This window comes from Aythya fuligula, chromosome 1 (genome assembly GCF_009819795.1).
Source record: "Aythya fuligula isolate bAytFul2 chromosome 1, bAytFul2.pri, whole genome shotgun sequence".
Lineage (NCBI taxonomy): Eukaryota > Metazoa > Chordata > Aves > Anseriformes > Anatidae > Aythya > Aythya fuligula.
Genome location: NC_045559.1, coordinates 49,611,104 through 49,755,282, shown reverse-complemented (window position 1 = coordinate 49,755,282; position 144,179 = coordinate 49,611,104).

Sequence of the window (144,179 nt, the reverse complement as noted above, 5' to 3'; positions counted from 1 at the left end):
CATTATAGTCCAACCTTCAGTGTCTTTATCTTTGTTCTTACACAACCCCATTATCAGTGGAAGATCTACGTCAATGGAGGGGGGTGGAAGGAGGAGCTGGGCCTACAAATTTTCATTGGCACCATGAGACTTACCCCTTTTAATGCATACATTTTAGAATATCTGTTAGCATTGCTCTAAAAATGATTATTTATATATATGAATAATATATGAAATATATATCATATAGTCTTCTACACACCAATGTTCTGCATATGGAGTAGTTTCTATAAATTACTAATTTCTGAAAAAAAAAGTATGGCATAATAAAAAAAATGATATTAATATTTTTAACCTATTGCTTCAAAACTAACATTAGGTTTTGTATCACTTACTGTAAATATACAGAGGATGTTGTGGGAACAGTATAGTACCCAGTCCTAGGACAAAAGGTAGTTGTGGTTTACCCACCAACCAGTGAAGAACAGTAGTGAAGAAAAGGCACTGCACACTAATCTAAGTAAATATGTCTTTTGTGCTCTAATGATTATCAAGCTGGACCCTCCTGACCTGTCAAAATGAGTTAGTTTCAGCAAGAAAATATACTACTTGAGAGGTCAGGTCATAGACAATTCAGATGGAGAATAAATAACAAGTGAAACTAAACAGCAAGATCTCAGCAAGTTGTCAGGGGAAAGGTTATCAGTCAAAGCACGAAAGTACACCATTGGCTTAGAATGAAAATCTTTAACAAATGACTTTTCCATTCTAAATGTTTTCTTAATTGTGCAGCACTAATTACTCAGGGGGATGTTAAGACTGGAAAATATGACAACAGCAATTGAAAAGTATATGGAAGAATGAGAGAAGGGCATAAAAAACTTTTTCAAATAAACATTCTTTCCTTCTTTACCAGTAAAGTAGAGCAAGGATTCATATTTAACTCCTTAAATGAATATACCAAATTTGACAAGAGAAATAGCTATGAGCATTAACTAAGTCTGAAAGGAGGTAGAGATATTCATTTCAGTGTTGACACAGTTCTTTCTATGGATTTTTAGCCACATGTGTTTTAGATTATACGAGGAATTAAAGTGATCTCAATAATAAACTCTCCATTGGCTCAGTGGAGAGCTAAGGCTTAGATCCAGCTCAGCTAAGGTTCATTCCAGGCAATGGAATTACCTGTAAGTAATTATGCACCTGAGGGTGCAGTCACTGTGTGTGTTCAGGAATCAATCTAGAATGAGTGATCCTGCAAGGTACATCTTCCACTACAACACTGTCTTAGTCTCTCTCTCTCTCTCTGATTCTAAGGACTGTAGGCAGGCTGGACTCCTTAGGCATCTGAGCTAGGAGGAGAAAGTATTTACTTAGGCCTCCAGTTTTGGTGCCTGAATTGGACTGGTGAGACGAAGTAGTATAAATCAATATACATGTATATGAGTATTCTGCACTTAAGCTACTTCTCTAAGTTATGTAGGATTTGTCCTTTTAAATGCTAAATACTTAGGCAAAAGAGTAATGGTATACCCACAATTCAGGGGAGGAACTCAGTCAAAAATATTGAGGGGCTAATCAGAGACTGAGAAGAATATCGCCCCTCTTCTTCTTTCTTGCCCTTGTCAATCAAATCCATGAATCAGAAGAAGTCTGAAACACAAACCTGTGACTTTCCCACCTTGTTTGTGAAGCAAAACATCAAACTTTAAGCTGGTGAGGGCATGACAGAAATTCTGCAATATCAACTTTCTTACAGCGCTGGCAATTTCACTTTATATTTTCTGTTTGCAATGGAGTATTTTAATCATAGTGCAAGGACTATGGCCATAATTCTTCCTATTATAATCTAATGCTAAATAAAAGATACTGTTGTTGCTGATGTGAGTGAAAAGCACATGAAGGTATGAAAAGTTATTATTTCATCATCAATAATGTAAAAGTAATCCTATCTTCAATATTTATAGTTGAAGTAAATTACTGATCATACTTAATTGAAAATTGTTTGATTTATAATGATGATTTGTATTTATATGCATATAAAAGGAACTAAACCTCCACCTATAGTTGTTTTTATTTGTCAGTAAAGGATTAATCTGCATTAATTTTATTTCCAATAAATAATCAAGAGAAAAGGGCTTCATTCTGGGGGATGTTTCCAGTAGCATACAAGTTTATGAGAACAATAATTTTCAAGTAGATCCCCTATCAGGATAAGATTATATCTTATTTTCTCTTGAGAACAATCTATTTGTACAGACCATCTCTTTATAGAAACACATGATATGTCCAGTTCCTCTAGCTGTAGGTCAGTGTCTTGAAGGAAAAAGAAAGTGAGTAATGTAACTCCAACTAATTGTAGGACTTGAGAAGTATAGTCTGCCCACATTTGGATGTCCAAACTTCAACCACAATTTTATTTTTCCTGAAGAGGGGGACGCAAAAAATACAAGGAAAATGGCCTTGCCCTTTAATTCAGGATTTTTTTTTTCCCGTTAAGCAATGAGCAATATAACAGCTAGATATACCAGTAGGATTAAGTTAATGTTTCATTTCAGACTAAAAGCAGTTAAGAATTCCATATCTACCTAGCATTGCTAGGGCTCATTTGTATATCTTGGAAACTGGGCTGTATTAGCTGGCGCTTCAGACTGCTTCATGTTAGAGTTGTGTGAACTGCAATTCTTGTTTCCTCATTGATGGTATGGAAGCTACTGCTCCCTGGTTGCAATATTAATACCTGCTGTAATCACATTAATGACAGTTCTGCTGTGCCTGACTTTGGCTGGAACAAACCATGTTGCATCATCCCAAAAAACATAAGATGTTTATTTACAGATTTTTTGGTTACTGGACTGTGTAACATCAAATTCCTGTTTAGGATTTGTGAAAGAAAGCCTTAAAATGTAATTCCAGCAAAAACCTTCAGTCTCATTTTGTTATGGTGGTAAATTTTTTGAGCAATCATTGTGGATATTTTATTTATTTATTTATTTATTTATTTATTTATTGTGGAAGAGCAAATTCTGCCTCTTCTTTAGTGAAAGAAGAGATTTTCAGCAGTTCTATCAATAGGCAGATTTTCTATCCATATTCATCTCAGTATGAACTGCTGAGAGCAAACTAAAATTTCTGGACTACAGTATCTGAAATATTAAAAAGCGTTTTCTTTGTTGTTCCCAGAACACAACTTATCTACTGTCATTGCCTGTAGAATCAATTTCCTTTTAAAGAATATACAATCACTGAGTCCAAAAGTCCAGATACCCTTCCAGCTACACAGGAGTTTGAATGTGAGGAAGTCCTAAATTCCCAAAGAGATATGCTAAATGAGCATTGCATAACATCATTGTGTGTTAACCCCAAAGTATAAAATTAGAGGTAGAGCTAGGTCTGCAAAAGGACCTGGGTCATCTTCTGCTTTTAAGCACAGAATATTCATCCACAAAAGCCCAATTTGTTGCTGGTTGAACCATGGAAGCAGTCACATTCTGCAGGCATGTGTTTCTACTAGGGCTTTTCTGGAGTGCTTATGTTCTCAAAAGAGCCTTGGATATCACAGTAGACTGTTTCTATGTCTTAATAACTGGTTATCTAATGGATTTACATCATCCAAGTTAGGCACCTACTTTCGTTGCATAATGTGCGAGTCAAGTTACAGAGCAGGGGATGTCTAAACTACTCCCATACAAAAGATGCTTTGCTCACCACAGGATTTAGGGGCCTCATGTAAGTAAGAGTTAGTGGTTAAATAGAATTTATCAATCTATCAGTACAGATACACAGAATTCAGATATCATTTCAGACTTTTGCACAAAGCATTGCCTACAGCAGATATTGCTTTTTCCCAGCAAGTGTCCTAATACACAGGTGTTTGCTTTCATTCTTGTATCTGATGAAAACATTATTTCATCCAAACTAGTATACCATCAAGAGAAGAAATACTCCATAACACTGCATAGCCTGTTGTTTGGACTGTCTTCTAAGGTAAAAATATGTTCATATCACTGCAAGAAATGATTGAACTGGTTCTCCCACCAGGGAAGGTATGTTGATTAGTTAGCAGTTGACTAAAAGGAGCATGTTTTGTTTTGTTTTGTTTTGTTTTGTTTTGTTTTCCCTGCATTTTAAGCTATTTCTTGAGAGAAAAGATAGGAGAGAATTTAGGAGTAAGAATCCTGATTAGGGATAGGTATATTCCTTTAGCCAGTCAAACAAACAGAGAAAAATGAAGTTTTCTTGCTATTCTTCATGTTTGCTATTGGACAGATAAGGTGATACCCTACTTGGCCTGTTGCCTTCTTACATATAAGCATCTTCTCTTTGTTCTAGGGGCAATCCAGGGCCACACAAAGTAGTGTAGGAGCTAGTAGGGTGTACATGCTGCGGGTGATCCAGGAGTGCTTCAGTGCTCTCTCTGGGGACACCATTGATCTTTTACAGCTTCCTACACCTTAAATCAAGTTCACTGGCCTCAGAAAAAAAAAATGTCATGGCTGAGTGAGGGTGTGCAACTGTCCCTTGAAATTAAAAACACTCAACAGTAAGCCTCCTTCCCCCCCCACCCCCCTTCTTTCTCTGCCAAATAAAATATTTCTGTGCCACATGCTTTTCCTGAGTTCACAAATTTCTTATACTCTCTCTACTTTCTGATGGGCAAAGGCAGCAGAGACCTCTCCATGGAGCTCTCTGACCCTGGCATAGCCTTCTGAACTGTGTCATGATTGGGATATGCCTAAGGCTTTCTTTTTTGCCTTCTGAATAGTACCAGTCTTTGTTGCCCTATTGGCTTGTGCTTGAATGAATCTTTTGGGTGAATGACGTATTCTGTGACATTATCCTTATTGCCTCCACAGAGAAGGATACTAAAATGACCTAGCCTTATTATCCATGTGATAGTTACTGATAAAACCCCTGTATTTACTAAATCCTATCAGACTATGGTACATGACAGACCACATTTATTACAAGCTATCTGCTGGATTTTAGAAAATGCTTTCCCTTTCAAACAGCAGAGCTTTACAGGGAATACACAAATCTGTCTGCAGTTCTAGCAGCCAAAACTAGATAGAGCAAAAAAGCAAAGGGTAATAAACACAGGAATGGAGTATTGTTGGAAAGACAAAGTATAGCTACAAAGAAGCAAAAATAAACTCTCTTTTCAACATCTGAATGTTTAAAATCAAATTATTTGAGTATTATAAATTATCACACAAACTAAAATGCTACTTTCCTTCAATAAGTAGCAGCTTGTGTCATAAGGAATATACTGTAGACTGTTTAACTGGCATGGTATTGATGCATCTGGCATTACTTATTCAGTCTTAATACTCAGTAAAGGTATTATTTTAATGTAATAATTTTAGGAATAGGAAGTTGCATAACTTCTTATTTTTATAAAAGGGAAAACTGAAGAAATCAAAAATATTGTCTTATTGGTAATGGGATGGTTCAGCAGGAAATTTGTAATCATTACATCTCACATATAAATTTTGCCATTTGGGCAAAGCAGTACTACAATGTACTTATGATTACTTACGCTCTCTCATATCATAGAATCATAGAATCATTCAGGTTAGAAAAGACCTCTATGGTCATCTAGTCCAACTATTAACCTAGTACTAAATCCACCACTAAACCATGATACTAATTTCTACATCTACATGTTTCTTAAAGACCTCCAGGGATTGTGACTCAACCACTTCCCTGGGCAATCTGTTCCAATGCTGCACAACTCTTTCAGTGAAGAAATTTCTCCTAAAATCCAACCTAAACCTCCCCTGGAGCAACTTGAGACCATTACCCCTCGAGTTAGCACAAGATGCTTAAGAGAAGAGACCAAACCCCACCTCACTACAACCTCTTTAAGGTAATTATAAAATACAATAAGGTCTCCCCTGAACATTCTTTTCAGGGCTAATCAACCCCAGATCCCTGAGCTGCTCCTCATAAGACTTATTTCTAGATCCTTCACCAGCTTCATTGCATTTCTTTGGACATGCTCCAGCACCTTGATGTCCTTCATACAGCACTATGTTTAATGAACAGATAGTTCTTTAGACAAATCTGTGTCTAGTAGAATACATTCATATAAACCCCTTCTATGACAGGGTTACAGCATTGGTGGATAAGGGAAGAACAACTGATGTTGTCTACTTGGACTTGTGCAAAGCATTTGACATTGTCCTGCACTCCCGCACCACACCTTTGTCTCTAAATTAGAGAGACATGGATTTGATGGATGGACCACTCAGTGGATAATGAATTGGCTGCATTGTCTCAGCCAAAGAGCTGCAGTCAATAGCTGAATGTCTAGCTGGAAACCAGTGAGGGGCAGCTTTCATCAGGGGTTAGTACTGGGACTGGCGCTGTTTAATGTCTTTGTTGGAGACGTTGACAATGTGATTGAGTGCACCCTCGCCAAGTTTGTCAATGACACCAAGTTGTGTTGTGGTCAACATGTTGGAGGGAAGGGATGCCATCCAAAGGGACCTGGACAGGCATGGCTTGTGCCAATCTCATGATGATAAACAAAGCCTAATGCAAGGTCCTGCACCTGAAGCAGGGCAATCCCAAGCACAGGCTGGGCAGAGAAAGGATTGAGAGAAGCCCTGAGGAGAAGGACCTGGGGGTGTTTGTTCATGAGAAGCTCAACATGAGCCGGCAATGTGCACTTGCAGCCCAGAAATCCAACTGTATTCTGGGCTGCATCAAAAGCATTGTGGCCAGCAGGGCCAGAGAGGTGATTCTTTCCCTCTAATCTGCTCTCATAAGACCCAACCTGGAGTACTGTATTCAGCTCTGGGACCCCTGCCACAAAAGGGATATGGATGTATTAGAATGAGTCCAGGGGAAGGACATGAGGATGATCAAAGGGCTGGAGCACCTCTCTTATGAAGACAGTCTGGTTGAGTTGGGGTTGTTCAGCGTGGAGAAGAGAAGGCTCCAGGGAGACTTTAGCAGTATTTCAGTGCTTACATGGGGCCTGTAGGAAAGATGGGGAAGGATTCTTTATCATGAAGTGTAATGATAAGACAAGCAGTAATGACTTAAAACTAAAAGAGATTTAGATCCCATTTAGAATGGATATCAGGAAGAAATTTTCTTATATGAGAGTGGTGAGGCACTAGAACAGGTTGCCCAGAGCAACCCATCCCTGGAAGGGTTCAAGGCCAGACTGGATGGGGCTTTGGGCAACCTGGTCTAGTGGATGTTGTCCCTAAGATCCCTTCCTACCCAAATTATTTCATGATTCTATGATTATATGGTACAGAAAGCAAAGTGCCCCTGACAGTCATGACCTTTCTCATACATGTCAAAAGGAAAAAGTGTTGAGTTTACTATATGAATAGGGTGTGTGTTCTAGTTCTTTTACCTGCCTTTGAGAAATGCCAGACTATGTGGCTTCTTTTTAAGAGGGAGAAGATAAGAACATTCTGAGGGAAATTATTTCTCATTATGAACTGAATGTCTGGGTCCATATCATAATTTTAGTCATTACCAACAATCAATTTGTCTATAAAATGCACATTGTAACTCTAGATTAACTGCAAAATTGTGTAACCAGAGTACTATAATGTAATGGCACACACATCTATTATTAAGTTTAAAACATAATAATAATTCATGATAAAGCTTTCCTATGATTTTTTTTTCTTACTACATTCAGGCAAAAATGAACCAATCTGCTAATGAACATTTAGGTGTGTAAATAATATTATGCAGGGAGGTATTACCGAACATTATGCCCCGTGACATAAGCAGAAGTATAGAGTTCTGAGCTCAGTTAGAAGCTGCATATGCAGGCCTGATATTTCTTTATAACCTCTTTGTTTTTATTTAAAATGCAACTTATTATTGACCTACCAGTAAAGCCCAGTTGAGTTATCTGAACAATCTTCTAATCATTTAAAATAATTATTTAATAACAGTGTAAGTTTATCCAGGATGTCAATTTCCTAACTAACTAACGCAATAATCAGATGGTAGCATAATACAACAGCACTTAATTTATAGAAGACTTCATTTGCTACCTCCAGAAAAAGAAAGGATTTGTGAAAATTACAGCAAAAAGAGTGACTTATCTGAAAACTGAGAGAAACTTAAGTGGCTCCATCTGTTTAGCTTTTAAATACTATTAAACAGTGACTTGCTTTTAAAATTTAAATGTCCTAGCTGTGAGAAACAATAGAATGGAAAAGATTTTTTATCCTAACAGATAGATAACAAACAGTCATGAAAAGAATTTAAATAGAAGTGAATTTATTGTGGAAGCTGACTTTGGTTTTAATAGGAATTAAACATTTTCTGTCATTTTCCATCTTAGACTCAAGAGTGGATTCCTTTCTGGGCATTTGAGAACAAGTGGTAGCTTCAGTTTTAATTCATACAAATTTATACGTGAGTTCTCTATGCAGACATTGCTAAAGACAAGAGGCTGATATTTTGCTTGTGTCTCTCACTGATATTTTCTGACAGCAGGACTGACTCTGTAAAGTAAGGCTCTGCTGAAGATTATGGAACAAGTTACATTTTAATTAGCACTGACTATTATTTGCTGACTTTGATTCTTTCCCTCTCCAGTGAATCCCTTTCCCCATCCGTTCCTTACACCATGTTTTGTCTCAGTCTCTGTTCTTCAGCTATTTCACTTCCATCACAGCCATCAGAGCTGACCTTCACCTCACTATTCTGCATATCTGCTCCACTTTTCTACTTCTATCCTCCTCATCTCAGCTTTCTAAAGCAGCTTGTCTAGTGAACCTCCCACATCCCAGCTCTTTGATGAGCTTGTCTCTCCATTCTTTACCCCACCTGTTTTCCAAGCAATAGTTTCTAATTTTATGCTAATAAGAAACCAAGTATATCTATTTCTCTCCCTCCTACTTTTTCAGCCAGAACCATTGACTTTCATTTCCTCTACTGCCTTCCAGGCCCAGATGCAGTTCTCCATCCCAACACCCTTTGTATTTTATTTCTTCTTTTGTCAGAAAAAAAAAAAAAAAGAAAAAAAAAGAAAAAAAAGAAGATTGTTCAGTCCTCATAGGGTAGTTTCTGTCTATTTGCCATAGCATCAGTGGCTTAAGCTTTCTGCTGTCAGTTTCTGTGCTTGTCTCCATCCTCTGCACCTCTCAGCCATGGGTTGTGTACATTTGGTCGTTCTGGAGAGATGGCACAAATGCAGACTTGTCACATCCAAGCCCCAAGGTGGGGAAATATGATAAACTGCTCTTTGATGATGGGACATGAACTTTCTGACCAGCATTAGCAACATCAGAGGAATGGGAATGTGCCTTATAAGTATGGAGATCTTACCTTTTAAAATTAAGGTCTCTACCGAGAATATGCAAACTCAAGGTCCTTTAGCTCAATAAAATTTGGGAGACCAAGGAAAACAAGCATAGCTTTAGAAAGCTTTTGAAGGTGAGGAATGAAGTCACAGCTGCTTCTCCATTTTTCAAACTAGTGCAAATTACAGGTGAGACTTTCAGGCAACATAAAAAAAAATTGCCAGATGCTAAAAGCTCCTAATGGGCCACTTAGATAGAGTCTGAATATAATGTAGTTCAGTCACGTTCACTTTCATAGTCAGGCAATATGAAAATGGGCACAAAGTTTTGAAAGGTCTTTTCCTTCTGGGCGTATTATCAGTTTTGAGGAAATCCTCATCCCTCTCTGTTTAACTCTTTTACAGAATGTCAATAGGTAACAGACTGTCCCAATATTGCAAGATCATTTTCAGCTAAATATTAGCACAATCATTTTTGCCCTTTTGTTTTATGACTTTTTTTTGTTGTTGTTGTTATTTTTTAAATTCATCCCTGTGTACAAGCTATTTCCTTCTCTAAATTGGCACCACACCAAAACCACTTTCTTCTTGGTTGATTCTTCTAAACGTCTTAATGGCTGTGTCAGCTTCCTGTAATTGTTCCACCAGTATAGGATTTCCTTTATCCCCTCCTACTAGCTCAGGCAATGTTCTTCTGGTTTATGCTTTAAAATGTTTGGACCTTAGACACAGACAAAAAGAAGAGTTCAGTACATATTGAATGCAAATAGTCTGAAAAATAAATGGGAAAAACAGAGATCTGAGCTGTTCTTGTACTTACCGGGCTTGCTCAGGATCTGTGACCAATCTGTTGCCTTTAAACAGTTGTTTTATAATGACGTCTCAGGAAAAGGAAAAGGAAGCATGAGGGCATTGATGAGTAACTACGCATAAGATAGCGATGGAAAGAATAATGAAACTAATTAGACTATAGTTACTTTCACTATTATTTATCATTCAGGCAGCTTTTTTCAAACATGAATTGACTCTTACAACTTTCAAAACAACTCTCACAGTGAGAAACAAAATCTTCATTATATAGTGGAACAAATATAAGAACTAAGTCACTCATAACATGAACGCCTGTCATCTTCTTAGTTCCAAATATGTCAACATCTTTGACTCAAAAACTAAAGGTATTTGGTTAAAGTACTACAAAGTGTATACAGCAAAGTAGAAATTCTTCAGATCCCGGCCTATATTCTGATCTCTGTGTCTACCTTTCTTGAGGATTTCATAGCAGATTTACATTTTGTTTTGTGAAAGAAACTGGTCCTCAGGAGGGATCATACAAAAACATTGCAACACCCTAGAAAAGTGATGAATGCAGAAAATTAGAATATCTAAGTGAAGAAGATCTAAGTGAATTACATTTCTCCAGTATACAGGCTTTCAAAACAGTTACACAAATGGTTGGTTCAACAGGAAAGAGCTAGCAACTCACACAGTGGCCTAGGTGGGGAGACATATTTTACAGACCAATCCTGTCTCTTTGCCCAGGAATACTACTTGCTGACTGATCTCCTTTGCTGATGATGACTTGCGTTGTTCATAGAGGGAGGGGGAAAAAAATAAGAAGCTATCTTCCAGCACATCCACATGTCCCAGCAATTCGCTAGGGCACAGTACTCATATAAATGTCACATTGTTGTTTGCACAGGTGCTTAAGAGAAACACTTCCAATTCCAAAACCTCTACTAAAATGACCTCTGGATCTGAAAACTCCCAAAGAATAAAGTACTTAAACTTTCCTCAGTAACTTCCCTGCACAATTAAAGTATTTTTTGACAATTGGTTTGTTGACAGTGATAGACAGTAGGTATCTGATTTTTTCTGAGCACCATGAATCACATGTTCTTCAATGTACCCACCTATCTGGCCAAACAATGTGCATTTTCTCCAAAAAGGCCTTTTTGGGCAGGCCTCACACAAGCGCTGGAAAGAACAGTGATGTTGTGTGTTCCCTGCCTCCCCATCCAGTAGCCAGGTGATTAGAAAGCTCCCCTTGTGGGACACTTGAACTCACCTCCTTCCTCTGCCTGAGAGAATGTAAATGTACAAGTTCAACCAGTAAGACCAGTGTTGCAGCCATCCAGCCAGGATCTCCTAAAAAGCAGGACAAGGGCTTCTGCAATGTCCTTTAGTAAAGCTTTTCTGTCTCACAGTGAATAAATGGAATAAGAGATAACAAGTAGGGGGAAAGGTGCAATAGAATCCCATCAGCCAAATAAGCAACTGACAATGGCCTCTGTGGATCTTAACTGGTTTGTCCAAGTACTTTATTCCTATGTTTTGTTTAGTTTTTCTACCAGTGCTTTGCTTCTATGAATATAAGCACATATTCACACACACAAATTGTAATGTTGGGTGAGTCAGGTTACACTTGCATACATGGAAGCAAAAGAATGACTATCAATTGTGTGAAATTGTCTAACTAAAGAGTATAGCAAAAAGTGAGGTAATTAAAAAGACAAACTAGTTGCTTTCACCTTTACAAGCACATGATAAGTTAATACATGAAGTTGTTGAATGATAACACCTGAGTTTACTTTACAGAGGAAAAAAAAAAAAAAAAAAAAGATGCATCATGAGCCTTACACTATATATTGTGTTCTTATGACTTTAGCTCTGAATGGAAGACAGAAAGAGCTGATGGTTCATGATCTGATGATCTTCTGTTGACCACACAGATATAACTTTTAGATGAGAAGGAAACAGCCTACGTAGGAACTAAATAGTGAAACAAACTCATAAACAGAGAATTTTACCTGAAAATGTATAAGTGAAATCTGCCTGGAGGATGAGAAATTCAGGTGTGAAATGGGTGCGGCTACAGTTGCAAATTTAATAAGACATGAATTTGTTTTTTCCGTCAGTGTGTAGTATTGACATGCCTGTGGCTGCAGGCATATAAGAGACTGAATGTAATTGAGGTACTGGCAACAGACAGAAAATTGTACTATATTAAACATTTCTTTGTAATTAATACACCTGATTATACTTTTTTTTTTTCTTTTTTTTTTTTTTAAGACAGTACTGGTGAAACACAGGGAGAGAGAATAAATGTCTTATTTAATCATTTTTATTTGTTTGTTTTTCCATTACAAATACTTCCCATACCACCAGCAAACTCAGCATCTTCAGTAGTGCAACATGTAATGTGACACATTCTGTTACACAGTTTGTCTTCTCCTGGATAGGGGAAGAATTCTGTTTTCCATGCATTGTTTAGTTTTTGATGGTTTGGTCTGTTGTTTTCTTGATCTGTCTTTAAAAATACACAATGGTCTGAAATTCCCTGGTAAGTATGACCCACTATCATGATTTATGCTCAGCAGGTCAGCTAAAGTTGTAGATGGTACTTAATACTGTTAATCAGTAAGGCTTTTAGCTGTACTAGCACAAACTGACTGAGTGACTTGCATAGAAGGACTTGAGGCTAGGTGTACAAAAGGATGAAGATGTCTAAACCTGAAATATGAAATTCCTACTCTTCTGTCAGCTACTACAGGAGGCAGAAATATAATGTCATGTTGAAAAGTGACAACTGTGTTAAAATGGGAAGATTTCATCCTCCACATTTGGCTTTCTGTTGACTGGGCATTTCTTGTTGTATTTCTGGGAATTTTTATCAAAAATTCATCTGAATGAAAATCTCAGTTCCTGAATTGCCTAGGTAAAAATGAACTATATATACAGCCTCAGTGGTTTGTTATTCAGTGGGTGACCGTTTCCCTTGACCTCTGGTCTTCCAGTTTGTATTTTTACCTTATTGTTGGTCAATGGTAGGAACACACACTTTTTGTCTAAGTGCTTTTATTAATATGTAAAATATCTGCCCCTCTATCTCTCAAACATATTCAGGGATTCTACAAAGAGTAGAATAATGAAACATTGGTCAGAAATCCCCTAAAACCCTGTGGACAGACCCTTTGGTAGTGGGTCAGAAAAGTGGTGTTCAAATCTCTATTCATACACATGACTACAGAGGGAAATCTCATTTGCAACACTGTGCTGAGGGGAGGCAAAGACCTGGCAGGCTTTGGCAGGGTATCGCAGGAGTCAAAGTTATGATTTTAAAAAATGGAAATTTGCCTCTCTCCCCATGCCTTGGTGAGGGTGAATACAAGATTCTCTCTTGCACTTTTCCCACCAGCTCATTTTGACAATGCTTTGCTCAGTACACTAGGTTATCTTGATCCCCATTGACAGACATATAGCACTGAAAGAACTGGGAGTGTACAACCTGTAGATGTTGGTTCTACACAGAAGAAGGCCAGCAAGGTAGGTATTGCAACAAGGAGCTAGGCACCCTTTTTAAGAAAGCCTAAACATTGAACTTTACCTAATAGTTCCAGGGAGGTTAGCGCAGAGACCAATACGTCTTATTTCTGTGCTTTGTGTTTATACTCCTGCTGTAATACACAACCTTTATACAGTATTCACTACTGGCAATGGTCAGATCTAGGGTTTTTAGGCACAGTAACTGTAATTGAAAATTTATTTTTATCAACTGTTATCAGGTAACTTTTGCACCAGTAAATTCAGGTAAGCATACTGAAGAGAACCACTGTGTACGGTGTTGCCTTAGACACTCACATCCCATGAGTATGCAAAATTAAACAGTCCTCCAAAAAGTCCTTTGAAAAAGACAAGTTGGGTTATCCTCAAGGAAGAAGAAATCACAACTTTCATTCATGGTCCATTTACCCTTCCTTTCACTCCTTTTGTGACTGAATACTTTCACAAAGTTCCTCTGAGGAAATGAGGTTTAAGAACCCTTCTCTAATACCATCTCTGCATAGTAGTGGATGGCTCATTAGCTTCTGTCCCAGCTAGGAGACGTGAACTCCATGATCCCCGTTACTTCTATTTGCAGCCTCAGGTATTCTTTGAAAAACCTGATCTCAAGACTCAAGGCTTGCTATTTGTAAGAAACTACTGACTTGAGAAGGGAGGAGAAAGAGACCAGAAAGGAGAACTGAGAACTCAAGTAGCAGGCAGCTATTGATAGCATCTCAGTAACCTTAATATAATGACAACAGATCCCACTATCCATACTTAGCAAATAAAATTCCCACCTTCTTGTTGCTTCTGTATGATCTCTATGTAACAGCAAAAAGCATGCAAGTTCTTCAAGTAGTTGGTGATTGTGTAGGGTCGGAGAGAAAAGGTTTCTATGAGTAATGTCAGAACTAAACTCATTTTGCTGGATCACAAAAGAAAGAACTTCTTCAATTAGAAGACCTGGAAAGAGTCATTAATGAAACCATAATGTGCTTATTGTCACCCTTCATGAAATACCTGATGGGAACAGGTGTCTTTAGTTCTTTCTTCTTCCTGTATTATATTCTCTGTCAAACTTAATACTTTTTTTTTTTTTTTTTTTTTTTTTTTTAATTAGGCATGATTCTGTCCTATATGGAGGAAAGAGTAAATAGCACAGATGATAGCAATGACGCTAATCACCTATTTAAACTAGGTGTGTCACAATCCTTGTTACTTAACTTGCGGTTACAAGCTTGAAAGCTTGTGACTGCAGGTTCTTCAAGGTAAGAAATATATGTTGCTATTTATTTATGCAGTAGAGGTATTTATGATATAATGGGTCCCAACTTCTTTTGGCACCTCTAATTGCTATTGTAATATAAACCTTAATTCTAATAATGAACCTCTGGGATAGAAGCCAAAGGCTTTCTTTGTGTGCGTCTGCACGCATCCAAGTGTGCTGGTCCCTAATTCTAATTGTGGTCGTTGAACTCATTTGTAATGAGGTGCAGCTGGATGTCAGAATAGCAAGAGTATTAATAATAATAGCAGTGCAAGGCCATAACATGGTAGGATAGAGAACACACAGAGGGCTGCATAGGTTTAGATCTCTGTTATGATAATGAAGACTGGGTGCCAAGAGACTATGATTTTTATTCATATACCAAGATTCAGCCAAGTCAGAGTTTTAGGGAGAATAAACTCTCGCTGGAAACTTCAAGTATTATTTTAGGTATCAGATCATACATAATGTATTTTTTGTTGTTATTGTTCATTTCCTTTTTATTTGTCAAAGAAGAAATTAGAATATTTGGTCCATTATAGAATCCTGTGGTGTTTGGGGAAAATTAAATTTAGGGCAGCGTAGGTGAGAAATCTGAGGATGTGCAGCATTTGTCAATATGGACATTCAGGAGAAGCATGTGTGACTTATATTTTTAATATATGTGTTATTCATGTTTGTCTTTATTCTTTAGAAAATTACACCTCAGTTAAGGCCATCTCAATTTTAAGGTACTACAGCAGATATACAGAAACTATAGCGTTGGCAGGATCGCTAAAGGAACATGCTCATCTTCTGTTGCTTACTCCATCTGTTCAAACAGAAGTGAGAGAGCTGTCAGTGCACTGACCTGCACACACTGCCTGCAGGTGGCTGTGGAGTAATGATAAACAGCTCTGGCTTGTATCTTTTCCTTGAGCTTACCAGTATTTTGTAGATAAAATCATGGTGCTGCTATTGTGGCAAAAATGGAAGAGAATTCATTTTTCTATGTCTTTTATGACAAAATTCAGCTCCATTTTAGCATTTTTTTAGTTGTCAGAAGGTTATGTGGAACTGCTGAACTTTCTGCAGTGGTGCAAACTCTGTGCCTGTTGATAAATGAAGATGTTAACAATCTTCTGACCATGATAGCAAAACAGCCCCAGTTACAATACATAGTGTTTGATCTTGTCTAAACTGTGAAAGGTGTCCTTCCAGGGCTGAAAAATAATCACAGAACATACATATATTCCTTCTTCCCCCCACCACTAGTATGAAGAACCTGAATTAACCGGGGAATTATGCTGGGTTCTCATCAGAATGATGTTTTCATACATGAAGTGAAGGTTATGCATTGCTTGCTCTAGGGTAGATGTCAGAGTTGCAAACTGGGGATAATGCTGGAAGACTGAGGCTGGCGGGAACAAAACCTGGTTCCATGGTATCTATTAGAATTGGTCCCCATATGGGCTATCCCTCTAGCCAGGCTTAGGCACTACTCCCCAGAAAACTGGCATAAGTCAAAGCAGCCTGGGAGCATGCTAGTAATTAAACGATGTGGATGATCACCAGGCCAGTGCTCAAGCTTGTTTCTTGTCCTTGTTTTATTTAGCAGTAAGGAAAGAGATGAAATATCCACACACCCTAGGATTAGGTTGCTAGGGGAACAGCAAACATTGGGCTTAATTGACTGGGACACTTGACAGCACATTGTTTTAATGTTATTAGGCAATACTGTTTTTCACTAAATCTAGGGGTCAGTCTTTGTATGTGGGGGTGGGTTAATGTGAAGAGCTTGGAGGGCACATTGAAGCCATAAATATCCACGTTTTTGGCTAAGTATGAGCAGACTTCCCTTTCAGTCATTTGCTCAGATAAATGCCTTGCTCTTCTCAAGCAAGGTCACCTTATCTCTTTACTCCCTTGATTCAGGAGCCAGCCTGTCTTTGAAGCTTTACGGCTGTTTCTGTTAGCTCTTTCAAATGGTAAAGCTCTTTTTTTTTTTTTTTTTTTTTTTTTTTTTTTTCATAAGCAGTCAGGAGGAAAAAAAAAGATAAAACCTTGGCTTGCTGCCCTACTCTGTGTTTATGGAGGCTAATATGATATAGGGCCTGGGAACTGTGGGACAAAGAGCTGTGATCTTGTACTTGTCAAGTCTTGTCCTTGGCGTTCTGTGCTGACCCTGCAGAATTACCAGTGTGGTCTCTTTTCAGTTTCTCAACGTGTAAGGTACTTCTGCACCCCATGTCCTTCTTTTGTCCTTTTTTTCCCCTATCAAAGTCCTAAGAGGTAACTGAGTGCAAGAGCATAAAAGGATTCTGACCTCAACTGATGCTTAAAATGTGTGCATATGCAGGAATTGCATACATGCCTTTCTGCCTACATGAGTCAAGTTGGCCTGTCCTTCCAGACTCTACCCATATTTTCAGCATTCCTGTCTAAAATCTCTTTTAGCTGAGATCATGTGATCCTGTTGTACCTCTATGTGATTATCAGTTTCTGATCCTCTCCATACCTAACCTTTTATCCTGGTTTGGGGCAGAGGGAGTGGTTCAAATGGTTAATATGGCCTCAAGCACTTTTTCCTCATTCACATCCCCTCGAACCCTATGTGTCTGTCATCCAAATTTATTACAAATGTAGAATAAATTTAGTAGATTGTTGATCTCTTTTTTTTTTTTTTTTTTTTTTTTTTTTTTTTTTTAGAAACAAACTCTCCCAACTCCCAATAGTTTAAACTTAAACCAAATATGTTTGCCCAATGCACAAAAACATTTTTTTTCATTTTGTTATAGCTGTATTTATGAGAAGTATGAGCAATTTCAATGGAAGTACCTCTACTTAGGAGGTGAATGAGACACATTTAACAGATGGATGGGGAAGAATATGATTGCTCATGCTTCTCAAGCTTTACTGTAGAAGGATGGAAACATTTGGTATATATGCCCTTCTATGCCCACATACTAGCAATGCAGCATGGGAATGCTGACAACATATCTCTTCTTTTTCTGCTGTTTTTAATGAACTTTAACCTACCTGGCACACTCTAAAGCACAAGAAGGGACCTCAAACTAAAGAATGGCAGAGGGAGAAATCAGCAAGTAAAGCTTGATCCTCCCTCTGGATGCATCTGTAACAAAATTTCAAAACCTTTGACAAGACCTACAATTTAGCTGCAGGATTTAATATTGGAAGATTGACGTGTTTACTGTAATGGCAGTAAATTGACTATCCAGAAAGATCTGTATATCTTTGCAGCACAGAAAGTGTCTGTGTCTGAGGGAGACAGAGGCAAGTTATATCTAAAGGCAGATAATCAAGCTAAAACCATTACACTAGAACCATAAGAAATAATTAGAGAAATAGATTGGGAAGAAAGAGAGAAGGAAATACAGACACTACTTTAGGCCTCACCACTTTTGTTTATATAGACCAGAAATTGCAGTCTAATTTTAAAAAATGACATTGTTGTTTTGAGCTAGAAGACACCAAGAAAATGGTTTTTCTTGCTACAGGCTTTTACCAAGTGGAAAAATCTGTTAGCAACAAGTAATGTGATTTGGGGGGGGGGGGGGGGGTGGAAGGGGGGAAGAGAGTATTTCAGAAGCTTCTGCTACAAATTGCCTTTAATTTGAACTAGAAAATTCTGACAATTCAAGGGGTAACAATTCACACATTGCTGAGTTGTTTTTTTTTTTTTCCATCTTTATCTGTAGACATCATGCAAAATGAGACAGTTACTGATTTTTACATGTGTTTATTGGCAATTCTTCTACATACGTTGCAGATAGTGGCATTTGGGGAAATTAAGAAAACCAGACTGGGGGGAGAAAGCACTTCTGCTCCTCTTGTCCCTCTTTTCCCCCCAATTGTTTATAATACAGAAGCCTAGAGGTAGGGAATGGTGCATGAAACTTATGTTACTGAGTGCTCTTCTAAGGCATCTGCTATGTGCATTCCTTGCTGTGTGATATTTTCAAAGCTGCTATGAAGAAAGCTGTTTGCCAAAGGGAGAATACCAGAAAGTGAAATATTTCTGCCTCTTATGCAATACCAAAGAAGTGACCTTGGACAGGAATTGGAATGAACTTTCTGTGGGCAGCACATGTGTGTGGCATTACCCAGCCACTCTGAACACAAAAGTTATTTCTTATCTACTGGGGTCAGCTGTTCTGTGATTTCAAATCTGTCCTTTTTTCTCACTTGCACAGTACTTTTAATTGTTTGGTAATTATGTCTTTGGACATCAGTCTTTCTGCATTTCTCTGGTCTATATTCTTCTCCCTCTACGGCTTCCACTGATATTTGTTACTTATTTATTTTTAACTTCTCTAAGTACTATTCAGTAACTTTAGCAGCTATGTTATAACTAATGTAACTTTACAAGCTTTATAGAAGAAGAATCTTCTGTTCTTCAGATGAAGTTCTATGTTGTAGATGCAGAATTCTATCATGCAATTTTCAGTGTCTAATGGGGAAGAAAGTGTTCATGTTTTTTTGTTTTTCTACAGAACCTTCACCTCCTTGCTCCTGTCCTCCCTGTCCTTTTTACACAGTAAGACAAGGAAGTAGAGGATCTGTTGAAAAGGTACACAATCAAAGAAAAGCCATTTCATTCTGTCTTACATCCATCAATTACTTTGTCATGTTTCTGTGAGAATATTTCAGTAAAACCGAAATGATGGGACTGTAATAGTAACCATCACCCTATTTGATAATAGGCTTCCCATAGACTCAACTGGCAGTTTGACAGTCCTCTGCCATAGTTACTACACCCTGCTGATAAAACTGCTGTTACCACAAATTGATCTTGACAAAAACAAATTCATCTCTATTCTGAATTTCAAATTTGACCTTGTTAGGTTTACAAGCTTAACCACCATACTGGATGCAGAATATGCAGCAATAATACTTTAATAATAAAAAAATCTCTCTTACTGTCTGTTCATTCTCTCTCTATTGCATGACAAACTGTTTTGTGGTATGGCTAAAAGTCAAAACCATTTTCATTTTTTTTCTAAAGCACACAAAAATTACCCACTACTGTTTATAGGGATTATAGGGTTAGAGGGATTTGCCTGGGCACAGAATCTCTGTCGTTAGCCAATTTGTGACTGACATATCTTAGCTCATATCAATAGTAGTATGAGAAACTGTTGTTTTACTTGCATCATCTTCCAAGGTTTGGAATGACTGGGAAGAAAAACAGAGGAAAAAGGTAATAGATAAGTATAAAATCCTGCCAAAACAGAGATTAATATACTGTAAACACTATGTAAATATACTGCATCAATGCAATTGTGAGCACAGGGCTGCGCTGGGATCATTATATGAAAACCAACAGTTCTGATAAATTTTTCAGCATATCTGTATGTTTTACTCAAATTTTGGGCTTGAAATGACAATGGAAATTATCTCCACAAAAGCTCATTTGGTGGCAACAACCTATTTCTTAGAATTAGTTATTATTAAGTGTGTAGATTCAACATAGTACTGCAGAAAGGAACAAGCAACTAGAAAAACTACTTCACATGTTTGGGAAACTCCACTGCTATCTAAATTGTGTGTCAACAAAGTTGTTCGGTGTGGAGAGGTCCACACCTTCAACCCTTTCTGAAACTCCCACAATTTTGAAGCTAGGTCTGAGAAACCTAGGTGGGCTCAGACCAGCAGGATCTATTATCTGATTTTAGGACTTGATACTGAGAAGTAGGAAATATTAGCTGGAATTCCTCGAAAGACAGAATTAAACATGGGCCTCCCACATTGTGATTAGTCTTCTAATGTTTTTTTGTTTGTTTGTTTTGTTTTGTTTTGTTTTGTTTTCTTGAATTCTGGGAACACCTTGAGTATTTCAGAAGGAAGGGGCATATATATCTATTTTGTGAGATCCTGACTGCTAAACATGTACTGAAAAACAGATTGCCTCTTTTAGAACTCACCATTGGGTTTAAGTACCAAAGAGGTGTTGATCTGCAGGGCTTCAAGTCTGGAAAAACTGAAAAAGCAACAAGTTAAGACATCCTCAGCTTTCTGTGACAGCTGAGAAGTCTTCAACATTACACTTTTGAACACAGACACTTATGTTTTCTGGTATACAAAGTTCTATAATATAATTAAATTTATTTCCTAATTCAGTCCTGATGCCAGGGCTGTGTTTACCTGCATATGGGATATTTAGTTTACCTAAAATGTCTACTGAAGAGCCCTCAGTTTCCAGGCAGCAGAGCAATCAGAGCTGGAAGGTAGAGGCAGTGCCTGCTGGTAAGCGCAAGAATGGTGCGGTGGTTGTGGTTGCTGGTTTTTTTTTGTTTGTTTTTGTTGTTGTTTAATCCTGGGAGAAGAAATAATGGGAAGGAGGTTATAGTTTCCAGCTAGAGACAAAAACTGGATGGGCTATAGAAAACAGAAGAGAATACGAATATTAACACAGAAGAAAAACAAAACACTGATGGAAAGGTGTCTGGGAGAGAAAAAGAAGTGTAGATTAACATGAGAGATGTGGATAGGGAGAGTGTCTATTCTCAGTGGAGTTTCAGGTGACTCAGTGGATCTATAGGTGACAGGCATGATAAAAAGAAGGGAGACCCACATTTCTAGTGAACAGAAAAGAGAAGGGGCAGTGCCTGGAGGAAGGACCTTGAACATGGGGGACATTTCAAAAGAGATGCCAATCCAGGAGGAGTCTCTCCAAGTGTTCAGGGGTTGTTTCCAAGCTGACTGAGCATGTGTCATTTCCCTTAGTACCGCTGGAAACCTTCCAAGCTCAAATTCATGATGTCAGAAGGAAAATCCCTGATTTACTTTGCAATAACAATATCCTCTCCAACTTTCGGTGTTGAGTACTAATGAACAATTCTGCAGGATCTGAGCTGTAGTAATATGATGGCACTCTCAACTATAGACTTTCTGCTTTTGTTCAAGTCCTGTCTGTTAGAGCTCTGTTTTGTCAGTTATTAAGGTGTGCTGTCCAGTGTAATATTGCATAGGTAACTGCAGACGTCAAAATGCTTAGTGGGGGACAGGTGGGGAGCCAAGCTCATTGTGGGTGGGTTTGTGTGTAAGAACATCTGTGAGTTCTGAGGGATAGTCTGCAGCATTTATTTGTTGATTTATAGCTCAGGTGCTTAGGGCTCTGGAACAGCTTTTTAATGTTTGTTCCAATTGAAGGGGGGAATAAAAAAATAAAAGAACCCCAGATAATTACAGTAATTCTGTTGAATGCAGAAATAAGGATGCTTGATTGCAATGTTGAGATTAAAATTATTATGGCTGGATATATACAGGCAAAGTCAGAATCTTGACTTAGTGTCCACATTAATCAGTTACTTTGCTGCTTAGTCTGAGAATAATGAATGTGTGAGGGTATACCACTGCCATTTTGTCACAACTTTAAGAAGAATGGCATAAGTTTAAAAATAACACAGATCTTTAGATCCAACAGTATCAGAGAAGATCAGAGCCAGTCATTTTAGGTTTCCTTTCCGACAATGGCTTATGTCACAGGATAAAGTATTTGTCATTTGCTGTGGGAAAGCCAAAAATAGAGCTTTGCTAAGACTCAGGTCAGAAAAGGACTTTCTTCTTTTTTCATTCCTTTTTTCTCCTCCCTTGTGAGGGGTTGAAATCATGGGTTATATTCCTAAAAATATTAATGGACCAGCAGAATTATCTGGTATGGTGGTGTGGTTTTTTTTCTTTTTGTTTAAGAATGTTTACTTTTACCTATTTGCATAAGAGTGTGAAGGAGGAGATTATATTATTATACATGTATGTAGTTTAGGCATGTTTGTGATGCTCTTCATATTAGTATATATCTCATTCCATAAATCACCAACTACCTCAAAAAAGTGGTTTCTTCATTCACTCTTCCTTTCAACTAGTTTCTTGCAGATAAAAGTTCTAGTTCATTCCTTCTATATCAGGGATCTTTTTGTGCAAATGTTTTGTTTAAACAGATGCTAAATAAGATTACAAGCATATTGTATGTCTACAAACCAGTCCTGCCAGGTCATTAGCACTGATCATTCCCACTAAAGTGAGAGGATACCTGAGGAAACTTTGAAGACACCCTCAAGAGCTTACCCATGTCCTTGGGCATCCTTTGCAACCTCCACTCATGCAGATAAACTTCACTGAGGTTACGCTAATAGCGTACTTAAGGCTATAGCTTGAGCTGCGGTGTTCTCCTTTTTATCAGTATTGGTGCACAGTTTTCTTTGATCTGCAGTTATGCATTGCCTTCCATCTCAAGATCTCAGAAAGCTTTTCAAATGGTAATGAATTCTACCCTAGAGAAACTGAGGTGATGAGAAATTACAGGAGATACTTAGGCTCACAAATACAACCTACAACTAAACTGAGAACAACCCACTGAGATTACTTATTCCCATACTTTACAGGTCATACAGGTATCTGTTGTTAGAATGTCCTTTGCCATCAAAATGCTTCCCTGGTGAACAGAGATGTCTGGTGCTGATGGGAGGGGAAATCTTGTGCTCCTGGTGCCTTCATGGAACATGGAGCCAGTAATTACTCTGGAGAGGGATTGGTAATATTTCAAGAATGATGAGCCAGACCATAGTTTTCATTCTCAAATTAGTGGTTCAGTATGACAACTGAAATCCAGCAGGAGCTGCAATGGGATGATCTTCACAGAAACAGCTTCTAAAGACTTTGAAATTCAGGAAAGCTGGGAGTACCTGCCTCACATAGACACTGATTTGGGGATACCTTGGCTTCCAGGGCCCAGACCTGCTCAAAAACCTGTTCAAGCTCTGGTGCCCACTCTATACTCCAACACTGGTATGGAAAGCTTGAAAAGAGATCTCCAACTGTGGAAGTAGTGAGTGCTCCTTTGGTTGAATGGGAGAAAACAAAACAAACAAAAAAAAAAAAAAGAAAGAAATAGAATGCATTCATCATATTTCATCTGGATGTTTGCAGGAAAAGAGAAGTAAAGAACATGCTTGTTTGGTTAAACGTTCTGGAAGAAAATATCTACTGCAATAGCCTTTTGTTGTATCTGAATTTAAATGTTGTCTTGTAGAAGTGTAATGCCTGAAGAGTGCTTACATTGTAAAATAGGTGATGAATGAATATGGAGCAGTTGGTTTATGTAGATTTCTATGTGGGAGAAAATAATTTTAAATTACAGTTTCACTTGGTTGAATCACTGGTGTTAGCTGCTTTCACATACATCAGAAAGAATTGGACAGTTCTTTTATCACTGGATTTGGGTTGAAGTGGAAAAACCAAAGTAATGTAAATTATTTTCACATGACTATCTGGCTTAACTTCAATGGGCATTAAAGAGTTACTTTAAGTTCACAGATTTTCAAGTGGCTATTCATTTTTTTTTTTAAATATCTGTTTGTAAAACTAATTTCTGGATGAAAAGAAAGCAGCCCTTGACCGCATGTTTTGTGAACAAAACTACAAAATTCACTCATGTAATTACAATAAACTGAACATTAAATTAACATTTGAATACATTTCCTTACAAGCAGTTCATAAAAATTGAAAGGTTTTTGGAAGTTATTGCAAAATATTTGTTTAGAATTATTATTTATGTATCTTACTTCACATCATTTTAGAACATTGTGATGAAACACCATACCACAGAACATAACAAACTCTTTTTTCTCCTCCAGGACAAGGAATAGATATCTGTAGTAAATAAGACAAAAGCAATCTTTAAAAATAATATAAATGAATATTGGTACTAACACTGGAATATCTTAAATTGATTATTTGTACATTAGAATAGGCATAAATGAAGTACAGTAGTACAGTTTCAAGTTTTTAAAGAGTCCATTGAGTTTTAATTACCTCTATTTCAAGGTATTGAACTTGAGTCACATTTTAGGAAACCTGACAATGAAGGAAAGATAAATCACTATACTTTCTTTTAGTCTATGTAATTTGCCACAGCATTGCAATTTGCCACAGTATTGCAATGTCACTTAGGAATGGCTGAGTACCAATGATTCAAAAACGATCAGGATAACAAAGAACTAAAGAATTAGATAGTACTTAATTTGGTTATGTCCGGTAGTAATGCATATGTTAAATGGAAAAAGTCATATGCAACACTTCAAAATTTTTGAAACTTGAAAAATCTTATGTATAGACATCTGTGAACTCATTAGCTCTTAAAAACAAACAACAACAACAACAAAATATTTGGGGGGCAATATGTTACAGTAACTGTTTAACATGCTGCAAAATGATATTTTTATAAACGAGAAAAATTGTTTCCATTGTTCTGTTGTTTGAGACATTTGACAATATTGTACAGTTCACATGTATTATACAATCTATCCATGCATTTTAATGCCATGAAGTGTGGCCAGTTTAACAATGTTTTAAAGTATGAGAAAATATTTGGAGCCCAGATCTTTGATTTGCCTTGAATATTAGAGTGAAAAAGATGAAAGATATTTGCAAGCAATGTTGTTAGGGAAGAATACTCAAATTTCCTTCGTACTCTTTGACTGCTTTTATTATAGGTTAGCTTTGAAATGACAGGAATTCTATATACATGAGGACTACAAGAGTCTTTTTTTTTTTTTTTCAGTAGTACTATAGCACTCTTGAAACAGTAACTCTGAGGTGAATGTCTTGTTTACCTAAAGGCTAAATCTTGCCAACTTTTTAATTAGAGTCCCTTTCCACAAATAAATGATCAAAGGAAAATGTCTTTCAGCAGAAACTCAAAATTCCAGGTTCATCCCATGAGGAGAAAATATATGAAAAAGAACTGGTCCCATCTCCAATATAGTTCTTCAGTCAATTATCTGGAGTTTTGCATCTATATATGTTATTAAACAGATGCTTTGAACTCTAGGTCACGATATGAGAAGATTCTAGATTTTTATCACTTTAAATATGGTGCAAGCAACTGAGCCTGTAGCAAAGACTAGCAGTGCAAGAGATAAATATCTGAAGAAAACTCCAGGCACTGAGCATAAAATAATAACAATAATAATAAGACACTCGGTGGAGATGGGAAGACTGAGAAATGTTACTATAAATATTTCTCTAACACTGTTATCAAATATATTGTATATAATATTTGAGGATTATTATTTAATTATACTAGTAAAGCTATTTATCATTAATAAGGCATTATACATCTAAATTGTGTGTGGTCTGAATGGATAACTTTTTTTTAAACTGGTTTGTAAACTAACTGGAGAAAAATCATAATGGTTTTACTGTAGTAGCTTTCATAGTGTAAGGAGGCCTTCTGGTGGTGACAACAAAGAATGTTTCTTCCAGTAATGAGCATTTCTCTGAATGCATATGAAAACCTACTCAAATTTACATGCATAGAAGCTAAAATTCACCAGCTGTATAGAAGGCTACTTTAAATACTTAGTCATGATTGGTTAGACCCTGAACTTTTGTTGTAACTGTATACATTTTGACTTTCTTAGGTCAATATAAGAGGAACAATGAATTTGTCATGAATATGTTTTTTCAAAACTTTGTTTAAGGGAGACCATATGATATGCTGATATTGACCATTAACACTTTGTTTTATCTGAACAAATAAATGTTAAAAGAACAAACAACTCTGTAAAATAACTTCCAAGCCATCATTCTTAATAATAACTTTAACCTCAATATTCATTATCTGAACACAGTTATATTTTATATTCTTAAATTAATTATTTTTATTTTTTTCTTTTCCAGCATGGTATGCCTTCTGAGCAGTATAGCTAGCTACAGAGTAATATATCCATTTTGCTATATTTTATTTAAAATGAAAGTATTTCTTGGTATTCAAACCAAAAAGTATTTAAATCTAAAATACTTAAGTTCTTCCTTAAATTATGATATTACATCAGAAAGTTATTCAATGACAGAGCTTCTATTAGAATAAGTATTCCCAGTTGAAAGTTTCTCAGTTGGTTTGCTAAACAATGAGCATTTGATATAAAATTCTTATGAGATCTAATGAAATCTGTTTCTTCAAAACCAAACTACTTCTTGCTTCAAACTTGGAAAAAGATGCTTTTCTACCTCTAGAAGATCACAGAATCACAGAACTGTAGGGGCTGGAAGGGACCTCAAAAGATCGACAGGTCCAATCCCCCTGCCAAAGCAGCTTCCCTATCAGGCTGCCCTACTAGATCCTACTCTGTGATAAAAGGGCTGCTAGCTCCTTGCAGCTCAGGAAGTGAGCAGAGCCATCTCTTAAGTGCAGAGCCATCAACTGTCGCCCTTTGTTGTTCAAGCAGCTGGGCCTGAACAGGACAGGTCTTCATGATATTGATGTCTGCTATCTCTCCTACTCTTAGCTGAGACCACATGCCGTTCTGCATATGAGGGACCTTCTTCAAAAGGTCAGTGATGTGTCTGTGGTAGCAAGAGAAAATTGTGATCATTTTGGGGGGAGGGGAGGTCAGATATGCATGAGTTTTATGAATGCTAGAAAATCCACCTTTACACCACTTACAGCAGTTCTGTAGAGCAACACTGAAATTTTTTAGACATACTTCCTGCAGTGAGGAAAAAAATACAGCAGTGTTGTATGAGGCCATATGTGTGATTTCTTTTGAGTTAGACTTTAAAAAAAAAAAAAAAAAAAAAAAAAAAGGGGGGGGGGGAGGATTTAACATGTACTTCAGCATTATTAACTACAACCATCAGGTGGCAGTTCCTAGTTAAGAACAATACATTTCCATCATCTAGGTGGAGTTACATGGAGAACAACTTGTTCTCAATCTTTCTTTATGATGCAAAGAGAGGGAACATCTCAAGATTTTTTTCCTTGTTTGTCTGTTTTTTGTTTTTGCAGTCCTTGCTAGCCACTGAAATCTGTCTCTTCTTTGTCTTCTAAACTTGAATTGCAGCCTCATTGTAATTCACAAACACATCCTATGAGTGAATGGATTTTCCCTCCAGGTTTATCAAAAGTTCTAGTTCTCTGACCTGTAATTCTGTTGATAATGTGATTAGAGAACTAAAAATATCCTTTACTCTTTTAATAAAGATCTATTTAAAACAAAAAAGAAGGTGTTGATGTACAGAAATCAAGTTCATTGTTATAGGATAACATATACTGATAACATATTATAGTGTGCCTGAGTGGGAAAGCATAAATGTTGTCTTCTGGTGTGCAATTTTAGTAATCATTCTCATTGTTCTTTAGAAACTCCTTCTAAAGTAAAGAAGATTTCTATACATATTATTTAAACTTTTAGAAGGCTGGTGTCAAATCTGTGTACAAGCTTCCTCTTTGATTTCTTCATGGTTCTGGAGCCTTTCTCTGGGAGAAATTTGTTCTCTTAGGAACAATTCGAAAGTTTCAGCTTAGGCTACCATTAGAAATACTTGGTGCCTTTTGGGAATACTGAAAGTATTCAGTACTTGGGAGTATTCAGTATTGGAAGTACTGATTTTTGAGAAAGTTAATGGTAGATCTTATTTTAAAAATTCTGGTGAAAATAGGTTCCTGGAACTTTGTAGTTGTTGTTCCAGGGATGTTCTTTGTCCCTGTTTGTGTACAACAAAAGAGCTGGAACTGGGTTTAGTGTTCTTCATATGTTTGTTGGGGAAAAACACTGATTTGCAGTCATTTCTGCTCCACGAGCAAAACACAGCAGACAGGTTGAGAAGACATTTCCTGTCAAACCATGAGAGGGAGTTAAAAGATGCACTGATTTCCAGTGTGTCTCAAAGATGCTATCAGTCACTGATGGATAAGAAAAAAATGAGAATAGGAAATGTTTTGCATTTTGATCCAGGGAAGAAGAATAAAAGACATCTGAGATCCATTCCAGCCCTTTTCTCACATTGGGTTCTGTAACATTTTACATATATTTGTCTTCCAATCTTCCTGGTCCCCAGCTACGCTGACAGGTCAGAAAAAAAATTATTAGTAATGTGAGTATATTGTTGGGATATTCGGAGTATGCCATGTCTTTAGTCTATCCTGCCATGCATCTTCTTTTCCAGCCCAAATCTCCCAAAACTTGATACAAAATATCTGTTGCAAACCCAAGTGTAACCTTCCTCTATGCTATGATTTGGCTTCTGGCTGGAAGCCAAACTGAGACTTGATTTTCAGAAACACAGATTATTTTAATGAACACTAGAAAAGACACAGACTAGCCAGCTCTCTCAAAAATGGGAGATTTACCAGCTGGTGCAAATAGACAGTGGGAACTTATTGATACCCAGCTGGGTAATGTACTGGTCTACTTATTTTCTCGAAAAGATTATGCTTTCCCATGAATTCGATTAGCATGTAGTCAGCAGTTATTTCTCCATAATTATCCAACCCAAAGTTGGGTAGTAACCCCACCTTGTTGAAGGATCTTTCTATCAGTCAGAAAATGTTTCTACCTTTTAAAAAAAAAAAATAAAAAAAACACACTTAATGTAATTACATTTGACTGGGACAATAGCAGAAATACAACATTTGTGCTAGGTGTAGCTCCAAAAGCCTCATTAATAGTGGTTACATAAAACAGGAAGAGTGAGGAGACACTGGCCTTAACACTAGGCTTATTCAAAGATAACACTCATATTTAGTCATGGTCTGTCTTGAGACACTTACGGATTTTCAGACCTGGGTAGGTGTTAGACTTGGTTTAATCTTAATAATAATGCAGTCAACTTACATATTCCAGGTCAGAGTAAGGTCTATATTGACAGGCCCTTCAAGACTTTCTGTAGAGTTTTCAGGTCCCTGTTTCTGATGTTCATTGAGCAGTCACATAAAAGCAGCTATATCTTTCACAAAATACAGCAATTTTAGGAGGTAGAAGTCTTTTGGTAATGTTGTGTGACAGTCTCCACTTACCTCTGTATTTGCAAGTCCTTTTCTAGTGACTCATCAAGACTGTGTGTATGTCTATGTAAATAATTTTGCAAAATAAGGGGGGGGGGAACTAACCATAGAGTAGCTGAGCATATTCAGGGTATGCTCTTCATATGCTATAATCACCAGTTCATTCTACTTTATTGCTGTTTCAGTATTCTGGGCTTAGAAACCTCTGTGATCTTGCACACGTACACATTTTCAGCTCTAGTGAGCACATGGTAGACTAAGAAGCTCTGATTGCAAAAGCACAATGTCTGCACACAAAGAACAGGGTTTGCAGAAGACATCCTGAAAAACTCAGATTGCTGTACAGATGCAATTATTTCTCCTCATTCTCCTCTTTGCTCATGTATGAGTAAAGGGATTCCATTTAGGCATAAGTGTTTTTATTAGAGAGTTTGATTTGACAATGTCTGTGTAAGTAAAATAAAGTAACTTGTAATTACACTGAAGGGAAGCTTGTATTTTTTTAATCTGACTAGTTAACTATGAGCAAGTGTCCTGTTCAAAAACTGAACTACCTCCACAAAGAAATAATGAAAAATGGTACTATATTAATTCTGCTACTTGAAGTTGACACAAAATCATATGAAATTACAATCAGATCATTCATGAAGATTAGTCAAGCTACTATTTTCTGTTTCTTAGCAGATGTTAAGATGACACATAATCTTAACTGTATTTTTCCTCAGTAAGCTGCCTTTACCTACTTTAAAGAATCTGGGTTTTAGTATATTAAGACAGTTGAAAGAAATTTGATTCTCCGTACTCTGATGTCCAGCCAGAAGCCAAGTAATACCACACAGAAATATAGATGTGTGTATATCTAGAAATTATTCTGTATACATTGCCATTTTTACATTGCATAGTTACATCCATCAGTAAGTCTTGAGGATTGTTCAGAGAATAAGTAGTCATTAATAACTTGTCTGGAGTTATGTTTAAAAGCTGTATTCCTCTCCTGGAGTTTACTTTCTATTTTGACTTTTACTGTCTAAAAACATTTGGTTTCTGGACATAGTGAGAAACATTTTTTTTGTCAAGATTATTTGAGGTGGAAGTGGAAACGGTAGAGTTCTGTGTTTCTCATAGTAACTTTGCTAGAGGGTATTTTTCAAGAGCAAAACAAACAACACTGGATGGCATTTGCATGTTTGGTTATTGTTGCAAAATGGAATAAAGAATCATTCATAAACTGAAACAAGTAAAACAAGTAAATATGTTGAGTAATTGAGCATTCTTACATAGTCTTACTTAACTAGGGAAAGTATTCCACTGGCATAATGTTGCTGCTTCATAGAATCACTAAGGTTGGAGAACACCTCCAAGATCACCTGGTCCAACCATCCCCCTACCACCAATATTGCCCACTAAACCATGTCCTTAAGCACCATGTCCAACCTTTCATTAAACACCACCAGGGACAGTGACTCCAGCACTTTCCTGGGCAACCCATCCCAATGCCTGACTACTCTTTCTGAGAATAAATGTCTCCTAATTTCCAACCTGAACCTCCCATGGATCAACTTGAGACCATTCCCTCTAGTCCTATCATTAGTTATCTGTGAGAAGAGGTCAACCCCCAGCACCCTACAACTTCTTTTCACGTCTTTGTAGTTCATGTCTTTGTAGAGAGCAAAGAGGTCTCCCCTGAGCCTCTTCTCCAGACTAAACAACCCCAGTTCCTTTAGCTGCTCCTCATAAGACCTGTGTTCAGGCCTTTTCCAAGGGTAGTCCTTCTCTGGACATGCTCCAGGGCCTCGATGCCTTTCTTGTAGTGAAGGGCCTGAAACTGAATATAGTACTTGATGCGTGGCCTCAAAAGAAGTGTGTATGTGGGGGGGGTGATCACATCCCTGGTCCTGCTGACCACACTATTTCTGATGCACATCTCACACAAGAGACACCTGCAGGTCACTTATGAGTTGTCTGTGTGCAGCTATGTGGAGCTTCTGTGTAGAAAATGAAAAGTAAAGTTTTGGCATTATATCTTAACTGAAACAAGATATGCTATACATGGAAAGTTTTTCACTCTGTAGAAACAAACAAAAATCACTGAAATTACACCACCTAATTATTAATACAATTTGATACAAGAAAAATCAATTCTCCTTGTTGTTCTCTCATCTTCTCCCAGTACAGTATGTATGCATTTTTGGCAGCCAGTGATAAATTCCGGAAATTCTGTATTCCTGACAGTTCTGATATACTTTTAGTAACATGCAATGATGAAAAGAAATGGGCTTGTGCTATTTATGCTGTCACACACTGGATGCTAAAGAGATGACATTTGCAGTGTAATTCCTTGCATGGCTATAAACCTGTCCATGCTTTTATAAAGACCCAAAGTCAGCTGTCTGACCAAGTTGTGAGAGGGCACTAGGCCATCTGAACAGGTGGCCATAAGTATTGACACAGAAAGATGTTCCTCACGTGTGCTTGCCAAGGGCACAGTTTCCTGCTGGACTGTACTGAGCTCATGCACAGTTAGAGGGATGTGCACTCATTAATCCAGCTCTGAGATGTATTAACTTTAAAAATAGCTTTTGTTACAGCATGGTGAGAGTTTCTGACCCATTTAATTTAGCAGGACAGCGTATAAGCAACAGAGATTTCTGGTAAGCCTTCAGTGTTCAGCAGAACAGATAAGAGAAGTGCAGACTAATTTAGTCCAGCTAGAACAGAGGCAGTCATTATTGCTCCAGATGGAAGAGGAGAAAGATCAGAAAGATTTAAAAGCAGCATTGATATTCCAGCAGACAAAGGTCTTCTCTGAATGGGCTTATGCCTTTGTGCAAGGAACAGTGTATTATTAACATGGAATACCATCCTGTAAATCTAAATACAGTTTAGATGATAAAGGGGTAAAAAAAAAAAAATGCTAAAGAACAAGACCACGTTTTAGTTGGAGTTTCACATCCATCGTGATATCACTACACTTCTAAGTTCTAGTGTCTAAACTTATATGTTGCTGCCTCATATATTTCTGTAATCTGCCCATGAGCAATAATGTAAATCAATGTAGCTCCATTAGCTGAAACAGAGGCACACCGGTTTACATCCTTGGTAGCAATAGGAGCAGGATGTCTGTATTACAGTTTGATTGTATTGCAGAAATTTAGTTGCCTCTTCTTGCCTATTACCTTAGTCACAAATACTCCATGAGTGAATGAGAGGACTCTGTGAAGGTCATTTCAAATCGTGTCAAGACATGGAAAGCATACTCAGTTGTTTATGTTATACAGTCCCAATTGCAATAGGCTCATTTGCACCAGGGAACACCCATCCCAAGCTAAGTGGAGCAGCTCCAGAGAGACCACCATTTCACAGAGACAGCTGCACCAAAAATTGCCAAAAATATTAACGTATGTAACTGAATAAAAAGTCACCAGTACCAGAGAAGATATCTACCCTGGAAATATTTTTCCTATTGAAATCATAACTCATGTACATGTACCACTGATCTTGTCCTTTTAATTTCTTTATACAGCGTGTGGCTTTTCACAGATGTTTCACACCAAAGGCATCTTGACATTTCAGCACTTGTTATAATAATAGCAAGTGTCTGTGAGCTAATAACTTCTCAATTTTACTCAACCCTTTTACAAGACCTTTTCTTGGTTGAAGCTATTCTAAACTCAAGCCACTAGAAGGCAAACAAGCAACATCAGGTTTTCCAGGGTAGGAGCTGAGACTGTGTGAATAGTCAATCCTCTCAACACTGTTCCCATGCAGACTGCTCTCTCTCTTTACATAGGGGGCTCACTAACATTCAGTTACCTCTTTAAATAAAAATTTAAATAAATAAATAAATAAATAAATAAATAAAAGGTATATTATATCTTAAAAGTGTATGCATTTTCACTTGAAAGTGTTGTATTTTATATAAGGGCAGTGTTTAATAGCACTGTGTAAACAGTTTAACAAGATCTAACTCACCACACATAAATTCCAACGTAGAAGCTGTCAGTACAGTTGAACATCCCTTGCAATTAAAACTATATACACTTGCATTTATCTTGTACCGGTAATTCTGGAAATGGTAACAGAAAATTCACCAGTGTTAAGGTTTTAAAAGATTTTTGTAATCAGGTCTGCATCACAATATTCTTCCAGCTGGACTTTATGCCACTGGTCCCAAGCCTGAAGGCCTGGCTCTTCAGCTATTTTTCAGTCCACCTCATTGTCAATTTATTTAAGCCATACTTTGTCAGCTTGTCTATGAGGTTATGGAAGACACTGTCAAAAGCCTTACTGAAGTTGAGGTAAACAACACTCACTACTCACCCCTTATTTCCCAACCTACTCACCTAATTGTAGAAGGCTACTTAGTAGGTTAAGCATAATTTCCCAATCATAAATCTATGTTAACTAAACCTAGCGCATTCTTGTCCTTCATGTGTTTGTAAATGCTTCCCAGGAGGAGTTGCACCATCACTTTCTCAGGTACTGAGGTGAGGTTGCATGGCTTGTAGGTCCCTAGATCTTCCTTCTTGTCACTCTCAAAGACAGGAGGTACATTTGTGCTTTTCTGGTCTTAGAGAGTGGCTTTGCAGTGACATCAGCAAGTTTCTTCAGCCTTCATAGGTGCAACCAGTCAGGCCCCATGGAATTCAGAATGTCGAGTTTGTGTAAGTGATCCTTAACCTGGTCTACCTCAACTGAGGGTATGTTTTCCTTCATTTAGACTTTCTTTCTTGCATCACCCAAGAAAATAGTTAATTCACACTTATTCACAACTTAATTCACACTATTAAAGATTTGCATTATGAATAAATATATATAACATTCTAAAGGCTTGTCAGAGGAGATACGACAATTATGATGAAGCTAGAGAATTAGGCACTGAATAGTCCTGACCACATTCTGTAGGCAAAGAAATGGAGAAAACCTCTCCATTCTCATGACATATTTTCTTATTTCAAGCGAAGGAAAGCTGTCAGCAAATAGTTACAATCCGCTTCAGATTTTGAGAAAAATTCAAGTCATATATGCATTCAGCTGCTCTCTGGGGATAGTCATGCTGAAACCAATGAGACCTCAGCAATTTTTAGAACATTTTGTGTAAGGAACTCAGTTTAGTACAGTAAAATTATTCCATTTTGTTGTATAGTTCCCCTGAAACTCTGTTCTGTTGTCACAAGATATACCATCAAGTTCTGTATCTAATAAATTGAACAACTTCTAAAACATTTAATTTATCCTTTATTTTGTAGGTATGGTATAAATTTTAAGTGTCTCAGTTGTGCCTGATCACTGTTCATGACAGCTTGTAATGAATGAACATTGAGCAGCAAAGAGTTCTAACAAACCAACAGTCAGTTTCATTCACACTAATTGTAGGAAGAGATCGAAAATCATTTAATTTGAGTAAATGACTAGAAAGATACAACAAATACAACTAACCATAATTTTTAAAACATCGTGAAAAGCTTCCTCTTGATCATGCTTCCTGGTTTTGTTTGTGTTTGCTGAACATGTCACATTACTGCTACATCCCTCTCCAGCCCTCTGGCAACTCCTGTGCTGAGCAGGTAGCTAGCAGACGCTGCTGGCTCCACTGGAGAGAAATTGCCATTCTTCACTGGAAAAAAAATATGTGGTATCAATCATGTGTGACCATGTGAACATGAAAAGGTGGAGTTTAGGATTCTGAGGGTAGCAAGGAAGGCGCATTACAAGCTCATAATGCTGGACTTCAGGTGAGCAGACTTTAGTCTCTTCAGGGATCTGCTTGGTAGAGTACCATGGGAAAAAGCCCTGGAGGGAAGAGGGTCCCAAGAAACTGGTTAACATTCAAGCATCACCTTCTCCGAGCCCAGGAACGATACATCCCAACAAAGAGGAAGCTGGGCAAAAACACCAGGAGGATGAACATGGATGAACAAGGAGGTTCTGGCCAAACTAAAACAGAAAAAGGAGGCCTACAGAGGGTGGAAACAAGGACAGGTAGCCTAGAAGGAATACAGAGAAATTATCAGAGCAGCCAGGGATCAGGTTAGGAAAGCTAAAGCACAGATAGAATTAAATCTGGCCAGGGGCATCAAGGTCAATCAGAAAGGCTTCTACAGGTGTTAAAAGAAAGACTGGGGAAACTGTGGGTCTTCTACAGAATGAAATAGGAGACCCAGCCTCCCAGGGTATGGAGAAGGCTGAGGTACTCAATAACTTTTGCCTCAGTCTTCACTGGCAAGAACTCTAGCCACACAGTCCAAGTCACAAAAGGCAGGGACTGGGAAAATGAAGAACTGCCCACTGTAGGAAAAGATCTGATTCAATACCATCTAAGGAACCTGAAGGTGCACACGTCCATGGGACCAGATGAGATGAATCTGTGGGTCTTGAGGGAACAGCTCAATGGAATTGCTAAGATACTATTTATCATACTTACAAGTTGTGGTTGTCTGGTGAAATTCCTACTGACAGGAAGAGGGGAAACATAACCATTTTAAAAAAGGGAGAAAGGAAGACCCAGAGAACTACAGGCCAATCAGTCTCACCTCTGTGCCTGGCAAGATCATGGAGCAGATCCTCCTGGAAACTACGTTAAAGCACATGGAAAATAAGGAGGTGACTGGTGACAACCAAGATGCAATATGCCTCTAAGGGCATATTGTGCCTGACAAATTTGGTGGTCTTCTATGACAGGGCTACAGCAGTGGAGGATAGGGTGGATAATATAGTGGGTTTATGTGGCAAGGTTTTGGTAGCAGGGGGCCATAGGGGTGGTTTCTGTGAGAAAGATCTAGAAGCTGCCCCATGTTTGGGAATGGCCCCATTGTTTTCCAGAGCTGAGCCAATAAGCGATGTTGTTTGCGCCTCTGTGAGAGCATATTTAAGACAGGGAAAAAAAATGCTGTGCCACACACAGCAGCTGGGAGAGTGAGAGGAGTGAGGAACAGCCTTGCAGGCACCAAGGTCAGTGAAGAAGGAGGGGGAGAGGTGCGCCAGGTGCCAGAGCAGAAGCCCCCTGCAGCCTGTGGTGAGGACCATGGTGAAGCAGGCTGTCCCCCTGCAGCCCATGGAGTACCACGGTGGAGCAGGGTTCCACACTGCAGCCTGTGGAGGAGACCAGGGTGGAGCAGTTTGCTCCTGAGGGATGGACCCCGGGGTATGGACCCATACCTGGAGCAGTTCTGGAAGAGCTGCTTCCTGTGGGAAGCCCACGCTGGATCAGTTCATCAAGGACTGCATCCCGTGGGAGGGACCCCGTTGCACAGGGGACGAGAGTGACTAAGAAGGAGCGGCAGAGAAGAAGCGCTGTAGACTGACCATAACCCCCATTCCCCCGTTCCCCTGCGCCACTCGGGGGGAGGAGGTGGAAGAGGGTGGATGGGGGGAAGGTGCTTTTGGTTTCTTTCCTTTGTTTCTCATTTCTCTAGCTTGCTAGTAATAAACAATAAATCTTACTGTCTCCCTATGCCAAGTCTGTTTTGCCTGTTACAATAATTACTGTGTGATCTCCTTGTCCTTATCTCAAACTTTGAGCCCTTTTCTCCCCGTTCCTCTTTGAGGGGGGCAGTGAGAGAGTGGTTGTGGTGGAGCTTGGCTGCCCACTCGAGCGGAACCACCACAGATAATGACTAACATCAGCTACCTGGACTTGTGCAAAGCATTTGACACTGTCCACATCACATCCTTGCCTTTAAATTGGTGAGACATGGATCTGACAATGGGCCACTCAGTAGGTAAAGAATTATCTGGATGATTGCACACAAAGAGTCGTGGTCATTGTCTCAATGTCCAGCTGGAGACCAGTGATGAATGGCTTTCCTCAGGGGTTGTTACTGGGACCAGTGTCATTTTACTTCTTTGTCAGTGAGATGGACAGTGGGATTAAGTCCTCAGCAACTTTGTCAGCAACACCAAACTGTGTGGTACATAGTCCTTACACCACAAACAGCACCCTGTCTGGTTGATGCAGAAGTGATGGCACATTCCCTCCTGAAAGTTCTTCCTCCTTCTTCCTTTGTAGTTACAGTGTTTACAGAAAAGGTATCAGCTTGTGTTTTATACATGATTGGAAAAGTCACAGATTACTCTCAGGAAGAAGGAGTTAGCAATAATTACCAGGCTAGGCAACATTCTGGGTGAGCCTAGGAGGAGAATCTATTCATTTGTAGCTCAAGATAGCAAAGGTTGCTATTTCCAACCTTTCACTGTGTATAATGTGCCTGATTTCACTGGAAAGAGCACTGGAGGAAGAACTCTGTCACCCAGACAATGTACTCAGAGGCTGTGCTGCTGATATCCTATCCAACTCTGGTGCTACCCAACTGGACAAGGGTCACCTCACCAGGAGGGAGGACAGACCAGGATGGCACCAGCAGAAGTACCACTCAATAAGCCTGTCACCAGCCATTACCTACTGGGATGGAGAAGTGCAAGAGCAAACTTTGCAGCCCCCTGGGGTCAGTTCTGTGGTCAGGCCCACCACAGGTGAAGACCAGTGTTGAGTCCTCACCAACAAAAGCCAGTCCCCACAGAAAAATTATGCTCTGTGAATACGAAAAAGTAAAGTCCCACTGTTCCAACAGGGTTTTCTCTGGCAAGCAGTGTTACTCTGGCAAAATAAAAGCATCTGTCAAAACTGCTTGGGATGCTCAGATGCCAAGGTGACAAAAACATTTTATTTTTTTTTTTATTTTTTAATGCTTTTCCCTGTGTACTGACAATCTCAAGGGGATGCTGGTGTACAGCAAGCACATTGGTGGGTGTGCACTTGATGCCAGTTACTATCCCCAGAGATTTTGTTTGAAATTAACCAGTTATTACATGGAATTCCCTTTTATCTTCTACTGGCAGAAAGTGGGTTTGAATCAAAATTTAAAAACACAAACGTCTCTCTCTTATTACTAACCTTCTGAGAATATTTTCCCTTATTTCTTACTAATTAAAACAAACAAACAAACAAAAAAGACATAACATAGTAAAATAACAACAACACCTTCTATCTTCTGTTTGAGATGAACACCAGTAATCTCTGCATTTTAGCATGTAACTTTGATAACAGTATTAAAATGAAGGTCTTTGTATAGGTATTTGGTGACTCATCCATCTCCCAGCAGTGTTATAAGAATTAATTAGCTAATGCCAGAACAGCATTACATATATGCCAAGAATTTCTATTAACATATTAAAGTTGTGTGTGCAGAGTGGCAACATGAACTTTTTCACTGCCAGTTGGCTCTACCACTAGACAGAAGAGACCAGCTCTCAGGAAAGACATGGGAAATCACTCTTCCTGACTTTTCAGTCTTCCTCTCTCATAGAATTGCTAAATATGGCACGAGTCATACCGTTGATTTTGGTTTGGTTTTGTAACACCAGTCTAAGATGAATTTGCAATGAGCTACAAATCAATTAGGTAGATGTTTCTTCTGCTCTTAACTGAATTGTAAAGCAATATCCTATGGAAGTGTCAAGTCCTGTTTGTCTGACATTCTGAAGCCACAGACTGTGCAATCTAGGATATATAAATGAAAATCTGGAAGGGACACAAGGCACAATACTCATTTTTGCTGTACAAGACATAAAGAAACTGATGCATTTTGAGTTCCAGGCCCCAGAAAGAGTCAATGCAAGAAGCTGTAATTGTATGTTCAGCTCATGTTCCAGTTACACAGACAGCTCCCACCAATCTTAAGTGACTACTTTCAGTCATGACTGTTTAACTACTCCAAAGAGTTACTCTCCAGTGTGTTTATATCTTTATATTCCAGAATGTACTATTCCAGAAATGATTTTGTTTAATTTCTATTATTTTAGTAAAAATAATCAACAGAAGTAATGAACTGGTTGGAGAGAAAATTAAAGAGGTTAGAATCTGCAATAAATTGAAGGCAGTCACATACACATAAGTTATGGGAAGTTTCTCTCTCTCTCTTTTTCTCTTGTTCCAACATATACGATGTACTAAACCATAATTATTTGACAACTTCTTAACTCCCATTCAAGGAAAAAAAATGAGGCTGAGCATCTCATAGAACTGAAACATGAGAAAGTGCAGTCACCTTCATCATAGGCAGTTGTCTCCTCATTTCTTTTCAAATGTCTTAATTTTATATATTTTCCATGTCTTCCTCTATGTAATATTGCCTCTTTGCCAAGGATCAAAAAAAATGATAATATATGAAACACAACAGTGTATCCCACAGCAAAAGAGCAATCAGGTTTTCATTTTTCACCTGAGAAGACCCTTGGGGACAAAAAAAATGCATGAGCAAACCCAATATGTAGTACTTGATTTTACAAAAATGCCCACTTTTTGCTAGCTCTCTGTCACAACCAAAATGTGAAAATAAAGTTTGTCAGTCTATGTGAAAGAAAATACAAGAGATCAGAATAAATTTTGAGATTTGAATTAAAAGTGCACATCAGGCCCTACCCTTCTGATTAGCACCTGGTAGACTGCTCATGAAGGTGAACTCAGACAAGAAAACTGCATTAAGAATAAACCCACAACAAAGTGGGTAGAACTATGATATTAAGGCGTCATGTGCAATGAATGCAAAACTGTGATGACTGGGAAAAAAACACTCAGTGGTTATAGTGTCAAACCCAATTCAAATGTTAATCTAAAGATACTAAAAATATATAACTAGTTGTTTCCCTTTGAAATATTTTCCAGAATGTGATGACCTTCAATGTTAGAAAAGATTCATATTATTTCTAATTTAATAATGCACGGTTTTAGCTTTCATTCCTGGTTTCTCAATATATTGTTCTCTGCTAGAATAAAAAGTCCTTCAATAACCACTATTTTCTTCCTACTTATGGTACTTATACTCTGTATTTAAATATTCTGTCATCTTATTTTAATAAGTTAAACTGAATCTTTACTGTCTTTACATTTTCTTCAGTCCTTTTCATTTTTTCCAGTTCTTTCCATTTTCTTCTGTCCTTGAAATATTTCTGGGGCCTTTCTTTCTGCCTTGCCCTGTCCAGCCAGTAGAACAAAGTAAAAGTCCTGTCTTCTCTTTCCTGCTTCCATGTTTCTACATCCAGTGTTAGAATCCACAGTATCTCAACTAAAATTCACTGACTATTTGCTATGATTCCACCATCCTTTGCAGAGTATGGAGGACTGTTCATGCATAACCTCCAAATGTCTGAAGAAATATATATATATATATATATTTCATTTGTATTTCTTTTATTCCCCTATCCCTATGACATCCACTTTTGAAAAACTAAGCCTATTTTTTAACCTCTTTTTAAGCTCTGTGATCCCATGATCCCTCAGTATAAAATAGTTATTTGCTTTTGAGTTCATTACTGAAAGCCCTAAGCACTATGGTTTAAATCAGTCAATCACTATTTTCACAGCATGACGCGTATGGCATTGCCTTTCTGTCATATTAGTTGAGACATTCTCCACCCTCTTGATCTCCTTCAAGAAATTCTCTTTGGACAAGATGTCTTGTCGAAATGTCTGCTTTAAATCTTATGTTCCTGGATTACTGCATAGTCTAATAATTATTCATTATGAAATATAATCCAGGGTACAGAATTGAGCATGTCCCCTAAATTGCACAGACAGGTCTATGCCCATGTGGAAGAGACCTGAAGACACCCAGCCAGAGGAGGCAGCTCAGCCTAGGGGATGTATCCTCAACACTGTCACCAAAGTGAGCGGTGGGAGTGATGACAGAGAGAGGGATATCGATACTATCAGCTCTTCTGGCAGCTGCCTTTCAGAAAGCTTCAGCCTATTGTGGCCAAACACATTTTTAGTTAAGATCTGAACTCTCCACAGCCCAGGCAGAGGAAGTACTTGAGCCCCAGTAAAGACTATGCAGAGTGCTGGTCATGTTGGTACTGACTGACACGCATTATCATGACATGCTTCTGCATGATTGATCATACTGTGGGGTTAGGTCAGTGGACAGTAGAGTGAGCCATGGCTTCTGCTCTTAGTGCTCTGTAGACCTTGGTGAGGCCAGGGACAAATATATTGAGAGCACTGTAGAGATCCCTTAGCATCTTCTGTGCCTCTTCAGCTGGTGACTACAAGCAATTACTACCTCCCTGTCAACTCTCTCTCTTCTAGACCTGCCAGACACAACATCATACTTTCCTCTAGTTTCCACTGACCCATATCATTGGTTCTCATGTCTTCTTCACGTAGTCTGGGCAGATTTTCTTTCTTTTTCTGAAGCCCCTTGATTTCTTTCTTTCTTATCTGCTCATGATTCACCTTAATTCATTCAGACAAAGACTTTTTGTGTAATTTTTTTTTCCTGCAATTTATATGGCACACTGAACACACTAACATTAATTTAATTTTATGCACTAATTTCTTGAAAGCTGGAGCAAGTGTTGCTATACAGATGACTTCTTTATGGTTGTGTGCAGCACAGTAAATGCCCACCACCTTTTACTCAAATACAAGAAGTGTGGGGGCCTCAGTGATACAATGCCAGGGGATGCAGGGTGAATGTTTTCAAGATTAGACAAGGCATGCAATTTGTGGAATACTTCTGTATCACTCACAGTTAGTGTGTAGGCTGCTGCCAAATGCTGGTTATTGTCTTCCTTCCTGAAGCAGTACCGCTTGAACACTGCAGCACAATGCTATTTTCAGCTCCTTGACGAGATGATTACAATGTAAAGTCATGCTGCGTGACCAGCATGCCAGGTGTTTGCTGTTCTAACTCCACTTTTATTACTTTGGGAATGAAAGAATGATGAAGGGAGGCATTGGAGTTACTTAGGAGATTTTCAAACAGCAGGTCAGCTTAGATAGCTTGGCTATTTTTGTTTAAGGCAATGGTATACTGTATACATATATATATGTATATATATATATATACATATATAATATATATACATATATATTATGTATATATATATATGTATATATATTATATATATATATACATATATAATATATATATACATATATATATATATATATGTCTTCTGTATTACAAGTGACCTTATCCAGTAGCAATGAAATTATTAAAATAAAGTGCAATCTGTTAAACATTTTCAAAGCAATGTTTGCACTTCTGAAAGATTATGTGCCAAACAGGTAGCTTTTTTCTCTACACAATAGGTATCAAAAAGATTATAGCAGAGGAAACTCCCCTTGTAGAATATACATTGTACGTGCTTACTGGCCCATGGTGGGGTAGAAGGGAGAGGAGAGATGCAGTATAGCCACCTTTTCCTTTCATACTTTTTATTCCCTGCCAACTCTATAAAAAGTGGGAAAATTAAAGACAACCCTTGTGATCATCAACTGATTTGTTAATCAGTTTTCTTCTGAGTAAGATTCAAAAGACATCAGATACACTACTTCAAAATCACAATCAAATAGCTGTAACAATTAGTAACTAACATTTTCTGAATCTGTAATTCAGATACTATAAGTAAAAGACATAATTGCCCTTCAGATCTCATAGCAGTAAAATTTTCAAAAAGGGTGTCTCAAAATTAATTGATAAATATAAATATGCTTTAATATATTTATTTTAAATTCAAGAAGACTCAAGTCTGACTGTGTTGCTTGATCAAGGTGTATTGCAAGATATCTAGCCTATATTAGTATTTTTTCTTTCCAAGAGAAATCGGTCAGAGTCCATTACAAATTTAGGCTTCATGGGGCACTAGTGAATTATTTGACTGTTTTTTTTTTTTGTTTGTTTGTTTGTTTGTTTGTTTTGTTTTGTTTTGTTTTCAGTCTTAGGAGGTTAAATACATGTAAGTAGCCGAAGAGAAAGGAAACACTGATGATATTAGCTAATAAAGACTTCAGATATTCTTTCTAATTAATCTGAGGCCAAGTTGGTAAATGAAAAAAAAAAAAAAAAAAAAAAAGAGGGAGAGAAAAAGAAATCAGTTCCGAAGAAGCCATTTGTGATATAGAAGTATATCAGTATTTTATTAAATTTGAGTCCAAAATTTTTGTTGTTTTTACAAATAAGTTCTATGAAAACTTTGGTAGAATTCTAAACTTGTAAAATCCCACTGGTCAGAATATTGTCATACAATTTAAGAAAAAGACTTGTGTTGGCAGAAGTATCAGAGTAGAAATAAGTTTTTTTTAAGCTCTGACTAAATCATTAAACTACAGCTTAATTAAAAAATAAAAATAAAAATTAATGACCTACTTTCTGTTGACAGAAAAAAAAAATGTCTTTAGAGCAATTATATGCATTCAGAAGGGAGGACTGTGACCAAACCAGCTCAGCAACCTCCATGAAGAAACACCTCAAGGTGTTACAAGTCAAGCCTCAGGCTCAACTCAACCCAGGTTTATGGTTGTCTGATTAACTACATATGACAATAAAAGTGATAAAAAGTGGGAAATATCACTGCAAAGATTGTGAGAACAAAACTTAATTGAATTTGGTTATTTACCTACACATTCATTAGGATCACTCAGCCACTAGATTTATGCTGCAGCCAATTATAGTGAAGGAGAGACAATCTGAACTACCCAATGCCTCAGTGCTTGGAGACTCACTGAGCCAGTCACATACATGAAATGAACTTCTCAAGCTTGAAAAAAACCTGTATTCTCAGCAAACAAGTAAACTTTATAAAATACTTCCTATTTTCAGTCAACTATTCTCCTGCCCAGACGTTTAGCCATCAGTTACTATCTTGACATGTTGTTTCTTTTAGTAGGAGAAACTGTTGATTTTGGCCAGAAGTTTCTTTAATGAAATCCTGTATATTTGAAAAGATGTACACAAAATCCTGTTTCCCTAAATGCAGTAGGAACAAACAGCAGAAGGTTATTTCCTTGCTCACAAATCCAATTCCTTTTTTTTTGTTTGTTTGTTTGTTTTCCAGTAGGTACTCTGTTCAAGAAGCTTTTTTCTCTTGGCTTTCTCCCTGGGCCACACACAATGCCTATTTTTTTTCCAGCTTTCTGATTACTTTTAAACACATCACTCCTATCAGTTGATGTCTCAGCCAATGAATATATACTAATTTCACAGGTAAGCTCTTTGTTCTCCACAAATTACTTCATGCTTCAGCTTTTCTTTGTAGGATAACTGCCTGGGTGGTGGCTTCTACTGTTTTCATCAATTTTACTTCATACAGAAGCTTAGTTTCTTCTACTTGTTTAGACTGAATATCCCACCATAACCAGGGGATTAATGAGGTCTGGAATTTTCTGCAGATCAAAGACAAAATTTATGGTATCCATTAACATCCTCCAGCACAGCAATAGCATTCCTGAGAAAAGTCAAAGAAAAGCTGAAAACAATCAAGATCCAACATTGGCTAATGACCTGTTTCTCCTGATTGTAGTATGTCCCTCAGGTTACCCTGCAAAGTTATCATTAGGAAGGAAAATAATGAGTCAAAAAGAAGAAGAAGAAAAAAAAAAAAAAAAAGTAATTTTGAAGGTAACAGCAAAAGAAAATTGTAGGACATGAAAATAAGCAAAAAGTAGACTCACAAGGAAAGGAAGAGAAATAATAGTATTTTACATTTCCATACTTCATCATTTAAGTGCTCTGATTCACAAAGTTCGATAAATAAAAAATGGCCAGCTTAAGAATGCATATCTCTTTACTCCTGTCTCTGAAAATGATTGCTTCTCTTAGCTCCTAAACTACTGTAGTTTTGAGCCTGGCATACTACACTCAGAAGAAACTGGCATTGATCTGTCCTTTTACTGTGGGGTGAAACATTCTAGCAGCTCAGAAGGTGCTTATGAAGAAGTTAAGTCTCCCCCTTGTTAAGGAAAAAAAAAAAGAAAAAAAAAAAAAAAAAAAAAAGAAAAAAAAAAAAACCTCCATCATAAAGATGAAGACCCTACTCAATTAATTATTCAATTTTAACCCTCTGGCATATCTATTGGAGTCATAAGATAGACAGATAATTCCTTGTAAAAGAGCTATGAATAGAATGATATAATCTATGGAAAAGGAAACAATGATCTCTGTCATTTCCACTGCTTCTGAGTCCTGAAAAAAATAATCCATTCCTCTTGCACCATCTCTATCCCAAAGAAAACCATAGGAGAGCAAAGACTTAAGAGGAAGAAATGTATATTCTCTAGAATTTATTTAATGTGAACTGCACAAGAAATATCACAGATATTTTCTTCGGTAAATGTCCAAATGATATTCCCCAAATCCTTATTATTTGTATAAATATAACACCAGAAACGACTAGTTATGCTACTGGAAGCACCAGATTTCCCAGACCAATAAGTACCTTTCTGTGTTCCATACCCTACGTACAAGCACAGTATATTTGATAGGCTAGACTTGCTCTGCTTGCTCAGAACCAATGTGCCCTGGCAGCTGCCTATCAAGTTATAACAGCTGGATATTGCACTGGCTGCCAGGGCCTGAGAGCCCTATTATAAGCACCAGTGAAAGCAGAAATATAGCTCTAAGGTATTTTGAATGCATGTGCAATCTGTCTTTGAGTACTTCCAGAAAGAATGCTATAGAATCAGAAATACAGATTTGTTGCCCTGTGATGTAATTCCTGTAAACATTTTTTTTTTCCAGTGGAGATAATACAAAAGAAATCATAAGTAGGATCACTTATCCACAGTTAAACTGTCTACTTTTCTCCCTAGCAAAGTTAGCCTGGGTAGAGCATTGTATTAAAACTGTCCATGCTGACTAGTTCTTGGAGTGTCTTTCTTCAGCATATCTTTCCTTGGCATTAAGTTCTGTTAAGCAGATGTGTTCTTTGCATTAATATTTGGAAATGCTTAGCAGAAAGTATCTCGGAATGACATTGGCTGAATTCTTTATCCTTTCTGTCTAACCAAGAGAGAAAATCTTAGCCAGTGCTCTAACACTTGGGTTCAAACACTGAATGGTTGCATGAGCAGTTCATTCTTTGAACTCTGTCTATGCTATGTACTTGATACATATGGCCCAGATATTAAACATGCTAACATCATGAAAAAGCAAAATAGAAATGAATTAAGGTACTTGGGTAATGAAGAAAGTGATGTTTCCTAATTTTATGATCATCTCTATCTTCTAGAACAGTTTGTTTTGCATAACGTAAATAGAATTTTTAAAGTTGCTTTAGAAGAAAATGTAGAGGGATCTACATATACTCAACTATAACATTCACTATTGTACTGGGATGAACAATTTATTTTTAGTTTGGGCAAAGCACCAAGCTAAGTTATTTCTGACATCTTAATTAACTTGGTTATCCATGCTTTATATTCTTAGATGATATTATTTTAAACCTCATCTTCCAGAAATCCTTTCAAGTACAAATATCAATCCCAGACATCCTGAGGGTATGACATCCCAATTTACTACTGCCTTTGGCTCAAAACTCAGTGCAGAAATGATGACTCTTCCACAGCATCCCAGCTGCCTAATTCCACCACTCCACTTCCACCAGTCAAGGAACTGAGATTTACACTTATCATTTCAATAATTTGTAATAATTTGTGATAATTAAAGCAGGGGACACTTCGTAAAAGCATTTTTAAACCATATGAATCTGATTCACAGGCAAAGTATGAACAAGCACCATCACAGAAGACTTTCTGACAGATCCCTCTCCCTGGAATCAGCTGGGATCATTTTGAGAATCCAACATCACACCAATGTTGTATACCTCTTAAGGTAACTGCTTATACCAACTGATATTAACAGCTCATTTCTTCCTGTTCTGCTGTTGGGAATTATTCTGCTCTCTGGCCCTGTGCAGCATTTAGTGCTCTGCATTTTCAGGATTCAGTAGCAAATGAAAGATCTTTGGTTGCTTGTCTCTGTTGTCTTGCTAAAGGCAAAGTTACTGAATTGCTCAGTGTGAATAGTGACACTCCCACTTCAGGAGCAACTTCTTAGACTCCGATCTTCATTGTTTGACATCAGAGGGGAAAATGCAGTTGAATATGGCACTGTACAGGGACAGTCACTTCAAAGTATAATAATAGTTTATAAATAGGACCAACATTAAAATCCTTACGTCTCATTTCTTGAATGTTATTCAAAACTTCATTCTCAGTATATGTGTACTAATTTAACAGAATCACAGAATTGTCTAGGTTGGAAGAGACCTCAAGATCATCGAGTCCAACCTCTGACCTAATAACAACAAGTCTTCCACTAAACCACATCACTGAGGTCAACATCTAAACGTCTTTTAAAGACCTCCAGGGATGGTGACTCCACCACTTCCCTGGGCAGCCCATTCCAATGCCTCACAACCCTCTCATTAAAGTTCTTTCTAATATCCCTGGTGCAACTTTAGCCCATTCCCCCTCATCCTGTCATCAGGCACGTGGGAGAATAGACCAACCTCCACCTCGCTACAGCCTCCTTTAATGAACTTATAAAGAGCGATAAGGTCACCCCTGAGCCTCCTTTTCTCCCGGCTGAACAAACCCAACTCCCTCAGCCGCTCCTCACAGGACTTGTTCTCCAGACCCTTCACCAGCTTCATCGCCCTTCTCTGGACTCTCTTGAGCACCTACATGTCCTTCTTGTAGTGAGGGGCCCAAAACTGAACACAGTACTCGAGGTGCGGCCTCACCAGAGCCGAGTACAGGGGGAATTATCATTTCCCTAGACCTGCTGGCCACATTTGCTTCTTATGCAAGCCAGGATGCCGTTGGCCTTCTTGGCCACCTGAGCACACTGCTGCCTCATATTCAGCCAACTATCCACCAATACTTCCAGGTCTTTCTCTGCCTGGCAGCTCTCCAACCACCCATCTCCCAGCCTGTAGCTCTGCTTGGGGTTCTTGCACCCCAGGTGCAGGACCCGGCACTTGGCCTTGTTGAACTTCATACAGTTGACCTCAGCCCATCGGTGCAGCCTATCCAGATCCTCTTGCAGAGCCTTCCTACCCTCAAGCAGATCGACACACGCACCTAACTTGGTGTCATCTGCGAGCTTATTAAGGGTGCTCTCAATCCCCTCATCCAGATCATCGATGAAGATATTAAAGAGGACCAGCCCCAGTACCAAGCCCTGGGGAATGCCACTAGTGACCGGCATCCAACTGGATTTGACTCCATTCACCACAACTGTTTGGGCCCGGCTATCCAGCCAGTTTTTAACCCAACAAAGTGTACGCCAGTCCAAGCCACATGCAGACAGTTTCTTGAAGAGAATGCTGTGGGAAATGGTGTCAAAAGCCTTACTGAAGTCAAGGTAGACCACATCCACAGCCTTTCCCTCATCCACCAAGTGAGGTACTTTGTCATAGAAGGAGATCAAGTTTGTCAAGCAGGACCTGCCTTTCATAAAGCCATGCTGACTGGGCCTGATCATCTGGTTGGCCTGTAAGTGCTGCATGATGACTCTCAAGATAATCTGCTCCATGAGTTTCCCTGGCACTGAGGTTAAACTGACAGGCCTATAGTTTCCTGGGTCTGCCCTCCGGCCCTTCTTGTAGATAGGCGTCACGTTTGCTAGCCACCAGTCGACTGGGACCTCCCCCAATAGCCAGGACTGTTGATAAATGATGGTAAGTGGCTTGGACATCTCCTCCACCAGTTCTCTCAGTATCCTCGGGTGGATCCCATCTGGCCCCATCAACTTGCGTACATCCAAGTGCCGTAGCAGGTCACCAACCATTTCCTCATGGATAGTGAGGGCCACATCCTGCTCCCCATCCCCTTCTACCACTTCAGGGTACTGGGTATCCAGAGAGCAACTGATTTTGCCGCTAAAGACTGAGGCAAAGAAGGCATTAAGCACCTCCGCCTTTTCCTCATCTTTTGTAACTAAGTTCTCCCCTGCATCCAGTAAAGGCTGTAGATTCTCCTTAGTCCTCCGTTTTGCATTGATGTATTTGTAAAAACGTTTTTTGTTGTCTTTAATGGCAGTAGCCAGATTGAGCTCCAGATGAGCTTTGGCCTTTCTAATTTTGTCCCTGCACTGCCTTGCAACATCTTTATAGTCCTCCCGAGTGGCCTGCCCTCTTTTCCAAAGATTGTAAACCCTCTTTTTTCTCCTAAGCTCAAGCCACAATTCTCTGTTCAGCCAGGCCAGTCTTCTTCCCCGCCGGCTCGTCTTTGTGCACATGGGGACAGACCGCTCCTGCGCCATTAAGATTTCCTTCCTGAAGAGCACCCAGCCTTCCTGGACTCCTCTGCCCTTCTGAACCACCTCCCAAGGGACTCTACCAACCAGTGTCCTGAACAGTTCAAAGTTGGCCCTCCGGAAGTCCAATACAGTGGTTTTACTGGTCCCCTTCCTGGCTTCCCCAAGAATGGAGAACTATACCATTTCATGGTCACTCTGCCCAAGACAGTTTCCAACCACCACATCTCCCACCAGTCCTTCTCTATTTGTGAAGAGAAGGTCTAGCGGGGCACCTCCCCTGGTGGGATCACTAACCAGCTGCGTCAGGAAACTATCTTCCACGCTCTCCAGAAACCTCCTAGACTGCTTTCTCTGGGCAGTGTTGTGCCTCCAGGGTATATCTGGGAAGTTGAAGTCCCCCATGAGAAAAAGCGCTAATGATATCGCAACTTTTGTCAGCTGCCTGTAGAACTCCTCATCAGTCTCCTCATCCTGGTTCGGCGGTCTATAACAGACCCCCACAAGGATGCTTCCCTTGTTGGCCTTCCCACTGATCCTAACCCATAGGGACTCAACCTTATCATTCCCAGCCTCAAGTTCCATGACATCAAAACTCTCTCTGATATAGAGAGCCACATCACCACCCCTTCCATGCTGCCTGTTCCTTCTGAAGAGCCTATAGCCAGACATTGCAACACTCTGGTCAGGAGAGTGGTCCCACCACGTTTCCATGATGGCAACCAAGTCATACCCTGCCTGTCGCACGATGGCTTCCAGCTCCTCCTATTTTTTACCCATGCTGCATGCATTAGTGCAGATGCATTTCAGGTGGGCCACTGCCTTCTCTCCCAGCCTTGCCATTGTTACCCCTGGCACAGCTCTAACAAGCCTTGTTTCAGCCCTGTCCCCCTTCTCACCTAGTTTAAAGCCCTCTCAATGAGCCATTCATTTCTTCATGTCAGAAGATAGATCATAGTATGTGAATGCTTCAAAATCATTACTTAGCATATTTAGATAGTCTGTGAGCTGAGGAGATAGGTATCTCCATTTCATGCGTGGGAAACAGAAACAAAGAAACTACTTTTTATGAACTCAGAGCTCTCAAGTTTTTGAGGTTGTAAGTTTGCACTGTCCTAACTGGAACTAGCAGCTGTATTAGCAAATATCATGCAAATAATTTCACGTAACTTCCCTAAGGAAACAAGCAAAACCTGAAGCCTGTTAAAGCCCTTTAGTGAGTAACCTAAGAATACAGGTATACAGGTATTCAGAGAAAAGTTCATTATCAGTGCTGGAGAAAAGCTTGCAAAACCAATACAAATTTGCAGTAAAATATCTCTGGGGCATAGCTGCAGTTCACATCTACACAAGCAATGATTTTCAAATAAATTTCTAATTTATGGGCATACATACATACAGCTAATGTTTTCTATTGAAAAAAAAAATGTACTAAGTTACTGCAGGTTACTCCTCCTAAACATACCAGTAATATTTACAGAACAGTGTGTTCTGAAGCAGTAGCACTAGTTCATTAGCCAAGTTAATTATACCAAGCATGTGTGAATCTGTTGTAGCATTGCATTGATACAGTTTCAATTCTGGCATTTGACCTGACTTGACAATACATACTGCCTAAGCAGTAGGTAAGGTGTAGACATGAGTATGCCAGAAATACATAACTGAACAGGGAATCATTTGCTGACCAGGTTAGTGTTGATTCATTCACAGATTGCCATTGGTTTTATAGTCTCCTACAGAGGTAGGTGAGAAGCAGTGGGAAAAAATGTTGAGTCTTGGGATGAAGGAAAGACATGATAAAACAAGCCCGCATTTTTATCTGTCTTAGGCAATAGAACAGCAACACCATGTTCCCAGGCTTATTCATACATCTATGCAAAAAACATTTTTCTTGTAAACATGCAGTTCCCTTTGTAGGTACAAGAGAGGAAAGACAACACAAAGGAAAAGTGACGCACTGAAGACTAGGCCTGTATGATCAAAACTGGAAATAAAAGGCAATTTTATTTCAGAAAAGTGCCCAGAATACAGCAAGACACCTAGGGTTGGAGTGGTAAGAGTAATAGAATAAGTTTTAGAGAAAATACAGAATGATCTTCTTTACTGGTTGAACTGCTGAGTAGTCTAGTCTGCCAGAAAGTAGTAAATATAAATTCATTTCTCTCTTCTGCCAGAGGCAATTTAATCTCCCTCAGAACATCTCCAAGAACAACTGTAATTGTTGGCCTACATTTGATAACTGACAATTTTACATATTTCTCACTGTAGGTTCCACTACAATACATTCCACTTTGTCTGGGTTGCTTATATTTTCATTGACTCAGAGAGGGTATGAATGAAATACACTTTGTGGGTGGGTGCATAGGACACTTGAAGGAGGTGAACACTTATCTGGGTCACCATCATCTGAACAGTTATACTTAGTCCTTGGATCCAGAGAAACAACAACAAAAAATAAAAATATTACACACCTCCAGCTAATGGATTCTGTCCACCCATGTGGACTTTAAAGCTGGCTGCTGGATAGTTTGGATCATAACCTTAATGATCTAATGCTTGAAGTGTTGTCACTCCCTGCTGTGCAGCACAGAGAAGAGTTTGACCATTTCTATTCTGCAACCTCCTCATGCATTTTGGAAGCCTTCTGTTAGGGACCTTGAAATCTTATCTTCACCAGTTTATTTGTGAATCTACCTTTTAGATTTTTTTTTCACAGTAAATCTTTTAGGCAAATTCACACCAACTTGACTAACTGGAACACAGAAATCTGTTGATGATAAGTCCGGCAGTTACTGGGGGAAAACAAAACAAAGTAAAGCAAAACAAAAACACACACACAATTGCCAAACTTCAGTAAACCTCCACTTTGCACAGAAGACATGTCTCCTTCATGAGAAATGCACCTATATAAAAGAGAGCAAAGAGGTCTATGAGAATATCTACTATAATCATTATTATTTTTACCATCTATTTTTATGCAAAGCAATCCTTGTGTAGACAGACACCAAATTTTTAAGCTTCTGGGGAGAAAAATCATATGGTTAAGTATATATAAAAATCTCTGAAGATGAATCATTAGTAAAATTATCTGACCTACTTCATTCAAATTTTGAGTATTTATTTATTTATTTTATTTCCACCTCCACTGTTTTTAAGGAGTTGGTGCTATGTACCATGAATACACATTTTTTCTGCAGAAGCATATTCCTATATGTTGTTGTGCTCTTGTCCATGGCAGGTACACACTCAGGTAATCAGGCCTTACTTCAGCAAGGCAAGGAGTACCCTACGTGTCATACTCTATAGTAGTGAAGGGTTCGGCTTCAGCATGGTGAGAAATTAAAGAATGAATCAGTAGCTCTGGGAGAGATTTGACAGCAATTTTGATTTCATTCAGGCCACTGTATCCCATCATTTCTCAGAATATGCAGACTGTATTGTCATTTTCAAGATTATGTGAAGAGCATGAGTCCCATTTTTCCAAAAGACTTCGGGCAATATTCATCTTACCTGTATTTATCACTTCATTCAAGCATTAAGTTAATTGTTATAAACATGTGGGCCCCAGGGAATCAGCTAGCAGGTGAATGAAGGTTCCCAGTGTCTAGGTTTTTTAATTCAGTGTTTGCTTACTGCTACAGTTAGACACTCTAGGCACCAAACTTACCTTGTAAAAAAAGTGGCTCAGTCTGTAGAAAAGTGTTTTTCTATCTGAATATGCTACACATTCTCTTTCATATAGACTTCCTTTGGTCAAAAAAAAATCTGAAAGACAGGAAAATATTGAATTATTTAATAACATACTTGTATTAAGATTAATCTGACACTTAGATGTAATGCAATATCAAGTTTGTAATGCACTTAAAATTACTTCAGAAATACCTTATTGCAGTATTTTGTTTGTTTCTTTGTTTTCCAGATGCTTCAGATGAGAGAAGCAGGGGAGTTTACCTCCTGTGTTTAGAGGATACAGATTGTCTTTGTACAGAGTATGTCCCCACAGCCGTGAAGCGACATTTTGTTCTCAGAGGAATCTGAAAATCTTGACAGAACCAGTGTTAATTGGATGATGTAGCTGTCTGAGAGGAGGATTAGGTAACAAGAGATCTTGAAATCCCTATGGCTTTAAATCCCTCCTTATGCATATTTAGACAATACAGTAATCCCAGTCACTGCTTAGGAGCAAATTAAACAGGATGGCATATTATAAACACCTGAATAAACCTTCCCCCCTTTTTTCTTGTTGCATTTTTTTAAGGAAATATACTGAAAGACAAAAACCTACTGGGAAAACAGGAGAGGAAATCTATTTCTGTAAGAGTTAATCCTAATCAACTAGTTTTTCATTGTTTATTACTTAACTTCTGTCATTATAGTTTCATGAGAGCTGCCTGAAGATGAGAAAGCTGTGTCTTCTACTGTATGGCAGGAAACAGATTGTCAGCACTTGATAGCTAGTCAATAATAGTGATAGACAATTAAGTCTTCAGCAAAACACACCTGCTAGCCAGAAAACATTTAACTGCCAGGTTAATGGCCTTGCATATAGGATGTTAAGATACTTGTTTTCTGGGTCTTTTTTAACCCATTTGTGTGCTAGCTGGTGTCACTGCTCATGGATTTTGTTGGGAGGAATCAGACTTCACGGTGCAGGGTATGGGCTTGCCATTCACATCAGCAAACAATGAATACCAACAGGAAGCTCAGGGACACTGAGAACCTGTTGCAGCTGAAATCAATACCAGTATGAGATTAAACATGCCTGGAAAAATAATGTTATCCTTTAACAAAATATTTTTCTTGTTTGAAGCCAATGCAAAAGAGCAGACCAGTATATTCACAAAGAGATGGTGAGAGAGAAGCTTACAACTCTCAGTGTGATCTTTTAAGCAATGTGATGTTTCCTAATAATAGAGAAAAAATCTTTTGTAAAGCTGCTTGCTGTATTTCAGTCACAGAGCTTTATCCTTCCTTGCTGGCTATAACATACACAGCTGACTTGGGAACAGACAAGTCTGATGTTCAGAAAGTAGCAATAGAATCACCAATCTGACATGTTAAAAACTATGCTTTCCATAGGCTGTGTAAAAATAGGACTTCAATACTTCAATAGCAAATTAAGTATTAACTGCTCTTTTTTTTTTCTTTTTTCTTTTTTTTTTTTTTTTTTTAATTTACTTATCTGCATGATTTTCAATGCTTATTTGCACCTGTGTGGCCTACTTTGTTGGCTGGATGCATAATATGTCAGGGCTGGGTGTCCTGTGTGCACGCCATGGTGTTCTAGTGCTCACCTGAAGCACCAGAGCCATGTACCTTAATTATTTCCCTTCATGGGATGTAGTGTATGTGAACGTATTTCCTATCCACTTGCCCCCATCTACAGCGAAGAATTACTTGGGAAAGAGTAGAGCCAGAGAACTGGCTACTCTATCTGTCAAAACAATTTCTTTATGATAAGACCACCTGTTTCCAACAGTGATGCTGCCAAGGGGTCTCATCAGAGACCAAGATCTCCTTAGACTAAGCACCGTACAAGCTGGTGACAGCAGCCCTGGTATTCAAGTATTATAAATTTAATTAAAAATAATAAAAGTGGTTAGAGGAAGTTAAAAATAAAAAATTGAGACTTGATTTTCTGCAGGTCGTTTGGATAAGCTGCTCCTCATAACATATTGCTGTATTGCATCAAACTTCATTTTAGATTTGCAGGAAGCTCTACAGTATATCCCACTCTGCAGCTCTGTTGTGCCCCACAGAACAAGGCTTTGGTCTAGAGTACAAATTAATTTTGCAGTGAACTGCAGGCCCTAAATACAGCACAAAACGTATGAGTAGCTAATCATGAATCTGATTCACAAAAATGAGGTAGACTCAAAATTCTTGAGTTAAAAGTCATGAAAGTCTCTGGCTTACTCAAATTATATCACTCATTTCCTTCTTCAGATAAGCATAAAGAGTCATTATGCTCTCTTTTGTTCTAAGGTAAATCCTAAGTGTCTTCACTGAGATCATCGCTGTTGCCAAGTTGCCCTCCTAATACGCAAGAACAGAATAACAGGAACAGAATAATCTTTTATTTGTTTATTTATTTTAATTTCAAGGATATTTTCACTCAGCCTAGAACATGGTGACAATTATGACAAAACTCACTGAGCTACTTCAGAAAGTTGTATATGCAATCATACTGTTACAAAAAAAAAAAAAAAAAAAAAAAAAAAAAAAAAAAAAAAGACCAGAGAACAGAAGATCCTCTAAAGAGCATCTCATAAAGAAAGAATCAGCTCCTGCTTTTGTCAGACCTTCTCTTCTACAAATGCATATGAAGCATGCAGAACAGGAGGAGGGAGAGGCTGCATGTTCAAGAAATGTGCAGATGGCCTGTGAATACGTTTCTTAAAAAAGTCACCTTGTGATTCTGTTTTACCAATGCTTTCCCTTCCCCCCTCTCTCCACCTCTCCCTCCCCCCCCCCCCCCCCCCCCCGAAAAAAAAGCCAATCAAAAACAAAGCATGTATTAGAAGCATTTAAACATCACAAGCTTCTCAGTAATAACATCACGTTAAAAATGACACTCGTTCCAGGGTCTCCTATTGCGTGTTGCTGAGCCTATCTGGTATGTCTGTACTGTGGAACACTGTCCGGGAGCAATGATTTCCAGGGAGCCTTAATCTCTAAATCTAAACTAGGATTTCCTCCCTGAGCAGAGCCAGCTCCATCCGTAACGCCACCCCCGCCAGTATGCCTTTCGGCTGTGATGCAACCACCAGATGGTGGCATTTCCACTGCATAAGGTGCTATTACGGCACTCTGAATCGGCATGTAGTTAACGTGATTCACACCGCTGGTAGTGGGTGTGCAATCTTCGCTATAAATGGCAGTGGGGTTTCAAAGGACCTATGACTATAAAACAAGGGACAACAGCTTCGAAGGACAGACTCAAACTGTTCACCCACAGTTTCCACAATACCAAGCAATACCAGGAAGGCAGCAATTGGGTATTAAAGAAAACTGGCTTGGAGAATTAGCAATGAGAAGCAGAGAGGAGTATTTTTTCTTCTGGGTTACCTGTTGATATCTCAGTCATGTTCCCTTTGCAGATGTCTCACTCTTCCTTAGTTATCGGAGTTTATATCCAGCTCAGGAAGTACTGCTGCTTAGGATGTGAAAACTACAGTTTTGGGGAGAGGCAGGGGCAAAGAAGAATATCTATGTCTATATATCTACAGTCTCTGTATGTCTCTCTGTATAGTCTATATGTCTATATATACGGTCTCTTTTCTATATATCTATGTTCTCTTTCATCTCCCTAAGAAGTCCATCAGTGGATATAGCCCATGAATGGGTTTGATGCATACAGGTTTCCACTTAAAAAATAACATTTAATCTGCTTTATTTCAAGGTAATCTCCTGCACTGGCCTTGTACATCACGAAGTTCTCAACCACTGTAGCCAGGAGTGGCATTGTTCACTCTGTTGTTCTCTGGAGGTGAAGCTGCTTGCCATTTGGCACCCAGGAGATGGTACTATTGACTTTCTAAATTTGTACAATCTCCTATTGAAACTCCTAAAATATTAGGACGCCAGAAGGGTCTTCGTGGGTCATCAAGTACATTGGTATCCAGTCTTCTACTGTCAATCCCTGAATACTTTAGGAACATTTCTTGTCCCTACTAGTTCTCTACTGAGAAGCCATTAAAAAAAAAAGTTCCTCTAATGGTTAGGAATTTTATTGTTTCCCAGACTAAACTTGTTCCTGTCTGGTGCCCATTTGTTCCCATTATTATGTTAATATTTCAGGTATCTATGTTTCACTTCTTTTCCCATGTCTTTCTCTCCTAAATTACTCCATAGAATGATCCAATTCCACCTCAGTACAAAAGATTTATTGGCAGTTGTCTACATGAAGCAAACCTCAGATCTGTAAGAACCCTTAAAGGAAAATTTTCATCGCTCTATCTATCATTGCTTCCACTCTTCCAGACCTTTTTCTGACACATGCATTTCCTCATAAACATACATGCTGCACATAGTAATATGGAATATGTATTTTGCATCTTTCAACTCCTTACACCTCTGCCCCAACAGAGCTGCACTATCAGAATTCCCTTATGCAAAAAAGCACTGTTAGAAAATACTCCTACCCTCACCTCACTTGTAAAGGGTAGCTTTCTACAGTTCTGCTCTTGTGGCCTGGAATTGCATGAGAAGTTTTTGCCAGTGGAGTACACCAGTATTCTCATATCAGCAAAGAACTCCTTGTGCAAATACAACCTTGTTCAACATCCTGGCAACCCTGGCACAGAATGAATAGAGCAAACAACCTGCTTCCTCACCCCTGAAAAAGGATCTGAGCACATTAGCTGGTGCTGTTGGGCAGCTGGAACAGATATTTCTTGCCTGATACTTCCTGTATCATTAATAGGTGATTTCAAACTCCAGGGCTATAACCTGGAACAGTAAAAGAATACACAATTAACAATTAATATTTTAATGCAATTTAACTGAGAACCCACCAACATTACTTCTTCTAATTAATTATCTACATTTGTTGTGTTGTTCCTCCAGTGTCACTTCCCTTTGTTATGTTTCCACACTAGGAGACTGTGTGAGCAAGGGCAGGGAGCTGCACCTGAAGTTTACCTGCCTGGACATGGAATGGTGTGGGCAGGCAGAGAGACAAACAAAACTTTCCAGAACAACTCTAGTGAATAAGAAAGGCTGTGGAAATTTCAGGACAATAGGGGCAAACAGTATCCAGTGTCTGTTGTTAGGTTAACAGGGAAATGTGGTTAGAGAAAACTGCCTCCCATAAGGCTGGAAATCATAAAAACAGGCATTACTTATCCAAGTTAGCAAAACTATTCCTCTCTTTGAGAGCTTTTTCTGACTCACAGGAAATGACTCTGCAAAGTGCAGCTGCTGAACTGTGCAGGAGCTTTTGTGTGGAACAACTACAAGACTGGTCTCCGCTTCTCCATCTCAAGTGAACTTGAGATACAAGAAGAAAATACACCCGGGGGAGTAACCAGCTAACAGTAGATGTTCTCCTGCAGAATTTGTTTTATTGTTTATTTTGTATTGGAACAAAGATTCCCTCAGAATCTGAAGAACGCTGTTGTATTTTCACACATAAGATCAGAACTTAGGAAAAAGCAAAAAGACCACTCCAGACGAGTTACAGTGCACTGTGACAACAGTGACACTTAGAACAAGGTAAAACTTCCTTCTCCTCCTTCAGCTAATGTAGAATAGAAAAGTGATCTTAAAAAACATTAAAAAAAAAAAAAAAAAAAAAAAAAAAAAGTAAAACTTAACCCTTCTGGAATTAAGATTAAAATGAAATTTTATTGCAGTGCAGCCTTATTTTACTTTACAGTTTATAAAATGTCACTACAGTGTGTCATTACTGTCGAGTACTATTCCAGTTACACCAGGCTTATGTCTGCACTTCAGATTATTTCTGAACCTTCCTCTTTCTGGTCTCACAGACACATGATATACCTTTCCTACCTCAAATGATAATGATTTCCAATATTTCTATCACTCATGGAAGCCAACTGTCTTTATCTTTTATATTTCACCACTTGACCCAGCAAACCTGTTTATATATGAAAAAGGTCTTGTTTTGCATTACTTACCCCACTGAACCTGTGGAATGATACATTAGCACCATTCAAAGCACTAGAAATTGTGTCTTTGTCATCAATGGGACAGAATTTCTCTCTCAAATGCTTGGCTTTGGCACTTATCTAGTCTCCATTTTATTGTAATGAAGTTAGAAATAAGCTGTCCATTAATTCCCTTTGTTTGGGCAGATTATAATACCAGCTGTCTTATTCCATTTGCTGAAGCCTAAGATGTAATGTACTCAGGAAAAAAGTTTTCTAAAGCAGTCATTGGATTCAGGTTCTGGATCAGTTTTCATATCTTTCTGAAATATCATAATCTTCCAGTTATTTACAACTTTCAGAAAAACATAACCTATACCTAACTACAAACAATTATCTCTTAGCTCTTTAAGCAATAAAAATATGTTCAGGACTTAACAAGTCAAACAGCCTGTGACTACATAGATAAAATTCATGAAAAACATGGAAATCATTAAATCATTAACAGAAGTACCAGGATTATAGAATCTCATTTACGTGGACATGTTTACTGACAATATCTGAGTAGTAACTCTGACAAATGTAGAATTAATGTAGAATTGCAATTTTTTGTCACACCTAAAAGACCAGCTTTTTTGGTGAAAATGCACTGCAGAATGGGTTAGCTAAAGCTGCAACAACAAAAAAAGGGCGGGGGGGAATGTCACAGAGATACTCAATAAGCATCTCAAGGTGATAGAGGAGCATGTTTTTATAGCATAGAAGGTTCAGTTTGGCTATCAGAAATGTACAAACAAGACAGTAGGCAGCAGAAACAGTGATGCTCCGTGGTGTGGTAGAAAGATAAGGAACTTGGACAAAGAAGCTGAAGAGCCAAAATTCTGTGGAGAAAAAAAAAAAAAAAAAAGATGCAAAAAACCATCTGGGATTTAGCATGTTATTTTTTCCCTCTACCTCTGCATGCCTTCCATGCTGGCAAAATTAAAATTAATAATTTAAAAAAATAATATTTAATCTAACATAAAATGTGTGTATTTGTGCACCTTACATATGGGCATGCTTCTGAGAAGCGATATGCAGGCTCTTAAGCCCCCGTGGGGTAGGCTTGTGGGGGTGCAAAGCAGTGGGGGTGTCATCCCTCAGAAGTGAATCCCCACCTCCAGGTTACAGGAAAGAAAGCTTCTTCTCCCTACCTAAGCATGGTGAAGATCATGCAGGTAGGGTGAGGTGACACCTACGTGGCAGGCTGGCAACAGTCCCACTGGGGAGAGCACAAAGGAGATGAAATTCTTACCTAAGGTGATTAGGCAGAGTTCTATTTACTTCAGCAGAGCTATGACATTTCAACGAAGGGAGAATGTGGCCCCATTTTCATCTTTGTTCCGTGTTCTTATTCATGGTCCACGTGAAGGCTGAGATTGTGATCACATTACGCCTTGTTCAAGACAAGCAGACCCATACACCTGCTGTTACTCACTGTACACCTTCCTTTCTAGTTCACTGGGTTTTTAATTGTGTTCTTTTCATTTCATGCTTATGCAGGGACAAACATGTCTCTTTAATTCTACCTATTAACATTGTCCTCTCTAATCCTACCCTGAAAATAGCAGAACAAAGGCAGTAAGTAAAATCTGTTTTGCTTGAATGAATTCAAAATGTATTTTTGTTAAGGAAAAACGCCAGGCTTTCGTTAGCAGAGCAGTGAGTCATCCTATCAACTGTACCAAGAATAAATAAGAACAGCATCCATTGAAACTGAAACTGTGCTTTCCCTTAATGGGCAAGTGTCTCTGAGGAGAGCCCGGTGGGATAAAATGATCCAGCTTTTGGGGATGTCATTCCTTCCTCCTCAACCACATTACTCTGAAACTTTCTGAAATCATTTTTGTGCTCCTAGAAACAAGGCACACAAGATGCAAATCTATACTCTCTGTTCTTAATTCCAACCATAAGAGGTCTCCATCACAAAAATGATCACAAAAATGATCATATAAAGAATATTCCTAAAGTCATTCTTCATATCACTTATTAGCCTTCTTTTTATTGCCAGTATTTGTGTGTTTGTGTGTAGTCCCACTGGACTCATGTCTGAGGACTTAAATCTTAAAAGCATATCAGAATTTGGTCTAAATTGATCTCCAGATTAAAATAAGATAAAGATAAGATAGTGGAAGACTGCTCTGTATTGACTGGTCCTTGTTGTTTATCAAGGATGAAGCAACCAACAATCATGTGTTATAAAGAGTGTTATTTTATGTAATAACTTTATTTCTCTGAGCTTGACAGTTTTTGTACTTGCAAATATCAGGGCCTTATCTTTTTGCTGGCCAGTTAGAATGATTTACCTAAACTCTTGTAAGGTAATTTAAAATTTCCTTCTAGGAAGTACAGCTGCTTCTGATTTCTACTATTTGTGTATGCTCTTGCTGTCACAAGAAACCTTGCAGGCTGCCAGCTGCTGTATCAATTCCTTGCAGCAGCAGACAGGCAAGACAAGATTGAGCAGTCAGAGGATTGCTCTAATTGAAGATGGGACACTGATTTGGCAAATTAATCTCTTAGCACTTGCTCTGAGTTTGCCACTGCAAAGGAATGACACCACAGCTGTTAGCAATGGAGGGTCACATAAAAGCTTTTTATTTTAACACAGACTTAATCCTACTTGTATATTTCTAGTGTTTTAGTCAGTGTTATAAGCATTCTGTAATTAAGCTATGGCACCTGTATATATTCTGTAGGAAGGTATCCTACCACCTGATGGGTTTTCATTATCAGAGAAGTCACCTTTATTCATCACTGTGTACAATTTAATCCCCCTCTCTGTCTAACAAGACTGCTTAGGAGACTCCAACATTTTGGGATTCCCTTTGTGGTCTGAATTACATAGCTAACATGGACACTTCCGTGGTTTTTATAAAAAAAAAAAAAAAAAAATCCTTAACATTGAAATTTACTTCATTTATAGATAGATGATAGCACTCCTTTGCTAACAATTATGCACAAATCCAGCTCAGGTATGCTAAAGCCATCCATCCAACTATTTTTAATGCAACCCTAAATAGATGCCTGTAATAGAAAACATGGTTTTGATTTTTGGAATTACACATTATCGAAACTACAACTGAAAAGGTTGGAAGTTCACAAAGTGAGGCAGGTAATATGCATGGATACACTTGAAAATGCAGACTTGCTTCTGTTGTGCTAGCAACAAAATTGCTCTGGCAACCATTTCTTCCTCCATCATTTCCGATTTATTTTATTTTTATTTTTTTTGCAAATTTAGTGCAACAGTTAAGTCTCAATAGCAACCAAGAAGGAATCCCTTCAGGCCACAGGTATGTATGTTCAAACCCCTCCAATAGCCCTATAGGCCTAAAGGGAGTACTTCAAGTGTCAGAAGGAGGGAAGCATTCCTGTTTTGTTCCTTGGAGGATGATTACAGTTGTTGTTTGAGGCCTGGAAATTGCAGGGTATACTTTCCCATTTCAAAATAATTATTTCAGATGTTTCATCATAATATAAATTTTGTCAGAAGTGTACTATGGCAGAAGAATTTGATGATGAGATTCATTTTGGGAACTCCATGTTTTGTTTCTAGTTCACAGTCACTTAAGATATTTTTTTAGTGACATTTTGCAACATCTTACCTCACTTGTGACTGCAAGCCAAGACGTGATGTGACTAACAGAGAAGGGAAATCACGCATAATGAGATACAGATAAGTAAGTATAAATACCCACCTTACTTTGAACAAAAGGAATGGAGAGGAGGGAAAAGAGATTCTCTGTGACATATTTTTAGACAGATTCATGAAAAAGCCATTTTTGGAATGATTTGGATTACTCATCTTAGTCTTTCAGAGCTTCAAGTACATTGTTACAAGCTGTCTCCATCTGTCAAACCAGCTATGGGCTTTCTTAAGTGATACAGAAATCTATGCAGAGAGAAGAAACAAATACCAGATTTAAAAAAAAAAAAAAAAAAAATCCCTCTAGGCTGAAAGCTATTAAAAAAAAATAAAGTTCTTTAGTCCTTTCCTTTCCTTTCCTTTCCTTTCCTTTCCTTTCCTTTCCTTTCCTTTCCTTTCCTTTCCTTTCCTTTCCTTTCCTTCCCTTCCCTTCCCTTCCCTTCCCTTCCCTTCCCTTCCCTTCCCTTCCCTTCCCTTCCCTTCCCTTCCCTTCCCTTCCCTTCCCTTCCCTTCCCTTCCCTTCCCTCCCCTCTCCTCTCCTCTCCTCTCCTCTCCTCTCCTCTCCTCTCCTCTCCTCTCCTCTCCTCTCCTCTCCTCTCCTCTCCTCTCCTCTCCTCTCCTCTCCTCTCCTCTCCTCTCCTCTCCTCTCCTCTCCTCTCCTTATCTCATTTTTATTTTTATTTTTATTTTATTTTATTTTATTTTTCTGCTAACCACTGGTAGCACAGTTACATTTTCCTGAATATGTAATACAGAAAGAAAAAAGTCCTAGAAAATCTTTATATTATAAACAAACCACCTGTGTTTGCTTGCCTTGCCTAACTACCTTATGTTTTCAAAAAAACAGCAGCCCTTTGTTGCTAAAAAAAAAAAAAAAAAAAAAAAAAAAAAAAAAAAAAAAACTTTAAAAATGACGGCAGAGGTGATTACTGGGGTCATTCCAGGTTGGAGATGATAATAAGATCAATAAATCAGAAATTCAGAACTAGGCATATTTTTTCTAAGCATTATTATATTTTCTCCTAATATCTGCTTTTAAGCATTCTGCTCTGATGTTGATTTCTGACAGTATGCATATGTAAGAGATATATGCACATATCTGAAAGAGTTAATTGACCGGATAAAGGATTGCCAGAAACAGTGGGATCCCCAACTCCCACCCCCATTTCTATGCAATAGCTGATGAATGCATTTGCAGATTTCTGTTGGATCTCATAACATAACATGATAAGCTAAAAAAAAAAAAACAAAAAACAAACAAACAAACAAACAAAAAAAAAACTTCCTCAACAAGCCACTGCTAAGATTATTTTTTTGCATTCTTTGATTAGCATCAAAAATATTAGTAGAAAAACAGCCTCTAAAAATAGGTGGATGAGGTCATGCTACCGAAATTTTTAACTTGAATCTGAAAACATGAAACATACAGTACCATGTGTTGATATTCTTCCCTTACCAAAAGCCCAAGGCTATTACTGCTGCCTGCTGCTGGGTAACTGCTTCCTTCTCCTTTCCTTTTCTGCTTCAAAGTCACAGAAGAATCTCATATTTTGCCCTCCCTGAACTACAACTGCAAGAAATATAAGCAGTTGATCCCGATCCATTCAATATCTTCAGTCCTCCAGCACTAACCATGTAAACAATATTTTCCAACCACATAAAACTCAATGGATTTGTTGATGAGATCATCTATTCATTCAAAGAAAATAGTATGAGTATCAATGGAGAAAACAGAATGAATCTCAGTGGATGAAGTCTATGTAATTCTAACAAGAAGGAAAGTCAAATCCTTTCTACTGGTCCTCTAAGTAGTTTTGTGCCCTTAAATGTCCACTGAAATCTGATACTCAGCAAATGGCAAGAAAAAGTTTTTAAATTATAAATTAGAGAAATGTTTTTATATGTATGACAAATATAAAAATGTTTTTGTATTCAAAAAATATGAAAAATAACAGGCAGGATGTCAAATCATGAAAGACAAATTATTTCTACGTATTAGTTATCAAGTTTTTTTACATGAAAGTCTCTTTCATATACCAAGATTAATATCAATTGCATGTCTCTTTCATATACCAAGATTAATATCAATTGCATGTGACTTCCTCTGTCTCAATAAATGGCTTTGAAACTGCTGCTATTCCTCAACTGCATTTAAACCACTTGATAAGAAGCCTTTTGTTATATACCAATATACAATTTATGCAGCTGAAATGTGCCTTAACACAAGTCAGAAGTGAAGAGATCAAACAGATCTCTACTATAATTACAGGGCTTCCAAGTGAGCTACAATAAGACGGATTTGACTCAAGGCTGTATATTTAGCCTGAAAACAGCCAGCTCAGATAGTCTGAATCCGACAGACCTGACACATGTGCAAGCGCTACAGCTGCCACCGGGATGCAGATGCTAATAATTCTGCAGCTTTATACCCTGTGATTATGCATGCGCTGTGTAGTGGTTTGGATTAAAGAGTTAAACAAAGTGCTTCTCCCTCCCCTCTTGGCGGAAAGATAATTCAAACACATCTGATATTCGTAGACAGTTGGACAGCAGCTGAGGTTTCATTAGGAATCCCACGTATGGCCAGAAGCAACATACACCTCGGTGTTTCCGGGAGCCGCAGGCAGCCAGAACAGATGGTAGAAATCATCATCCCCAGACAGTCATCAGGGGAACCTCAGGCCACATGCTTGGATTTTTCTCAATGAACCACACACAAGGCAGGCATTCGATCCATGTGACTGCAGCTGCTGGCTCCTGGGGGAGCGGGAGGCGGTGGATTGGAGGAAGTCTCTCTCAGGTTATTAACAGGTCATGCTGTGACATTAGCAGTCCGGAAACATTGCCTCTCCCAGGGGGCTAAAACAAAAGCAAGAGAGAGGTTCCTCATCATTCGAACACAGTTCAGTGCGGCATGTAATCTGCTTGGCAACAGCGCAGCACACAGAGACACTCTGCTATCTGATTCCCTCCTTTCTTCTAGCTGTTTCCATTAGAAATGTCAGAAGGAATCCTTGAAGCAGTAAATGTCCTATGCAAATCTCAGGGGAAGAGGATGACAGCTTCCCTGCAATTTTCAGAATGAGACCTGGCGGCAGGAGTGACTGTGACAGCTGAGCTCCCTCATTCAGACGTCCCCAACCTTTTTGTTCTGTTTGTGACATGTTGGGCGCTGCTTTGCTCATATCCGTCTGTCTGAATCACTGAGCCCCTTCTGTGAGCACAGACGCTGACTGCAACTGTCTGCCTCATTAGATTAAACTTTCATTGGTGATATTCTGCAGGTAGCAAGGTATCTGCAGGAATTGAGTCTGAAAATATTACATTTGACAACATGGATGGTTTTAAAAATCACCACAATGCCCCTACAACTGTCCACCACTTCACTCTCAGTTTTTCAGCTGTTCCAACACTATCCAGGGCTTGCCAGATCCTTGGTTAGCACATCAGAGCTCACTCCACTGTCCTAAGGATCCTTCCCAGTATATCCGTTCTGAGGATTGTACTGGAAAACCACAAGTGCAAACTGCGCAGTGTCTGATCCACCAGGGTTTTCCAGGACCCATTGCATATGAACTTCCAAAATTGCCTAGCCAAGCAGCAAAAAAAACTGGATTTGTTGTGCAAATGCTGACTTGCAGGAAGGAGCCAGGAAGGCTGGCTAGAGAAGGAGGGAAGAAGAGAAGCTGTGCTTGGTACTGTGAGTTGGTTACAGCAATCAGCATATTTGCCTATTAATCTCCTTTGGAAACATTTACTCATGCCTGCAATATGGGATGAAAACCTGGAGCCTGAAATTACTGTGTGTGTACAGCCTGTCCATCCCCTCTGTGCATTCAGCAGACATCCCAGCAGGTCCCCTCTGGATTCTTCACATCTTCTAGAAATAGGCAGTGTCCCACAACACTCTCTAAATGTGACCAAGAGGCAATTCAAAAAGGGGTATGTGACATCAGGTTTGGTATACTGGACACTTACAGTGAGCTGGTGCCTAAAGGCCAACATCTGTGCTGGTTTAAAGGGAGAAGCAACGTCTTTCATAAGGCAGCTGTCATAACCAGAAAAATGAACCGGCTTTCATGCTTGTAGGACACTCTTCAGGCCTGACGCCACAGCAGGAACTTCATGTGTGGAGCAATTAGCTGTTAATAACAGTTCTTAATTTTCACAACAGCTAAGATTTGTGAAATTGGAAATAATGATGCAATGCATCTACATGCCAAAGTCTCACACCTGACATCCTTTCAAATCCTCTTATTGTCTGTTTGCCTGTAAAACATCACAGTTCTTATATACTGGAGCTCACATTTACTTGTCATAGTTCTAAAAACTGCTCTTCCATTAACATTTTTTTAGAATATGTGATAGAAACAATAAGGAGTCTTGTCAGGACAGCAAATTAACAGGAATGAAAGTGAGAAGTACTTTTTTTTTTTTTCTTTTTTCCCCTGGGGATGCAAGAAGTGTGCAAAGTTCAACCATCACAAAACATTACTGAAGAAAATGTTCCTTTTTTGTTAAAGACAGTTCTATTAAAAATACTTTTTTTTCCTTTTAACACAAAAATTACTTTTGTCCTAGCAAGAATTATCTACAGTACTAAGCCTATACACGTTCTTCTTTATTAGAGAATATTTTCATACGAGCCACTTTCAAAAAAAGCCTTTTATGTTCTCCCAGCTGATGAGTACTAACGTCAGTACAAACAAGATTTAAAAAGAAAAATTTAATGGTCTGGGATGAAATTTGCATTTGTGAAAGAAGTCAAGTTGACAGTTCCCCATGAACCTTATGTTCACCTACTGGGATTAAGCCCTAATGGGATGTTACATCCCATCCTTCTCCCAGTCCTAAATGCCATTTGGTGCAGCATGTGTTTTCCAGCCCAAAGTCCCCAGTGGCTACCTCAAACAACATTTACCCTTGTCCAGCTACATTCACATTGCAGCTGCAGCTGCTCTGGCCTGGATAAGCCCAGAGCTTTTACCCACTGACCCATGGACACATCAATTACCCAGTTACTTCAGCTGTGGTACATCAAGTCTGATAGACCATCCAACAGTAATCAATAGTAAAAGTCTCAGAGATGAGTGCAAAATCAACAAATATACAACAGCAAGCATTTAGACATGTCTAAGGTAATTCTAACACAAGGAGGATGTTCTTAATTTATCTTTAAATTTGTATTGACCATGTTGCCTGAAAGGTGTTGTTTTTTTTTTGTTTGTTTGTTTGTTTTAAGCAAGGGTTATACTAGCCATGCTCAATTTATTCTTGATAAAAATCTCCAGTGCAGTGAAGTTTCACAGTTGGTTTTTGTTTGTTTGTTTTCACACTGTATCTCTATACCAACTTTAAACTTGTCACCTTTAATGTTACAGTTCTTATACTGCTGTGAGTAGGAATGCTATCTGACTTGAGGTCATTCCATCAATGACCTTCAGTTTTTGTTCCACCACCATGTATCCATTGCCTTCCTAAAATAGTTCTGTGGGGGTGTTTGTGTTGTTTTTTTTTTTTTTTCTTATTTATATATATAGAAAGCCTTTAAATGGAATCATCATTTTAGAAAGAATTTCCAGAATCATAAATATTTTGTATTGCTCATTTTCAGACTTGAAGTTTTGCTTTTGTAACGGGGAAAACAGAAATTAACACTCTTTTCAAGGGGAGACCACACCATTTATTTTTTCAAGGTGCGAAGCATTTATAACGCTTTTATTTTTCTATTTCCATTCTCTGATTCAAGCTGACAGCTCAGCTACATGCCCATTCACTTCCTGCAGGCAACCAAGGCACTATTTGTGAAAAACATATCAATCGGAAATGGACAAGGGTGTTCAGTTCATTTTACCATATGCCACTCAGCCTCCCAGACACAGCATCACAACATCACATCCTTCCTACTAATATCATCTGAATGTCCAAGTTTTATCCTGAGAAAGGCTAATACAAAGTCAATAAATGCATGGGAGAAAACACTCAGCTTTTTAAACAATACCTGCATGAGGAACTGAGCCTCACAGGATGGTATGGAAAACCATAATAATAGGGCTGAGATGCTGGATCACAACAAAAGTTTGTGGTTGCCTTTCAAATTTATGTCAGTCCTGTGGAATAAGCACAACATCCTGAGGCAGAGACACCATTAGGATATTCCCTTGGGTTCATTCTGTTGAAGTAAGAGGACAGTGCTTCACCCAAAATGTATAGGCTCATTTGCAGATAAAGCAGAGAGGATATTAGGGTTTCTGGCAAAGCAATGAACTATGCAAGGCCAAGAAGGAGCAAATGAGATCTCAGGGAATGAACTTATCTCAGAGCAAGCTTAAGCTGTTTTCCTACCCTGACACAGTAGTTCAACAAATCTTCAGAGTGTCAGAAAGAAGCAGGCTGAGAAAGGTGACAGGAGGATACCAGGGATGCATTAATTCAGTGCGATCAGTGACTCAGTCACTGAATTACTGATTGCTAAACATAACCCTGCACCTTCAGAGAATATGAACACAGAGAAAGCTTTAAGAAAAGCAAAGGTACATTAAAAACATGCATGAGAAAGGCAAACATTGAGAAAATAGGAAGGACAGAAAATGGCAAACACAGAAAAGGAAGCAACAGAGATAAAGGCAAACAGGCACAGAATGAGCAATGGGCAGAAAGAAAGGCAAATACATAAGCAAAAATTAGTGACTAAAAGAAAGGTTATCCTATAAATCTTTGTAGAGATTTTTTTTTAACTTCTGAAGAAAGAAATTGTAACAATAATTTCACAACACAAAGACAGAACGGAAATTAAAACCTGCTTTAATTAATAGCTTTGCAAAATCTATAATTATAAAATCATAGACTTTTCTTTTTACATTGTTTGTCTTTCACAGTTGCAGGAAAAATAATTCCAAAGATGCAAATGACAAAGGGTCAAAATCTCTGTAGTAAATTAAAAAAATAAAAATAAAAATAAATAAATAAAAAAGTGGGAAAAGATAAGGTGATTTTTTATGAACTTTGGATATTTGGAAGAGCAAAAATACTATAACATTGCTTAGTTATCACTGTATAAACTGTACCAGCTTTTCAAACATACAAATACTTGTATGTTAGTGACTGACTAAGAAAAGCAAGAAAACTCACTCCTTTAAAGTATACTTCTGGCCCAGAAAGGCTGGACTAAGGTCAAGATTTAGTACAGCATGATTTCTTTTTAGAAAATTTTGAAGTTTGCACCAATCCAATGCTTCTAGTAGCCTTTGGAATACATTTCAGATAGTATAACCTAACAGACAAGAAAAATGAGTTTCTGTATTTTTCTACTACAGTGTCAATCTGAAATATTAACAGTGCTGAATGAAAAATCATACTGAATTTCTTCAGAAACCATCAGATGTAGGAATTTTATGTTATAAAAAATCCTGACACCTGCACTGTCCCAAAAAACTTCTAAGTCATAACTCAAATTAATACTTTAAAAATTATTCTTGACAATAACAAATACATCCAGGTATTTTGTTGCCTCTTTGAGAAGCATAACAAATCATCAGGTGATTAGCTGTCCCACTGAGCAGCTAGCCTGGACAGATTATTTTTCAGGGTCAGTGTTAAGTAATTAAAGCTCTCTTTCAAAATTCCCCTGGGATTATTTCTACTGATTTAGAAGGCTGTACGTGGGACCTCTGATTCTTCACCTCCTTGCTCAGTGTTTCGTGGGAGGCTAGAATGCCAGTAGAAACGGAGAGGACTTCTCTGGGAAAAAAGAAAAAAAAAAAAGAAGACTTGTGCTATCTATCAAAAGACTATGTTAGGTAAATGTCTATAACCACACTCTGAGAGACTTCATGAGGTTTAACAACAAAGTATCAAAAAGAACTGTGTGTCTTTTTTAAATAACTAAGCTAGGAACCTACCAGAATGTATAGAACTGACTCAAAATGAAAGCAGGCAAACTGCCCATCTGCTTTGCAACATTAAAGTTTTTGAGATAATGAACTAAAATCAAATCCAGCTTATGCGTTATATTGAAGTCCTTGATGAACTTAAAATTCAGTTGCTTCCTACTACACACAGACTTGTGTCCCTAGTTCTCCTGTCAAAAACAAACAAACAAACAAAAAAAACAAAATCTGTGATACCACCAAGGTCATCACAGTTGTTCTGAGTCTGCTCTGGTGAAAAGTGCAATGTTTCCGAAAAAATTATGGATTTAAAAAAATTTGCTGTGAACTTGGAAGAACACCACTGCAGCAACAAAAATCGTGCTCGGTTGGAACCAGAATATATTTTTAGACAAAAACAGCAATTTTCCACCAGCCTGAGCAACACATAGCAAGGTAAGGAACATAATTTCAATAAGGTTGACGTGAAACAAAGGTGAAGCTAAGCTCCGGTAGTGGTGGCTAAGAAATACTCTAGCACTTGCAAACAACAGCAGTACTCCACTGCCATTGGCAGTCTGCTAGTGGTAAAATGTCCTTCCTTCTTTATTTCCTGCCCTATAAATGGGCAATGTTGACCATTTTCATTCAAAAATTCTAATTGGCATATGCTGTACAGCAGGTGCTCTAGTGAAATCATAAGCATCTGAATAAAAGCTTAAAGGTCTTGGATTATATTTTAACACCAGAACAGGTGACTTTAATCAGGTCTGCTATGTCTGGCACATACTGAGAGTTAATTAGGTTTAGCAGTAGTAAGCATAATGAGAATGCTTGGTTTTGTGGGGTTTGTTTTTCTCTTTTTATGTCATTATCAAGACCTGAGGAGAACTCAGCTTGCTCTTTCAAGGTGATTTTCTCCCTGTGCTAGCTTGGTGCTCTGAGGATTTATCCTTTTCTGGTCTCTCCTGGTGGCCAATTTCCACACTGTAGATATTACCACTGTCCATGGCTCTGCCTTTCAGATAATTACTTAAGTTCATGGGTATGTCATAGCTGGAGAATATCACCAGTTTAAAACTGAAGCACAACACATGCACTGCTGTAAATTAGCATGTAAAACATACACTTTACTTCAGGGAAAATGAATATAAAAGGAACAGGACATGTCTGAATCAGGCCCTCAGTCATGAACTCTTAATCAACCCAAATAAACTCAGCCCTGAGATGTAAGTTTTATGCTTTCTCATTTATTTCCAGATATGTGGCCTAGTCACAGAGACTTAAATTCCCTTGGTTTAGGATTGCAGAATTGTTCCCTTGGGTTGCATGCTGTTGACGTAACAAATCATAACAGCTGTTTATGACAGAGGTGCTAATGCAGCTTTTTCACATTTCCAGTGAACCTTTTTGCAAAGTATTAATACAGTGAGCTTTTGACCTCAAGTCAAATAACTTCATGTGTCTTCTTAGCTAAAACAACTATTATTGTCCTTCTGCACTGAAGAGTCACAACTCACAGACTTCCTTATTACAAACAAATGTGTGCTTCCACACAGTAACAACAAAAACAAACAAACAAATAAAAGAGGAAAGAGAAGAGAAAAAATCATAGAGGCCAGAAAATATGAATGCAGGGGGAATGAGCAAAAGGGGCTAAGCTACTTCCACACTAAGAGTCTGGCCTCCCAGGAGAGATATTGAGTACTTGCATGATTAGGCCAATGAAAGTGATTTCACTTTGGAATGAATTTATGACCCACTTTCAAATCCCTGAAGAAAACAGGGATTTAAAATGGGAAAGCTGAAAAGCCACAACAGTGGCAATGAAAACGTCTGCTCTTTTTCTCAGTCTTATAATAGTGTCATGGCTCTGATGTTGAAAAAAAATAGCAGCATGTCAGCAAGTCAGCAATGTGCTAGAAGCAATGGAAGTTATCAATCAGTAATGTGAAGTGGATTTAAGCAGCTTAATAGAGGGCAAAATTCAATTGATTAATGGCTAGGGAAGTACTCACTGAGGTGGAGATTTCAAGGAATTACAATCTGATTAAAATTCCATTTTAGAAATGAAGAATGAAGGGATATAGGATGCTAATCAGTCTAAACCACAGATTATTAGTGCTAGCTATTTGTAACAGCTGGGGCCATTGTGATAAAAACAAAACATGACTCAGTTTTGGTGAAAGGGGGGGGTCATTTATTTATTTTGAGACCTAGTGCATATCAAAGAAAACTGCACCTACTCAACAAGCTTCCTGATTACTGTCTGCCATTTGACACTTGAAAGCCTAGTTGTTTTTTGATCAACTTTGGCAGGAAGGGGAACACCCGGAGTTCTTCACATCACCTACATCACAATAAGGATCTGCTTGGTCAGCAGGGCCACCTTAGGAGGCTCCAGAGACCTCTACAGCACTTCAGACTAGGATGAATTGGGAACAATGTATTTAGAAGTCCTGTCAACAAGACAAGCCATAAGAAGAAATGTCCCTTTTAAAGATATTAGATAAAATAAAATCAGTTTCTACAGCCCTAAAAAGACTCCTTTCTTTCTCCTTGTTTTAGGATGAATATTTATTTGGGCTAAGTATTCAATTCAAAAATCCAAGAAAATCTTTCAATTAGAGTAGCTGAGATATGCCTCATTGCACTTCAGTCTCCATAAAGTAGCACTCTGATGGGCTGGCTTGAAAAAGAAGGAGATTTAAGGCAGACTTTTCAACACCTACTAAAATAAGCAGACCGTTGTTGCACTGCAGTATTTATATTACAGTTTTAGTAGCCTCAAATTTGAGTTTTTCCAAACTACTTTGGTATAGTTTCTGGAAAGTTGTACCTTGTACTTTGTGTGTTTTCTTTCAGCTCTGTTACTGACTGTATTGGTTTGCTCTGGCATGGCTTCTAGATATGAGAACAAAGAGCTGTGACATTTCAGAAGGAGATGTGTAAAGTCATAGTTAAGATTTAAATCCTTTAATAGGAGCCAAACATCTGTTGTCAATTGAAGTTGTGAGCACTGATCCAAATTTGGAGTTATTCTGGCAAATTATACAATTTCGAAAGATTTATTGGTGCTACTTCTAACTAAGGAGATTTTCTTTGGTAAGAAACATGCAGAATAAGTGAATAACTCCTCTTTACCATGTATTTGATTCCCTGGAAAGAATAGCATTTGGTCCTGGAAAAAAAAAAAAAATCTAAATTATTTCTAAGTACCTATGTACCTATCTATATATGGCATTAAAATATAAAAATATATTACTATTTTATGTACTTTTAACATTAATAATAATTAATAATAATAGTAGTAGTAGTAGTAGAATTAGTACTAGTAATAAAGAAACTAAACAGTTCCCTGAGCTTGATGACAGGATGTTCATTTCTGGAAGGATATCAAACACACAAAGGAAGAATTAAAAACAAAACAAAGAAAGGAAAACACAAAAACAATAAAACAGAATCACAGATTCCAGTCTGTCCCCTACATCTACTGGAGACCACTAGTGTTCAGACCTCTATGGTCTAATTTAGGCAATATTTAGCTTCTGTAGCTAAGTGCTCATTATGAAGCAGAAAATACCCATGGCAAAACAAGCATCCTGAATGATAGACTTGAAAGACTGAATTTACCTAGCAAGATCGAAACATTCCTGTGTAAAATAAAGAATCTGTTACATGGTCCCCACAGAACAAATGGGAACTAATATTTGGAGAATCTTAGTGGTTCTTCTGATGTGCCTAGCTTTGCAGCTTGCATTACCAGGTAAATAACAGTTCTTTTATGTCAGGGATAATGTATATTCACTGAATTGCCATGCGAAAGCTTCCAAATGGAGTCTAATCTGGACTTATACTACTCCCTATCACCCACTGACAGGCACATACCAGACCTTAAAGACCAGCTAGAAAGAAAAGCACATTGCAGAGGTGTTTCAGCCTTGATCATGGAAGTTGGGTTTCAGGCATGCATTATTCAGTAACACTAGATGGCAGAGCAGCTGTGTTTTGAATTAGTTAAAATGGCATCTTCCGGAGTGGTTTGCTGTCGTTCTGTTTTATAACATTACAGTTTGAAATGATATTGACTTGCACATCTATGCTTGCTTTTGATTTTAATGAATTTCTTGGGTCATTTAAAAAGAATGAAAGACGAAAGTTTAAAAGGATAAAACAGAATTTCTTAATCTAGTCCAAGGGTGACAGAAGACTAAGAAAGAAGAACAGAAAGGACCCTCCATCAGACATTTGGCCACACCAGCTGAATCTCTGTTCTTTTGACAAAGGAGGATATAAAAATCTTGGGTCTAAGAGAAACTGTTGAATTGAGGAAGTGGAATATTTTGGACAGGGCTCTGAGAGAAAGTTCAAAGCATTACAGAAGCATGTAAAAACTTTTGGATTATAAATGAGCAGCACTGGGTCTGGTCTGTGAGATGCTGGAAGAAGTTCCTCCTGTTCCCAGGGACCAGCTTCAGATATGCGCCCACACATGTCCATGGAGGATATTTTTTTGGTCACATCTGTTGCAAGGAGCCCTATGAACCCTGTGGGGCCCTCGTCTCAGAGCTACTTGCATTGGCTTCTGTGGAGATTTTGCTTGCAACACCTTCCCACCATCATCTCTGCCAACAGGCTGGGTTTAACCTCATGGTTATCACCTTGCAGAATAATTGCTCCTTGCACAAATCCATATCAAGCCTAAGGCACAATTCCACTGTGGCTTGTCCTTAGAATAGATGGATGTGGCTGTCTTCATATCCCAGAGAAGCATGGTAATGTGACTAATTCCTCCCACAACATTGTTTATGACTGTTTACCTGTAAACACAGAAGTTTTATGGGTATCCTATCAGGGATGAGATCAGTATTAATGCTAGATTATTTTCCAGGAATACCAACACAAGTTCTAAAATAATATTTTTTTTCTGGAAAAAAAAAAATAATTTAGAAAGCAATAAAGCCTCTCTTTATACAACACTTTTCAGTTAAGACCCTGTTACTAACTTACAAAGAAAGAGCTCTATGGTATCACTGCTGCCATCAGACACAAGGCAGAAAGACACAGCTGCAGGGAACTGGAGGCATGATGAGGAGCAGACTCGCACAGAGCCCGGTCCTACCCACTGGCCAGTGAATAACTCAAACCATTTCCCTTCAAGACCATTTAAACAACAACAACAACAACAAAGTCTGTTCAGATAGCCTTGCATCCCTTTCCTGTCTCCTTCCCTTCAAGAGGATCTAAGTGAGGGTGCTGTACTGAAGCGAACATTTGCAAGCATAAATTTCAGAACTGAACTACTATGTCACAGAAGAAATAGAGATAACGTGAGTGAGACTTCTAGAACACTGAAGCATGAGGTTAGGGCTACCAGGGCCTGATTTCTGATGTTTTGAGGTCAACTGGAGCGTGAGCCAGAGTGTAAAGGATAAAGCAGTTTGCAGATGGTAATTGCTGTTCTTTGGCTCTGCATGGAAGGATAAGGCCATCACCCTTCCCTGAGCAAGTGTGGCTGCCAGCAGGGAAGAGGATGTACCCTGCTGCCAGAACAGACTGCAGGCACACATCTATAAACATCACTTTACACCTCTGCAAACTGGACAAAGCTCACAAGGAGGGCTGAAAGAATGAATTAATGAATTCAAAGAGATGCTGGCATGGGAGTTGCTATGGAAGCAAGAAGGAGTATTTTTAGATTGTTCTTGCATCACATACTCTCCCACACAGAAACTCTGGTTCCCTCAAATTACCTTTAGTGAGGAGTGAAAGATGAGCATCTCTTCACTTCATCATCCATTCTGCCTGTTTCCTGAGCTGGTAGTGAGCCATGTTGGACTCACATTGCAGTCCCCCAAGAACCTGAAAATCATTAAAAGACGGGAATATATATGTGGCTGTTATACAGAGAAGGGATGATTTTATATATATATATATATTTTTTTATTTGTCATTTGAAATCCATGGCTGACTTCTGTGCATTTGTGTAATGAACACTCATTTGTTTCTTTCTTCTGCAAGTTCTGGAAGTGCAATTGAAATAATATTAACTCATATACACAACCCTCTTGTGCAAGAAAAAGAAATGCGTTAGTTAAGTTATATGCATTATGCAGAAGACATAAACAGGCACATATTTGTGCATAACTGGATGATTCCCTAGGGAGTAATTAGCATTTTGGCAGAGCAGCTAGCAACTATTTCTGCTTTTCTGCCAGATAAATTTGATGGGGAGAGGACTGTTTTGGTTACTAAAAACCAATGGATTGTATAACATTTTAGTACAACTACAGGATATATTTCAAGGCAGATAAGCTAGCCAACTTTGATATTATCTATCTACCAGTGACCTCCTCCCTCATGTTCTCTTGCCAGTTTCTAATGACAGTTTTATGACAGAATGTGACCAGAAAGAACTGCTGCTAATGGAGGTTCTTTCTGAAGTATTGCTCCATTCTTCAAAATATACATTTTTAAGCAAGCGTGTAATTTTCTACTCAATTTTGTCACATAGAAAGATTGGTTCAAAGTAACATTAGGCAAAACACTTTTGGGACTGGCCAATGCCTTACTCAGAGTAAAGGCCTGCTGCAAAATCTACAAGCCAGTGGGCTGTGGGGTTTACAAAGCTCTACAGGCAGTTGCCAGGTTGCAGATAAGGATCACTTTCACACAGCCTGTTCAGCAAGTGGCGGGATGGTGGGGAGAGAGCCCGTGTCTTCCGGTTTGCACAAGTTCCTCTTTATAGTCACGCTAAGAAACATCACTTCCCAGATAAGGCTTCCCACAGCAGCCATTTCTTTCCTGGATCCAGCACAGCATGCCGAGAGGGTGCCACCAAGCACCCCGCTGCAGCTGGGGGCAGGCTCTCTCAAAGCCTCAATGTTTGTTTTTACAACGGACTGCTTTAGCCGAAGAGTAGAATAATGAAATAAATGTCATATGCCATGAAACAAATGGGAGATTCCACACTTGTTCCTTTCATCCCACTGCTGTATGTCAGAGCCAGCCTTTTTTCCCCGTCCTGCAGGAGAAACAGAAGATGCTGAAACAGAACACAGGCGCATGCAATATCTGTGTTTGCTAAGAGTTTGGGAAGGCTCCTGACTGCCCATTTATAGTGGCAGAAGTACCACTGCCCACCCCACCAGTGGCACTAAGAAAGACCAGAGCAGCAGGCTTGAAATGGAGGATTCACTGCAGCAGTACACAGGCTGCCCTGGAAGGAAATCTCCTGGGAGGAGGAAGGCACCCTGTGATGAGGTGGGAAGCAAGGTTCAAGAAGAGAACTGCTGATAGATATCCAGTGGGACTAGTCCTGTCCATTCATCTTCGGCAGTCTCCTTTTATTTACCATGGCCTCATCCCCATTGTGTCAACCAATGTGCTTTATTAATAGGGTGAATTAGCTTGCAGCTCTAAATAAATTACCGGATAACATTATGTTTTAGCTGCTTTTGATTTGATATAAGGAGGGAGACGCAACAGTAATCACTGGAAGGAGTGAATATCACCATCCATCACATGTCAATGTGATTAATGGCACTGCTTTGACCTCTGCCACTTAGCCCTAGCCAAGAAATGGAAAAGTAGCTTCTCTCTGCAGCCCTGCCTGGGGCACACCTTCTCTAGAGCTGCCTCCATGAATATTGAAAAGGAGACCTGGTGTTACCTCTGTTGCTGGGAGAAGGGGGAGTGAGTGGGCTCCACTTTAAGATTAAAGATGCAGGAGGGAGCAGGAGTCTGAAAAAATTCCTTACACCTTTGTAGGAAGGAGAAATGCTTACAGAGGGGTGTTTCTTACCTGGCACCCCTAACACTTTCCAGCTCTCAAGTGTTATAAGCAAATGACTTCAGGTTTAAGGTTACCAACAGAGTAGCAGCTGCCTATCCAGGGACAATTTGCTGAAACATGAAAATCAGAACACACAGAAAGCTTGGAACAGTTAGTTTCCTGAAGATTACTGAAAGCTTGTTCTTCTGCTCAAGCCCTGTTTTTCAATGAGCTAATTTCTTCTTTGATATCTAATGGTTAAATTGTTCCTTGCTGTTATATGAATCTTAAACAATATTTTCTCTTCTGACTTTTTAAAGCAGAGTCACTATTTCAGGACAGGCAGGTACTGCTTTGCAGAGTTCCCACCAGGCTGAGCCATGTCTGATGAAAATATCCAACAGACATTCTCTGTTCACTCATGATGGAAAGCATAAAACATAGGTGGACCAAATCAATTGTACTGTAGCAACTGCGTCATTGGAGAGAACAATTGTCAGCCCAAAACCAAGAGAGGGCAATGGGTGAGGTAATTCCAGGCTAGTTGGTAGGACAGTGAGAGGGTGAACCTCAACAAATGAAAGCCAGAGGAGACAGTTCTGAAGCACAGCAAGCTTGGTTTGGATGCTGAGATCTGCAGCAGTGAGACTGTCAAAATCAAACAGATTAAAATAAGTGGTTCAGCAGTGACTGGGAAGGGAGAACCCAGCAAAAAAAAAAAAAAAAAAAGGATTTAATCAAAACTCTCAAAAACTTTACAGCATCAAAGAATATCAGTGACTGCAGTAAGGGATGATATTTTATTCTTCGGAGACACACAGGTTGAGCAAGGGCCACTGGAGTGATTAATCAGATGAGAAACTTAATCTACATACTTAGGTCACAGAAGCTGGGAACACCGTAGTACTGCCAAAGATAGTGTTGCTGGGTAAAGTGTTTGTTCAACTCAGAAAAAGGCTGTATTGTTCCAGAAATAAAGAGCACGTTGTCCAGCTCTCTACTGTAGTACTCTGATATACCTTTCTCACATCCACATCATGGAAGTAAGAAGGGACATTGTCTGGCAGGTACTTCTCCCACAAACACCCCAGAAAGAAAAGGAGGAACCCCTCCAGACATGGGATGTATGAGAGCAGAAAACTGCTTAACAGTATCCACTCCTGAGGCTGAGCCCTTGCCTCCCTGGGAAGATGTTTTTCCTGGCAAGAGGTAAGAATATCATCACAGATAAGAAAGAATGCAGTTCCTTCTGCATTCCTCACCTAATACAAACCTGGCAAAGCCCCAGCAAAACTGTCCTGACTGGAGGAGCATAGCAGGGAGGAAGCCAAAGTGGGCATAGATCATCCTTTGTTATCCATGCCTCCAGGGCAGGCCTCGCAGCTCTGAGAGAATAGGGTGATGTGGGAGGCACACCTGCCGGTACACAGTTACCCAGGGACTGCATGCCCTGGGCACCCATGGCAATAGGGTCAAGGCAGCAGACCAAGGGTTCATCTTCCATATTGTAATGTGGAGCAAACAATTCTACTTTTGTTACATGTTTTTTAAAGAATGCTGTGCTTCAGTGGGTCTTTTCAAGATGTCTGGAGAATGCTGGTAAAAGAAATAGGATTGGGATACACATTGTAGATAGCATATTAGCAGAGCAGGATCATCCGTGCCAGTGCAGGCAGAAAAGAAAGGAATAAAATAACAAGACATAAGAAATGTGGATTTTCTGGCTTAAAATGGTGGCCATTGTTGTTGGTTTGGTGGGTTTTTGTTTGGTTGGTTAGTTGTATTTTTCCCTTTCTTACTGCTAACTCTCTTCCCTGCTGGCTCTGTGATAATTGCTTTCTCTACTCATCCCATCAGTCACTGTGTAGTAGGTATTATATCAAATAAAACCATCCTCAGTGGAAGACCCAGACTTTTCTGTTTTTATTGTTGTGAGGAAGTTAGTGTCAGTAATGGTTCATTACACAGTTTATCTGCCTCAGTGATCTTTCCTTGACTGAAGTGAAAACTTTTGTTATAAACTTTCAAATCTTTTCCTTCACCTTAGTATCATGTGCTGACAAAGACTCTGTAACTTCTACAGCCATCCAGAAGTAGATCTCATTAGAGATACTTTTAACCATTTTTAAGAATAGGACAGTGATTAAGAACCTTTGCTTCACCTAACAGGCTTTTAAAAATTTCTTTTCCTTATTAAAGTTAGGAATGGATTTCTTCACAGCAGAAATGATGGTTTAAATATTGTTTTCTTCTCTATTGTACTTATATTTCTATCTAAGCTAAAGCAAACATAAATTTGATGTAACATTGAATTGATAAATAAGGCATTTAGGTGAAAATTCAGAACATCCAAGCTGGGACTGAAGCACAGGTTAGGCATATTTATCCTAAATAACATATCTGGAAAGTCTTGCCTCTGGCACTGTTTTACATCAGTCATGTTTACAACTCATAGGGGAAGACCAGGCTTAGCCTTGGAGTTCTTGAAGCCCTAAGATTTAGCTGCTTGGGTGTAATTACCTACACATGATGAGTCTGGCACTCAGTCTGGCATTTAGGTAAGATCTGTGATTCATGAGCAGGTACAATGTAGATAGGCTTAAACTTAGGTGATCACACAGAGCACCAGAGTTATGATTAGCCTGCGTAGGTTTCAGCTTCACATTAAGACTTAAATGTGGGTGTCTGCATGTGTGCAAGGTATCTAAACTCCCATCATACTTAGCAGACACCTAACTGTATAGGTGGGAGTAATGAAACCAAAATTTGACACAGAAGGAGGGACTGAGCTAACCAAGCGTAGAGGTCTATTACCATTTTGTTTGCTGTGGAACATCCTCCCAGGCCTCCAGCTGCCACTCTAAGAGATGAGACTCTCCTGTATGTCAAAGGTCTTTCTTACCAGCACTCTGCAGACATTTTAGATGCTCAGAGGATCCTAAACGGCTTTAGATGCCTATGTGCAGGCAACTCAATTACAACTCTAATGGCTAACTAGCTGAATATGTCTCTAAGTTCCAGTACTACTGTACTGATTTGATCTCCTCTGATTGTAATGGGACCATGGGCATAGGTGTCGTAATCTGAAATTATAACCAACTACTTCTTTAACAAATACAACTGCTGATGGCAATATATACTTCTGCACTTCTGCATAATTTTGTAGTGGTCAACACAGTCATTCAGAAAAAAGAAGTCTTGGTTTGAAGCTTTGCCAAACCTGGGAGTTGGACTCATGTTCTATCTTAAGAACACATCAAGATTACTGAGTATGCACTACCCCAGGGCATGAATGACTTTTCCCTTTCTTTACGTTGAAGAGCCCTGTGCAGCTAGAAAAGCAAAACTTGGGGAAATAGTTGGAAAGTGTGTAAAAAGGAACCTGTCTGTGAGGTCTAACAACTAGGGCCTACAACAAGGTAGAATCTGTCTCCTGGATTCCTCTCCTTGGGACTTCCTAACGTAAAACACACAGACAAGAACGGAGACAGGTCTGTCTCCCAAAGGCAGCTAGAGGTCCCAAACAGAAGGTTACACAGCCAAGTTCCTGTCCCAGTTATTCATTCATTGGTGCTGTGAACACTTCATGTAATCATGGACTCACACAATTTTTATTCATGTATTTTACTGCTAGGCAGAAACTCAGGGTCATACAATTAAACTCCGCATATATCACCACCCACTATATTTCACCTCTACTAAGGCCAATAATTTGGACTTGATTAGAACTTAACCTTCCAGAAAGATATCCAGGGTAGATAACTTATTTCTTCACTTGGAAGTTTCCTTCTCTGTTTAACATCATAATCATTGTTAGAAAATATGTGCTCTCTCTTTTTTTATTTGAATTCATCCAGCTTGGGCTTCAAAACATCAGTTCTTGTTATGTCTTTCTCTAGTAGATTCAATTATCTTTTAGCAACAAATATTTCCATGCTGCTTCTAATAGCCAGTAACTAAGACATCTCTTAATGTGTTTTTTTTTTTTTTTTTTTTAATAAACTGATTTGTCCCTTTTCAATGCTCACTGAAAATCAGCCTGAGTGGTCTCTGCATCCTCTACCAGTATTATTAACTCGTTTTTAAACTGTCATCATCAGGCCTGCATCTGCTCTCATACACCACCTGCTTTCATACACCAAGGGTGTATGAAAACTTTAGATCATGACAGCACATTTATACATCTTATGCTAGCTCCTTTGGCCAGAGAGTTGTACATTTGTAGTAGTTTGTTGCTCTCTGTTTTGCCTCTCCAGTGCCTGTTCCCTTGCCCAGGAGTGGAGATTTCAGACCCTGTGCCTAAAATGGTAGAAAAGAGAAGGAAAAGGACGGAGAAACCCCCTGCTACAGATGGCAAGAGTTGGCAGTACTGGGCATTGAGGGGTTGCAGCAAAGGCAAGCAGATAGCCCAGCTGGGCTGTCTAGGAACTGACAGTAATTTAAGTTTTGTCTGAACTGAATATTTTCTGATAATGCTCTCCCTCCTTGTTCCTCTGTTTTTTTCAGGTTCCTCTTTTTTTTTCATGAAGCACTTGCACGGGAAGCAGGCGATCAGGCCCAGTCAGCATGGCTTTATGAAAGGCAGGTCATGCCTGACGAACCTGATCTCCTTCTATGACAGAGTGACGCGCTGGGTGGATGAGGGAAAGGCTGTGGATGTGGTCTACCTTGACTTCAGTAAGGCTTTTGACACCGTCTCCCACAGCATTCTCCTCAAGAAACTGGCTGCTCTTGGCTTGGACTGGCGCACGCTTCGTTGGGTTAGAAACTGGCTGGATAGCCGGGCCCAAAGAGTCGTGGTGAATGGAGCCAAGTCCAGTTGGAGGCCAGTCACTAGTGGCGTTCCCCAGGGCTCGGTGCTGGGGCCGGTCCTCTTTAATATCTTCATCGATGATCTGGACGAGGGCATCGAGTGCACCCTCAGTAAGTTCGCAGATGACACCAAGTTAGGTGCATGTGTCGATCTGCTTGAGGGTAGGAAAGCTCTGCAGGAGGATCTGGATAGGCTGTACCAATGGGCTGAGGTCAACTGCATGAAGTTCAACAAGGCCAAGTGCCGGGTCCTGCACCTGGGGTACAATAACCCCAAGCAGAGCTACAGGCTGGGAGAGGAATGGTTGGAGAGCTGCCAGGCAGAGAAGGACCTGGGAGTGATGGTGGATAGTTGGCTGAATATGAGGCAGCAGTGTGCTCAGGTGGCCAAGAAGGCCAACGGCATCCTGGCTTGTATCAGGAACAGTGTGACCAGCAGGGCTAGGGAGGTGATCGTCCCCCTGTACTCAGCTCTGGTGAGGCCGCACCTCGAGTACTGTGTTCAGTTTTGGGCCCCTCACTACAAGAAGGACATCGAGGTGCTTGAGCGGGTGCAGAGAAGGGCGACGAAGCTGGTGAGGGGCCTGGAGAACAAGTCCTACGAGGAGCGGCTGAGGGAGCTGGGCTTGTTCAGCCTGGAGAAGAGGAGGCTCAGGGGTGACCTTATCGCTCTTTTTAGGTACCTCAAGGGAGGCTGTAGCGAGGTGGGGGTTGGTCTGTTCTCCCACGTGCCTGGTGACAGGACGAGGGGGAATGGGCTTAAGTTGAGCCAGGGGAGTTTTAGGTTAGATGTTAGGAAGAACTTCTTTACTGAAAGGGTTGTGAGGCATTGGAACAGGCTGCCCAGGGAAGTGGTGGAGTCACCATCCCTGGAAGTCTTCAAAAGACGTTTAGATGTAGAGCTTAGGGATATGGTTTAGTGGAGGGCTGTTAGCGTTAGGTCAGAGGTTGGACTCGATGACCTTGAGGTCTCTTCCAACCTAGAAAATTCTGTGAAATTCTGTAAAATAAAAAACAAGGAGGTTTACAGAGCCCCATACTAGGGGGTTCTACATCAGTGAGTTAGCTGATGAAGTGTATTTGCTGTACCTGATGAAGTGGCAGCACAGGCTAATGAAACCATTGTTCACACAGGCATGTGAAAATTTTGACTACAATTCCAGCCCTGGCAGTTCTTTTCCAAAAGTAAATCAATGTACTTCAGTTTCCCCAATATCCCTTTTCCCCTCTTTTATCTAACTCTAAAGTCAGGATTTAGGGTTAACACAACATCTTTTAATAGAGAACCCTAGAGTCACTTATAATCTCCAGGCATTGCTTTCACCTTTTTCCTGTTCTCCTAGATCAGCAGTGACAATGAAATTAGGTGTAATGTTTCTGCTTAATTCCTGTGGCTAATATCTCATCCAATACACAGATTTCCTCATGGTCTCCCATTCAAGTATAGGACAGACCCGTAATTGCCTTCTTTCCAGCTACACATCTTTGGGAATAGCTCTAGTTAGTAAATATTGTGTTCACCCTGACATGTGTTCACCCTGACATCCAAAGTGCCACCAGCTTCTTTGATGTGCTACTCTGGGGACAAAAAATGGCAGGAATGCAAGAATCATTAGAATGTAAGTTAACTGCTGTGCTTTCTAGAACAGGTACTTCATGCAGCTGCTGAAATAGCTCTGCTGAAAAGCAGACTAGCATACCAATTTCCAGATTTTCAGATCTTACACTGTACATACCAATGCATTTGTAAATTCTTCATCACTTATGCAGACATATTCTTATACATGCAAAATTTATTTCCAAAAAAATACACTTAAAGTGACTTTTTAAATAATCCAACCATGCAACCCTGCAGGAAGGTTATACAGGGTACTGATTTTAACTTTTCTGAGTGAGACACAGAATACAGGTTTGCTACTTCTCACCATACACTATGAGAAAATAATTTTCCTCAGGAACTTAATTTATCAGAGTTGAGCTTCATGTCTTAATATGTCATTGGACTCTCAGAGCAAGTTTTTTTTTTATTATTATTTGTTTGTAAGTTACGGAAATGTCTTAGTTATTTTATTGAATATATATGTGTGTATATATATATATATAAAGAGAGAGAGAGAATAAGGTTAGTTTCAGTTCACTCACTTGATCTAATGCCAGCATCCACAATAACTCTTTGGATAGGAATGGACCTTAAAGCATTACACTTGCCAAATTTTCGTCATAAAAATACAGCCAGTATTAATAGCTATGAGCATTTCCGGTGTCACTCTTGACTTGTGGAAGGGGATCCCCTGCCACATTCCAGACTGACGTCTGCTGGGGACAGCCACCTTTGCAAGTGCCAGCTGAGGTCCTGCAGGGAAGGGCCCACTTCCAACTATCACCCAGAAAACAGAATTATCAGTAGGGTAGAGAAGATATATAAGAAAATCTTGAAACCAGCATGGCATTCTAGTGATGAAAGAGAAGCAAGGTATGAAAAGAAGAAAACATTATAATAAACTCTTGGCTGGTAGAACTTCTTACCCTTTCAATACATGCAAACAATAATCTTGTAGCTTTATAGTTCAATAAAACTTTTAAATGAAGAGCCTAAAAGATTTTAAATTGAAGGAAAGAAAAAAAGAAGTAAATTTAAATACATTTTAAATGTGCTCTGCCACAGAAGTAATTCTCCTTGTTTCTTCTTAAGTCTTGTATGTTTACATTTTTACATATCTATTTATGGTTAGAGCAGTCTAACATAACATTAAAAGAATTAATCTTATCACCACTGAGGAAGCCCTGGAAGATAAAATCAGGATTGCTCTTTGATCATTAAATGGCTTTAGAATTCAGCACACAAACAGAACTCTCTCTTATCAAATGTCAGAGACACAGCTATGTCTGCTTGTGAAAGACATCCTTTTTTCCTTCTCAAGCATACATACACAGATCTTCACATGCAACACATACCTTTTTATTTTAAATTTTTTCCTCATCTAGTTCTATTGGTTGTACTTGTACAGTGTAAGAGGAAAATTTTTGGTTTTGATTTCTATAGGGGAGGGGATAAAGAAGAGTTGAATGAAGTAGATTAAAAAAGAAGGATCTCTGTGTCCTTCCAAAAATTCATGTGGCCAAACCCAATTAGAGTGTCCTGAGGGTACTTGTAATCTTGAAACACAATTATCTACCTGTATCAAAGTACTCTCACATCCACAGTATACAGCGTGTTCAAAATATGCGTAAAAATACTAAAGCATTACCATAATGATTTGCAAGTAAATTCATAAACAAACATGGAAATATTTGGGGTGATGTTGATATGCATAATGAATATACTAGTTAGGATGCATTTTGGGACACATTACACTTATTCACAATATATGTATAAATAAGTAAAATATCTTTATGATTCAATATTCCAGCCCCAGGCTGGGGCTGAACCATGGTGTCTGCAGTGCATGGTGACAGGTTGGCTGGAAGTGCAGAGGCAGAGCAGGAAGGATGATGTCAGGGGGCTGTGGAGGCTGGAAATGAGGGTGGAAGCCAAGGATGAGAATCTCAAATTGGTAAAAGCATTGACACAGCCATTATCCTCCCCCCCCCCCCCCTCTTTTTTTTTTTCTCCACTCAATTATCAGCAACAACTATGAACTGACATTAATAGTCAGTAGAAATCTCAAAGATTGGCATGGATTAAATCATGGAAGGTCAGATAGAAAAGGGTCAGGAGGACTTGCAGCTGATCTATTTCTCATCAGCCCCTTGTGATGATTCAAGCTTGTGGCTTACTACTGCTAACTGCCAGGCATGGTAACTCAGAGAAAAACTTGATTCAATTAAATGCTTGGGTTGCAATGTAGTCATTAAAAAAAATAAAAAATAAAAAATATGGTTTACTGTCTTTCTATTTGTATCAATTTGTACTTTTCCCATACCCTGGCATCTCCCTCACCTCCTCTCAGGCTCTCAATCACATTTCTTGTGTCTCTTTTTACACAGAAATCACACAGAATTGTCTAGGTTGGAAGAGACCTCAAGATCATCGAGTCCAACCTCTGACCTAACACTAGCAAGTCCTCCACTAAACCATATCACTGAGTTCAACATCTAAACGTCTTTTAAAGACCTCCAGGGATGGTGACTCCACTACTTCCCTGGGCAGCCCATTCCAATGCCTCACAACCCTTTCAGTAAAGAAGTTCATCCTAATATCCAACCTAAAATACCCCTGGTGCAACTTTAGCCCACTCCCCCTCGTCCTGTCACCAGGCACGTGGGAGAATAGACCAACCTCCACCTCGCTACAGCCTCCTTTAATGAACTTATAAAGAGCGATAAGGTCACCCCTGAGCCTCCTTTTCTCCCGGCTGAACAAACCCAACTCCCTCAGCCGCTCCTCACAGGACTTGTTCTCCAGACCCTTCACCAGCTTCATCGCCCTTCTCTGGACTCTCTTGAGCACCTCCATGTCCTTCTTGTAGCGAGGAGCCCAAAACTGAACACAGTACTCGAGGTGCAGCCTCACCAGAGCAGAGTACAGGGGGATGATCATTTCCCTAGACCTGCTGGCCACACTTGCTTCTTATGCAAGCCAGGATGCCGTTGGCCTTCTTGGCCACCTGAGCACACTGCTGCCTCATATTCAGCCAACTATCCACCATTACTTCCAGGTCTTTCTCTGCCTGGCAGCTCTCCAACCACCCATCTCCCAGCCTGTAGCTCTGCTTGGGGTTATTGTACCCCAGGTGCAGGACCCGGCACTTGGCCTTGTTGAACTTCATACAGTTGACCTCAGCCCATCGGTGCAGCCTATCCAGATCCTCTTGCAGAGCCTTCCTACCTTCAAGCAGATTGACACACGCACCTAACTTGGTGTCATCTGCAAACTTACTGAGGGTACACTCGATCCCCTCACCTAGATCATCAATGAAGATATTAAAGAGGACCAGCCCCAGCACCGAGCCCTGGGGAATGCCACTATTGACCAGCCTCCAACTGGATTTGACTCCATTCACCATGACTCTTTGGGCCCGGCTATCCAGCCAGTTTTTAACCCAACGAAATGTACACCAGTCCAAGCCAAGAGCAGCCAGTTTCTTGAGGAGAATGCTGTGGGAAATGGTGTCAAAAGCCTTATTGAAGTCAAGGTAGACCACATCCACAGCCTTTCCCTCATCCACCCAGCGCATCACTTTGTCATAGAAGGAGATCAGGTTCATCCAGCACTCATTTTATAATGGGGTATTTCACAACTTGATCACAAACTCCATGGTGTTCTGAGCAATATTCAGCCCTAATGTGTCCTAATAGAATGATGCAAAAAAAAAGTAAATTGTTACTTCTCCCTCAAGACTGACTAAAAAATATGAATTTAAGTTTTTAGATATTTGTTTTAAATTCAGCTTTTTTTTTTTTAATAAACTATTTTGTTTCTATTCAGTCCGTTTTATTAAACTAGAGCAAATATTCAAATATAATGGAGAAGAGCACTAGAGTCAATAAATTAATTGATGGGAGGAAGTACTTTCACAGTTGGTGTCTATATATGACTTCATATGCATGTACAAACACATGCACACACGGCTGTTTCTTAGCAAAGGTTCCAAGAAACCCAAAGAGACTGCAAAACACCCTGGTAAAATTTTCTCCATTTTCTGACAACTGGACAATAGCACCTCTTTATTTTACTGGGGAAGAATGCACACCCTAAACTGAACTGATCTTAATGAAATTTGCAGATGACAGCAGAATCAAGCTCAGCACAGAGCTCAGGAGTGGGGGATGGCAGAGCAGGTCAGCTTAAAAGTGTCACTTCCCAGTGTGTGCACACTGCACTGAGGTGCTTATTCTAAATCTCCACAAAGAATGAAGACAGCGGAATTACACCAGGGTTGAATTTAGCCTCGTAACTTTACTGATCTATTTTCTACAATTCTCTTATGTATTCAGTTGCTTCCTGCTAATTATTTTTGCATTATTTTATAGAAGGCTAGTGTGTGCCACATGGGCCTTTTGTACAATGTTCTTTAATCATTGTCACTCAAAGTAATTTAAGTTCCTGAATGAGTTTATACAGTAGTAAAGAAACTGTTAGAGAAAAGGCTATGGCCCTCGCCTTACGGGTTATTAAAATGAAACTAGTATTTTCCACACAAATCTCTTTAGCAAAATTTTGTAAATGTTCATGTCAGGCCAAATTTATATTTTCATGAAGTTAATGAAGATCCCCAGGCATGCACAAGACTCTGGTCTGGATGAGTGTTAGTATACAACTGGGCAGAACAAAAGTGTTCACATCACAAACTAAGCTTAAAAAAAGACAGCTTAAATTTAAAATCTGACCTCCAGAAGTCTCTTTCTATATCTTATATCATAGATTTCTTGCTGGTAGACAAAATTAAGCAAGCATCTTGTTTTTGGGACACTTCTACTTTTAATCAGTTTCATAACAATGAAGGGTAGGAGTGGGACATTGTAAAAATATGCAGAAGTGTAAAGATAGTTGCAAAGCTCAAAAAGACCAGCTTCCATTGGGACAAAACAGTTTGCTGCAGGCTGCACGTTGTACACAGACCAGTTCCTGTAATGTTAATATTAGGTAAGATATGAAAACAATGACTCAGACACTAAGTGCAAGATCCATTTACTTAAAATACCCTGCATGAGGTATAACAAGCTTCAGCAAATGCCTGAAAAATGTGAACAATCTCAAGTTCTCTGCTTTCAGTTGCATGCAGCCTGCCTCAGAGTAAATTGCTCTTTTCTCAGAGACATTTTCTGTATGATTTAATACTAGAGTTTTATAGATTCCTTGCAAGCCACTCTAAATACTGTATTTACTTAAACAAGCAAACACATAAACAAACATAGAATAGAAGCTTCATTGTAGTTTTCGAGCATGGTCAAACCAGACTCAGGATCCCATGAAAACATACTACTCCAATTCTTGTTCCAGGACTTTTTCAACATTTCTGTCTTTCTGAAAGATGTTGAGCTATGGTCCACAGTGCTGGGGAGATGGTTTTGCCAGTTTATTCAACCAGGCCATCAGACACTAGCTCTGAAATGAGTTAAATGAGTATGGGAAAAAGAAACAGATTGTGTTTATCTTGCTAGCGCCTTCCTCATAAATCAACCAAAAGATACCTTAGTTCTGTATGGCTACTCTGCTTAAATCTGAGTAACCACTTATGTAAAGTTTGTATTTTGTTATAAGTCTACTAAGTTTTCCTTGGCCAGGGAAACTGCCCCTTGTCATTACAATTAAGGGTTGTTTTTCATATGGGTTCCAGAAAAGGTCTTGCAGACACAGTGACTGTTGCAATTGCACAAGACATTTTGGCAGCCAAGCTGTACACTGAATATAGGCAAGCTGATCTCTTAGCTTGTTCTGCAAAGGTTGCATTGCTCTTATGCAAAGTCAAACAGCCTCTCTCCATGCATTATCTGCCATCAATTTATAATTCACCCCACTAAACATTAACCCCTTAGGTATTGTTTCAAAATCAGATAATTACTCCTTTCAGCTCCTTTAAAATATTCTCTACAGTTTTGAAATAAGAGAGGATGGGGTGCCTAGCACATAGTCTTTAAGTTCTGTTCATGCAATTGAGAGAAATGACTCATACTGCCGATGTGGATTTACTCATTAGGTTTGTTGTGCTAGTAGATGCTCTGGGGAAACTGATGGTGACCAAATATTTCCTTTTTATCAGTGCAGCTATTTCTCTCTCATCTTGATACAGAGCAGCTCTCGTTGTCACTGGTATGCACTGCAGTCTTATCAGATCTGCCTTCTTTTTCTTTCCTCCTTTCCTCATAAAAAAAATCTCTACTGACCTTCTCAAAGTACATTATCAGTGCTATTTTGCAACCCCATCACTTTAGTTGCCAAATATATAAAAAACGTTTTGGTCTGTAAGGAGATAAAAAATATTCAGAGGTGAAATGTATAACACCCACATGTTTTCAAAGACCTTACTGTACAGAGAACCTTCATTTTGTCCTTTGATATGGCTTTTAAAATTATTTCTAATTCTGATCTCTCAATTCATTTGCTGAGTAAGATTCATAAAACTTCAGAATAATTGGTGAATTTAACAACTTTTCAAACCATATAATTATGCATGTGTATAGATGAAAAAGCTTTACTACATCTTTCACCCCTTTTTGTCTTCATCTCATAGCAATAAAGAGTAAACCTTCCCAGGGAAGAAGTCAAGGACTGCTTTCGTGATAGGCTCCATATTCACCAGAATAATCTGTTGTCATTGGAGACCTAAAGCAACCTAAAGCAAGCATGGTCTGGTACAGGGGGCCTGACTTAGCAGTCCTCATAGAGTCTGTGTAGTCTCAGACACCCTGATGCAAACATTAAACTGCTCTTGTGTTATTTCTCTCAGAAACTGCATGTGTCTGTATTCAGTTCATCAAATTACAGTACACGATTAGATCAAAAGCATTCTCTCGTGAGTAATAACTCATGAGTTAATAGTCAATGAGTAATAAGTGATCATCAATGAATTTGTTTTTTGCAGGCTAAGTGGGGAACCATTTTAAAAAGCAAATTAACACTGCTCTGGAAGTAAAGGTATAAGGACCTCAGTAGCAGCATGCCCCCTGTAGATAGTGAGTTTAAAAAGCAAGGTTGTCTGTGGGTAAGGAGAGAATTGGCAGTGTTAACGTGTTATCTAATTACTTCAGATATCTTCCTGGTACTAAGATTTCATACACCGTATAAGCAAGCAGTTCAGTTACATCAAAATGAAGGGGTTGTAGCATGAAGAAGGATTGAATCTACAATTTAATAAAAGTGTATCTATGCCTTTGTACAGCAATTCAAATATTTATCTTTACAGAAGACAATATGCTCTACAGTAAATCTTCCAAAAGATGAGCAGAAACCTGGTTGTTTATTTAACTCTAGAGCAGCGAAAAATGTATATATATATAAATATAAATAATTTATATTTAATGAACTGTTTTTAATTTTCTTTCTATTTCTTTTTGTCAAGATCAATCTGGCATGCATAAGTATTGGGAGCTCCCCAGTACTCTCTTTCCCATTCTTCTTTATTTCTTTTAAATGATCCCAATGTTCCACAGTGTTTAATCTAGAGATTAAGTACTTAATCTAGAAATCTCCAGCATTTATGCAACTAGACTCTGTTTCTTTCCTCTATTGCTCAATTATTGTATCTTGTTTGTAATTTGTAGACAAAAGTTTTTCTGTGTAAATAAAATGTGTACATTATTTACATGTGTATTTTTTACTTTTCCACTATGCCTTTTTGCCAATATTATGAAGAACTTGGGTGATGATTTTCAGTTGAACTATTTGGCTTCACTCTCGTTGTCAGATATGGAATGTAGCTCTTGTGATATACACCAAGGAGATATGTAGGCATCAATATTGTATGTTGCCGTATCATCATTCTTTGATAAACACTTATTAGGATCTTTGGGACACTAATTTTGCACTCCTTCACATGTAAGAAAAGCTTTATTTGTGATCTTCTGAGATTGTCCTTCTGGACTCTACGGTAGAGACCAGCCTATTATATAGACAACAAGTATTGTTGTACCTAGATTGCTTTAAATCTTTCTTTCATTTTTGTCATTGTATTGAACCAAGCCAGTAGAACAGAGGAGCTTAAAACCCTTAAAATCTTGTCAACCAAAAGTTTGGAATTATTTTTATCTCCGACAATGGAGGTCCCTTAGTGAAATGCTTGACACCCCCAACTTCCCACCCCGCTCTCCTTAGCACATATTCATTGAAAGAGGATATTTATTCTAACAAGCCTATCCAGCTACTTTTAGCTACTAAGTACAACAAATGATCACTTTCATAGGATCATGGAAAAGAGGGCTGTAATGGCCTTTGAGCCTATGTCTTCAGTGCTAAGAAACAGAGAGTCAGGGAGGAAGCTTGAACAGTGGAGCCCTGATTGTCCACACTGTTTTTTTGTTCACTTGCAGTAGCTAGTTTTCTTCAAGACAAATCTGCTATAGAAGGGGAAGGACATGAGCCAGTCCATGTGACTTGGTCTCAGGGCCAGGAATCAACCCTGAGGCCTATTAGACATAGCCTGAAAGGTTATAGAGCCATCTCTTCTTCTCAAAATAGAAAAACATCATCAAGCAGTAATTTGTTCTTTTTCAATATGAACTGAATCCAATCAATGAGCTTTGTTGACTGAACACTCTAGGGCTGTGCTCGACCCAAAAGCTTTTACTATTTCTGATTTTTGCTCTGCTCCCATGGACATCAACAATTCCTTACTGTCACAAGACAGCATAAATAACTTGCTGACATCCCTCCTAAATCTCAACTTGTAGTATTCCAGTAAATTAAAATATGCTTTTGCACCAGTGAGTATGCTAGTGTTAGATGGTATACAGTTTTTTTCTGCTGAGAATAACCGACACTTTCTCAAGCCTCAGGATAGAAAACCAATGCTTTATTATCAACATAAACCTAATTGTTAGGGGCCATAACACCAGTTCCATGTATAGTCAGGAATCCACATAACTCCACTGGAGTTAGGAAACAGTTAGAAAAAGTGACCTCAAAATTCCTCCTGGGCTGTGCTCCTAGTAAGCACTCTGGGAATGAAGGAGCTAACCCCTAACATGAGTCTTTGCAAAGTTTGTGGCCTATGAAGTATAGAATAATAAACCTGTCTTATATGATGCTGTGTATTATCTGTACTGCAAGGCATCAGTGACATTAATTTCTCAGTTAGACCACAGTGCCACTGAACCTATACAATCAGGCTTTATGAAATTAAATAAGGGCAGAACATGGCCTTGTAATTCTATCCCCTAAGCTGAAGAAGAAGCTCCAATTACGACCAGTACTATTAATATTTCTATCCTCATTCAAGACATCCAACCACTAAGGAACAAAGCAATTACAATTATTGCTAAGGTGATAGAGATGTCTTCATGTAACAACTTACAAAAGCAAATATATTTTGAACTCTGTAATGTGTTGTTTTTGACTTTTGCCACTTCTTGACTATTAGCCGAGTAGAACAAAATTCTGGAAAAGTCCAAACCCTGATAATCACAATTTTTATTCTTCTAAAATTAATGGGGAATTATACAATACTTTATGGATTCTGGGCCTGGCTTTCAGAAGTGTTAAGTTATCATAGCTAAGTGTTAAGTTATCATAGCTCGTATGCTAGTAAGCCTTCTCTGCTTAATGTATGTTGAAAGTAGGTCTTCAGTCAAATTTATGCTATACCAATCTTCTGAAAATTTGGGAAGACATTCCATTATAAAGAAAATAACATGAATTTTATGTGTATATATGGATATGGATTATTCATTTCAGATGTTCTGATTTTCTACTTCCCTATTTTATTTTATTTTTCCTAATGCATATCATTTACACAAATAAAGCATGAGGACAAAGCATATGGAACAAGGTAACTTTTGGACTATGATAAATGTGATCTAGCAAAATGAGGGAAAGTTTCATGTCTGTCTTCACAGAGACAGAAATTCCCAGAGCAAGCAAGATGCCCACACAGGAATCCTAACTGCAAACCCAGATCCAAATCACTGCTTTTTCCCAGGCCTGGGAGATAACGGGAGGAAGAGAGATGCTGGCAGAGTAAAACTCAGGAGCAGAAAAAGACTCAGTTCCCTGTATCCAGCACTCTCATAACATCTGTTCCCAGACTCCAGAGAATATTATTGTTTTCATCAGGTTAGTCTAAGCACAACAACATGCATTGCTACCTTTGTCTTCTTTCTGCTTGCCTTCTTTCTGTAAACCATGAGATAGTGTTCAACACCCTCCTCCTCCTCTATATTTACCCACAGAAGTCTCGTGGATGTCCCAGGACACTTTTCAGCCAGTTTTGCAACACTTAAAGCCCCTGTTGTTACAAAAGAGCTTCTTTCAGTTCCTCTCAGCAGGCTGTTGTGCTATGGGCCTTCAAATCAAGAACAGAATCCTCTTGGGTTCCGCTTAGACTTTTTAATGTGCCTTTTCCCTAGAGATGCCTCCTCTCCCCACATTTAATTTTCCTTTCCTCTTTTGCCAATGTTAATGTTATACATTAGATATTTGGCACAGCTGTGGTGATATGTATTTCCTCTCAGCTGACTTCAGCCTGTCTCTTGTTTCTGAATGAAAGCAGATGACTTCAGAGCATTCATCCCAAGGGGCTGATCTCTCTGTGCTACACCTGCTTTCACCTTACCTGTAACCATGAAGGAAATGTCACCAAAACACCAGTGTGTAAATTAAAAATAAATTAATGGGTTACCCAAGAAAGCACGGTAATGTGGCACTGCTAAGGGGCTCCAGCTTCTTCCTGCTCATAGGAAAGCAAAAGAAGTACCCACAATGTGAGTATACAGGAATGGAGTACTGGTATCGTAATGTATTTTTGTGAGGGGTGCCATATATTTCTGTTTTACAAACTATTCTTTAGGCTATTCTGACATTTTTTCTTTCATCTTTGTTAGCTTGCAGAGCATGGACAACGTGACTTCCTAATCATCTTCTTCCAGTCTCCTATCTCTATCTAATCATTATATACAAAACACTGTGTTTAAGATTCTGCCCCCCACCCCCACCTTCTTGCTCTATCTGTGGAAGGCTGAAGGAAAAAAGAGTAGGAGTTTTGGAGGCAAAGTCAGGCTCAGACAAGAGCCTGAGGCAATGGTGGCAGCCACTGTATCATATCTCACTGTGATGTCATTGTCGGTCTGATACATACAACACCTTCACCATATTTACCGTAACTGAGCACGTCAGGATCATTACAGACAAATGCTAGAAATACTTTCTCAAAACCTAAATTTCAAGATTTCTTAACCATAACGCATTGTTTTTCTTATCCTCCTCCCTTCATCAATTTGCAGAAAACCAACATATAATACCTGCTTTTGTGAATCTACAAAGGTGTTCACATCTTTCCTGAGGTTAATATGGTGATTTTCTTTGAAAATGTGATTTGTATCATTACTGACACTTACTATTTGCTTTGGAGGAGGTTTCCAATGCCCTTCTGTGAAGCAGGGCACCACAATGTTGTCTACTGCTAGCATATAAATTCAGCATTTAAAATACAAATTGACAGAGATATCAATGTATAAGAGAAAGAGAGTAGGCCCCATTTTTTTCTGGGGAATTGAGGCATGATAAAATTGACTTAGCCAACATGGAGTTGAAGCTCTACCATATTTTTCTTAAGTAGTGAGAGAAACACAGTGGTTTCACTATTGTTGCATAAACAGGATACATTAGTTTGACATATGCACTGTGCACTTTGTTGAGGTTGTAGAAGGCATTAAGGTGCTTTGGGGATTCTACCACCAAAGCCCTACTTTTGGAGCTTAAAACTGCAGCAGACTGATTTCCCTTAGATTACAGAGCCCCAGTAAGAGCACATGCCCACAAGTGCTGCAGAAGCAGGGCCCTGGAGGGAGAGCCTAGCTATAGGTCAATGGGAAAACAGGGTCAGTGGCTAATGAGTCTGCAGCACTGTATGGGGATGTGGTAAATAATTTGCAGTAGCTCCAAACTGGAAACTGGAAAGAAATAGTGTAAATAGTACTTTTTCAGAGAAGAAGTATTTTAGGTGGAATCTTTTGAGAGGAGGAAAAGCAGTTTTATTTCCACCTTCTCATGTACCTAGGAGCAGATGAGCAGCACAGCTGGCTAGAAGGCTTTTCTAGATGTTTATAATGTAATAAAGATTCATTGGGTGTGTTTAATCTTTCCTGTTAGTGTTTTGGTGTTTGCATTGGAGATATTCAAATCTTGCAAGTCTGGAGCCAAATATTATCTGTATGAATCTTTGTCTGAGCACTACATCCTCCCCTGCAACATTATTCACATGTAGCTGTTCTGTTGCCAAATTCTTCAAAATTCTAAGTAACATCCCTTTTACTGACTCTCAGCCAAATCAAGTAACTGAATGCTTGCAGTGTTTCTTAGATTCAGGTTATAAAGTGCTGTACAATGCTACTGATTGCATTTAATTCAGTTCTCCCACTTCCCCTTTCCCTCCCATATGGGACCAAACTTCCCCTCCTTCTCTGATACCTTCCCTTTCACCTCAGGGTGAATAACAAAACACATCTTGCCAAAACACAAACACACCTGTTTTTAAGCACTGTTCATTGTACCTCCTCCCCCAAGCTCAATGTCACAAAGTCCACATGCTACACATAGAGTTGTAAGGTATAATCTGGTATTGATTTTGAGTAGCTAGTCAAGGATCTAGGCTGAGTTGTGCTTTTTTTTTTTTCCAGTGGGAGAAAAAGAGGTTCATTATGAGTGAGCTGACTGGCATAAAAACAAATCTATATTCTCAAAATAATAAGAAGAATAACAATAATAAAGAAAAGAGCTAAAAGGATAACATTGAGGAACACCAGTGGTACAGGAGGTGAAGAGATATGAAGACTAAATCAAATCCCACTGTAGTAAATGACAAGTTTTCCATTGACTAAGAAGTACTTGATCAAACTAAAAGTTCAGAACAAAATCCATTTTTAGAAAAGAAAAAGTGAGGTTGTCTTAATTAGAATAGAAATTTAGAAAATCTCCAGAGCCAAAAGAGAAATTAAACAGTCTAGTTTCGTTTTGTTTTATTTTTCCTTGTGTGGACACGGCAGAGCAGCGTTAGTTCAAGAGACAAGCTCACCAGCACCATTTATTCAGATGGCTGAATCTTGGTTAATTACTGTGTTAAAACTGACTCTGAAATATCAGGATTGTTAGTGATAACAATGTGTTTGTTCTAAAAGACATCCATTTCTAAGATCTTTTCACAAGGAACTACCAGTGGTAGAGACCTCTACAAAAAGATCCAGATAAAGAGAAGGCTCTTCCTGTTAATTGTTTAAGGGTACTTAGAAAGTACCAAAACTGCAGTTGCAGGGGTAAAGAGAGGAAGGAACAAGTCTTGGAACATTATAGCAAAAATTTCTATTGTAGAAAAGAAAGTACAAGTCAAGCTTGGAAGTTTTCCTCTGCAGATATGCCTGAAACAGTCACCAGTGCTAACATCAGCACAGATCCCTTTGGTTTTGAATACAGTGAAATAAAATGGTATATTTCTTTCGTTTGAAATATTGCTACTATAGATTTGCAAATCAGTATAGGAATTATACTGTTGACAAATACAAAAAACAGAAGCTTGTAAAATATTGGTGCCAGAGAAAAGAAAACACATTTTTAGAAATCTCTTCAATTAGAAGGTAGAATTTTGGATTAGATATATTCAGACATATTCTGAATCTTCTAGGTTTATAAATGCCCCAGCACTCAATCCCCCAAGATCAACATGTTTTACATGCAGAACAAGAACATATCACTGTGATTAGGCCTTTAAGTTCTCATTTTTGGAGCAATGATAATATATAGAATGGTTAGGACATGATAAGGTGATATTTCAATCATACTTTTCAATCATACAATCATGGTATAAATGACTATGAGATGTCTAAAGTGGTGGCAAACATGGCTAAGGTGAGTTAAGCCTGAGCAGATATATGAGAAAACCACCTGTATAGGGAATTTATTCTGAATGTAGTGAGCTGAATGAATCCATGGTCTAACCTTCAAAGGTACACATACATAAAACCCAGCCTACAAATACAGATTTTAATGGTGTCTATGGCTTTTTAGATAACTTTAAATGTACCTTGAAAGATTTGGTTTCAAACATGTTAAATGCAATCTCTTTTAAAATTCTGTTTGATCCAACTGTATCTGTAGTCTGCTGCAGAGCTGTTACACCTGAATTATCCTGACAACCTTAATGCTTCAGAAACATAACTATTTTATGAGGAATGAGGGCTGAGTTTTCTGACATCTAGAAAATAAATGTGCAGAGGAAGAAGCTGACAATATCACATAATTTATCAATAATCATTCTCTCAATGACTGTCAGGGATTTTTTTCCTGTTTGCCAGTCATTCATGAGCACTCCCAGTCTGCCTGTAGTCATAGGGGTTCACTGCATGGTTCAGATGGACACATTCCACTCTGCAGATTGTCCGCCAGAGGAGCGTTTCAGTGTTATTCACTATGTACTATTAGTGGTAAGTAACGTGGAATTTAGGTTCTATGGTTTTGTTTGTGCTATCTGGTTGTGCAACTGCAAAGCTGAAGCAATGAATGATGAACTTGCTTCCCAGATGAAGTTTCAGATGAATGACTATTCATGGTACTACCATAAGACATTCAAAACTTACTTATGTTTTCCATTAACATGTTTATAGTCACCCAAACAATAAATTTAATAAGCAGAAGAACAAACTTGTTCTGTAGATTCTTAGAAACAAATTCAGGTCAAGAGATCCCTGAGCTCTAAGCCATTTTCAATATGTTGATGGGAATTTAATCATTTTCAAACCCTGATAAATACATTCCTCCCTTTTCTGTCCCCAGCAGCAAAAGTTGAGTAAAACTATTGTTTGTTTTCATGCAGTCACCATAGGAAAGGAAGTTTTTAAACAAAGTACTGGAGGACAAGAGCTCCTGAGTTTAAAAGCCAGCTCTAGCAATGATGGTTTCTGTGACTTGGTCAGTTATGTGTTGCAATTCAGCTTCCCTGTCAATGTAATGACAGTGTGTGTTTGCTTCATGCAAATGACAGGGGGAGAAATGTGATAAAGCTGGCTTTTTGCTAGTAGACTAAGACTATCTGTGATCTGTTTGCAGTTTACTTATACTATTAGCCACATACCTAATTTTTTTGTGATTTTTTTTTTTTCTTTAGCTGTGGAATGAGCACAACACAGCCCTTAGAGTACTTTGTGGTCAAAGGTGTTGTATAACCACAAGTTATTTATTATGAAATGAATGCACTCTTGTTCAAATGAACTCCAGCATGAATATCATATGACAGGACTGAAGGGAAGCTTGTTTATTCTATAGACGAAAGTAGTATTTGTCTTAATAAAATAATAACATTTTTCATTTATCTTTAGAGAACAGATCTGATATGTCTCTTGGTTAAGCTTTAGGGATAGATTTTTCAACCGTGGTTCACCTTGCCAACTATTTATTCATGTGAACAGTTCTACAAAATGTTCAGATCATGATATGTGTGAAAGAAAAGAAGAAACAGTTTATGTCTTAACCTCTATTCAGGGCAGTCCTGAATCTAGCAATGACATTGACTGGGAATATAACTGAAATAATCCAGGATGTTATGGTCTTACATTGGAAATAATGTAACATTAACCAAAAGAAAAACCAATTAGATTATATTAAAATAAGATGAGAAAGAATAAAGACAATGGGGGTTCTTCCTGTTGAAAATAAAATGCTTCATGATACCCCTAGCAGAATTTTGCATAGCAACACCTTGAAGAAAAGGGTGGGTGAGTTATTAAAATAATTTTCTTAATATTTAGAAAACTAGAATAAATTTAATAACATTAGACTAGGTCTGCAGTGAGACTGAGCAATGGCAGCTTCTTTGTTGCTCAAGCATCATTTCTCTTTTGGACAAGAAAATATCAGGTAGAGACACGGTAGCATATGTATTGTGAAATGCACTTTTGTTAATGAAAATGTTCTTTGACCTGCCACTATTGCTTGTGCTAAAAGATCTTTGTGGAATATTATATCCATAGTGCCTAAATTAATGAGTTTTGCTCAGCGAATATTGAGTATGGGCCTTCACAATCACCACAGCAGACATTGTGTCATTCCTCACAAAACCATGGCATGCAAGTCACAAAGATGTGGCATACAGGACATTCAAAATGGGTGTTTTCACCTTCCTCTGAGTGTCCCCATCTCGGTCAGTGCTCAGGAGAAAATATGAGATGAGCTACACAAGCAAGGTCTAGGTCATGTGGCCAATCCACAGTAGATCTAGATTTAAAGAGTTTCTTCCATGCATAACCTGCAAACAAGATCATCACTTTTAGCACTGTTTGTTAGTCAATTTGCAATAATAACCACAGCTGCCAGGTGTTCCTACCCTCAAAGCATCACATTCAAATAAGATATAAAAGAAACATTAAACAGAAAGCAAGGCAATCAGGAAGAAAACTTGCATGTTCTTAAGTAGGGCCATGTTTATTTTTGGATTTTAAAGTTTGATACATGAAAGCCTCAAACTCCTTCTGTCTCTTACACCCACATGTAACATATAGTTTTAGTTTCATGTTATGAAAACACCACTCTGATAGTCTGCAGGCCAGTCCACACATTATTTTAAAGCCTTTGAACTAACCCCTCCCCCCAACAAAGCAATTATTTTGAGTTCCAATTATTTTTACTTGAAATTATTTTGACTTAATTTGCCCCCACAGGGGTTCTACTAGTGCAGCCCTATTTTATTTTATTTTATTTTATTTTATTTTATTTTATTTTATTTTATTTTATTTTATTTTATTTTATTTTATTTTATTTTATTTTATTTTATTTTAAGCATTGCAAGCATAGACAACATTTCTCTACCCCCTTATTTTGGCACAAAGTGCTTACCAAACAGTCGCTATGGCAGCAATAAGTATTACCTCTGAAGGATTTCAAAGAATAGCTTTGGTTGAAAGGGATCTTAAAGATCATCTAGTTCCAACTCCCCTGCCATGGATTTATAACAGTCTTGCAACTCGTCTTTGAGGAATGGCTGTGTGCTGCTGCAACCCTTGCATGAAACACTTAATCCACAGAGGTAAGATGCACTTCCAGTATCTACAACTCTTTAGGGCTGTAGGTTTTGATGGCTTATGATTTTGGTTCTGGAGGTCTCAGCTTCTGTTCTGTGTGGTTTGGCCAACAGGTGACTGCTGTGTTGTAAATTCACTTAGAAAGTTATGACCATGTAGTGACACGGTCATGGCTGTGACTATAACTCTAAGCCTGAATGTTGTTAGCAAGCTTTGCTTCCTTCACTGCTGCATTTTTAATGCCTGAGCAAACTAAGATTATTCGAATTGCTTCAACCATTTAAAATATTTATGCTGCTACGGAAGTCTTAAGGTCATAAAGAAATTGCTACTAATAGAAGCAATGTATTACGAGAGTCAGTGTTTATGATTCTTAACTTTTTCCTGCTACATGACTCACCCTACTCAGTTATTTAGAAGTGGATATCTTTTTAAAAGGACTGACTTCCTCTGAAAGAACTCTTCACTTAGTTACTGTCAGAGAAAAACAGAACCAAGAAATTGAATTGAGGGGATTAAACAAACATGAAAATACAAAACCTGATTCCTGTATTATTTTTAGGCATTCGGTTTTGCTCTATGTGATCTGTCAGAGAAAGCCAGAGGAAAAACAGCAAATTCAAAACCATAAGCTCAAACAACATTCAAGACCTGACCTGGAAACTTGGTTTCTAAAATAATCAAGGCCAGAAACATCTCCACACTGAGAATCAGGAGCATCTGTGCAGAAGCTGCCTGTCACTCTGCTGTGTTGGTTTGGAGGGAAAGGGGGTGAAGGTCAGCCTGGTGATGCAGAGTCATGTTTCCCAATGTTACCCCGGTTTGGGAAGTGGATCAAACCTAAAGCCCAGACCCTAGAAGCACACAGGAATGTGGAAGTGTGTAGATCTGGATTTCTCATTTGCATTTTGTATAGGTTTTTAACCTGAGGGAAGAACAGGAGAGTGAGATTACCTTTAGATCTGAATAACACAGCAGGTTACATTACAGCAACAACTTTTCTGATGCATTTCAGGGTGCTTGATCTCAGATCCCTACCGCAGCTCTCTCCTTACAGGTACCCAGTTCTGCAAGTGGGCAGGACATTGTCACCCTTCTACACCCCATTGGCAGGCACTACAACCCCAAGAGAATAGGAGGAGGAGGATGTACATCTTGCCATCAGAAGGGACATAATTCAGCAGAGTCCTAAAAGCTGCATGTGGGCTGAAGCAGCTGCTGTGAAGGGAAGGCGGGTCAGGAAAGCAATGCAACTTGCAAAGGGGTCAGGGAAACAGGAGGTGCTGGCAGTTCAGATGTTGCCTCAACAGGAGGTTTTGCAAGTGCAGCCAACCATCAAGTCATATATGTGCAAGGAGTTCATGCACTGGAGGCCTCCTTTGCAAAGCTGTCTTTAAGCATCTGCACTAGATGCTACCATTATATTTTGTGCTTGCATTTCCACAGATCTTTTAAGGTAGTTCAGTGTTCATGAGCTGAAGGATATTCTGAAACCCTGTGCAGGTCTCTAGCCTTGTACCTAGAGGAAAGCGTGACCAGCTGCAGAAGGGAGGGTTGCAATAGAATGAAATTTCTACATCCAGAGCTAACAGAGAAAGAGAGAATGGACAACAACAAAGGGATCTCTGCAGCTTTTTAGCATTTAACTCTTGAGTTGTTGCACTATAACAAGCCCTGTGATGGGGCTGCACTGCACAACTGGCAGTGACACAATAGTGCTGCCACTGGTGCTGTGGTCCCCCATCTGTGGGAGAAGTTAATTATCAAGAACTACCAAGGCCAGCATATTCTGTGAAATGCATCTGCAAAGGCACACTGAGAAGCTGTTGCTGCCTCCCATCTGTGAGCATTTCTCTGTCCTCTGGGGTTCTGAAATAAGCAGCATGTGGCTCACAACCTCTCCTGTTCTGCAAAAGCAGTTCTGCCTGATTACAAGAAGCAAATGTCAGATGTTGTGTCCAGGGAAATGCCAACCTGTATTACTAACAAGATACTCAAAATCCATGCTAGATGTTAACAGCTGTGTGCCTAGAGGACTAATGAGGAACCTTGGCCATGGCTGTATAGAAAATACTGTGGTGAATATCTGTGTATTTAGTGACTGATCCCTCTGTCCTACAGGTAAACAGGATCATGCAGAAGGTGTCCTAGCATGGGAGTAACTTATCTCTGGAAGGAAGATGTATAACCAGACCGATCCTGCAACACAAACCCTAGCTGGTCGACAGAGATGGTCAGTATAAGCAGAGGTGGCACTCAAGGGGAGGGACTTCTTTGACCTGAATGCTGCCTCTGACCTGTCCGAGTCCTGTTCGTAGCAGCACTGCACAAGGTCTTCTGCAAGTATTTGTAAGGCTGTGACCAATTTGATGTTCATCTGTGCATCATTGGTGTGTGGCAGCACCGCTTGTGGCCTCAGCAGTGATCTCCTGCAAAGTCTGTCCACATGAATTTAGATGTCCCTGGGCTTGAAAAATAACTGTGAGCTACTGCTGATCCCACTACAAAGTTCTTTAATGGCAATTTTTCAGAGCATGCTGAGTAGTTGCACAAGAGGATCTACAGTATGCCTGCCTGCCTGCCTGCTTTCCCTGTTACCCATACATTCTTTCATCTCGCCTTAAGCCTCTGTTTATTTTGTTTGGAGCAGAATACTTCCATCTTAAACACTTACTGAAAAATAAAATAAAATAAAATAAAATAAAATAAAATAAAATAAAATAAAATAAAATAAAATAAAATAAAATAAAATAAAATAAAATAAAATGTTAGCTGGATTGTTTCTGTGAATGTAACTTTCACTATTAACCTCAAAATTTCATTCTAATTTTGTTTGCCAGAATCTGTACACTGTTTCCTGCAACTCATGTTATGTATTTTGTACTGTTCTATCATTCGATTTCAGAATACAGTCTGTGTGTGACATGCTTCACAAAACACAGCTGTATTATATCTAACTCTCTCTTTGGGCTCAAAGCCCAAAGAACTATAGTGTTTCTTAGTTAACTATCATCTGACTTACACAGCAGTGATATTTTTGTAGTCTCTTTTAATTTGCTTTCTATGTTTGTTTTTACAGTGGTATCCTGAAATAAAATATCTTCTTTTTTCTGTACATCAAAGCTCATCAGTATGAATCAATTTCCACTCACAAAGCTGGAAATCAAACTGAAAATCCTAAAAGATTTTGGAGCATTTAGAATTTTCAAAGTATTTGAATGGATTTTCAGCATAGTGTGTTGCTAATGCAAGCTTCTTTTTACTGGAGAAATAGGATGACTTTTGATCATCGTGGTGTAGTAAGCTGTGCCAATTTGAAAAAGCAGCAAAACCACTTTTCAAGCAGAGACTAAAGAGTGCAAAGTATGATGTTTGTTGATACTTTTCCAAAATCAAAATCAAATTGTGAAAATTTTGGTTCTGCAAAATGGAATTTGCATTTATGGAGTTAAACTAGTCAGGACATAGACACTGTCCCTCAGAGCAGAAAATATTTCATCATTTGAAAGCTTTCCTAGGAAATTTTCCAAGACTCCAAGTGGAACATCAACTGATATTGTCAATATTGGCAATGTTTCAGATAGTCTGACATGAGATGTTTGCCATGCTAGAAAAACCTTACAAATGTTGGCCTGTTAGGGTCTGCTGAGTTTTGTTTAAAAATGGAAGCCAACATAGAAGTATTTAAATGATTAGAAATATCCCTGGATTTCAAAAGGTTGTACTATAAGAGAGAGTTCGTAGTATAATATTTCCTCAATGGCACTGCTATTTCTGATAAATGTGTATGTGAAGCAGCCCATCAGGTCAGCGAATCCTAGCCTGGCTTGAAATGCTTGCGCTGCTGGAAGGACTGTGTGCCCACAAGTGATCTCACAGGGGTGAGCACTGCAATGAGGCAAAGCACTCAGCCCTGGGGAAAAAAAAAAAAAAAAAAAAAAAATAATAATAATAATAATAATAAAAAAATACATTAACCAGGTCTGACTGTGCTTCCTTCCTTGCCTTGTAGAATATACAATATTTATGAATAAGCTTTATAAATTAGTATCTGAGAGGTTTCTGTGCTAGTTAGAGCTTCACAGCCTTATTCCGGATGATTCATTCATTGAGTCAGGCAGCCATGCATGCAGTCATTCATAAGTAATGCCGTACTTCCCTTCAGCATGCAACAATGCTTTACCTCCCCAGTGCCTTTCAGTGTTTGTTCAGCAAACACGTTAAGCTAAAGAGTTCCTATTTCAAGCTTTACCATTATTTTTAAAGAAACAGTGTTACCTGTATGTATACAGGGTGCTGTACAGAGAGCCAAACAGCAATATCAGTAGCAAATGGCTGCAACATTTTATTTGACCGAGAGTATACCCCAGAAATTTTCTGACTTCATCCATCCATAAGAGGAGGCTTGTACTGACAAGCAAGACTTCAGCTCCTTTTACATTCATGCTAATTTAACAACATTCCCATTTTAACATTCACCTGGACTCCTTGAGGAGGGCTGTCAGCTCCTCCTAGCCTCATAAAACCTGGAGCACCAGGATTCAGTCTTTTGTTATCAGCATTTTTTATTTTTTAATTTTATTTTTATTTTTTTTATTATTGTTTTGCTAATTTCAGCAGTGGACAGGGAAAAAAAAAAATACAGAAAATCACAGACCAAGGAAGAACATTTGACCTGTGTGTTTTTAAGGAGCTATGAAATATTAAGATCTGGCCAGAGCTGCAGATTGGGCAATAACATTTGTTTGATTTCTGTAAAATCATAGAATATTGGATTGGCCTCATCCAACTTTACACAAATAAAAGGAAGGCACTTAGTCTAAACTAACAATTTTATTACACACACACACACACACACTTAGAGGGGAGAGACAGAATAAGTTTACATGAAATGAAAACACTGTGTGATACTGCATAGAAGACTGTTTAGTCTTCTGGTAACAGGTAATTTCTGCCTATAGTGGAATAACAAGATCAGCATAAGTAAATATCAATAAATACACAGCTCATTGCAACCGACACAACTAACAAAATCTAGAGTACAGACACACTTTAGGTGAAGAAAATGATTATGCAGCATGGGTGCCTCCTCCTCATTTTGGGAGGAGAAAATATTTTTTTTCCTCATTTCTAAATAGACTTCTGAGCTGAACAAGTTCCAGTTGAGAAAGTTGGCCTTAAACATTGTTTTATTTCATGTAAATCCACAGGAAAAAAGGAACTGAAAGTTAAAAAGATTGCTGGGTGTGACATGTTTGTACATCCCAGACATCTGGGGTATCACAATTAGAAACTCTTTGTGGACATATTTTCATTAGTCATAAAAAGACAAGTCATTTTTTCCTGTTTTTTCAAGATTTCAAAGCTCTGCACTGTATCCCTAAACATAAGTCATTAAATTATGTTTCAAGCTTAAGGAATTTCATGCTTTGAAATACTTTTGAAGTTGGCAGATGATTTTATTTTTCTGCTTTGCCTTTTTTTTTTTTTTAATTTTCATTCTTACAGAAGGAGCTTCAGTTTATCTTCCATTTTTGTTCTCTTTCATAGCTCATCAAAGGACACCCTTATGAAAAGGTACATAATCTTGTTAAAGAATAATGTTTTGAAACACTCTGCTGTATTTTGAAAGCCTTGGTAATGGCATTACTTTAAAAATAGCTGTTAAATGGTTTTTCCTCTTTTTAAACAGATTTTCAAGGAAAATAAAATTATTTTCTTTGAATTTTTGTTTCTTTACTTTTGATGTATCTAAGATATTGCACCAGAAAAGCAGTTATATTTCCCACTTTTTTCTTTTTTTGTTTGTTTGTTTTGGTTTTGTTTGGTTTTGTTTGTTTGTTTGTTTGTTTGTTTGTCATTTTCTGTTGTCATTTAAGTTCTGAAGTGTTTTAATTTTAAAAATTTACCATGTTCAGTACACCATATGGTCAATTTTCCAGTTAGCTATCTATTAGCTATCTTAGGAGTTTGCATGAATGAAAAGTACATTTGCAGACAGGGTACTACCAAGTTATGGATTTACTCGTATATTGCTGAGAATTATTTTTAAGGAAAAGTAAATTTTCCACTAAATGATAAATCTTCTGGAGTGGCTGGAAAATGCAGAAAATGCAGAAAAGGATAAAACACTCCAAAACCTGAAATATTTTGTTCTGTTGTGGTACTTTGTGGTACTTTGTTTCTCTGTTCTTACAAGTTTTGAGTCAAATTTCTACCAAATAAATGAAATATGCATGCTAGTGCTGTAAATGTTTCATTTTCACTTTACACATGACATGGGATTCTGCTAGACTCATTTGGACTAAAGATCTATAACTTGACATACTTTCTATAAATTTCTTTGCACTCTGGTTGCTCATGTAGACAACTCATCATACTCTATCATTACAGCCATTAAAATCTATTATGTTTGATCATTAAGTGCTTGTCCAAAAACTCAAAGGAAGATTCTGATGCACACCATATCTAGTTATATGTTTAATTCAGTAATAATATTATGTTATTCATAGTGATAAATTAACATTCCAGTAAAAACAATAACTCCTTTTCTGTCCAATACTTGCATCCAACCTGGCCACTTCTCTACATAGTTGGCTACAGAACAACAATTAGAGGATGGATTATGACTTCTTCATTATTAAACAATATTCGTAAGATAAATATTAACCTAAATTTGTGTTGTTGTACTGTTTTTACATACCTACCTAATCAAGGAGTTTTAATGCTAATGTGCTTTCTGTGCTCAGGGCAGAACAACGGAAAGAACAGTGGAGACACAATCAACTCTCAGTGTTACTTAACACTAAGACAATTATTATCATCAATATAAGCAAAATAATCATCTCTGTTGTTCAGTGCAGAACCTTAAGTGAGTCTGGATTGCCTGGGGTAGGCCGTCCAGCTTCTTGTCTTGTCTGGACAAGGTTTAGGTCCTCCTAAAAGACCTCAGAACTATAGATGAGAAATAATTTTAAATGTTATGATAATCTTAATTTTTCAGATGAGGAAATGAGTCAAAGGAGCATTTGTCTGCATCAGCACTAGGGACCAAACCTACAGCCTATGATTTCACTAAATCTCTGTTTGGCAGGTACTGTTTGGCCAGTGCAGTGACCTCTGCCATCACCATGTCTTTTTCTGCTTCATATTTACTTGCCTTTTCTCACCTTCCTGAAATCCCAGCAGTGCCCTACTCTGTCTGTTCAGGCTTTGTGTTCTTTGTAACATGGATGGCTGAGGAGGAGTTGCAGACAAGTTAAATTCATGCAAATCTGGATTTTTACACAAGTTGGAAGGAGCCTGTCATAACTGAAACATATTCAGTTATTTTCTTCTTCACAAAGGGTTGCTCTTGTCCTTTCTGAAGCAACTTAGGCTGTCTACACAACTCATGCGGAAGAAAATCTCTGCTTTCAATATACAGCATAAAGGTGAGTCTTGGAAACATCAAACTCATCTACAAGAAATCAGTTTTTAGTAGGATTGTGCTGGTGTGGACCACTGGCTATAGAAACCACACTAACCTGTTAGTTTGTACTGCACTGAGTAACTTCTTATTAATTTGTTGCATGCTATCTAAACCTCAGTTTGCAAATCTTGTGGAACAGATGTTGTTTTAGGATTATTAGTCTGGACAGCACAGGGGGAGTCATATCCTCCTTGGAAGCCTGACCACAACAAAGAGGGTGAATAATCACTCATATGAGTCTAAGGAATGAGCACGTTTCATACACTAGCCCACTTAAAGCACAAATAGCTCAGTCATCAATGAGCTGTTCAACAAGACATTTCCAAATACGTGCATTAACAACTCCTATAAGAACCAGGATATTATGGGTTGAATGACATTTCTTCTCTACTTCTCTCTTCCACTTTGAACCCATTCAGGCACCGTGAAGCCACATGTAGAAGCTGCAGTGACACTTACTGGAGAAGGCTGAGCTGATTACTTTCTGCTTCATGGGCTGCTGAGATTCCAGGCAACAGGTTCTTTAATGTACTGATTACCCTTGCATTGTAGTCTATTAAACATTGCAAATCTGCTGAGCTATCCAACTTTTATTCAGAAACCTAAAAACTTGTGCCATCATCAAGCACTCCACAGATGCCCCAGATATTATGGCAGCACAATCACTCTACTGTTTAAAGTACTTTGTTTCTGTCTCTGTGAATTATGGGGTGTCACATCATGGCATGTGTTGTTAAAATGGGAGGTAACCCAACATGACATGGCATAATGGGATACAGCCTGTGGGTATAGGGAGAAGGGTGGGAAGGGAAATACAGCTAGACCTATATCTGATGAAAAATCAGTGACCAAAAATTTAGCCAAGTAGTCACTTGTATCTTACCAGGTTATTCAAAAAATGAGTCAAATTGTTGTACAGTGACTTGAAAGCAAAGTAATCTGATTCCATAGCTGTAATAATTAAATTCAATATCTTTATTTCTATTTCAAATAGATCTTCTGCCGATCCGAAAGATGCCACAATTTGTCAACATTAGCAGTTTCTGTTAAATCGAAATGTTCTGTAGAGTATGTTCAGTTTCACCAAAGTTTGGAACAGAACAGAGATGGATTTCAAAACACATAGGTTTCCATCAAGAATGTGTATGGCTTTCTACTCCTTCCAGTCTCGCAGCTCCTTAGCAGCAAAAGGCTCCCAAGATCCACCAGTCTGTTATGGGACTGGAGCTCCTCTTGCCATCAGAAATGATTTTGGCACTTTGTAGTCCCCATTCCACAGCAGATAAGAACCAAGAGTCAAAGTTCTGAAATTGTTTGTGCAATGACTTTAACTTTTTCCACACAGCTCTAGACAAATACTATATGGGTAACTATATTAACTGCAGAACTGCTGTTCCAGTGGCCCATAAAATCTATTCCATGCAACATATTCAGGTTTTAGCCACATACCAGACTCCTCTCTCTTTTTCTCTCTTCACCTATACCAAAGTACTCTCAGCAGCAGGCAGCAAGGAGTCTCTCAATAGTGGCATACGTTAGCCTGCAGCCTGACTGTCCTCAAGGGAGAAGTACTTTCCCCATCCTAGAGTAATTGTTTTTAATTGCAAAACATCCTCTGCCTAAATAAAAATAAGACTCCCCTTAGCAGACTCAGACAGGCCAAAGATTATTTATTTTTTGCAACACCATTACACATAGGAACTCAGTCATGAATCAGAATCCCAAGGGCCATCTTGCTACTTATAAATGAATCTACATATACTGTTTTGTATCCTTCCATTTCTGCTTAAGTTTTTTAATTAGTGGGTCATTGAATTAGAGAAATGGGTACAGACTGCAAAGAGCACTGGAAAGCCATTTCTTGCAAAGAGCTTGTCTTCTATTAATGTGGTACTTGTCCCATTGAGTGTGTTTGAGCAATATGCACAGCATTAGTTTCTGAAAACAGAAAAAAAATGAATAGAAGAAACATTTCAAATGGCTGAGAAGCTTTCAGAGGGCAGAGGGGAATAAATAAATAAATAAATAAATAAATAAATAAATAAATAAATAAATAATATGTCACCTGGAAATTACAAAACGTATTATACCATGTAACCTTTCTGAATGCAAAAGTTTATGTTCTTGCCAGGCCCAATTCTTATTTTGGCTTTGTTTTCAGTATCTCTGATAAACTTTCAGAACAAATGTTGAGATTATATTTTGTGATTTATCAGATCTCAGTGACCCAACCTTTTCTTGCAGCTCTTTGCATATTTCTGAAAGGTAACTCAGAACAAAATAGCAACAAGACAATGTGTCCCTGCAAATATAATGAACACTTTTTCTCCTCAGTTCCAAATCTACCATCTCTGTCAGGTGCACACCAGAAAGTTTCTTCCACATTCTCTTTAATGGTATACCTACCCCAACAGAAAAATCTCTTTCCAAACAGTCATTACCTCCAGAAAAAGGCTTTGGTCACTATATATTTTCCCTGCAATTTAAATGCTTATAAAATCAGTCCAGTAGGTCTCCAAAGTCTGTCTGTAAGGGCACCATCTGATGACTCACACTCATGTTACAGATGAGAACTAAGATGGAACAGAATCAGCAACTCACTGCATCTTTGCTGAGTTGGCAGAAATCTCAGAAACCATAGCTCTGGATATGAGAAAACAAAAGAAAGAAAAAGCAGAGTAAATATCTCTATTTGCCAGAGAACCAAGTCCACTTAGCTTTGAGGAGTTACTTGCTGTATGCCTTCTTAAACAGGAATTTAAAATGTATTTTAAAGAATAAAGGGTAAATTCAGTGGTGTTGTCTGCTTCCTGGACTAACAACAGCCCCTTTAACTTTGCTGTTCTGTGAATGTTTATAAAAGGCATCAGCTCTGTTTTTCTATATTTTCCCATTTATTTGCCAGTTGCTATGTGAAACTTTGCTGTGTTTTGAAAAGATGATTTAACAGGATCAAACAGATGTTCCTTCTGCATGGAATCTTCAGCCTGGGCAAGCAGAGGATGAACATTTTCATGTGGCTTTGAATACATTTCCACTTACATGCAATCCTTCCAATGGTGGGAAAGAATTTTCTCCTTCCAACAGGCTTCTGAGACTGGATGCAAAATGAGTAGGGGAAAAAATGAATTTTTTTCAGGTGCTCAGCTGGCAAACACAGCCTCCCAAATTCAGAGTTGGGAAATGAGTTCTTCACGTTTGAGGTTATTTGGATCTTTAAGGGAAAAGTAAATTAATTTGCCTTTTTATGTAGCATGGTTCACCAGCTTCCATGATCTGGGAAATTTTTAAATGATTCCTTTTTTAGGCATTTTGTTCCCTTGTGTCTTCAGACCATGGCAAATATGATAGGTTGGTTTGTTCAGTTGGGTTTTGAGAACTGGGTTTGACTAATGTTTCTATAGGAATGAAGAGCACTGTGACATCAGGTCACAATGGTACTGATTGAAAGACAAGTAACTGGTTCCCATCAATGGCCCATAGTGGATGTGCAGTTGAGAATATAAGAACAAATTACTTGTGTGCAGAGGTATTACCCCACAATACTTTCCTAACCTGAGGAAATCTACTGTGCAGAGACTTCATTAAATAAAAATCCAACAAGACCGGTTTGTTACTAAATGTAGAATTTTCTGGCTCATTAAGTGGATGTATCCAATCACTTCTTGAACTCACATAGGTTTCTAATGCCCCCAGCATATCCACAAGTGCCAAGAAAGTCTGATGAATAGTTAGATAATCTTAGATAATCTTTAGTAGTTTCCTGAATTTAAAAGTTGTGACACTTTTTCATATTACTGTTAATAAACATCTTATGTCACCCTGCAAATCCAGGACAAAAATTTAGTGCCAGTAAAATTCATTATATTTCATTTTTCCTATAATAAATAAAGAATTCTTTTGTATCTGCATTGTCTTTGTTAAGTGGTACGGAGAAGCAAAATCTACAGGCTTTGTAAGCTTACACATATGCTGTATTTGTTGTTTTTTTCATTGTTATTACAACATAACATAATCAAATCATTCCCCTGCTCTTTTTTTTTTGGTCACATGCAGATTCTGAATGGACTCTTCTTGGATCACTTGGAGGAAATTCTTATTAAACAGGATGTACCTCTTCCTTAGGGTGACAGGTTATATACAGAGATTTTTCATCACAGTGAAAAATGCTTCATTTTCTGCCAACCATATGTAAAGCAAGGGGAAAAGTCTGGCCTTACTGACTCCTGGGGACTGAAAGTGGAGACAAAAAGGAAGCACATACATTATAAATGTTCCTTTTAAAACGTAGTTTTACAAGACTCAAAATACGTGAAATTGAAAAATACATTTAAAAACAAAATAGTTAGGAATGCAAGCATATGCTGTTGTGAAGATGATATTTTGAAGATGGATTGGTGTATTTTAAGCCTAGAAGTCTTATATTTTGCATATTACAAATGGACAGGCTTTTATGAATCCACTCATGCCTTAAGCCCAAATAGATTTAGTGACAACAACAGATCCCATAGACCCAATGACCTTAAGATTAGGCTGGTTTGGGAAAAAAAAAAAAAAAAAAAAAAAAAGTAAATTTTTATAGCAGTTTTTAGATAGGTGTTTCCAGCATCCTGAGTGTCTAAAATAAAAATTTTTTCCCCAAAAAAGTCCAACCTGATCTCAAACATTTATGATAATGCTGGTTTTTAAATGCATACATTTGATATATTTATGACCTATCATTATTAGTGATGGGGCCATTAGAGGGGTGAGACTTTCATCTCTGAATATAACCTTTTTGTTGTGGTATATAAGGATTAATTTTATTATACAGTACCACCAATGGTAGAGGCCTCTAATTGTCTATCTTGAGATTTTTTATCTGGGGTTTAAAGGCTTGCTATAAACTTATCCTGCAGTGTGGAGGAAACACATGGCAAAGGATAAAAAGCAGATCATGTAATTGGGCTTGAGAGTGTTGCGTGATCTTCCTTTTTTTTTTTTTTTTTTTTTTGACCGGATATTATTTGTTTGGTTGGATGTGAAATGTGAAGTGTGACAATCTTGAAAAGTGAAGTAAATCTTGCCTTGAGGCAGAAAAAAAATACTAAAGCTTTTAGGTCAAACTATCAGTTTTACAGCAATAGTTTTGTATACTTGTATATACTCTGGAATATTCTTATGTACTCTTTTATTACTTTTTTTTTTTTTAATAAGAAATAAAAATACATATAAGCTTGTGCAGATTCTGATGCAAAATCACCTTGTTTCCTAGTTTTTAGACTTTTTCTTCTTTAAGGAAGTGCACTGGGCAAGATTCATACAAACCTGAAAGATCTAATACTGACCACCAGAGGAGCTGGCTGCATGAAACTTGTTTTATTAAACTGTGGTGAATTTTTGTGCTTATGCCATACTATTGATGTGCAGCATTATTTACTCTGTGCTGTTTAAATCTTTCATGACACTGCTAATGCCTATAAGAACAATTCTTGCAGTGACATTACATCTCAGAAAGATTCAGGGAGGCTAAGAGATCTGTCTCCTGAATAGTCATTTGCAGCTTAGCCTGGGTGCATACCAGATCCTATGACAAGAGGGCTACTTCATCCTATAAGGAGGGCTTCTACAGAATAATGCCACTGGCAGGTCCCCTTTCATGACTCTCAAAATCCCCTGTGCTGCTTCATCTGTGATCCTTCTGAGTCCCACAGAGTCTCCATATATTGTACATGCAACAACTTTGCTCTGTTTAGTCGTTCTGTTAGACAAAAAGAGATTTATTTTTTTGTTGTTTGTTTGTTTTCATTGGTTCGGTTTCACAAAAAGTAGAAAAGAGTAAAGTGGCATTCTGGGCAGCACAACCCCATCTCCCCATCTTTGATCAAGATACTGTACGGAAGCAGGGACACTGTGGGACTAAGGGTGCGGCTCAGGATCAGCAAATGCTGAACAGCAAATGCTCTTTCAAAGTCAGCCCTGCAACACTGGTATTTTGGGTTATGCATGTATTGCAGCTGATCTAGTACTTGCTGTATCTTGCTACTCTCTATCCCACCTTCCAGTTCTGAAAAGTGAAACCCTCTGTACTCCATATACAAGGGATTCTACATATATGTCACAAGTCACCCTGCAAAACTAATACATTTCCTTCTTTGCCATAATTTGGTACTAACCTTGTCATCCAGGTCAAAAAGCTGCCTGTCTTTCTCACAGGATTAATACAAGCCACTGGGATGGAGATCCTACACATCAAAGAAGGTAAACCCTGCAAAAAACTCTCAGCTTCACATGAAGTAATGGGTGTGTACAATAAACTTGTATACAAGCACATCTGCACTTGCAATAGCACAAAGATCTCACTTCACAGAATAGCTCAACAAACAAGGAGTAAAAGCCTTTTCAGAGGCTAACTTTACTGGGAGATGGCACTTGCCTACATCACACACACAAAAAAAATAAAAAATAAAAAAAAAATGTGGGGGTGGATTTGAATGTGAGCTAGCAAGTGGTTTAAGTTACCTCTGTTTATTTCACTCTTACAGCACTCTTCTCCTATGATCTTTACCTAAGATAAATTGTTCTTCTGTGGGTTTGTTACTTATCTTAACAGTATTTCTCAAAACAAGTAAAGGTCACTTAGGAGACAATAAAATGTATCAATTCAAATCACATTAGCTGTTCAGAAAGTCTAAGAGATGAACATCTGTGGGGTAATTTGAGGAGACAGGAGGGAACACCACATTTGAGGTTAACAGCTAAACTTTCAGCCTTTGTCAAAATTATGTTCAAAATCCCTTTGCTGGCTGCATGTCCTGAAGCAGCAATCACAATTTAAGAAAAATACACTAAAAGGTCAAAAAACTAAAAGCTATAGTAACTGTAACTCATGCTCAATGGGAAGCTAACTAGCTATTTTAAAAGCATCTTTTTTTCTGCTCTCTATCAGTATGCAAATGTTAGTCTTACAGTTCTGGAAAGCTGTAATTCTTAGCAGAAAGAGATTTTCCCAACATAAGAAATTGCCCAAATTATATTCCAAGTGCATTATGAATAGGAACCATGATAATTTTGCCATTGTAATCTACAGGCAGTCAAACTGAATTAATTTATTTTTATTTCTTTAATGTAAGGCTCCAGCCTGAAGTACTTTATATTACTTTTTTTTTTTTTGGGGGGGGGGTGGGTGTGGGGAGAGAATGTAGATCCACTGACCTACTTAAAGACATAAGAAAGAATAGTTGTTGTAAAGTGTTTTGAACTTTTTTTTTTGAAACCAACACCCAGGTCTATGCTCAGGGAGTGTGACTAACACAAGAAGGTGCCATTCCACAGATGGAGAAACATTTCTCAGAGGCAGGCTCCTACTGCCCGAGTCGCCTTCCACAAGCAGGAGGCCACCCACTGCATATGCCAGGAGAGGCAGATCAGCTTCAGGGGATGTGGTGTATGGCAGGGCATCACTTGCCTTTTGAGTACTATCTATGTACATGTTCACATCTGAATGCATTCTTCAGTTCAACCCCAACAAGACATTTCTCTTCCTTTTTCTTCACTTGGGTGAAACAGACTCTTGTTTACTCTCCCCAGCTCTACCCAGGAGATCTTCTTCACACCTTAAAAACTCCTCTATCATTGAAACAGTCTCAGGCTGCTGGCATTACAGTAACAACACCAGTTACATATACAGTATTAAGTATTTGTTCAGTCAGAGCTAATTTACAACTGAAATGTGCCTATACTGAGATTTAATGGTTTTATTGACTTGCATCCTAATTTTATTGATATCTAAAATAGGAATAAAGCTTAGTATGCCAGGGCAGTTTTGCTCTTGAGGTCCAACACACACTGCGGTGCTAACAGCTGTTCATATCTTCTCTCAGGACTCAAATGACTTGCTTTTGTGTTTGGATGTGAAACCTTTGCCTTTGCCTTCAGTGCTAAGGAAATCCGTGCTTGTAGGTGGCTACCACATGACAGCAAATATTTGGCTATCTCGAAGCATGATCTATATTGTAGTTTTCTACCCTGAAGTAAACTAGGTCCAGCCAACCACAGGGCCCACTGTTAATAATCTCGAGATGAAAGAGAGTTTCTGTTATCATCAGTGACAAAGTCATACAAGTTTGACGCTTTTGCTATTTGTGGAGCCAGAGCAACCAAACACTGTTTTGGGTAGACAAACACATGCACTAGCACATTCAGGTTCTTATTTTATTTTCAAGTCTTTGGGAAGAAAATTATTAGGAAATAACTGCAATTTCCATGTTACATTTTTCCAGAATGCTTTCTCCTAACTCATTCCTATGCCAGAGTTACTCTGGCTGCAGCTAGTGGAAGTTACATTGACAGTCTCTGGAGCAAATTACCAGCCTGTTTCACACCCCATACATTGATTTCTGTGTCTTTTATCAACCTTGCCTCTACTATAATTGTACCAGGATTTTTTCCCAACTGAAGCCTCGGTGTACCCGTTTTTGACATGGAAGTATATCTGCAGCACAGCATCCTGCTGCCTGGACTGGGCCTTCAGCAGGGAGAAAAAACAATGGTTCTGTCAGCAACAACAAAGCACATGGAGACAATGAGAATTATGCTGGGACAAGGAGAATTATGCTGAAAAAAATGAACAAACTTATACAAAACTAGTGTTTTCATAAAATGTACCGTAACAAGGATGTTTGAGCCAAACAGGAAAAAGACTTTCTGGCCTCAAAATGTGTTTTACCTCATAATTAAAGTATTTGAATATTTTGTACAGTTTTCTATGAGAAATACTGGCGCATAAGCATAAGGGAAGATATAAATTGGTAAAATAGCTGTGTTTATGATAGAAATAACATATTATTATAAAGTGGTTATTTACTTATTTATTTACTTATTTATTTATTTATTAGGAACTGGGTAAATAACCCAAAACATTTCCAGAATAAGTCTTCTTCAGTCACCCAAACTCCTCAAATTGGATGAGCACTATTCTGACAAAAGCTCACTATCTCCCTTTGAAAATCACCCTCGAGTCAATGGATTCCAATGAGCTGCATCAACTCCCTGTACAAGGATAGAATTGCACAGGTATTTTATTCTTTTGTCTGCAGGTTCTTTTGATTAAAATTTACTCAGGGTCTTTTGGTCATTTGGAGAAGGCATCGGATTTAAAAATTATATAGCAGTCTTCCTGCCACACAAGCAAATATTTGATTATTGGCCCATGCCTAAACAGAGATGTTAACCTAAAGCCCGTGTTCTTTTCTCTTCATGCATGATTCTTGCTCACAGAGCTTTATGCAGAGGAGCTGAAAAGAGGATTTCCAGTGAAAAAAGCCTTCCAGAGGCAAACAAGCCCAGATCCTTTAATATCTGAGCTGTCATTATAAGAGAATAAAACAATTTACACAATTTACAGTGTTTCAGTTAACCTCCTAAGAATGACTAGCCACTGTTGCATATAATGGAGATACTTGACAGGTCCCAACTTACATTAATTATTTGTATCCTAGGCCATGGCTAAATGTACAATGAATCGCAAATTAAACACATAAGAAGCAATGTGATCTACCAGATAAGGCATAAGACCAGGATCCAGAAGACCTGAATTCTGTTCCTGGCTGACACCAGTGTATTTAGCTCTCCTATCTGTGCATCAGATCCCTGGCTAGTACTGCAAGAGAACAACTTTCTCAGAACAATTCTTCTTAATGCTACAAAATCCTGTTACTGCAACTTGCAAAACCTTTAAAGTGTACCTGCGTTAGGATGTACCTTAGAGAATGGTAATGGGAAGTCTCTGTCTGAGGAGTGGTTAGCATTAAAAGCAAATACTGGGCATGAATGACATTGAGTTACCAAAAGGTTTATGTTGCAGTATAATTTTCTTCTTTTGTTTTTTGTCAGCAATGCAACCCTTTCCTTATGCCAGGGACCCTTGTTTCAGGAAACCTGAACCCTTGTTTCAGGAAAAGCCTCTCTTTCTGCTGTGACTGTAAAGATCTCTAGCAGAACCAGTGAGTATTTCAGTGTTCAAGGCATGGGGAACACAAGAGGGAGAAAAATTTTAGTTGTATTCCCCTAGATGAAAATACAAATGTTTAGGCAAATGGGCAAACATTTTATACAAATTTTTACCCAATATGCAGAAACTGGTGGTTAGGTGCAACTTTGTGCAGTATGGTCCTACCGACAAGTGAAGCCTACAAACAAGGGTTTGTAGGGTTTTACTGATCACTCCTATATTTCCTTCAACTCGTGATAATAGTCACAGAGTATACCTTCATCTTACAGGATGTCTGCAGATTACTTTAGTCTTGCTGTCCCCTGTACTGAGAAAGAGAGTAACACTTTCAGCTTTGAGGAAGGATGAGATTCAGTGCCCCACTTTAAGTGCAGTGAAGCACTTTATCTGTGTCATTCCTTTTGGTACATCCCTCCATTTTTTCCTCCTTCTTTATCATCTAAAATCATTCTGTTTCACTTCTTTGGCCCTGTATGGCTCTTATCCCTATTTCATTTTACTTACTCTAGTTAAACCATAATATTAGGACATATCATGCTATATTTTTGAATAACTACTTATGACTTTTCCTCTGTCCACTGTGTTCCACAGGGTGGAGCTCCTTTAAAGGATCCTACAAGCAAATTCATTGTCCACCCTCAAACTTCCCTTTTCTGCCTATAAAAAAAATGTTACAACACTTATTGTGCCATTTCACCACCATCTTGAGCCTGCAATAAAGAGCACTGACAATAAAAAGGGCGCTTCCCTCTCACCCATACAGATCACTCTGTTTGACCGTTTTCAGTCCCCAACTTGTGCCAGCAGAATCACTTGTGTGGCAGCACAGTGAGGAGTCAGGAAACTGACATGGGTAAAAATATTTTGCTCGGTTAGCTGTTTTCTGCATCAACAGTTGTTCTGGGCTAGAGTAGCCAGTACAGGGAGGTGGCACAAGGAATGAAGGAATAAGAATAACCAGCAGGAGGAGACGACAGGGCAGGACTGACGCTTTGCATTGCTGCTGTTTTCTGTTGGCTTTAACAGGCCATAAAGCCATGGTACCAAGCCCCTCACCCTACTCTTTTTATGCAAAGATGTATCCGTTCATTGCTTCCTTGTACCACCTTGTCTCTGTTTCTGTCCTTCTTGCCTTGGCAAGTTTTCATAAGTGAAGGGAACTGCTGCTGTTCAACCCACCATATCCCATACCCCCATCCAGGGAAAAATTTAAAACAAGTGAAACGCTACACTCCATCACAGTCAGAGCAGCATCTGGCCTGGGCATGTTTAACATCAGCTTTAAGGCACAGACCATATTTTTGTCTGACATTTGGCACAGTAGGTTTTTAGAACATGTTAGATTTTGTATGGTGATTAAAACAAACAAACAAACAAACAAACAAATAAACAAAAAAACACTAAGAGTTACAGTAATAGCAGTATGTGTAGTAAGAAAAAACAATGTGTTTCAACCAGTAAAAAATTATTTTTTTAAGTTGTAGTATTTCCTCATAAAATAAAAATTCTGGTTCTTTTGGTTCTTTTAAGCATAGATGTATCTTGCTGTAGACTCAAAAAAATCTCCAGAAATCAGATGTGTTTGCACAAAATGTATATATATATATATTTTATTTTATATATATATATATTATTTTTACTGAGATTTTGCCTCTCTCTGCTCAGGGCACCTAAATCTAAAATGCACTTTTTTCTCTCTGAGCTTCCAGGCAGTAGTCCATATGTCTTTCATATGTCTCTTGCAAAACTCCCTTTTCTTTTTTTTTTTTTCTTTTTTATTTAAGAGCTACCAGTAATTATCCTTTTGAGAAAAAATGTTATCCTTTCAAGAGAAAGAGGCAAGTTTTGCTGCCTTGACAAGTCATTTCCCACAGCTACGGAATCCACTGATCGGAAATGTTCCTAAAAGGGTTTTAGAAAAGCAATTTCTTTTCTCGCTTCCCCTCAGCTGTCGTCTCTCAGCCGCCTGCGGCTTTGAAGACCCAGGAGGTGAAACAGTATCTAGAAGCACTTCCACATGGCAGTGGCAGGAGCAAAGGACTTTCTGAGGCTGAAATAGCAGCAAAGGAGGTATGTAGATCTAATTGAAATCCTTAGGAATGTGAGGCATCTTCAGCATCTTCAATATTTTTTACTCTCTTCCTTCCCTATGACAGGAACAGAGCCTCCCCAGGTCCTGCAGTCCCCTGGGGTGGAAAGTGGGAAGTAAAATCAGCAGGGATAGACTTATCAGCAGAATTTCCTTCTTCCCTGTAGATGATGCTTTGGTGAAACATCCACTCCTTGGCTCATCTCCCTTCCTTCACCTAAATCCTGTCTTCCTGCAAACTTGCCTTTTTGCCAAGTCAGTGCAGAAGTGGCGGCAGCACATGAAACCAAGAAATGGCCATGAAACCCTCAAAGGTGTGCAGAGATCTCTCTCCTCTTTGTCTGCAGGGGACAGGAGAGCACAAGCCAGTTTCTTTGGATTTGTGTAAGGGCCATGGTGTTGCTGCACCTCAGGTTTAGCATGCTGTACCAAGGCAAGGCTAGGCTTGTACTAACACACATTTCTGTGCCTATGCTGGTTCTTTGACTTTGGGTGTTAGAACAGTGTTGAAACCAATTCCATGAATGTCTACACTTACCACACAGTGGTTTGGATCCAGAGTGGTTTTAGTGTACCTTGTTCATGGTCTTCCTGGGGAAGGTGAAATTCATGCCCTTCCATTTGCTTCAAGCCCTAAATAAGGAAAAAGGGTCAAAGCCAAAACCCATTTCTTATACAGTTTTGAGCCACATGTCCTGGAGGTGCATGATCCAGAGACAAGAAAAAAATCCAGCCCCAAGTAAACCCCTGAGCCACATAACACAAGGCGTAAGGGGTCTCAGTGTCACCTGTTTCTTTACAGTAAACCAATCCTCTTGATACGAATCACTTGCTAATAGTGACATAGCTACTGTTGTGTAGCTATATCCTCAAAAGTATTCATCATCCAGGCATGAATGTCTTGCATTTCCTTCTGTTCTCCTTGCCAAGAGCTCTGATTCCAGAAAAAAAAAAAAAAAAAAAAAAAAAAAAAAAAAAAAAAACACGAAAAATCTGCTTTAATACTTTTAATACTGCCAATTTGGTGTGCACTTTGAACTGAATTTTGTAATATATTTGTCAATTTACTATTAAACAAATTGATATTCTCATTTTTATCTTTCACAGATTGCTGCCATTCAACAAAAATAAGTCCTCCTCCCTTTTAAATGTATTTTGAAGATTTAATATCGTATTCTTGTTTTGTTAACAACCACATGAAAACTTCACAGGGCAGATTTGAGTATTGACTATGCACATCTGGGTATGTAACCAGGGTCACTGGAGACCTAGAACTAACTTCCCCTGGGGTTTTCCCCTTCATTTTCACAAAGCAGCCAACTCATTTCTTACTTTGCTAGGTTTTATATCAACATCTGATCTAGGTTACAAAACCCTCTCATTTCTGCTCTTGCCTGAATGTCAGACCACTTTCTTTTCCCCCTCAACAACTTATCACAAGAAACAGTCAGAGTACCAGGAGCAATAATAATATTTGTCTAATGACTCCCTCTCAGTTGCACCAGAGTGGTAAACCATCAAGGAGAGAGCACTCCAGCAAAAAGCTTGTCTTTGAAGGTATATGATATCACTTCAAAAACAGCAAAAGAATATCTATTGGTGGCTCAGAAATATTTCTCACCTCTATCTAAACATAGAAATTTTGAAGCAAGAAAAGGGAGTCTACCTTACAGATAAGAAACATTTAATATTTAATTACTCTTTTTTTTTTTTTTTTTTTTTTTTTGGAACAACTTGTACAGCCCCAAGCTTCTTATAATGTATAAAATAGAGTACACCTGTCATATCTTGAATGAACATGAAACTGGGACTCACAAAACTAAATACATCTGCAACAAATTGTCTCAGTTTCAAATTATATGTGTAGTAGGTAGTCATGCAGTAGGATGTGTAGCTTATGTATGTGTGTGTTTTTAATAGGTGGATTTCAGTTTCTGTCTTCCATCTCAGAGGCAGCAGTAGTATTTTGGTATAGGGTTTATACTGGGGGTAGGAGAATTGATATTTCTGAAACTAAAATATTCCGGTGGCCCTAATAGGTTGGTAGACAGGTAAATTTTTATACAACAGATAGAAACTAATTTTGTCCTAAAGGTCACAGGACTGTGTCAGTGACGTTTGGCTCTAGTTATAGCTTTGCTCCACTGAAATATTGGTCAAAATGAAATCAACATGTTTACAGTGCCTGAATCTGTTTCTGCTTCCCACCCTGAACAAGGTACACCTTGAGTGACCTAAGCTCAGGTACCAGAAACTTAACTGATATAAAATGGGTCTTTGCCTACACTCATCTGCTGAGCTGAGAAGGCATATGTGGGCATAGCTTCCAGCATCCATGTTAGGTTAACAAGAGATTGCTTTGGTATCTTGACACTAGACTGAGCTTCATTGTTTACGCAGAGCAGTTCTGTCATGCACATGCCATAGAGCTGATCTGTACATGCCCTAAGGTAATTTGTTAGGGTTTTCATGATTTCCCACAGCCTAGTCAAAGCTGTAGCTTTGTCTGGGCTAGCAGACATCTAAACAAGCATCAACACTTGTTGATAACATGCAAAAGCAGGGAAAGGAGACACAGAGATATTAAAGAATTGAAACAGATTTTGATGACTGCTGCTAGAGTAAACCTGGCAATGTTGTTTAAGAGAATGCTTGGGAAACCAACACAGGAAAAAAAAAAAAAAAAAAAAGAAAAAGAAAAAAAAAATCCGCCAAAAAATCTCTGGTCTTTTTCTTCCTAGAAATCAAGGTGCAGAGTTTTTATCTTTCTCTATTTTCTAATGTATGAAATAGAATTAGGTTGGAAGCAGGCCCTGGAGTTTCCAGTCCAACCTTCTGTTAAAAACAGTGCCTTACATTAGGTTGTCCAGGCCTCTGTTTAACCAGGTCTTGAGAGTTATTATGTTCTCTGGACAACCTATTCCAAAGTTTTTTTATTTTCTTGGTGAAATATTTTCTTGACACCAGATGTAATTTCCCCTGAAACAACTTCCTCCCGTTGCCCTTTGTCCTGCCACCAAGCATCTCTGTAGGGAGAGTACAGAATTCTATCTTCTCTGTAACTAACTTTTTGGTTTTGCAAGGCTATGTTTAAGTCTCCCCAGTCTCTCATTTCTCCAAGCTGAACAACTCCAGTTTGTTTTACCTTTCTTCATATGCTGATTTCTCCAACTCCCTAATAATCTTTGTGGTCCCTTGTTTGACCCTCCAACTGAACTGACGGGACCAAAACTAGAGACGCTATTAGAGGTGAGGCCTAGAAAGCACTGAGCAGAGTGGAATAATCACATTGTTTGACCCTAAAGAAGCTGGGGTTGAAAGTAAGAGACTTTTTCAGCTCTGTTATAATATCTAGTTTTCTCTTTCATTTTTTCCATGTCATTCTTCCAGTTTATCTATACTTCCATTTTGTTATATTTTCTTTTCATCCCAAGGCTAATTCAAGCTGACAATACTCATTGTGAAATATGAATCCTTCCCTGGGAACACAATGAGATTCAGAGTGAAATAACATAGAAACTTTTCAGTATAATTCTCTTGGCAAAACAGAAGGCAGATGTCCAGTAGGGTCTTGCTATAAAGAACTTATTTATTATCAACTAAAGAAGCAAAATTTAACCAATTAAATTAAATTAAAAACTTAGCTTCAAGCCTCCCTCAAAAAAAAAAAAAAAAAAAGAAATGGGTTTCTCCAGACTCTGGAAAAGCAAGAAAAAAGAAATACTGATAGCGCGTACTTGAAATATGTTCATTTTTCTACAGCATGACTTGACACAAAAGCAAGAAGTGTTTTTGATAGAAAGTTCATCAGCCTTTCCATAGGACTTCTTAACACCCTTTTTGTTGGGCTTCTTAACACCAGCAGACCAAGGGGATTGGTTCATTCCTGCTGCTGAAAGTTCTGGAATAGCTGCTTTGGCAGGATCATGACTCTCTGGCTCTATGACTGCAATTTGGCAGCAGTGTAAATTAAATAGGGAAAACAGTCACCAGAAACCTGGGCACCTGTGGTAAGGCAGAAAGCCAAGGTGACTTGTGCAGTCACCCAGTTTTAAGAGAGAACAAATCCATCAGGAAATAGGAGGGTCGGTGTCTGAAAAATATCTATGGGGTATTTCTTATTATCATTATTATAGCTCAAATGTAAAGAATCACTGGTCTCTTAATTTATCAAATATGTCAATTACTCTGTTTTGGCAGAAATGCTTGTAGTTTGTGAAATGTTTATAGCAGTGACTGCTCAGCATTTGCTGCCCTTTTCCTCTGTTATATCTCTCAAGTATGCTTTTATTCTTTGAAGGATAATGAAAGCTCTGTCCTGAGAAAGAGGAAGGAAGTCATGAGTGATAGAGCCAGTGAAACAGTACCTGAGGTTGGCTTGGCAGCAAGCACAGCTGGTGAGCTAATAAAGCCAGATTTGCTTATGGATTCCTTTCATTGTGGACATGTGATAAATGTCATCCCTTACCATCCCCAGTTCTTCACAGGGTAAATAGAATGTAGCAGTATTTTTGGCATATGCTTTTCTCAGAATATACTCATTCTCCACCTCTAAAACACCTTAATTGTATGATGATTTCAAAGCCTGTAATGTATGACAAAGTACAGCTTGATTTCTTTTGTCAAGAGCTGATATAGAAAGGAGGAAAAAAAAGATTCACTGTGGAACAGTGTATGTGGTATTTTATTACTAAGATTTAATTAGGAAAAATAATAGGTCTTTGAAACTTTGGTTCTGTTCATAATAATGGCAGAGTATTCACTCAGTTTCTCTATCATTGCTGTCATTGATTAGACAGGGGCCTTGGGTTTTAAATAAACTGAAGAGTCTTTCAGATTCCCCTACAAGTAGATCAAATAAGAATGGCTTGAAAGAGAATGCTGCAAAATCACAGGGCTTTGCATCAGTGTGTTTCCATGGTCACAATCAGACAGGTAGTGAGGAATGCTTTTGTAAGCACATCTCAATGTTCTTTACCAACATCATCCTTCTGGTGTCATATAGATTTCTTAAACTTATTTGTGTTTTATTCTAAATTGCTTTCCAAAACACAAGTCAGGTTACAGATAGGAAAGAAAACATGAATGCATCTTGCCCAGGAGTTAACAAGACTCATATTCAGAGAATGCTTGGCAACCTTGGAGTTGTGACTATCTTTGGTGAGTGCCTGAGCTGCCTAAGGAAACTCATATTTTGTCCTGCTAGAATAGGTAGGTGTGGAATGAAGCCTTCACATTATTTGATATTAATACCAGGATCTACTGCAGCTCTGTGTATTCCTGAGTCATTCATCAGGACCCAGGTCCTGGTGCTTCCTCTGTTGGAAATGTGGCTCTCTCCATACAAGAAGGAGCCTGAATCTGTAGCAAATGGTAGAGGTATTCACTTGCTTTCTTTGTGTTCATATAAGTAACATAAATAACAAAAAATTTCATAAATAACACAGACACATAAATTTTAAAGGGGCAAGGCATGCCATACAGTATTATACAAATATCTGTATTCATTTCATTCTCTTAATGGTCTTCAGCCATTGCGTTCAGCCTGGAGAAGTGGAGGCTCAGGGGCGACCTTATTGCTCTCTACAGGTACCTTAAAGGAGGCTGTAGTGAGGTGGGGGTTGGTCTGTTCTCCCACGTGCCTCATGACAGGACGAGGGGGAACGGGCTAAAGTTGCGCCAGGGGGGTTTTATGTTGGATGTTAGGAAGAACTTCTTTACCAAAAAGGTTGTTAGGCATTGGAACGGGCTGCCCAGGGAAGTGGTGGAGTCACCATCCCTGGAGGTCTTTAAAAGACATTTAGATGTAGAGCTTAGTGATATGGTTTAGTGGAGGACTTGCTAGTGTTAGGTCAGAGGTTGGACTCGATGATCTTGAGGTCTCTTCCAACCTAGAAATTCTGTGATTCTGTGATTCTGTGATTCAGCAAAACTCTAAAACACTCCCAGCCGAGGTCTAAACTCTGGACTGGAAGCCTATTGCTAAGACAAAACCATCTTTTGGAAAGAGCCAGACACTGGAAATCCAATATAAAGGCTTTTCCTTCCTCCAGAGATATGACAGTGGTCCTTAGTGAGAGTAGGACACCAGGACTTGATTGGATGTTGAGGTCACAGGTGCCTCCCTGTGCTGTCCCGTACAGCTGGGGGAAGTCAATGCCTAAGGGTTGGAAAATTATGAGTCTTTCAGTGTACCAGCACATTACAGTCTAGAACTAACCTAAGAGAATATTTCCATGTGAATACTGAATATAAGTTTGCTTGTTTGTTTGCTTTTAAGACAAATTACAACAAATTACAAATATGGCATATGCATCATCCTTTTGTTGTTGTTGTTCTTGTTGTTCTCAAGTCACAGGAATACATTTCACCACTGCAGTTCCTCACCAATTTACCGGAGGGCAACAGCAAAGTCAGCAGTGTTTGGCCATGTTGTGCAATGATGGTTGGTGTGGACCTAGCATAGATCCAGCCTGACACTGCATCATAGTCCAGTGCAAGCTAGTCAAAAGGGACACAGCACCTTACACATACACTTGCACTGCTATGAGTCTTGTGGACCTCTGCTCTGCCGTATTTACATGATGAAAACTAATCTCCAGTGATTTCAAAAGAATAATGCTGGACCAGTTCCGAGGTTTTCAGCAGTGTAAGCAAAATGATTTTTGCTGCTCAGTGACACTGGGTCAGAACCCACTTAGGAAATAGGAAAGGGTGCCAAGATAGAGGAGTTGGGGGGAAATCCTGGAAAATCAGCTTTGATGACTCTTCAGGAAGAATAGGAACAGTGATTGCTGCTTTTGGGAATACCTATGCTCCTAGTAATAGCTACTCTCACATATTGCCATGCCACAGCAGCACTCCTGGCTTGTTTAATGTTCTGGCATCCCCAGAACAGGAACTAGCCATATGTACAATTTGCTGGCCCTAGAGGTTTGCTGCTCTAAGTAGCTGCCAACTTTACCTATGCCTAGAGGTAATCTAGTGGCAACCAGTTTGACACTGAATAATGTTTCTTTACAATGTACAGAATAATTTACAACTGTGCTGGAGAGATATTTTTTTCAGTTCATTTTTACTCTCTCTACATGAAGGATTAGCAAATTTTCACAAGCAAAATTTTTCTTTTCAAAAAAACAGATTTTCAACTTGTAAGAAACAATCTGTAAACCTCTCTGACATTCTTCAAATCATCTTAAAAAGAGGAAAAAATAGTGAAAATGTCCATAGTTTTACAGCCTGATTTGGGGTATTTTCAGAAGGAAACATTGAAACTTTGTTTCAAACAGTGTTTAATTTTTAAATTTATTTAAAAAGAAAGAAATCTGACTACCCTGTAAACACAAGACAGACTTGTGTGTGTGTGTGTGTGATTTGTGAGGATCATGGGCTGTGAACCACAGAATCATCTCTTTGCACATGTCCTTTGGGCACAGCTTCCACTCTTCTCAGATCTGAAGTTTCTAAAAATTTATTGTGCTCAGAGTAGCTATGAAAGCTCAGTTCAGGAACTGCATAAGGCCTGACTGGTCTCAAACATGGAGAGCAGCAGAAAACAGGTATTTAGAAATGCTGGCTGTGAGGGTTGTATGCAGATTGGAACCAGACACTGAGCAGCATGGAGGAGGCTGAAAAGCAGAGAGTAGGAATGTGCTGATGGTAGTGGGAAGGAGTGTTAGATGGGGCTGCAGCTTTCTCATGTTCTTTAATCTGTGAAAATTAATAGGGTTTAGACTATCATGCAACCTTTAAGGCATTTCAGTGAAGAAGAAAATTCAAGCGTGCCCAAACTCAAACAATTCAACTAGTTTTCAGCATCCACGATGGACTGGAAATGTTGAAAGGGGAGGTTTTCTCTACAGATGTGGAATAGATCTTGGAAGTGTTGGCAAAGTTTGTGTGTGTTAAACTTCAAATTTAGATTTCAATATTGCAAGAAAGATTTAAAATGATTCCACTAAATGTAGTAGGTTGTAGGATAATCCATAGGCCTATTAGGTTCCATTACTCTTCTCAAAAATACCTTGAAGGCATACCAGAAGTATTTAAAAATAAGGCAAGTGTGCAGTTTCTTGTTTCTCACAACATTTTTTTTCCAAAAATATTTTGTATTTTACATTAATCCTCCAACTAATTTGGAGGGAAAAAATATATATGAGGCATTTGTTGTTGTTGAATTAAATATATTAGGGATGCAACATAATCTGGCTTTTTCAAGGGAGCAGAAAACAAGAGAAAAAATATGGATTTTTTTCATAAAGTAATAAAGCACACCAAACCCAAAGTCTACTGTGAACACTCCAGGTGGATAAATTTCTCTTTGCCATCCTGCATAGAAGCCCTATTAGCTATTGATAATGATTGTTAACTTCGTTATAGCACACTTTAAATCACTAACACACTATAATTCTCTAATAAAAGTAAGAAAATAACATATGTTCCCTGTCACCTGCTAAACAGATGGCAAGCAGTGTAAATTCATTTATTTGACTTCTTTTTTTTTTATTGCTTTGGGCATCTTAAATTTAAATAATCAGATTCAACGCACTAGCCTCAATCTAAAACAGGCTTGCTTTGTAGAAAGGAAGGATCCTTTTTCAAAGGAAAAAAAAAGGCTCTGGTAAACAGTAAGCAATTAGCCACAACATGCTACCAGGAATTGTTTAATTGAGGCTGCCATACTAAATTAACCAGATACATGCCCTTGGAAGAACTAGTAAAACAGAATTACTTGCAGATGTTTTCAATTATTCTGTAGCAAACCATGTGCTTCTGCTTTGATTTATTTATTTATTTATTTATTTATTTTTCCACTCCAAGGAAAATTAAAGTGCAAAACAAACTTACCCAGCCTTTCTTTCTCCTTAAATGGTAGGACTAGAATGATTGTATATTAGCTGCCAAAATATCTCTGGGCTTCTCATCATAACTGTCCATGGATGGACTCCTGAGGCGTAAGAAAACTTACAGTTCTTGTCAGACATTAACACCCATCCTATCAAGTTAGTACGCAATAGTTTCAAGCTTTAAAGAGCAATTATAACATCTTAGCTTTACATTTCCCATAGATAACTTCTTGTGTAAAGTATCCAGATAACTGTAAACTTTCATAAAGTAATAGGGAAATTGTCTTTGCTGCCACATGAAGGTTAAGTCCTTCAATCATAGAGATGTTCTCTCTAAGCACTGGTGCAAAGATTGTTTGGTTCCTAGTTGGAACTGATCTTTGAATAGTTTTGTAGTCTTATCTCAGAGTTTTCTCACTTTTTGTGAGGCCAATTCTTTGTGTGTGTGAGTTTTGTTTGGTTGCTTGGGTTTTGATCTGTATGAGTCTTACGAGTTTCCAAATAGCTAAATTTGAGAGCCAACAACAAACTCTGTCCCTGAGGACAGTTTACAATTAGAGAGTATATATTTGCACTAAGGGTAGATTAAGTGCACAAAAGTAGACAGAGTAAACAAAGAAAATGATCTTACTTGAGTAAGTCATCAATGAGATCAGCTCAAATCTCACTAACATTTATTTGGAAACACACCAAAAAAAAAAAAAAAAAAAAAAGACATAGCCATTTAACATAACATAATGACATTAAAGTCATTAACATTGTTTTAAGTTATACCTAAAGAGGCTCCTTCAGCCTCTTTACCATAGAATCATAGAATGTTCCAAAGTCCGCCACACTCTAGACAGCCCAGTAGATAGATGCTCTGGGGCACCCTCTGGGACACCGAAATATCTCCATGAAGTACTATAATTTGTATATTTTAAGATTAGGCACCTGACATCAAAATATTCTAAGACTGAAATTCTTTTTTGTAGTACATATCTCTCCCATCATAGTCCTTGAGCAGAGGACTAGAGGGCTGCTGGCTGAGAGCACTATGTGTAGCACAACAGCTGAAGTATTCAGGGCCAGCACGAGAAAGAAATAATCTGGGATGTGACTCTGTAACTCTGATAAGAGCACCCTGCGGGTGGATCCTGGATTGTTAGCCCATTCTCAGCCTGGTTCTATACATCATCTAACTGAGAGTAAACATAAAACAGCCAGGCTAAGCAAAGTTCAAAATATTGTACAAAAATAAGTGAAATCTTGCACTATGTTGCCTCAAATCAAGAAGAGCTCCTATAAACCTGTTACCATAAAAAAAAAAAAATACAGAATACTTAGCTACAGGCACTTAACAAAAGTACTAAATTAGTAGTTTATTTGCCATTAGCTTCACTTCTAGTCAGTGATGAAAGACTGTTGAAAGACATCTCAGTACAGAGCAGAGATCTGTGTATGCACTGAACAGACAGGGGACAGGTCTGGGATGCAGCACAATCTTCACCCTATAGAACCTATATCCAGAGTGTGGTGTAGACTGACCCAGTGAGATTCAGAACATCAGACTGTCACAAGCTATAAAGTTTATTATTTAAAACCACTAATAAATCAGGTATCTATGAAGTAACTTTAAGAATGTAGTACATAAAGAATAGAAAAGTACGAAGGAAGGAAGGAAGGAAGGAAGGAAGGAAGGAAGGAAGGAAGGAAGGAAGGAAGGAAGGAAGGAATCTACATTATAAGGACAATTGTGAAGATTTTCAGAGCTTGCAGTTATAGGGAGGCCCACAATAAATAAATAAATAATGTATCATACAAGTTATAAATGTGGGCAAACTGAATTGTTTTTCCCACTCTAAGATTCATAGCTAAGGCATGGCCTGTCCCTGGCTCCCCTGCCCTTCAATTTTTAGGAAATATAGACAAATCAATGTCAGTGAATGAATGAATGGTGAGGATGAAACACAAGCAGCCACTGATGAGACTTGGGAGATTTATGACTTAAAGGTGGCTGAAATTTAACATGAAGGTGAGCTAGCTGCTGCAGTGCAAAGGTGTTAAAGATTCTAACTAATCTGCCCCACACAAAACATTGCTATCTGCATCCACTGCACTAATTTAAACTTCTGAGTGGCCAGAAGGTTTATTATCTTGTTTAGCACTTTCCACTGAGCTGTAACAGGAGCTTTAAGATTACTATTCATAACCATAATCATATCGTGTAAGATGATAGTTGGAAGAGTAACTGTGGTCTACTAGCTTGCATTGGTGATATGATTCCTTACAAGGGATCCTTCAGTAAAACCAGAAAGAAATAGAAATTTAAAGCCAGAAACAATTTCTAAGAGGAAGAAAATTGAAAGATTACAGCAAGAGAATTTTTAAAACTATATGTCTGAAGTCAAAGAAAATCCAGAAGAAAAAGAGAAGCCTAAAGTAAAGCCAAAGGAAAAATCATGAAGATCAATAAAAAAAAAGAAATAGAAGACTTTTATAGACAGCCAGATGATCATGGGGCAGTGCAGTCCTCCTGACATATTCTGAGATTGAGATAGCTTGCCCTTTCCTTTGTTAAATATCCATCAAGGCACTGCCAAGCTCCAGAATGTTATTAAGCATTTTTAAAGTTAAGATAGAAGACAGGCTAGGGGAAAAAAAAAATAGTCTCATGACCCATGGAAATTTGATGTTTGTTACTGGAGCATGTGAGCATCCAGTGTTTTGAAGGCTATTTGTGGTACTTATTTGCATCTCTTTTCTGATGTGTTTAATGCTGTACTTCAGAGGTCCTATGGTAGATTGGAAGGATAAGAAAAGAAATTCAGTCCTGCTTATTCTTGATCCTGTGTTTTGCAAGGTGGAGAAGACCACTTTTCTCTGAATATTGTAGGTTTGCTACAACTGGAGATAGGATTTAGGCAAAAAGTGCTGAGGCACATGTTAATATTCAGTTATTTTCCTTATCATAAGAATATCATGATAATGATTAAACCAGTAAATGTATTCATAGTCAGAAGAGAATTTTTTCCAGGTCAAGCAGGAAACATACTCTCCTTTGTAGTATGTCTGCCTCAAATCATCTCATAGCATTAACATATGTGCAGTTATTCTTACTGTGACATTTGGATTCTTATTGCTAGCAACTGGACAGAATGAGCTGAGGGGAAGCACCTTTTTGGTCATGCATACATTTCTAAATGAATGAAGCTGAAGCAACTACCTCTGAGACACCAAGTGCCTTTTCTTGTCTCTTTCTCCCTAGCCCGTAAGAGTGGCTCCAAGTTCTCAGTGTTTTGCAAAATGGATTTAAATGATGTGGGACAAATCTGTGACAAATCTATCCTTGTAATAGCACCTCCCCTCCCCAAACTTAAATGCATCAGAGACTGAGAAAATCCGTTTTAGGTATTGCCAGTTGACTTGCTTTGTAGATTTGTGAGCAAATTTAGCAAAAGATTGTCTCTTCTGGTGAACAAAAAACAGGTTTGCATATCTACACTGTGTGAAATCTATTAACTGCAAAGCCAATAAAGACCAAAAAAAAAAAAAAAAAAAAAAAAAAAAAAACCATAAAACCATTTTTGCAATGACTACTCCCATGAAAGAAGGAGCAAGGAGTAAATAGTAAATCAGCTCCGTCTGATCCCCATTGTTGGCACTGGAGAAACACACATCAGGAAGCCTCATCAACAGGGTGTAAAAGAAACAAGAGTTTTCAAACCCAGTGTTCCTGTCCTGCCAAACATTTACAAAAGGTGTTGGCAAGATATGGGCTTCCTCTCATTTCACTGAAGTCCACAGAGAAAAAGGCAATCTTCTTCAAGAGCTCAGAGTCACCCAGAGCTAAGCCTTACAGTGTATGAGACTGGATGATTACAGAAAATAAGGAGGACTGTAAGCAATAAGCCATGAAGTCCCTTCCCATACTGTGCTCCCCAAAGGGAAAAAAAAAAAAAAAAAAAAAAAGAGAACACATGGAGAGAGTTGTCCACATTAGTTCCTGTAGATTTTGTTGATACAACTCTAGTGAAGGAAAGAAAAGCCTTACATTTGTCCTCCTTTCAGTAAAAACAACGCTGTCTCCACATGTATATGTACATGTATGTGCTAGGACAGGGCACAGAAGCAAACACGGGTCCCCAATTAAATCCTGAGCAAATGTGAAATGCATTATGGATTTGATTGACATCACTCTGCAAGGAACTTATCACCACCAAAGAACCCATCTATTACAATGCAAAATGTTCTAGCTTCTTGCAAGTTCTACAATTATTTAATAATCACAAGAATTTAGGGCATTTTTTCAGGTTACGTTATGTCAACTAAAATGTCACATGCTGTTAGCTCACTTTAGATTTAGTCTTATATAATACTACTGTAAAGCACACCCTGGTATGGCACATCAGAAATAAGAACTAAAAGCACATGGCTCTGTGTCCATAACCCCATAGATCTAATAAAAGTCATGTATAGGCTGGCTGCTGTGTGTATTTTCAGTCATATCTAATTTGCTGCCAAATGCAATTGCCTAGTGGTGGCTTAGCAATTCAAGATTTGGAGGGTTATATATGCACCATAAAAAAGTATGAATGCCTCCATAAATCAAGACTCATTATTCCTTCCTCTTATTTTTGTGACCATCTGCAATATAACTTTCTTTATAACACAACTGGATATTCTGATTGTAGGAAGGTACACCCAGAAATATTGCTCCTACAGAGCTTGTTACTGCTGCTGTGTTCATGCTTGTATGATTTATCAATTATCAAAACTTCAAAGCAAAGATCTTGTCACCAGATGTCCTCTGTAAGCACCCAACAGTGACTCTCAACCTTTTTAACCTTCCCCATCATTTCAACCTCATTTACCCTGACAAAGTTATGAGGACTGTGGAGACCACCTCACCATTTGTACTTCGTGACAGATGGAGATCCCTGAAGTGGTGCTGGGGAAGCCAGTGAGTGCACGTGATACAGCCTGGAACAGGGTATGTTAATGTAGCCACTTTTGTACAGTGAGACAGTCTGTGGATCCAAGCTGGCTTGCTGGACAAGTAAATTCTTTCCTTTGTATTCTGCTTCTGTAGATCATGCAAGGCCAGTTCAGGTATCTGCTATTAGATACTATTAAATATATTCCACCAAAATTTTATTCAGGGCTGTTTACATTACTCTACATGTAAAGTAATAGTGGTGGCATCAAATTCACATCTATTTAAAATCTTTAAATAAGTTTAAATATATATATATTTGGTCATGCCTACTACTTGGACATGCAAAAGTAGATTACAGAACAATAAGAAGACATGCAAAAGGTCAACCATCAGTATCTATTGAACAAAATGGCAAAAACCTTCATATTTTCCAATCCTTTTTCCCCAGAGAGCCCAGCTGAAATTGTTTGATGTAACCCTGAGACCTCTTTGACCAGTCACTAGCACACACTGGTTAGGCTAAATAAGTACAGATTCCAGTGTCCTTTGCAAGGAACAACATCTTCCTTATACTGTCCTCCTCTGTCACGCCTTATATTCAGTGTGAAAAACACGCTCTTGAGGAAATCAAAATGGACGTCTTCCATGTGAAAAGCTGTGAGGTGTTACTTTTTTGGGTGTTAAAAAGAACAGAAATTAACCATACACTTGCACATCTACCTGTTCCAATGTAAATGCTTCTCCGTGTCTTTTCCAAAACACATTGTCATCCAATGTGTTATGTCATATGCTAGTCTGAACCCCAATTTGGGAAAAGGCAAAGAAACACTGAGATAGATTGACTATTACTGGAGATGGACAACTGCTGGGCTGTAATATCATTGCCCAGACAGGGATGGTTAGGGCAAATAAAATAAATTGGGGTCTTTTGGAATGAAATAAGGATTCTTGACCCTACTTGGGCTGGGGAGTATTTCAGCTGGATTAACAGCTAACTTTTGTTTTGTTTTGTTTTGTTTTGTTGTTGTTGTTGTTGTTGTTGTTTTTCAAAACAGCATTAGTGGTCTCAGTGTTCTGTTAATAGTCACTTGCCAATATTGAAGAGTAAGGGTTCATTGTTCATGTGAGTGATTCAGGTTTACTCTTGTGTTTACAGAACAAATGATTGCATGGTTCGGTCACGCTCTGACCAGTTTGTCATCACTTGTTTCTGTTTCTGTTGTTCCAGAGAAAGAAACACAGATGTGGGCAAAGTCTTCTGTGCAGTGGGAACTCTTCAAAAAGAGGAACTTGGTTATGAGACAGATTTGAGGTGGTGTAGGGAGATTAGTCATTCTGCTGTCTGGAACACTTCTCTTAACTGAGATTTTGCAGATCTGGCTGTAGAGGGATGGAGAATTCCTTGGTCTCTCCCAAGGTGTAACTTAACAGGAACATTATGACATTTGAGATAACCTTCATGCAAACACCAAAAATGTGCCATTTTCTCTAAGTCACGTGCATATTGCCCAACTTGCTGTGATTTTCCCAATTCTGTTCATCCCTCTACAAGTCCACCCTTACTCCCTCTTCCAAACAGTCTTGCCTACGCTGATCTATTCTTATCCCTATGTCTCCATTTCTGCTTCCATAGTTTTCTTTCCAGTACCTCCAGATTTCTCCTTCCAGCAGGAATGTTCCCCAAATGGACTGTCAGATTGCACACAACCTGCAGGGCGGGAGCATGGGGCAAGGCTACATACAAGGAGTGCCAGGACCAAGCCTAGGGTCAGCAGAGGGAGAAGGAACAGATACCCCCAAACCCTCAATGCTCCCCTTCAAGGAAGGTATGCAGTGACAGGTAGTGAGGGTTGCTAAAAGTGTTTTTTAGTCTGTTCAGAAGAGGCAATATTTTTAATATCTAGTTGCAAAAAGATAGATCCATAAGCAGAGCTTTGGTCTCCACTACTTCCATGTGGGAGTGGGTCCTAACCACACCCAACTCCCTCTTTTCCCTTGAACACATAGCTACATTATTCAGTTTAGTACAGCGGTACATGCCTTAATACACTATGTGTAGCTGAGCTCATTAAACAACTGGAAGCACCCAACTGTGCAGTACAAATTCTATTCAGGGGACATCCTAGAGTGCAACACAGACAAGCCATTCTGCCAAACCCCTAAGTGTCCCTCGGGCTGGCTTGCTTTTTCCAATTGTTTGTCTCATCCTTATGCAGACGTTTACGTTCCATACAGTACTATCACATCTGAGCACCATCTCTCCTCTGGAAAGTGGGGAGGTAACACAAGGGATCTTTCTCAAGGCAGTTGTTCTTGTCTCTTCTAATAATGCCCTTCAGAGCATTTCTCTGGCTCACAAGCCTTGTAAGAAAAAGTAATCTCTGTCTATTTTGGTTCAGACACTTTCACCTACTTCTGCTCCCTGATTTAATCTGATTTCTGTAATTGTTCTCTCTCCCTGACACTGTTCACATATGTAGTCCTTTTCTTGCTTTCACTGCTGATTGACAAGCTCACCTGAAAAGGTCATCACAAGAAATGAACATCAGGCATTGACATTCCATCAGTCCCCAGATTTATTTTGTGTGTGTGTTTTGTATGTTTGGATGTTGTTTGTTTGTTTGTTTAGTTTCATGCAGTTCTTAGGGTTACAAAAGTGAGGAGTGAGTGCTTTTTAAAAACCAGCAATAGATTGATGATGCTCTATGTTCGTACGTTTTTATCCTCTTGCATTCTGTGTAGGGATTGCCTTTTTTCTCTTTTGTTAGCTTTGATACCTACGACCTTAACACCATTTGGACAAAACCTGTAGGTTAAGGTATCATCCAGTTACAGAAGCACTGGTATGAATACAGCAGAGATCATGTTCAGTTCCTGTAATCTCCTCATAGGACTTTTTTTTTTTTTTTACACCATTTAGTGTACTACCCTGACCATGACTTGATGATTTCTTGATGTGGGCATTTGTGCTTGGTTTTGGTTAAACCAAATCATTTTTTCATTCAGAAGTTAATAACTTCAGTTGTTCACCTTAAGCAACACTTCTAGTTTTCCAAGGTACTTGGAAATTGCTGTACTTAGTTAAGATTTCAGTATAACTCAGATGTTCATTACAGCCAAGTGAGATGATTCAATTTTCTTGCTGATATACTGAATTCTTGTTATAACAGGAAACAAACATTTTCTTGGTAAGCTAAGCTCATTTTTTACGGTGATGAATGACTCACTGAGAAATCATTCTTGACAGTGGCTGCAGCCATTTTTAAACAGTATTTGTCTAAAGGAGGAAGACTGTTTAGTTGTTTTATTTTATGGTACAGACTAGCACATACATTAGTATTATTAACATTTTTCATCCCCTAGAAGACAACTGTGGCATCCATACTAATATCACAGGATCTCATTTTATTTCCCATGACAGCTAGCAGCAAATTTTGATTTGTTACTAGGTAAAGGAATCATATTTCTTCCAAGGTGAGCTTACCCAATTCACAAAAGAAAGAGTGATACACATACTTCATTAAGTCAATCTTAATTGCCTTGTACATACAACAGGCCCTTTTCCTCTACGGGGATATAAGTAAATCCTTATTGCTAACAATTGTGGGATGATTAACAAGAGTTGGCTGTGATTGAAACTTCTCCACAGAGTCAGTGATACCAGTGTTTCTTTTCACAGGTTAAAAATCTTCAGGAGTGTTTAGATTTACACCTTTTATATAGCAGTAGTTTCCAACCCGACATTTTATGTGCCAAGCCTGGTCTCTCAGATGCCAAAATCATATGCCCTAAAATATAAAGGTTAAGAGCAAAGATGCTGATGGATCTTGATTTACCCTATTAATCTATTTATAACATTTCTTATGCGCTTTCTTATTTCTTATGCCACTTTGTGCTAGGCCTGCACAGAAGAGAGGATAGAAGAAAAAAAAAAAAAAAAAAAAAAAAAAGGAAATTTTGCAGTCCTAAGGAGATTATGCTATAGAGGTCCCAGTCATGCAAAGACATGCACAGCTGTATAATCTACACCCATGAGTATTTCCGTATTTCCATAACTCTTTGTAGGATCAACATTGTAACGTAGGTCCATGACGTTTCAGGAATAGCTATTAATTCATTTACTCAGTTTTTGATTGTCCCTCTCCAGACCTCTTGAACACAGCTGAGAAGAACAGAATCACACATGACTTCAAGTGGTTGCACTGAAATAGCTCAGAGGTGAAACTCGGAGACTTGGCAGCTGCCACAGTACATCTAACAAAAGAGTGGCACAGGTGAAGCTCACCATGCCTCAAAATCCTAAGAATGCCAGACACTTTCTATTTTAATAGACAGTACTGAAATACTTTGCCAAATGTGAGTCACTGAAGGAAGTGACAAGAGAAGGATGGCCATGAGATCAGAATGCAGAGAGAAAGGGAAATTGTGACTGTGACCACAGGACAGGAGAAGAAAAGGGGAGTCTAAGACTATATGAGAAGAAGGAAGCTGAAAAAAAGGGAGCTAGAAGTAAGAAGGAGGAGAAGTGGCTATGCATGTAATCAAGAAAGAGAGAGCAGAAAGGGATATTGAGAATGGGATCTGTGACTTGGACTGGAAATCAGAGGATAGAGAGGCTTTGCTGATGTGCTCACCCCTCATTCCAAAGCCCAGGACACCTTTCCCCTGCTGCCAACAGAAAAACAGCTTTAAAGTACAGATTTCAACCTTCCCAAAGCTAATTTCCCAGATAAAACTACCTGTTTCAAACCCTAACTGCCTGATACTATTTACTCCATGAACTACAGAGACTCCACAGACATCTAATTCTGGAACTAATCTGTCCACCTTCAAGTTGTAGAAGCCAATATAATATGAGATGATGGAATTTCTTTTTCCTTTTTTTTTTTCAAATGTTAGGAAATAATACAAAAAGCCATATTCCAAAAACATAAAGAAAACAGAACATACTTAGAATGTTAAGAAGTGTTAGATGATTTGCTTGAGCAACCATATATATTATGATAGCTAGCAATTAGATGATTGCGCATTACTATTATTTGCATAAGATGTCTCTTCTATCCTTGTCTGAATTACCATTGTGATTTCATCAGCAAGTTTTCAATATTTTGTTTTTCTTAAAGTTATTTCCCCCAAGCCTTATTTACTGCATAAAACTCACCATCTTTGAAGACATTATAATTACTTAATTCACAGCTTTTTTATAGCTGTCATCATTGTAGAAACAAGATGATACATGACATGTGAGGCAAAGTGGTCAGAAGGTTTGTTGCTCTTATTTATTTCACAGTTGTGGCTCAGACTAAGGTCAAAGACTATCTGCCAGTAAGGAGCACTCAGATATCTTTAGCTTAACATTTTAGCTTACTTAACAACTCTGGATGTGGATTCCAGCTCCCCTTGACTGCATCTGAGAGTGCTCAGCAGGCTCTCACAGATGCACAAAAGACTAGGAACAAAAGTTTGGAGGTATCTTGTCATAGCTTGGCATATCACCACGTGAAAAGTCTCTGACAGAGGCAGGGGTAGAATTCCATTCTGCAAGGAAGAGTTTGGATATCTCAACCATGGCCACACTGTAGCAATCTTAAACATGAAATTGTCCTTTCTGTTTCTGATGTTCTTGGCTTCATTGACTGCACATCTAATTTTGTCCACGAAGGAGGCAGAGACCTAGGATAGCAGATTTCTCACCTTATGCTGCTGACCTGTTTCTAGAGAAAAGCAGTGCATGCTGTTTGGGGCAGGGGTCCCAAATAAAAGAAATGATTGAATAATTCTTTGTCATCTTGATCCTTATGCAACCTTAATTTTGTTGTGTTTAAACTTACAAATACTCAGTTTTGCCACCCAACTGATCCTTTGTTTCCCATAGAAGCAAATGCAGAAGAATTTAATATTTTTTTTCTGTGTTTATATAAATTATGCACATCTTCTATTTCTCTTTTTTTCTTCTTTTCTTTATTTAAGCATGATTTTGATGAATCTTTAAGAATCTAATATGTAATACATATTAGATACACACCTTGTCACTGCACCATTATACTCCTCACCAAACCTGAAACTTTTGTTTTCTTTCTTTTGCCCTTATACTTTCTAGTACTTTCTGTTCTCATTTAAAATACCAAAATATCTACAGCAACTCATCTTACTCCAAAGCATCCTAGCTCTCACATTGGGTGGTCCACCCCATTTTATCTGCCCCAGACAGTTTATATGTTTATGTATCTCTTGTGGCAAAGCTTTCTCTTGACCACACTCAGTGCATGGAGGAGTTCTGGGCACGTGTTTCTCAAGTCACATAAATAATCCATGATCATTATTATTATTTACATCAAGCACAATTGGATAATGGTACCCATCTGGGGAGATACTGAATAGGTTTGCAATGGGCATTACAGATGCTTTATTCCACCACTTCCTAGCAGACTCCACGTTGCAGACCCCACATCTCCTACTGTAACTAACCGCTTCTGTGTTGATGCAACTCCAGCTTCTGTGATGATGGTGCCTCTGGAGCTTAGGGGAGGTGGCTTCATGATTTTTCCAGTTTGCTTAAGCCTTCTTGCTCTGTATTTTGCTCAATCCTGTCTGTCACAATTTCCAAATCTGAGAACAGGCAAAGTTCTCACTGTAGAGCTAAAGGAGAGAAAGACACAGACAGGCTGAAGGAGAAAGCCAATACACATTGGGCTGTTGTAGCAACATCAGACTTCTCCAAAGTAGCCAACTAGTCTATTCTAACTACAGCATACAAGTCTTTACCTTATTCAGAGTTTTCTCATGTGTGATTGTATGTCTGAATTGGCAAGGGCAATCTTTGTGTGGGAGTACTGTGGGGGTTTTGAATTAAATCATTTAAATTCCTTTTTTTTTCACATTATTTTTATTTTCCATAAGAGTAGGTGGGGAGACAGTCAAACTGGATGGAAAAGGTGCTACTGACTCATGAGGATGAGAAACAGCCAGTCTTAAGAAGGCATTCTGGATTTATGCTTGCTGATTCATAACTTCCTACATACATGCAGGGAAAAAAGTGTGGATTCTGCTCTGAGCTATAATCTGTAGGAAACCCGCCCTCCCTTCACAAAGTGAGACACTAGTTTCAGAGCTGTAGGAGGACTTAACTTCAACTCCAAAAATGATGTTCCCATGAAAAATGTTTAGAATAATGGCCTGTAAACATTGCCTCCAAGCCACCAATTCCTACTTTTTTGCTGTCACAGAGAAGTCCAAAACCAGTTATAGTTAAAACTTCCCAGTTAAATCATCAGGTAAAACAAATGTACTAGTCACACGAATAACAAAAGACAGTTGAATAGAAAGAACATAAAGAACTGAAAGATGCAAAGGATTTTGTAGAAAACTACTTTCCATTTCCATGCAAGAAAACAGGGTCAGTTCTTTTCCTTGTGCCCCAAGAAACTAAATAAGACAATCTAAGAGGGATTAAAGAAGAAAAAGATGAAGGGGAAGGGGAAGGGGAAGGGGAAGGGGAAGGGGAAGGGGAAGGGGAAGGGGAAGGGGAAGGGGAAGGGGAAGGGGAAGAAGAAGAAGAAGAAGAAGAAGAAGAAGAAGAAGAAGAAGAAGAAGAAGAAGAAGAAGAAGAAGAAGAAGAAAGAAAGAAGAAGAAGAAGAAGAAGAAGAAGAAGAAGAAGAAGAAGAAGAAGAAGAAGAAGAAGAAGAAGAAGAAGAAGAAGAAGAAGAAGAAGAAGAAGAAGAAGAAGAAGAAGAAGAAGACAAGCCCAACAAGGTGAAACTGTTTCTTTTCAAAGGAATGTAAATGTCTACTTATATCCAAACAATTTATTGACGAATTTTAACTTCATATGGGTGCATGGAAGAGGAAAGATTTGGTAGGGAAATAAACAGAAACTGGAGAAAATTGAAAAGACTCCTATTCCCAGTGCTTAAAACTAAAAGTGTATTGCAGTTCATGTAGAACATCAGTAGCTACAGATCTCTTCTCCTCTTCCTTCTCATTCCCTGATTATGGCTGCATGTGAACATGTCCAGCCTAAGGCACTGCTTCAGCAGTGTGCAAGATATCTCTGAGCTGGGATTAAGAACAAGACATTCCCAATTTCTAATACCTAAGACAAAAAATCAAATACCATGCCTAACATGTTACAGGCACTCAAGCTGAAGTCCTTTGTTAAATTTGGCTGGTTTATGAAAATATGTTTTCAGGAAAAGGTGATAATGAGCACGTTTGGCATTCTGAAATCAGTTTCAATCCTGTAATATATGTTAGTTGAAGCAGGGAAAGTTAAATCCAGACAGGTTGAAGTAAGTGCTGAGAAATTATTACATATTTTTTCAGGGCTTTTACATTCACAGTTATAAGCTTTCTTATATTTCTGATTCAAGCCAGAAGGAAAATCAGAAAAGTAAAATAATAATAGCAAGACAGAAAGAGTTGTATATAAGAAGACAAAATATTTCTATTTAAGAAGACAAAAAGAGAATGTATTTAAGAAGTTCAGATGCTGAAGAGATTGTATGCAGTTTGTGCTGCCAAATTCAAGCAATTATTACATAATCTAACAGAATCATCCTTGACTAGGCATAACTCCATCACGCAACAATGTGAGCAGTAGAAAACAATGACAATGGTGGAATTATAGGAAAGAACAAAACAGAATTAGGTTTCAGCTGTTTAAATACAGCACTGCTGTGTCAAGTAATTATACAGGGCACAGTGGAGTTTACAGTCAAATTCACAGTATTCTTTCATATCTGTTTATTTTACTCAGAAAATACTGT